Source organism: Musa acuminata, chromosome BXJ1-4 (assembly GCF_036884655.1).
Source record: "Musa acuminata AAA Group cultivar baxijiao chromosome BXJ1-4, Cavendish_Baxijiao_AAA, whole genome shotgun sequence".
NCBI classification, from domain to species: Eukaryota; Viridiplantae; Streptophyta; class Magnoliopsida; order Zingiberales; family Musaceae; genus Musa; species Musa acuminata.
The window spans coordinates 192,573-314,111 of NC_088330.1; the positions used below are offsets into that span (position 1 = coordinate 192,573).

At 37.1% G+C, this 121,539-nt stretch overlaps 6 protein-coding genes, 1 long non-coding RNA gene and 1 pseudogene across 20 annotated transcripts; 5 read left to right on the plus strand and 3 right to left on the minus strand.

Annotated features, from left to right (window-relative positions):
- The first annotated feature begins 5,961 nt into the window (after nucleotides 1-5,961).
- Nucleotides 5,962-9,487, plus strand: LOC135672253 (transcription factor bHLH110-like). 2 transcript variants are annotated; one of them, XM_065180712.1, is made up of 7 exons: nucleotides 5,962-6,497; nucleotides 6,843-7,422; nucleotides 7,932-8,060; nucleotides 8,176-8,241; nucleotides 8,482-8,547; nucleotides 8,712-8,774; nucleotides 9,011-9,487. In XM_065180712.1, exons 1-7 carry the CDS (start codon nucleotides 6,373-6,375, stop codon nucleotides 9,143-9,145), a joined length of 1,164 nt encoding a protein of 387 aa, XP_065036784.1. In that variant the 5' UTR covers nucleotides 5,962-6,372; the 3' UTR covers nucleotides 9,146-9,487. The 2 variants fall into 2 exon arrangements, with proteins under 2 accessions (XP_065036784.1, XP_065036785.1); XM_065180713.1 differs by having other exon boundaries at nucleotides 6,380-6,497; nucleotides 6,601-7,422; nucleotides 9,011-9,486.
- Nucleotides 9,488-10,059: 572 nt separating this feature from the next.
- LOC103974917 (small ribosomal subunit protein mS77 (rPPR2)-like) lies at nucleotides 10,060-13,889 on the plus strand. The gene is made up of 2 exons (XM_018821967.2): nucleotides 10,060-11,169; nucleotides 13,577-13,889. Exons 1-2 carry the CDS (start codon nucleotides 10,750-10,752, stop codon nucleotides 13,700-13,702), a joined length of 546 nt encoding a protein of 181 aa, XP_018677512.2. The 5' UTR covers nucleotides 10,060-10,749; the 3' UTR covers nucleotides 13,703-13,889.
- A 1,581-nt stretch (nucleotides 13,890-15,470) lies between these two features.
- Nucleotides 15,471-18,598, minus strand: LOC103974916 (tubby-like F-box protein 5). The gene is made up of 6 exons (XM_065153781.1): nucleotides 17,953-18,598; nucleotides 17,283-17,876; nucleotides 17,042-17,130; nucleotides 16,494-16,626; nucleotides 15,729-16,411; nucleotides 15,471-15,657 (listed from the first exon to the last, which is right to left on the minus strand). The coding sequence occupies exons 2-5, from the start codon at nucleotides 17,624-17,626 to the stop codon at nucleotides 15,739-15,741; spliced, it is 1,239 nt and encodes a 412-aa protein (XP_065009853.1). The 5' UTR covers nucleotides 17,627-17,876; nucleotides 17,953-18,598; the 3' UTR covers nucleotides 15,471-15,657; nucleotides 15,729-15,738.
- An 11,724-nt stretch (nucleotides 18,599-30,322) lies between these two features.
- LOC135639834 (abscisic acid 8'-hydroxylase 4-like) lies at nucleotides 30,323-34,380 on the minus strand (annotated as a pseudogene).
- A 461-nt stretch (nucleotides 34,381-34,841) lies between these two features.
- Nucleotides 34,842-41,058, plus strand: LOC135639841 (uncharacterized). The gene is made up of 2 exons (XR_010497052.1): nucleotides 34,842-35,286; nucleotides 40,460-41,058. It is a non-coding gene; the product is annotated as an uncharacterized LOC135639841 (long non-coding RNA).
- A 3,126-nt stretch (nucleotides 41,059-44,184) lies between these two features.
- LOC135639844 (uncharacterized) lies at nucleotides 44,185-92,306 on the plus strand. 11 transcript variants are annotated; one of them, XM_065153829.1, is made up of 15 exons: nucleotides 44,440-44,580; nucleotides 69,905-70,083; nucleotides 70,165-70,247; nucleotides 72,116-72,383; nucleotides 72,683-73,026; nucleotides 79,219-79,504; nucleotides 80,222-80,289; nucleotides 82,701-82,952; nucleotides 85,644-85,719; nucleotides 86,170-86,246; nucleotides 86,317-86,366; nucleotides 88,521-88,605; nucleotides 90,483-90,581; nucleotides 90,987-91,199; nucleotides 91,362-91,600. In XM_065153829.1, exons 2-14 carry the CDS (start codon nucleotides 69,930-69,932, stop codon nucleotides 91,185-91,187), a joined length of 2,043 nt encoding a protein of 680 aa, XP_065009901.1. In that variant the 5' UTR covers nucleotides 44,440-44,580; nucleotides 69,905-69,929; the 3' UTR covers nucleotides 91,188-91,199; nucleotides 91,362-91,600. The 11 variants fall into 11 exon arrangements, 5 of the variants coding, with proteins under 5 accessions (XP_065009889.1, XP_065009882.1, XP_065009895.1 ...); XM_065153834.1 differs by having other exon boundaries at nucleotides 69,905-70,059; XM_065153817.1 differs by lacking the exons at nucleotides 69,905-70,083; nucleotides 70,165-70,247; nucleotides 91,362-91,600 and adding an exon at nucleotides 92,005-92,306 and having other exon boundaries at nucleotides 44,185-44,580.
- A 3,460-nt stretch (nucleotides 92,307-95,766) lies between these two features.
- On the plus strand, nucleotides 95,767-104,218 carry LOC135639876 (E3 ubiquitin-protein ligase At3g02290-like). Of its 3 annotated transcripts, XM_065153870.1 has the most exons (7): nucleotides 95,834-95,921; nucleotides 97,418-97,599; nucleotides 98,601-98,804; nucleotides 98,901-99,031; nucleotides 100,750-101,185; nucleotides 101,764-101,873; nucleotides 104,015-104,218. In XM_065153870.1, exons 4-7 carry the CDS (start codon nucleotides 98,912-98,914, stop codon nucleotides 104,039-104,041), a joined length of 693 nt encoding a protein of 230 aa, XP_065009942.1. In that variant the 5' UTR covers nucleotides 95,834-95,921; nucleotides 97,418-97,599; nucleotides 98,601-98,804; nucleotides 98,901-98,911; the 3' UTR covers nucleotides 104,042-104,218. The 3 variants fall into 3 exon arrangements, with proteins under 3 accessions (XP_065009950.1, XP_065009935.1, XP_065009942.1); XM_065153878.1 differs by lacking the exon at nucleotides 97,418-97,599 and having other exon boundaries at nucleotides 95,767-95,921; nucleotides 98,601-98,821; XM_065153863.1 differs by lacking the exon at nucleotides 97,418-97,599 and having other exon boundaries at nucleotides 95,767-95,921.
- Nucleotides 104,219-105,713: 1,495 nt separating this feature from the next.
- On the minus strand, nucleotides 105,714-113,011 carry LOC103980470 (glycine--tRNA ligase, mitochondrial 1). The gene is made up of 9 exons (XM_009396908.3): nucleotides 112,491-113,011; nucleotides 111,857-112,239; nucleotides 111,631-111,748; nucleotides 108,233-108,427; nucleotides 107,569-107,793; nucleotides 107,215-107,274; nucleotides 106,950-107,030; nucleotides 106,449-106,854; nucleotides 105,714-106,133 (listed from the first exon to the last, which is right to left on the minus strand). Exons 1-9 carry the CDS (start codon nucleotides 112,989-112,991, stop codon nucleotides 105,898-105,900), a joined length of 2,205 nt encoding a protein of 734 aa, XP_009395183.3. The 5' UTR covers nucleotides 112,992-113,011; the 3' UTR covers nucleotides 105,714-105,897.
- Nucleotides 113,012-121,539: the final 8,528 nt, after the last annotated feature.

Consider the following 121,539-nt stretch of genomic DNA (forward strand, 5'->3'; position numbering starts at 1 on the left):
TGTTGCAATTAAAGTTATACTTGATGATTTCAGATCTGACAAATGCTACACTTTAAATATGAATCATTCTTCAATCAGATTAAATGCTTCAATCATTTTCTATCTCTAAGAGTTTTCGATTTTGGTGAAATACAAGTGATAAATTCATTTATGATATCTTGTAAATCACTTGAATTATGAATGAGTTTTTCTTTTTTATGATGTGTTAAAAGAATCACTTAAAAAGAAAATGTTTTTCCCATTTTATCGAGATTAATGATTTCATGTGAATCTCGAAACTAATTTTGATGAAATAGTAATAACGTTATTCATGTTATGAATCTTAAAAATGATAATATGCTTCATGTGATAATATGAATACATGAAACACTTATGATATTCTGTGTATTCATAAAATATTTATCTCATCGTCCAATAACTCTTCTTGATATTCCTTATGAGATGAAATGAAATAATGCATGAAATACAAATGAGGAGTTAATGATCATGCATAATAGGATGTAATGAATTCTAGATACCATCGTTTGAATATCTATGATCATGCTGCCAAAATGATGTATCATGAATGCTTGAATATCATGTTCGATATGCTCATGATGATGATTGATTTTTCGGTATCATGCATAAATTTTTTGAAATGTAATGTTAATAAATTTGTGCATTGAAACTATAATGATGCACAAATAAGATTGATTACTTACCTTTGTCATGATTTAGAAATTGATGTAAAGGGTTTTTCCCTTGTTGACAATGACAAAGGGGGAGATAGCTAGCTTGTACAAGTCAAGAAGATGCAAAAACTTGATTTGCTAGCTTACCTATTTTAAGAAGCAAAGATTGCTAACTTGCTTATTTCAAGAAGAAAAATTGTCTTCTTGAACATCACTATCTTGAATATCTCAAGAAGCAAAACTTGCAATTTGCACATTGCAATAGGAAGCAAGAATCATGAGCTTACACAAGAAATTTATCTTGCATTTGCTTTCGAAATTTTTGCTAGCCTATATATTGTGAAACTTGTATATCGTAAAAATTGCTAGCTTGTTGGTCTAAAGAGAAGCAAAAAGTTGCTATCTCAAAAGAAGCAAATGTGCTATCTTGCCTATCTCAAGAGGCAAAAATGCTAACTTGCGCATCTAGCAAAGTGAGCAAAATTTTCAAGAAGCAAAAGTTGCCTTCTTGAACATCTCTAATTTGCTAGCTTGCATGATGTAGAACTTGCTATCTTGAACATTACCAAAAGTGCTATCTTATATGCTATAAAACTTGCATATCTAAAACTTGATAGCATGAATGTTCTAAGCATGATGTAACACTTGCTAAATCTTCTAGCTCCAAGATTGCATGATGATAAAACTTGATACTATGATTTTCATGCAATGAGTTGAACCAATATCACACACAAACACTTGATTGTGATACTTCTCCTTTTTGTTGATGACAAAGGGGGAGAAGTAAGTTGATGACATGACATGTGATGCATAAGTTTATGCATAAGTTCATGTTGACGTGTTGCAAGTATTCATGATGAATATTGCAATGACTTGAATTCAGTGTGAATTCAAGGTTCTATCAATATGGCATATTGATAGGGGGAGTTTGTTTAAACTCCGGGAGTTAAGTTTAACTCCGTCATCAAGTGGTTGTCATCATCAAAAAGGGGGAGATTGTTGAATCTCGTATTTTGATGATGAAACTACTTGATATATGTTTATGATTTAATCTGCGTTTTGAGTGACGCAGGATGCTTCGATCAGGATGAGACAATTAAAGCAGGAAAATCATAGTGTGCCGAAGGAACATGTCAGAAGATTGGACGTCGGGCCAGTGGATCGGTCGACGTATCGACAGAAGGCTTCGGGCCGTGGACTCGGGCATCGGGCCAAGAAGAGCGGGTATTGTGCCAAGGATATCGGAGTTGCGGAGTCAACTGGCCGATTGGGCAATAGGCTGCACGAGAGGACGATGCGCCGAAGAATCGGACGAAGCGTCGAGGGACCAATGACATGTCGGACAACTTGGTTAATTGCTTAGGATTAATTGTCTCGATTGAAGTTTTGTTTTAAGTGTGCAGGATTAACTACGATGAGAGTAAGACAAGCAGCAGGAGTTGCGCCGGAGTCAAGATCATGATCACGTTGGGAGTTCGAGAGTTCGACGGAAGTTCGGACGGTCGTCGGAGGTTCAGAGAGAACAGATCCGAGAAGTCCAGAAGCTTGCCAAGCGAAGCTCGTCGGAACTCGCCAAGTGGATCGTCGCAAAGTCCAGGAGTATGCCGGATGTCCGCAGAAGGATCACCGAGGGTTATCGGTTGATCGACGGAAGTTGGCAGGAAACTCGCCGGAAGAAGCGATTGACGGATCGGAGCAAGCTGCAGAAGTTGTCTTAGAGATAATCGTAGTTAGCACGATGATTAAGCATGAAAATGGGAGGTGATCCCATTAGCTTAATCTTGGGGCAATTGGGCCCCTGAAAAGATTCAAAGTGGGTCGAATGGAGTGAACCATTCGGACCCTGATTGCACCAGGAGGTGCAACCGCCCCAGCCAGGAGGTGCAACCGCCTGGGCTGTGGGGTTGAGAGGTGCAACCGCCCCAGCCAGGAGGTGCCACCGCTTGGGCTGTGGGGCTGGGAGGTGCAACCGCCCCAGCCAGGAGGTGCAACCGCCAGGGCTGCACGGTTGGGAGGTGCAACCGCCCCAGCCAAGAGGTTGCACCGCCAGAGCTCAAGTTCCGAGCTCTGCCAGGCGATGCAACCACCAAGCTCAGTCTTCGAGCTTTGGCAGAGAGGTGCATCAGCCTGAGCTCAGTCTCGAGCTCTGCCAGGTGATGCATTCACCAAGCTCAGTCTTCGAGCTCTGGCAGAGAGGTGGATCAGCCTGAGCTCAGCTTGGAGCTCTGCCAGGTGATGGAACCACCGAGCTCTGTTTCGAGCTCTGCCAGGTGATGCAATCACCAAGCTCAGTCTTCGAGCTCTGCCAGGTGATGCAACCATCGAGCTCAGTCTTCGAGCTCTGGCAGAGAGAAGCAATCGGCAGAGCTCAGTCTTCGAGCTCTGCCAGGCGGTGCCACCTCTCCAGTCGAGAGGTGCAACCGCCTGATCCCAGAATTCTGGGATTTGATCGATTTGATTGTTTTGAGCTCGAATTTTGAATTGGGTTGGGGCCTATAAATACCCCACCCATTCAGCACTGAATTGAGTAAGAACTGACCCGAAATCTTGATCTTTTCAGTGGTTCTTAGAGCTCAAAACTGCTAGTTTTCCTCCTCCTTCTGTTCTTCAAGTTTGAGTTGTAAAGAGATGAGAGAAAACATCTGTAAAGGTTGTCTCCTAAGCCTGTCAAAAGGAGAGAAATTGTAAGAGGGAAGTTTGGCCTTCGCCCATTGAAGGAAGGCACCTAGTTGACGTCGGCAACCTCATCGGTGGAGGAAGCCAAAAGTGGAGTAGGTCAAGGCTGACCGAACCACTCTAAATCTCTGGTTTGCGTTTACTTTCGAGCACTTTATCATTACTGCAAACCTCCCTTATCACTACTGTTCTCTGCGCTTTCACGAACAAGTTCTAAGTGCTGTTCTTCCAAATCTGCATTCAGACGTAAACTCGTATTTTCAGACATTACAGTTTACGTTTACGTTTGATTCTGCAGAACTGTTTTCCGTGCTTTTACGAACGAGCTTCCTTGCAGTTTACGCTTACATTTTAATCCTATTAATAACTGCAATATGTCCTCTACGATTTTACGAACGAGTTTCAACATTTAGACGTAAAACTGCATTCAGACGTAAATCGGCTTTCTTCGCTCAATCATCAGATTTCAGTTCACGTTTACGTCTTGGTTTCAACTGCATACTGCCTTCTGCGAGTATACAAACGAGTTTCAAAGTTTAGACGTAAATCTGCGTCTAACTGCGTTTAGACGTAAATCTGCGTTTAGACGTAAAACTGCGTTTAGACGTAAAACTGCGTTTAGACGTAAAACTGCGTTTAGACGTAAATCTGCGTTTAGACGTAAAACTACGTTTAGACGTAAAACTGCGTTTAGACGTAAATCTGCGTTTAGACGTAAAACTGCGTTTAGACGTAAATCTGAGTTTAGACGTAAACTGCGCTTAAACGCAAAACTGCGCTTAGACGCAATCTGCGCTTAGACGCAAACTGCACTTAGATACAAACTGAGAATTTGCTTTTGCATCATAATAGTTTTTGAACGAACGCAGCTTTTGGTTTTTAATTATTATAAGATTTCCGCTGCACTAATTCACCCCCCCCCTCTTAGTGCTCTCGATCCTAACAGACATATGACGATCGAACCGAGAGAGAGAGAGAGAGACGTTGGCATCACATTGTGATACATGATTATTGCGTGTGATTATTGCGTGATGCATATCCACGATCTAGATTAAACTAGTCAACACGAGCATCAAGCACAATGAACTTTATATCATGATTCAACATGAAACATGATCATATTCATATTCATATTCTACGAATCATGAGATGAGATGGGCCAAAACTAAATTAGAACAAACGACGTCCTCCATTTAATAAAAGCAAAGCAATACACTATGGTTGTGTTTCACATTAATCTCCCTGCAGCCTCTTTTGTCTGACATGAACGATCGAGGTGTGTGGACTTGTTTGGTAGAGAGGGCCAGGCAAATTAATAGTGTATATTGTTATTAATGCTGCTCCCATGAAATCATCACAACAACAACAACAGGCAAAGAACCAAGTAGGCCGGCGGCTGGTGTCCCACTACGTTCCATGTCTGAGCGTAACAATAAAACAAAATAAATGAACCATGTATCTTCTTCTTTCTTTGGGTTTCTTGGTCTTCGTCTTTTTGACCTCGAATGGATTTAAATGAAAAGAGTTCAACGGAAAAGGAAGGATCGGATACATCTTTCTCTTCTCTTCCATTTTTTCTTGTCCTGAACTATTATTATTATTGGTTAAGCACTCCTGGGAGCATAATATTCATTCTACCCCTGCGTGCATGCATGGATGGATGACCGTAATTAATCGGTAGCAAAGAGAGGGATTGGTACTGCTATCTTTGACTGTAGGAATCACGTCTTCTTCTTCTTCTTCTTCTTCTTCTTCTTCTTCTTCTTCTTCTTCTTCTAGGAAACTTCATGCGAGAATCCAATTCTTGGGGGAATAGTTAGAACCTTTTGTAGTAGCAGTACCGTCAGTCACCTCGTTCTTATTAAGCAGATTTTATCTGCATCTCCACTACTATTATTTAAAAGTCTTAGCTTGACTTTGGCGAGGGAGGAGTTAAGGTTGCTTACAAATTTCACCTTATGATGGCGTAGCCGTTAGTTATTGGGTACATAAATACGTTTTAATAAGGGCCTTTGTAATTGCATGATTACTTTTTTTTATTTTTCTTTCACATTTTAACTCTATCTATCTGCTTGGTTACATCGTCGTGTTATATTATTATATCTTTTATAGTTACGTGTCCATATTTTGAAGATGTAATTGGTGGTATATTTACATTAATGAACATGATATAGTTCAAATTTTGGTTAGAAAAATGTTAGTTAATTCCTATTGGAAAATGTTAGAAAAATCATCATGATTATGAGACTACCAAATGCTTTTTTTAAAAGAAAACATGCTACAATGAAAAATAATTTATATATATATATATATATATATATATATATATATATATATATATTAGTTTTAAATTCTTATTAAAGCGGAAGCTAAAGGTGATGACAGAAACGCCCTCCCTCTCCCCTCCTATGCCTCTCTACCACCTTTTTTGTATTATCTATATTTGCGTGCTGCTGCCACAAAAAAGCATGGTGTAAAGCTGACTCGACCGTATGTTGTTGTTACACTCACTAGATGTAACTCATGAGATTCCATGCGATAACAAGATCTGCGTCTGAGAGAGCGAAAGGCTATACATTATTACCAAGTTGGGAAGCAGGCTTAATGATCGATCCCCTCGTAATTGCCTGCAACAACATCATTCAAGGGGCAAAGGAAGAGAGAGGGAGAGAGATAAGAGAGATGATCCCTGGTCTTTTTTCTTTGAGAGTTTAAGAGACGGTCTTGTATCTTTAATTTCAGTGCCGCAGAAAGTGAAGAGCTACAGCAGTTGCACAGAGCGGTTTGAAAGAGGAGGAGGGTACGGTATCAATTTCACTCCGTCCTCTGTTTCACTGCAGCTCCAACTATATATATATATATTTTTTGTTGGAAAATCAAAGAGGAAAGCTGGAAAAGTGAAATAGATTTATATGCTCAAGCTAGCTGTCCAAATATTGTGTTTCTTTGGGTTGAGGAGTAGATTCCGGAGCTCCTGTAAGCACTCCCTTTTCTCTTCTTGGGGCTATCAAACTTTTGAAGCACCATGATGGGTTCTTCACATCTGGATCACTTCCACCAAGAAGAGCTTCATGGCTTCGCCTCTTTAGCCACGGTTCCAGCTTTCCATGATCTTGCCTGCAGCCGTGAGTGGAACCAAAACCAGCTACTGTAAGTTTTCCTACTCGACTTCTGAGCTCAGCTCAGGTCGGCTGTATACTTCCTTGGTATATAGAAGAACGACTCGATTATCCTTGTTTTCTTGTACGTGTAGGCGAGTCAGAACTCACTTTATCTAATCCCTAGGATTTGGAATTTTCTTGCTTGGTCTGTTTGCTACCTCTATTTCCGTCGTGGATTCCTAGGGATTTGAAACCTACAAAGGATGATGGCATCTTTAAGCATATGTGCTCTACACATTTAATCTCTGATAAGTAGTCGTGCCCTATTGTAATCCTAGAGACCTTCTTCCCAAGCTTGGCTTTTGCTCTCATTGGATGCATGGGCTTTGTGCAGTAACTTGGGTGACTTCATTTCAAACGCCAATGGAACTCTAAATCATGAAATCTCTTCCCATAGCTCACCGATGATTCAAGACATGGGGTGTCACTGGGCTTGCAATGACCAAGAGGGCTTCGTGAACCAGCTGCCTGCCTATCAACTTAACCTAGCGAAGGCCAAAGAGGAGTTGACAGACAACTCTTTCCGGAAGCTCAATGGGTTCTTTAAGGATCACTCGGATCAAGACCACCAACCACACGAAAAGCTCTTCATGAGGGCATTAGCGTCAGATTGTCAGATGGATGGCCTTCGGCCGCTGCCGGGAAACTTGCCAGAAAACTCGAGCTTCGATAGTTATGAAGGTGGCCACGTGGCTCTTCCGACTGCTAATTTTTCGCAGTCCTGTCCGCTTCGGCCAGGCATGATGGATGATGTTCATGCATTGGATCTCTCGGCTTCAGCTGGATTAGGAGGAGGGGTAAGCTTTTGCCAACCGTCGCTGGCTGGAATGGCTTTGCTAGGAGGAGAGGATGCGTCTTCCGGGCTCGACCATCTACAAGAATCGATTCAAGGACCATTTTACCTCCATCATAAAGTGGGTACATTTATCTCTTCCCATCTAATCAAACAAGTCACGAATAAGTGGGCAATGATAATATATACTTTTAGAAGAACTATGATAGCTAAGGTGGGAAAAAAGAGAAGAAAAGAAAAGAAAAGGATGCATGAGGAAGGCATTTCATCAGAAAAAAGGTTAAAAGAAAATTATATATATATATATATATATATATATCATATATAAATATATATATATATATATATATATGTATAAATGGGTAGTAATTAAATTCCCATGAGCGTCACAGCATACGATGACAACGACATTAGTAGGGCTGAGGGCTGTGTGTTAATTTCAGAGAACCTACGTTGATGTCATAGAGTACATAACACTTTTCAGCTTTATCGAGCGACACGAATCGTCTTTTCTTTTCTGAAGCAAAAGACTGCACAGAGAAGAAGAAAGAAAAACTTTACGTGCTTTTCTTTAGGGTTCTAAACACATCCACAAAGCTAATACCCGTGTAACTGGACGCTCCTCTGAAGATGCCATCTCTGGTCAGCGGAGGAACAGAAGCGAGGAGATGCAACAGCAGTTGGGAGCACAAATCATGCCAAGCAGCACCCGGAAACCCTCGGTTCCAGCAGCAGCGCTCTTCCTGCTCTCCGTTCAAGGTATATATGTTTTGGAGCACTGGCCACATATATATAGTCGCGGTTGCTTCATTGGTATTTTGATCCATTGTGTTGGTTGACGTGGTGATGGCCCAAAAATAAAATGAAACAAAAGGTGAGGAAGGAGAAGCTGGGGGATAGGATTGCAGCACTGCAGCAGCTGGTGGCACCATTCGGCAAGGTATCAAAACCTACCTACCTGCTCTAAACATTATGAGTGCTTCGCTTCTCTAAAAGAAGAAGAAAACTTTAATCAGGCATTATTCAGCACCGCATAAAACGGTACATCTAAAATCAAAATGGTAGACGACGATTGATAATGTACACGATGCATTCATTATCCATACACTAGTTAATTTTTACATTACCTTTGTCCTTAATTTATTATAACTTGATGTCATGCATGGTTTACGATGTGCAGACTGACACGGCTTCAGTGCTCATGGAGGCCATCGGATACATTAAATTCCTATTGGACCAAGTCGAGGTAATCAGCATCAGTATAAGATAAAACACAAACCTATTCTCGTTTGGACATACACGTCTGCTGTGGCCATTTTTCATTGACTGGTATACGTCTGCTGTGATGAGAAGCATCGCAATCGCGTGACTAATGACGATATATTGCTCTTCCATGATGGTATCTTGCAGAAGCTAAGTGTGCCGTACATGAGGTCATCCGGCAGCAAAAAAAGATCAAGGACAACGCAAGAGGTATGTAGCCGTCTTCCCCATGACATCAACAACTGTAGGTCAATAATAATAACTTCTGTAGAGGTGGAGTATACTAGTCAGAGGCTCATGTCATGTCATGTTTCTGTACACAAGGTCGATTCTGTAAGAAAAACCATACATTTAGCCATCCATGCATTCTCTTCGGATTAAGTAAGCTTTAAAGAGACGCACTTCCATTCCATCCGCTCAACTTAATTGCCCACCCCTCTTCCTAGGCATCGAATGAGGAGGCAAAGCGAGATCTGAGGAGTCGAGGGCTTTGCCTGGTGTCCTTGGCCTGCACATCATACATGACAACAACAACGGAGCAAGGAGTTTGGTCGGCAGCCACATATGGGGGAAGTGATTGAGTGTGTGTACTCATTTCCATGGGAAGAAGCTGCAGCACGAGGTTTTGAGCGAGTAATTCCAGCTCTGGGGAGACAAAGAAACGAACGTTGCATGTTCCACCACCACCTTTCTCATGAGGTCATCCAGTTTGGACTTGTAATGGCGACACATATGTATGATACGAGTCAAAGGAGCAAATTAACTCGTTCAGCTTATAAGAAATAGCAGGGCGTGGGTGATTTTTGTAGATCAATCTACCATCTGAAAGAAGTAAGTACATGTAATTGTGGTCGCTGCATTGATGGGGTTGGTGGTGGCGTGTCATATGTGTTTTCTGATCATTCATTCATACATGAAAACCTTCTCCGAGAGACTAACCATGCATGCATTACCAGTTTGATGGTACATGGAAATATCAATGCGGGTTTAGCTATTTGTGCTAACTGATAGAAATAAAATACAAGAATGTATTGAGTTGAAACAATACAATACTCCCAATTTATATATACATGTTAGAAAAGAAAATTTTTCTCAGTATAATTTTTCTCGACAGATTTACGACATCTCTTCAATAGAATTAAGGAGATCTCAACTATTGTTTAGGTTGTTATCACGAACGATATTTAACTGTTATCCCTAACAACCAATGTAACGTCTCTTCAACAGGAATTCGTTGTAATGTACCGTAATAAACGGCATAGTAGTGTTATTCCTACGCAAGACAGACCATAAGTGAGTGAAAACTGATTAATTAACATATATTCTTGATCGAACTAAACTAATTAATTAATTATTTTCCTTGGCTCTAAGGTTGCGTGTTCGGAGATCAGTGGATGCCCATCTCGTGTCGCTACCAAAGTTGTGTGTTGAGTCGGCACGCGAGGCATTTTTCATCTTCTCCGTCGGATCACGCGGGGAGAAAAAAGGGATTTCGTTTTCTAGGGCCAATCTCCGTCGTATCATGACTCCACCATCATACCATCTCTGCGACCGACACCATCGCTTCCTTCTCCTCCAAATTGCCTCGATCTCCACTCCCCAATGCCCTCTTCCTCCTTTCCCTTCGCCTCCAGTTCGATTCCTCCATGGCCTATCTCCGATCCCCATCCCCCCCCCCCAAGCGTCACTCTTGCCCAACCAAGCCCCTCGCGAGTTCTCCCGTCGATCCCTCCGGCAGAAACTCAAGCCCATGGAGGCGACGACCAGGACGGCCCCATGAACGATTTCCTTTCCCGTTTCGTGTCGGCCATGCATCCCTAGCTCGCCGGCGGCTACCGGGCCCTCCCGAGACATACCCTCGACGTCATGCTTCTCGTCGTTTGCCAGAAAGTTGTCGCCTCGATGGAGCCTGGCGCTGACGCCGAGGACCCCCTGTGGATCTCAGCCAGGAACTGTGGAAGACTGTCGTGGAAGTGAGTAACTCGGTGCACGAGGCGATGCAAAGGGATCGGATGAGGAAGGAGCTCAAGAAATACCTCCATTGCGATGATGAGGTCAAGGAGATGTGCCGATTCGCTTCGCAGGGGACATCGGCATCCGGGGGTCCTTGCTTCGAGAGAACTTCGGTTCAAACGGGCGAGAGAAATAGTTAGATGAGGTCGAGTTTTGCCGGAGCCTGGATGAGATGCGGGAGCAAGCTCAGAAGCAAGAAGATCGACAGAAAGGAGCGTTTCTAAACTCTCCAACTGATGCAAGGAGTGTCTCTTTGGCGGATGAGAAAGGTGGAGCGTCAAGAGTGGCAGCTTTTCCACAGAGGAAGGGGAAGTTCAAGTACGCGATTTATGGGCTGGATTTGTCGGACCCCCAAATGGGCGGAGCTGGTATAAAGGTGGCGGAGGCTGAGAACCATTTTGTGCCTCAGGAGTTGCAGCCTGTAGAAGAAAAATGTAAGGAGATTGAGGAGAGGATCCTTTCTTTGAAGGCAAAGAGGGATGATCTACCACCATTGTTGGCGGACTGGAAGGAGTTCCTCCAGCCAAAGAGGATTGATTGGCTAGCATTGCTTGATAGAATTAAGGAGCGAAATGTGGATTTATATTTAAAGGTCAGTTCATACAATTTTATTTACTTAGACACATTCGCTCTGGCATAGAAATCTTGCATATGTTAATGAAGGCTTATCTTGGATAATTGTTATTTAGGTTATCTCTTTCGCTAATAATATACGATCTTAATTGGCATGCTTCTATTTGTGCAATCTGCAGCTATGATCAACCAAAGTCATATGCTTATGGTGTTTAAGGCCTTAGGGGTTCTCCAGATTGAAGAAACAAGTTGCATACTGTAGAAATCAAAATAAAGAACCAATCGTAAATGTTTCTGTTCTTGTTCAAAACATACATAATGCACTTAATTGTTGAAGATTAGCTCAAATCAAGAGGATAGTTGTAGCCCTTATTCCTCTGTCCTTCACCCATCCCAGTAGTTCCTCTTACTTGTGATGGACTGGCAGTAACAGAGGGATAGCAGGTGTCAACCACACCAACTGTTTCACGCTTCAAGATCTCTATCTCCGAGTCTCTCCCTTTTTTTTTTTCTTTACTTTCCTTCATTGTCCCCCTTGCTCTACAGACACTTCGTCATCTTTCTTTTCTTTCTCTGACTCTGCTTTTCCTCTCATGCCTTTTTTTCCTCTATCTTCAAGTCAACCTCTCTCTCTCATCAGAATTCTGGAAGTCCTGTTACCTCTGGTCTAAGAATGACGGGAAGCATTGAACGCATAACCTAGATGCTCTGCATGGCTTACCATTCACTCAAAATCTCCCTAGTTCTTTATGGCCGTAAGTGGAATAAATTGTTTTCATGAATGTCTTTTATAAGGCTTTATCCCATATATTTAACTTAATCTATGTTTATGTAGCATTATCCCTCTCCAATTCGTCTTTATTATTTTCTTTCTTAGCACCTTCCACTTCCAGAACCCTAAGATACTAGTCGATTGGTCCATAGCAGATATCATCTTTGCAGACTGTCCATCGGTAGACTATTGTGCATCAATTAAAGTATTAGCTAACTTTGATAAAGAGGTCGTGAATGATACTTGGAAGATCTGAAGGTTCTGGTAATTCAGATGATCGGTTAAAGAATGCAGCACAATGTGGCAAAAACATTCAGCTGGACGTTGAAGTATGCTACTCGAGCACTGATTTCCTGTTGAATTTATGATGTGACTGGAATAGAGGAGCACTTTGATGATGTAACCAATAAAAGTTGCAGAGATATTTGTCTATCTTGCATGGATTGATGTTTGGAGAAGAAGAAAGAAAAGTGAAATCTATATTGTAAATGCAGATGCATAAGATGATTTATATGATTAGGTGAATACATCTATTCTCTGCAGACAGTTTTCCTTCTTTGTTTGCTTTTTGTATATCTGCAGTGACCTTCATTCATCAATCTAGATCCTGTACATATGAGTTGAGTTAGCGGGATCTTATAGTTTGAATATTTCAATTTAAATGTCAGACTTTATTGGTGAATAATCAAGTTGTATTGTCATCGAAATTAAGATCCAACAAAATTGAATTTGATATTAATGTGGCCCGAGATGAGATTTATTTTAGGAAGAACAGCTGTTTTCACTATATCTATATATTTACAGGCATTTCATTTTGTACAAGCTGTAGATCATGCATTTCTTCATCTGTTATGCGGATGCGTTGATGCTAATGGGTAGCAAGCCTTTTTTTGGTATTCTTGGAGTTGATAGATTGTGATCGTAGTAAACATTTGATACATGAATAAATGGCCGGATCGTCATCTTGATGAATAGAGGTGCTACATTTCTTTTTGGGGTTTACACGAATCATGTAAGCTTGTTGGTAGTTAGGCCAAGTGTCACGGAGTAACCTTGTTAAGGTGTTCGATGCAGGTTTATGACCCTTTTTTTTATTCTTGTTTTTTTTTTGTCGGTTTTGAGTGTTTTCGAGTGATTTTTGTTAGGCATCATGTACTAGGAAGAATTTACTATAGTCAACTCTATTTTTGTTGGTTGTCGATGTTTTTATTTTATATTTCTGTCATGTAAAACTCAAATATTTTAGATTATGCAACATTGCATGAAGGTGAAGGAAGCCCAAACAGCTCCCTTCTTATGTGCCACTGGTTGAATTTTGGACGACGGTCTTGCAGTACAAAATGTCAGCTATTTCAACACTTTAGAACCCTTGGTGGCATCGGGGTCGATAGGGCTCGATTATGTGTCTAAAAGATGATACAACGTTTTTAGTGTACCAATTTTTTGGTTGACAAAAGGTGAATATTGAGGTTGCATCTGCCTTAGAAACTTTCTTTGTGTGTGCTTGTTAAGTTTGTTTTCAAGAGTATTTTTGTGCCTAATAAATACTAGTTGCTTTATGTTGCTTACGATCCTTGTTATTTTGTCATTTTCATATGTGATGATGACATATTACCCGCACGTTCACCTTTCTAATCTTTTTCTTTTTATGCAGGTCATTTATGGATCGTATCAAGTTAAAGGTCTTGGCTTTCAAATGAGTATTGCTTGGGCCTTGTATGTCTTAAGGCAGTCTCTACTAAGGATGCAACAAAGTGATATCATTGAATTGGGATGGTAGAACAACAATTAGCACTACTATATAAGATGGGCAACAGTACTGTGTGACCATTTCGGAGAATCAAATGAGCACTCATGCGAAAAATAGCAAAGTCTCGTGGCATTTGTAGTGATGTTCCCATAGAGCAAGTGTTTTCTCATGCATAAGAGGCAAAAGTTGAAAGACACGTTGAATAATACAGATAATCAAAGAAAGAATGGTTGAGTTAGGAGCTATAGGTTGACATTATAATTGGAGATCCGAGTCGACAAGTTGACGGATGACATAAAATACCTCAACTACAACCATCCCCTTCTTCATGGAGACTATCTATCTCCCACCATAACCCCGACCAAACAACCTTCAATAACATTATCTCCATCTAAAGGTGTGATCGATCCCCAACCATAATAACCAAATATGACTCATCAAACACCATCAAGGAGCCTATGGAAACACCCCAACTTCTTTGACCACAATCCAGACACAGGAATCTCCGACACCCTAATCCCGAGCTCCAAAAGAAATGGAACCAGGTCCTAAGCCGACAGCGTCAGAAATCAAATCTTATGACTAGAACAAGTCCAAGCAAAACATCTTTATCCCATGGAAATTTATAATAATAAATGTGCAAGAGATGACCACAATATTTCCAGAACCAATAGCAATTACTCACCTTTCTGGGATCCCAAAACTTAAAAGAAAACCAGAAACATATATAAAACCCAAAGAAAGTACAATAAACTCAGTATTTCCACAAGCAGAAGAAGAATCTGAAAATGACACAGAACCGACACAATCACAACAAATGCTGGAAGAAGAAGAACCATAACAGGCTTGATGAATCCTAACAGCCAAGAATCAGAAGCAAAAGCTGGAGCCAAAGTGAAGATGACCCATGCCAAAGAAGATCCAGAAGCGCACCAACAAACAAAACCTTCATATAACTCAAACGAGGAGTTCGCAATAATATAATACTGAATATATCGTAATCAAACACTGATTCCAGGCAGAGCCATGTCCAACCCGGGACAAGCGACAGTTGATAAGCAGGAACATATGAATGGTTTAAGAGGAAAAGCACATGCAAAGCTGATGTCCGATATTCCACATGTTTCAAGAGTTTGAGGTTCCGATCAATTGGACCCATAAGCTACATACTTGGTACTCACAACATGCAGGTAGAGACCATGCCTTGCATCCATCCATGTCCATCGGATACTAGATATTGAAAAATGCAGGCTTTCAGAAAGTAAACAAGAGTGATAAGCAGACAGGTGAAGAAAGTGACAATATAAGTATGAAACTCTAAGGGAGAGATCACAGCAGGCAAGTAATGAAGTTCCACTGGTCACAAACAAGTGCTAGCAGCAATGTGCAAACCACCAATAACTCATGATGTTATAAGGGCTCTTGCAGCCAAGAAGATCACAGTTCACTTGATTTTATCCAGCAAACCAACTAAGCCTATTAAGTACAACGACCAGATGAAATCAATCCAAGCTTTGACAAGATACACCAAAGGAGTTCTCTGTTATCATTCGAGGGATATCAGGAGAAATATGAAAATTCTCATTAATATGACTTTGTATACCTTCGACGAGGATTATGACCAACTAAGATGGCATCTACAGACTAAGTGTTCACATGTTCCAGAATATACCATGAAGGAATTGGTAAATGATCATACATGAACTTTGATGGCAACTTTAATTACTTCACCATTAAACATATAAGAATCATTTTTTCCGTCAATATGATTATGTATACATGAGGCGGGCACACTATATATAAAATTTATGAATCAACTTCCTTGATCAACCAAAAGAGGACAGAATTAGTTACAAGACAAGGTGGTTGATATGGGAAAGCACAAAACATCTTACAAGCATTTTGTGAGATGAGTAACATTTAGTAAAGACAAGCACTCCCTCCTCCAAGATCTCGAACTTGACAGAAGTCTGCCACCGAAGTCACTTAGATGAAGAATATAATGTCAATGAAGGAATTAAATATGTAGAAGAAAACAAATAAAGAAGCTCTGTACCTTCACTGGTTCATTCACATGCTGGCTTAGTGTCAAAACTCGTCAAGCAAATTGCAAATGCCTGAAATGCAGAGAGTGGATATTGATAATCCATAGTGAAAATATCCTTTCCTATTTTACCAAACTGAAGAATAACTTTTTCTTGCTCTGCTGGAGAAACATGACAGGAAGGATCTGCAGCTGCCACAAGCTGAAAGTTCTTGACAGAAGCCACTGTTACTCGTCCTCTAAAGTTCAAGCACCAGCACTGAAGCTGCTCATGCCACCGAGGGGCTTTATTCTTTAGAATGAGAGATTCTCCATTGATCTGGACAGGTGCATTTGATTCATTGAGACTGGTGGAAGAAAAACCTTTCACCGGCTCCTTGCCCTTCACAACTGGTAAACTGGAGAGCCGTTGATCGACGGAGTGAATGAAACTGCTGGGTGCAGGGACACTCCCACCTTCTTGGATGGAGGAGATGGGGATCGAGTGCATCATGCACTGCATTCTTCGTGGCCCTCGGGTTCGCAAGATGTTCAGCTCATAGGAGATGGTAGCAATGTTGTAATTGCCAGCCGGTACTCTCGAGGACACTTGCCTAGGATGAATCCTTCGATTTGAACGATTGCTTGAAGAAACTGCAGCATCAAAAGGAGGCTCGCTGTCATAAACAGTGAACTTTGTTGCCAGAAAGTTTGACCTGGTTGAGATCCAAAAGACCATAAGACAAACGGCAACGAAAGCATAATGCAATTCAGAGTGAAGTAGACGAGAACACTTGCCTCGCTTTTCCAATATAGGTACTGCTAGCTCGAGAGAAATCATCAGGATTCAATGAGATCACAAAGTTGGTGCTCGTTGCACGTCTGATCTTGTGGGCTGCCAACAAAAGCTTGTCACTCTGCCCCTGCAGTGCTGCAGTTATCAGAGTTTGTCAACAGCATTAGAAAAAAAATCATCTATAAAGCAGAATAACAGGATGCATGACAATTTGTGACACTTGATCCCATGTTACACTTGCCATCGCAGAAAACTGAGATCACTGTCCTTGAGACTTGTTTCATGATGATTCACCGATATGATAAACTAAGAAGCATTCAGAAATTGATGGAAGAAATCTTCAAGCGGTGATATAAAAAAGGAAATTACGTATAGATTCAGAAATTTCTGTAAACTGGGTGGTGCAAGAATGAGATGAAGAAAGCCCATCTCTGAATCATCTCCGATCACATTGCCATAATATGTGAATAGTCCAAATTACTGAAGCAATTGAGTTAACGACCGTAGATCCTAAGAAGCAAGCAATGAGGCAGAGAAAGGAATTGCTTACAGGGGGTCAGACCCAGGTACAAGCAGAAGGTCGACGTCGCTCTCTCCCTCCTTATAAAGCACTGAATCGGGTGATCTCGTGGCCCGGGCAGATTTCAGATTGAGAACCAAATATTACAAAGACGATCAGGAAAAGATTGAAATTTTCAGGGAAAGAAAGAGATTTATACACCACAAAGCAATCGCGAAACCAACACAAATTTGATCCCAAATCTGAAAGGGGGTTGAGGCGATCAGAGACCTGCTTGAGGGGGAAAGGGAAGGTGATCTGGCCGCATTGCTCGGGGGACCTGACCACCTCCTTCGTGATGTTCCGCCACGAGCGGCACACCGCCGCGCACGCTAGCACATGCCTCCTCTCCGGCCACGCGACCTCACTCGCCTCCACTCTCTGGATCACATCCAGCAGCAGCTCCGGCGGCAGGTTCGCCCACCTCCCCTGCTGCTGCTGCTCTTCCAGCTCTTGCGGATGCGGGGCACATCCTCGGCTGTGCGCGGTCATCATCCCTTCCATCGCTCCTCCTCCTCTTCTTGACATGCTCCCAATCCCATCCCTCAGCTCACGGACGAGGCTCTTAAACGACATTTCCTGGCTTCCAGACCAGAAGTTGCGGGGTCAATTAACTGGACGAGAAAGGGGGGAGAAGGAAATCATTGGCATTTGAACAGTCTGCAAGGTAAGCTATTTTTTTAGATCTAACAGATGTCAAGAGAGAAATCGAAACAAGGAATTGCTTCTCTCTTTTTTCTTCTCGCCATGAATCAGGGAAGATTTGTAGATATCTTCATCAAAGCCTTCCGTCGGGAGGCGACGGCCACTCGGATGCCTCTGGAGTCTGAAGCAAGAGGAAATCAAGATCTAATCCAATGGATACCAATCAAGCATGAGAAGGAGACAGCGGGTGGGGAGACCTCAACGAAGAGAAAGAAAGGAGTGGCAAAAATCCATCTTTTTTCGCCTCTCCCGTTTCCTCCTACAGAACTAGGAGGATAGAGATTCCTCCATCGAAAGGCGGCTCCTGAAGGACCACGAAAAGCTCATATTTCTCGATTGATTCCCGTTAATGGCGTAGAAATTAAAGCTGTCGTGTCAAGATTACACGTTTCCAGCTCGGATCCGATGAGGAATAGTACAATGCCAAGGAGAGAGATTCCAGAACAAAAGAGGGATTATGCTTTATCCCATGGAACAGAAAACAAAATGAAAGCTTTCAAAGGAAAAAACCAGTCTTTTTTATCAAATCAAGAAAGACAAGGGAAAAAATTGGCTCATAATCAATTTTTTTTGTTTTTTTGCACTAAGATCCGATGGAGACACGAACAATTGCGGAGAACGAGTCGCTCGGATCCCAAAAAAAAGGCTCTCGCCTTTTACCCTCCGCCTCTCGCTCGATCCTCCATCTACCCTCCCTGTTGGCGTTGAAATTGTTTGTCGATCAAAAATTGTCCATATATGTACTACAGCACAGTTAGCGACGCCCCATGTTAATCACAGATTAAATGGCTCGAAATATGTGGATAAGAAGGAATAAAGGGAGCCAACGCTACTGACAACAAAAAAAAGGGTTAGATTAGCACGATTCCATGGATGCATGCAAAGGCGATGGCACTATTTATTTGAAGTGCATCAGGTGCTTCGTTGGTTTTGTGACGACATTTGATGCAAAACCACATTACCAAGGAGTCTCTCCCCATCCTTCCTCCGAGCGCCAGGAGAATTCAATCATGTAACGGGAGGCAATACGTATCGATATGATCTTCCATTATCTTCTTCTCCTCTTTTTCGAAACTATTAGATATTTAATATGTACACGTATTCTCCTTCCAAAAAGGCACTGCATTTTCTTATCTTACCATCTACCGTACTGCTTGGTTAACAACCAAGAGAGTGCATGATGGATGATCCCAAGTGGTAAGTCGAATCACGACGCCAACATTCTTCACTAATCTTCTTCGGGAGCGGCGAGTCCAGCTGGCGTCCAAGACGACGGGCATAGGCAGGCTGCGGCGGATGTTCAACGGCCGCTGCAAAGTCCGATCACCGAGACTAATCATAGGAACATGTAACTTGGAGCATTTGAGGCCAAAAAGTTTTTCCCGGCGCCGGGTTTTCGCCGAACTGGTTCTGGGTAAGCTCACGTGTGACCGCTTGTACCCCATTTTCATGGGCTAAGGCTTCCAAACTTGGTTCTTCTTCTTCTTCTTCTTCTTCGCCAAGTGAATAAGGGCCGACCTTTGGGCCCAAGTTATGCGATAGCATTGGCATCGGAGACGCAGACGGGCCGGAGAGGAGCGGCGACCGGGACGGACGAGGAAGCCGGTGACAGTTCAATCGGGTCGGGCCACTGATTCTTTAGTTTCTTCCTTCTCAGTCAGCTCCTTGCCCTTTCTCCTCCTCGGTCGCTACTTTTTCTCTCTGTTATTTGCCCCCAACTATTTTCTCCTTCCTCTTCTACTTCTCCTCCAGCTATTCTCTCCCCTCGTCATCCTCCTGCTCGTGGATGTGTCCTCCGCTGCCTCTTTCTCGTCTAGTCAGTTTTCCTTGTCGACGGTGAGTCCGACCAGCGTTGGGGACCGCGGTGGGAATCAGCGACGCTGGCGCCGCCGGCACCGCGCATGCAGGCCCAAGTTATATGTTGCTAGATCCGGTCACCGCGACCGGCGATAAGAATAAGAACCTCACGGTTTTGATGCCAAAAATATTTTTTTGGGACACTCCGTCGCCAAACTAAGATAAGGTAAGCTCAGATGTGCATGTTCATACCCTCACTTAACGGGTTGGAGTTTGTCATACGGATAGGTCTGTGCGGCCCGGTCCCACACGGGCCGTTGGTGCTAACCTCGCGTCGTAGTTGTAGACCGCATACTATATAAGGCCCCACCCACGAGATTAGATGGACCTTAATCAGGCGACCCAAACAGGTGTCATTGCAGATCTAGATGTTGGATACAGTCACCAAAGGTAAAAATAATAACACCAAATCTCAAGGATTTGATGCCGAAATTTTTTTTTTGTGCCTCTTTGTTGCCCGTCGGGGACGCAGTAACCTTACCAGTTAGCGTGTTGCGGGTCTGAGCCGCCTCAGCCATATACGTCGGCCCACTTTTGGGCCTAATTGATGCCCGGGGTCTAGATCTTTGTTGACCCAACTCTGGCGTGGCCTGCCCGGGGTCTAACTTGGTGCTGGCCTGTTTTGGTCAGGATACGACCCAGAAAAGGCTCGGCCTGGCCCGTCTCTGGGACGGATATAGCTTGGTTCTTGCGTAGATCTGACCTTTCTCGGGCCGAATACGGCTCATCCATAGTTCGGCCTGGACCGATGCTTGCTCGGCTTCGGCTCGGCCTAGGCCGTAGATGTTCCGGCCTGGCTTGTCTTTGGCACGGGTCTAGCAGTCTGTGGCCTAGATCTGACCTGTATTGGGCCGGATGTGGCCCAGTCAAGAGATTTAGCAGATAAATCCCCAAACCATATCTGACAATGTAAAACCCCTGAGCGAATAAACACACAGCACACGTATGAAAATACTTCCAAGATTAGGGCTTCCTTTTTAATCAAAATCGATTTATAATAAATTATAGATGTGAGATTCAAATCTAAAATTCTATAATAATTATAAAAAGATTTTATTACATAATCGAAATCGGATTGCAACATCCCATATGCTTGTGAAAACAAGACCCACCGTGTCACCTGAAAGTATATTATATATTTCTTTTAATTTTTTTAATCTTCCTCGACCAACGTCGTTAGGATGTATAACAAAGTTACATTAGTAGGTAAGTAGAGCCATGGTTTGAAGTGCCCAAATCAAGCTCGTAGTGGTCATTAAAGCTACCAAATGGATGTTGAGGGGGTGATGATGGTTTGACCTCCCTTCGTAATCAATCGCACAATAAAAGAGTTCATACCTTACGACGACATCTCATCATCCTATGGCCACAACCCACCGGATATGTTTTCCTTACGATTTATTCGTGTGTTCCACATGTCCATTTCCCCAACACGAGAAACAAATGAGTGATGCCGGTCATCGTTGTCCTGGAAAGAGATGCAAGGAGGTGCCGGGGACGTCAATCTCTGACCTAACCTATTGCATGCGTGAAAATGTTTATTTTCTTGAGAAAATATCTGGGATTATAAAATGGATCCTTATCTTTTTTGGGAGAACGCAAGTGGCTCGTATTTGCTCATTTGTCTTCCTGTTGCCTAATTAATTGGTTCCGAATCCAGTCGAACATGTACTGGGTGAGAGAGCAGGAAGTAGGAAGCATTAGTGTCGACTTGGTAATTTATTTTTGATTCGGATATGTCTTTAGGATATTAATTTCGATTGGCAATCCGTGAGAGCATTGTTGAATCATTGGTGCACATTCCTTTTGTTTTTTTCACTTTGTAGGTGCTCACTATTCGCAGCAATTCTTAAATGATTTGGTGCATTTATACTATTTTATCATATATATATATATATATATATATATATATATATATATATATATATATATATATATTATTTGTTATGTGTGATGCAAAAAAATAAAAAGAGGAAAAGAATAATGGTTAGGTACCATTATAACTTTTTTTGTTGATTAGGGAATTCACACCGTTGAATCTCTTCCCAGAAGTGTAAGTTCATCCTAAAAGCTAAATTGATGTTCTCATATGTTGATTAGGACAAGACGAACTGAGGTGTGCTTTAGCTTCATCGACATTGTTGGGGGCGTTCCCGACTCAACCTCTCCGATGGCAAAGTCAGTAGTGGGAATAAGAATAGTAGGAATTTCTTTTTCATCCCCTTTTCAGGTTCTAGGAGCTAGTTTTTATACCTAGATGACCGGTGGTAAGAGGATGATAGCTCCTCCTCACCTCCATCGTGGTCCTTCAAAAGCTCATTTATGTCGATGGTCGATTGGTGACTTTTCCTATTGCGAAGGATGATCATAAGGGCGCCGTTTGTTTGGGCTAGCATTTGTACGAGATAAGAGGACGATGATTGTTCGCACCGAATGATAAAAAAAGGGGGAGATCGGTTTCAGACTAATTCTCTCAAAGAAAGCAAAGATGAGTTTCAAGGGATTAATACTCTTAAAGAAAAGGGAGATAAGTTTTGATAGATTAAGAGAGATTTTGATAGATTAGGACGTAATCATAAAAGACTTGTTAAGTTTCATTAATATGAACTATATTTATATAGGTTAAAGGGAAAGATTTCCTATATCAAAATGAGTTAGTTAGGAGAGATTTTGATAGGTAGTTGTAGAAATCTTATTTTCTATCATGCCCCTGCAAGATTAAGCTCCTATCAAAGATACCGATCTTAGATCGATGCAAGAAAAATATTCTACGAGCGAGAGACTTTATGAGAGTCTGTTAGTTGATCAGTCATATGTACTTCAGAAATCCATAGTTGATGTTTGACAACTTGATTTCGGACGAAGTGGAAGTCGATGACAATGTGTTTCATATGTAAGTGGAACACTAGATTGACACATAAGTAGGTGGCTCCGATATTATCATAATATATTGTAGGAGTGAGGATAGAGTTGATGTCAAGTTCTTTTAGCAGATTCATGACTCAATTGAGTTCTATAGCAATGGTGGCGATGACTCGATATTCAATTTCACTTGTAGACCTTGTGATTGATTTTTGCTTCTTCAAACTCCAACTGATTAGATTTACTCTAAGAAAGATAATATATCATGATGCAGATGTTCAATCATTGATATTCTCTACCCAATCAACATCGACAAAGGCATAGAAATGAAATGATGAGTGTTTACGGCAAAAAGTCTACGATTAATGATCCCATTGAGATATTGCATGACTCATTTTATTGTAGACCAAAATATAGTGGATAGTCGATATATGAATTGTGACAATTTATTGACTTGGATGTTTGGACATGTGAGAGATAAGTATTGTAAAGAACCAAGTATTTGGTAGTCTTATGCAGTATTCATAGTAGGGCTATCATTATATAGTTTGAGTGATTCAGTAGTAGAGAGTGGAGTGACAATCTTTTTAGTATTATGCAAGTTTGTTTTTTATAATAGATCTTGAATGTACTTTCTTTGAGATATTAAGTCTTGAAGATGTATATGTTACTTCCACTTCCAAAAAGTAGCTTAAGGTTCCTTAATCTTTGATGGAGAATCGATCTATCGATTTCTTAAGAAATTCCTTGATCTATATAAAATTATTGCCTATAACAATAATGTCATCCACATACACAAGTATATATATTGTACCTCCATTTTATCGTCGTAAAAATAATGAAGTGTCAGACTTAGAGTTAATGAAGTCAATTGATGTAAAAAACGAGCCAAGTTCGATGTTCCAAGCTCTTGGAGCTTGAAGAAGTCCATAAATAACATTTTGTAGTCTATAAACATATTTTGGATACTAAGGATGGATGAAGGCAAGATGATGCTGCATAAAGACATTCAATTAGAGTTTCCTATAAGAAAACATTGTTAACATTTAGTTGTCGTAAGTGTCAAACTTTTGTGATAGTCAAACTCAGAATAAGTCAACACTAAGTCATTGATGAAACCCTTTAATCATTGGAAGTGCTTTATATCTGGTAATAGATCCATTATTTAATTCGAAAGATCCACTTACACCTGATGATATTTTATGTGTGATGAAAAGATACAACGATCGATATAGAATTATGGAGTAGGGCATCATTTTCTTCACATATGGCTTTGTACTAGTGAAGAGATTTTTTTGGCTCGAGTGATGCTTGTGGGTTCAATGGGCTCAAGTGGAGAGTTTGTGATAGCACGAAGGTCAATGACTTGACGTGATTTGAAAATATCACTTTCGGAGAGTATTGTTATAGGATGTCTAAATGTGATGAGATTGTTAGGTTGTGTGATAGGTATACGTATTGGTGGAGAGTCACTGACACGACCTTGGTCAAGTTGAGGCACTTCAATGTTATTAGGTCCAGGAGAAGGCAAAGACATTAGTTGTGTTTACGGGGGTATTACTTCATCAATATGGTAAATTTGTGAAGAAGTGGAAAAGTAGTGGACAGCGTAAGAAGCTATTAAAGTGGAGTTATAATGGAGTGTATATCTTGATGGAAAGGACTGGATGGTGTAGTGAGAAGCTTATTTAATGGGGTCTATGGTGTACTCAAGTGATCTATGGTTGTTGGAGTGACTTGCATAGTTGGAGACCCATGGTTTTTGGAAGGGAAAGATAGACTCCACAAAAATGACATAGTATGATATAAGAACTTTTTGAGTTTGGGGATCATAACATTGGAAAACATTATATTCAAGAGAGTATTATATGAAGATGCAATTAGATCTTGATATTATCTTATATGTAAAGCATAGGGGAGTATCTATGGATAACATAGATAATCAAATACTTTTGAGTTTTTGAATGTTTGAGATTCTATGAAATAGTTTTTCAAATGATGACTGATGTTATAGGATTGGAGTGAGCATGTAGTTAATGAGGTAGATTGCAGTTTGAAAGGTTGCTAACCAAAATGTTAGTGGCAAGGAGGCTTGTTGTAGAAGGGTGAGACTAGTTTCAACTATATGTCGATGTTTAAGTTCGGTAGGGCCAACTAGTTGAGAAGTGTGTGGAGGTGACTTGAGGTATTGTATGTCCCAAGATGAGAGACAGGATATTATGACTTGATATTCACCTCTGCCAACAGAATAAACTATTTTAATTGTAGATCGGAAGAAATTATCGACCAACTTTCTAAAGTAGGTAAAGACTGTGGAAACTTCATATTTATATTTGAGAGAATATAACAATGTGTACTTAGTAAAATAATATATGAAGATAATATAAAATCTGAAATTATTAAAAGAAATGGTTGGGACAAAGCCTCAAATATTAGTGTAAATAATTTCAAATAGTTTAAAGCAGCATATAGAAGATGTTCTAAAAAATAATCTATGATTTTTATTGCTAAGACAAACATCACAGTAAAGTATAATGCTTCTTGTTTTGAAAGTTGAAAGAGAATAATGAGAAAACAGTTTTTATTGAACAGAGGACGAGGGATAACCAAGATGACGATGCAACACATCAATTTTAGCTATAACTAAAGAGTGAACAGTGGGTTAAGTGATTTGTGAAGCTGACGATCACTCGTAAATGTTATCTTTATTTTAGCATCGAATCAATTATGCCCCATTACTCAAATCCTTTATAAGAAAAGAGTTAGAAAAGAATTTAAAAGACTTAGAAAAGAATTTAATAGAGGTGTTGTTTTGTTTGTAGAATTGAGAAATAGCAATAAAGTTCCTTTTGATGTGATGTGCATACATAACATCAAGTGTAAAAGTGGTAGTGTATGAATTAAGCATTGTGGAATCAGTATAAGAAATAGGGATTCCATTACTATCATTGATGATGATGTCTTCATCGCCTCTATAGTCGCTGTTGATAAACTAGTTATGTACATTAGATGTGATATGATGAGAATTGTCAAAATCCATAATCCAATTATTTAGACGAGCAGTCAGAGTAGTCGTGATATTCGCTTGAAGCCAATTTGATATAGTAGTATATTTGGGTCGAGACCAATAGACTTTTGTAGAGTATCCGACTTTATCATACAACTGACAGATGACTCTTTGTTGGTTTGTATGGTCGTATGTTAAGGTTGCTTATGGCTATTGAAGTTGTGATTGAAATGTTACTAGTATAGTTGATAAGGATATGTTTACGTGTTACCCATATGTCTAGGAGGCATCTTAGTCAATCCTTTGTTGAAGTTCTTGTTGCTTTAGTTGCTCTTTCGCTTGGATTTTTGATTGACTTGAGCTGTGATAGTTGGTCCTATCATCCTTTCATCACGTTTTAAATATGTCATATAGTCAATCAATTTGTCAAAGAGTTCTTTGTTGAATCTCAGATTTTGATGATGAAACCAATTAATATGTGTTTATGTTTTAATATGCTTTTTGAGTGATGTAGGATGCTTCGATTAGGATGAGACAATTAAAGCAGGAAGAATCATGTTGTGCCGGAGGAAAACATGTCCGTCGGGCCGGAGGATCGATCGACGTATCGACAGAAGGCTTTGGGCCATGGATTCGGGCATCGGGCCAAGAAGAGTTGATATTGCACCAAGGATATCGAAGTTGCAGAGTCAACTAGCCGATTGGGCAATAGGCCGCAAGAGAGGACGATGCGCCGAAGAATCGGACGAAGCGTCGAGAGACCAATGACATGCCCGACAACTTGATTAATGCATAGTATTCATTGTCTAGATCGAAGTATGTTTTTACCTGTGCAGGATTAACTATGATAGCAAGACATGAAGCAAAATGAAGTCCTGGAGTCAAGGATGCGATTACGTTGGGAGTTCGAGAGTTCGTCCGAAGTCCGGACGTTCGTCGGAAGTTCTAGCGGAACCAGCCGAGAAGTCTCGGAGCTTGCTAGAGAAGCTCGTCAGAACTCGCCAAGAAGATCGTTGTGAAGTCCAGGAGCTTGCCGGGAGTTCGCTAGAACATTACCGAGAAATCGTCAGAAGTTCATCGGAAGCTCACGGGAAGAATAGATATAGGGACTTGTTTAGCTTAGCAAATGTCTTCGGATTTCGTAGTTAGTATGTAATTAGGCTTGGATTTGGGCCAACCCAATTAGGGGCTAGCTAGGCCCATATAAGGATTGTGTTGGGCTCAAAAAGAGACCCAAATTATGCCCCAAGAAGTCTCATCGTCATGGCATAGTCTTCGAGACTATGTCAGGCAGTGGTACCACTAGTTTGGGCAATTGTACCACTCATGGTAGGGTGCCATGCAGTTGTACCACCCCTGGCAAGGTGCCAAGCAATGGTACCGCCCAGGGCAGTATCTATGTCAGACTGACATTGGGCGGTGGTACCGCCCGTGCCCGGGGAACCCGGGATGGGAAAGTTTTAGGCTCCAAGTTTGAATCAACTTAAAGCCTGTAAATACCCCTCTCATCCCTAGTTAAGACACACAAGCACAGAGAGTCTAAAAGCAAAGAAACGCTGTTGTAATCTCTTTAGAAATTCCCTCCTCAAGTCTAAGTGTTAGAATTCTATTTAGAGAGGAGAGTGAGTGCTTGTAAGGGTTATATCTTAAACCCGGTAAAAGGAGAAGAGGGTTGTAAAAGGTAGTTTGTCTTTGCCTATTGAAGGAAGACCCATAGTGGATGCTGGTGGCCTCGACGGAAGAGGAATCGGTGGAGTGGATATAGGTCACGACGACCGAATCACTATAAAAATCTGGTTTGTGTTTATGTCTTGAGTAATTTACTTTAACTGCAAATCTGTTTAATTGCTTACTGCCTTCAATTTATTTATGAGCGTGTTTCAAGTTAAAATCTTTACGAAAAGGTTTTTGTCGAAACCGGTTTTATCGTACGAAAGTTTATGAAGACGTGATTTTTACCGTTGCACTAATTCACCCCCTCTCTTAGTGTCGACCCCATTCCTAACATTCTTCGAACGACATCGGTGAGTCGCATGCCCGAATTACTACAACCAATTTCTTGTATTTATCTCCTAGGTCATTGAGAGTATAGACTATTATTGGGAAATCTAGAGGCGATATCACATGCGCAACGAAATAACATAACAAAAATAAAATCCCCAATTCCTAAAGATGTGTTCGTCGTCGTGCGAAGATTGATGCGCAAAATCCGTGAAACAGAATACTGTGTATATTAAAGATTGTATTACCTAGGGAGATCGTATATCCTTGAATCCCTATAGATCTTTAAGAAATGGTGAAGGAGGTCAAGCGTCCTCCTCTTTAGCGGTGATTCACACAGCAGGGCTGTGATGATGCTCTTCAAAACTCCAAGCCTACTCTAAAGTGGAGAGAGGGTGGAGAATAGGAGAAGCAACAAAAAAGCTTTAGCCTATGACTCATCAGTTCCCTCCTATTTATAGAGACCCCTTGTCAACTTAACCCCAATGATTCATGCCATATTGGGTATTGGATCTTGATCCAACTACCCAAGCCTCTTAGATTAGTGGATCTCTATCAAATAATCTCTCATTGTCTTTTATAGGATCTCATCCTTAGGATCCAATAATTCAGAGGCTTATTAGATATAAAATAAGATAGCGGCTCCATCGGATATCTCATATCTGAACCTCTACTCATCGCAATGCCTACCATATATATGTTACCCTCTAGGCCCAATATCGAGCTGGCCGTGAGTTATACCTGTCAGAACCCCTTCTGGCTCAGTGAATTATTATCTCTATAATAATTCACTCGACTCATCGACTACGGACGTAGTAGGCCACTACGTTGCAGTCCCCAAACGATATAGAGGAATATAATCTATTAGACATATCTATTCTTAGTTACTGTATACTTATAATCACTCATAAATCTAGTATCTCATATATCGTATACCGGGTATGGTGCTGTCAAACCTATACGGTTTCTACTATGGTCTTGCTCTAATCCAATTCTCCTGAAGAACTCCTTTTCTCTCAATCCGAATGACCCTGACCAAAGATTTATTTGAGCAAGAACATATGAAATATTCCTCTCATGACATCGAGAGTTGATGATTCTATATTGAAACTTAATAGTTCTCGTAAGGTTGGCTACCACTCTCGATGACCGGTCGTGCTAGATTTGGAACCTTCAGACCTATAAGTCTGGTATCAAAGAATGAAGTACTCATACAGGATATCTTTGGTGTCTCAAGTCTAAGGACCAGATACACCATTAAGACTACGAAATCGCTATATGATAATAAGACATCATGAACCATCAAACATTCCGTAAATGGATCAATTAATGAACTCATTCTCTAATGAACATTTGTACTATATCCCTAGTGTCTCCACACGAGCAGCTATGAGACCAGTTGCATCTATCATATGGATGAGTATACAACACACTAGTATGTCCGGTTATCTCGATGTCCCTCTCAAGTAACTTATGATCGAGATTATTTAGAATATGTATTTAAAGGCAAGTCGATCTTATTATCGTGATCTTATCACGATCTAATTATCATTGCACAGATCCATATACATCAAAATATATTCAAGCAACATGCAATATATAGTGATAAAATATCAAATAATAATAATAAGAAAAAAATTGTATGTCAAGTCACACGTGTCATCGTTCACGTGATTGGTTTATAGGACACCTATGATTAACAACTACGACTTGTTCATCACTAAGGGAATGATATATGAAAGCTAAGTCATTGATGATAATATTGTTTCTCCGGCAGCGTACCACTCTATTGACAGTGGTAATATTGCTTGTTCCGTACGTGCATGCAATTAAACCAGTAATTTCCCCTCTTTTCGTTTTCTTGCTTGATGTCATTCATGGCTTTGGTTCTCCAGGGTATGGTTGTACAGCAATGCTCGTGTTGCCTCTTCCGTGCGAGTAATGATAGTTTGCTTTCCACTTCATGGGTGAGGTTTCCCAAGGTCGAACTTAGAAAAAACATTGCACTCCTCTTCAGGGTAAATGAAATCTAGATCCTGATGAGTTGCTACGGGCCGAGACTCTCCATCATGTATCTTTAATTAGAATTGGATCCCTCGATTTGCGTGGAGTGTTAGAGCGTCTGGAGCCACCCCCTTGGTTCCACCTCTTGCTTCTATGATATATAGAATATTAATTGATCTTCTGATGCAAGCGATACCAATGAGACTTCTCCTTGGAATCCACACGTACAAGGAGAATATGACCAGCTGATGGCTTTTTCCGGAAAATTCGCCATTTATTTATTTATTTATTTATTTATGTATCAACAAAATTTGCTCGTTATCAATCGGATAGCACGGGTTGACTTGATCATGAATAATTGTCGTGGAGGTTGCCTTTCCAAGACTTGTAAGAAGGATGCGTCCGTACTAGGAAAGAATCTAAAATCTATTGGCATAAATAAAGCTGTTGGCTCAAAATCAGATCCCTCCTATGAAGTGCACGAATGATAGATGTTGTTATGCGTGTATCGAGGAGACGTAATCAGACAAACCGGACTTACATTCGGCGGGTGGGGGTGGGGGTTCGGGTTGGGGTTGTAAGACTCGGTTGCTTCTTTTTCCTGAGTCGATGAAAAACCAATTAAAAGATGATGTTCAAACTTAAAAGGACACTCATTTCTACTATTTGTGGTGTTGAATACAGATGCCATTTCTATTTACTGGCTTTAATCGTTACAGATTATTATTACTTAATCCCTGTGTCGCACACAAGGAAAAAACCAATATGGCTGCATGAGGAAAGAAAGGAAAATGATGTTAGAATCAACCTTAACAATGCTGATGAGCGACAACAAAGAGAGAGGAAAATGATCCTTATTTGAGCGTCATCAAACATGAACATAAGATTCATGAGATGAGATTTAATTACTCACTGTACCTCTGATACATTTGAAATCAGGTACATACCCATGGCATAAACTGCATCTGTTTCACATTATTAGCATGCAGACACCACATCAGATGGCACGCTTCCCCATCGCTACGGTCATTTAGGCTCTACCACAACAGGGGAGACAGTGATAGGACACCCGCTTCGCAGCATCGGGAACATTGCTCCTTTCTGCAAGCTCGAATCCGAATCAGTCACCCTCCACCTGATCAACAATAAGCCACAAGCTTTGAAATATCTCCTTTTTCCCTTTCTTTTAATGCCAATTCTACTCACAAGTTAAAAACTATAATCCTATAGCTTTTATTCTCTGATAAGAATGCAAGGAAAACCGCAAAAGTACAACAACAGATTAGATCAGAGCAAAAGGTAAGGTGAAAACAGAGAAAATAATTCCGGGGGAACCCACCTGTATGTCGAGCCGATGTAGAAAAACTAGCATCATAGCCTTGGCTAGGTTCATTCCCACGCATATCCTCCCTCCTATTCCAAATGCCAAGAAGCTATAGGGCTTGGAGTCATCCTGTATCAGAGGAAGCCATAGCTGATATTAAAAAGATGAAAGGGAAAGGAAAAAAAAAAAAAAAACAAATATAGCTTGGTCGATCGTTGGCATCTATGTCATGGACAACAAGATACTTCCTCCATGGATGTTCTTTTTGTTTTCCAATCTCATTTGTTTGGCTATATCAGTGAACGTGGACAACAAATGAACTAGCTAATACCTTCTAAGTTTGTTCTAATCGGGCAACCAAACCTGTTAGCAATTCATAGGATGCCAGCTCAAGTAACTTACGTCGAACCTCGATGGATTGAACTTCACTGGGTCATCATACACCACAGGATCATAGTGTATAGATCTCGCATTTACATTCACAATCCACCCTTTCTGAATCCTTAATCCTGTTAGGAATACACACAGACACTAGTCAGTGTTATGAAAAGCCAAATATTTTTCAGTAAAGCTATGATACCTTATCGGTAGCTAAGACCTGTTTTAAGTCACATTTTCCTTTCGCGAATATCACAAAAGGCATGGTTTGAGGCCTAGGACTGTAAGATACTACTACGTACCGATCAAGATGAGTGAACCACAGAAGAGAGACAGTCTGAAATTGGAAATGCAGATAAAAAATTGAACTTCAAATACCTTTACGAAAGCTACGAATCTTCTTTCTCAAATAAAAATGCAGATGACTTAATTATGAACCAGGTCAAAGAGCTTCACTGGCAGACTTAAAAACAATCTGCATAAAGCTCGGTAACTTTGAGTCTTAATTTTGACAAAAGAAGGCTTTCTGTTCTAGCAGCAGGCCAGCATATCTACTATTGGGCCTTTGTCCACCACATACCTCCAATCTCAGAGTCCTTCAGTGCCACTCTCGGAAACCAAGACACAATCGTTGCCATCCTCAAGGTCTCCTTCACAATCTGTACATCGAGTGAATTCAAATCACAAAGCTATTCTTGCCAGGCTACATAAAACATGAATATAAGCTTATAAAATCCCATATGTATATGTCAAAATGAATTCTCATGTACGAGCTCTCTTATGGTTAAAAAGCTTTAGTCTTCGCATTGGTAGGACACGTATCTGAGGCAATACTGCAAATGCATAAAGACCTACGAACCAGAAAATTTGTCTGATTGTGTAGCATAACTTGAATAAATTTTGATATCTAGTGTCGCATCTTCAACCAGCAAGCTCAGAAGCGGGTGTGAGCTCACCTTAAGAGCATATGGCATAACATTAAGAACTTCAGATCCAAGAGGTGACAAAGAATTTGCAAATGCTAGCTCCAAGTGTAAAGCCTGTACAGAAATACCGCATTAGAATATATAGTCACATTGGCATTAGACAGTTTCAAACAACTTTAGTTCCCTACTTATTGATCTTTTACATACTCTTAGTTTTTCTTGGACCTCTTGGTTCTCATCCAAGTACTTGACCATCCAAGCTATTGAACTTGCTGTTGTTACCTGACCTGCACATAAAACTAGTTAGGGAATTCCCGCATCTTCCTTATACACATTTGTTCAACATTAAACTTAGGAAGTGTTTCAAGCACACCTGCAATTATCAGTGTCAAGATATTATCCAAGATTTGGTCATCGGTCAATGGCTCGTTACCGTGTGATTCATCTCTTACAAAGCCTTGTAAGAAGTCTTCATGACACTCTGATCCCCTTTTCCTTAAATCTATCATTTTTCTTAGTGTATTCATTATCCTTCTCCTGGCCTGCCTCATCAATTCATACCTCTCATGTTAATAATATACCTCTTTCTTATTATCAAAAGTGTTGTTCCAAGAACTTACTTACCTTGAGACCCCTGTAGAATCTAGTCCCTGGAAATTTCAAAGGCAAGGCTAGCATCGCTTTGCTTACTTCAGAAACATCGTTTCTTAGAATTTCTAGCTCGTGCTCGTCCTCTGTGCTTATGAGCATCTTACAGATCGCATTGAACGTAATCTGAAATTAACAATCATTAAAAGAAAAGGTTTCACAGGGAATAAACTTGTTAAATAATTCAAGAGTTTGTGGATTGCTCAAACCAGGCGATAGCTACCTTCATAGCATCGCTAAGCACCAGGACAGTATCTTTCTGCTCCCAACCGCGCAAAGTATGAATGACCAATTCATCAAATTTCTTGACTGTTGAATCCATCGAGTCTAATTTGAACAGACAGGAGATGTGGCGACTGATGAACTTGTGTTGCTCATGGGAAGCACAAAGCAAACTTTGATCTCCCACGAGCTCCGTTATTGACCTTATATACCTCTTTGAGAAATCAGGAGACTCATGACCTAGGAGTGTCCGAACGGCTACAATGCTTGACACAAAAACATGGGTGCGTCCAAGTATATTGGTTTTGAAACACTCTCCGTACCTGTGGAGAAAACACAGACAAACGTAAATCTAGTAGTATTATCGGCCAGGGCATACGTGGCTTAAACCCAGAGCATCTACAGCTCATCTTGCAAAAAGGCATCTTATGAGGAGCAGCTAATATGCAGTTTCTGCAAAGCAGAATCGAGTTGCGAATAGTCATGTAGCGAATTGGGGCGGGCGCATCTATTCTTCGTATCTGCATGTTTATGCCAAAATCTCAGAACATAGTGCATCCATCCTATGAGTGGGTTTAACTAGATCAGGGAGTCAGATTTGGGTGCATGTATGGATGTCTTTGCCGAATTACAATGATTTAGTACAAAGAAAGAGGCAAAGGAAGAACATTTTTTTTTTCTCTTTGTTTTTCCACTTAGTTAAACTTTAAATCCCCACTACCTCCTCACCGATCTCACCGAGCTATCAAACAACAAAGTGACAAGGACCGAAGAGAGACCCAAGATTCGATCGGCAGAAGCAAGGGCCCACAGAATAATAATAGCTGCTTCTCTGCTCCGCTGTGCAAGTATGAGATGAAACAATAACACCAAGTTCGATGTGATTTCGAGGGATTGGAGATCACCGTAGATGGCGTGCCCTGACGAAGTCGTAAACACCCTTGCCGCTGTGGTTGGCCGCTAGGAATGCCGGTGTCTCCCCGATCAGAGAGAGGAAGTCCAGTAGTCCCCGGAGGAGAGGCCGCCACTATCGCCCTCCGGGAGTTTCCTGTCACCCTCAACGCTCGGACGACCAAGTACGTGAGCAGAGAGAGGGAGAGGAGCAAGAAAAAGGGAGAACGAAGAAGATGGCTGAGAGCGAGAGACAGGTGGCTCGCCATCTTCCGGCCGTTTCCCTCTGCCGATGGCTTGCCCTGCCCTGAAAAGCAACCTCAGAGGCATCCACCACCAGCGCAAGAAGTGGGAAGTGGAATACATCATGATGTAAGATGGCAACTTCATTCCGCAGGAAGTACCCCACTCGAGATAACGTGACGACAGGTCGGATCTTCTATCATTTTGCTTTTGGGTTCATTCACTCCCATCCAAAGCATCTCTAATCCTCACTAATGTCTCGCCACTGAAGAACCCAAGTCCGGAGGTGGGTGACTCACATTCCGTTGAAAGATTGTCAGTACAAAAATAATTGAATGGAGTAAAGCGACGATGAAGTTGGGAAGGGCATAACAATAATAATAATAATAATAATAATAATAATAATAATAATAATAATAATAACAACAATAATAATAATAACAATAATAATGTAGATAAAAACAAAAAAACACAAAAGTAGATTCCCACGGTAAGCACAACGGACGGAGGAGGCTCCTTGTTGTGCTTGCTTGCTATTCACCAATCGAATCCTTTACGACTCCACAGGACTAGTTGGTGGTGTGCTGCATAATACTCCCCATTAGATTAGATGACCATTTTGTCATGTCCAAAGTTCGTCCTACGTTGGAGGTAGGGATGCCACGATCATTAGAGTCAACGTCCTACGTTGGAGGTAGGGACGTAATGATGCTTGGAGTCAACGCGGCCGTGGGCAGGAGATACGACTGTGATAATAATAATAATAATAATTACTTCTATACAAATAAAAGAATGTGAGAAATCCTATAAAGAAAATAGCAGATTCTGGGGACTAATGTGCAAAAACTCAAAATTCCTCTCCCTCAACGTCGACAGTTCTTCTTTCCCCGTCCCCCGATCACAAACCCTAACCCTAGAAAAGTTGGATTGCGATGGCCGAATGGTGGATGAGTGTCTTCTGCATCGGCGACGGCGGATTCATCGTGTCTGTTCCAATGACTCTTCCTTCGTGGTATCCATTTCTCCAAAAACAAAAACAAAAAAAAGCCTTCTCTAGTTCTTGATGCTTGCGCTCTCTTTTGGCTCCGTCGTTTGGATGTTCTTTTTCCAAGAAAACGTTGGACGTGGAAGAGCGGTGACCTGATATGTCATATATCTGATGAATCAGGTTCGTTGGTCCTATATGTTTCGTTGTTTGGATCTTTTCTTTGTGAGAAAATTACGGTTTGCGAGATTGGTAGGCAAGATCGTCTCCTAGGTTGCTCTATTAGGTCGCCGAATATAAATTCGATTATATTTCCTTCGCTTTCTCAAAGTTGGTTGAATCGGTAACAGTCGCTTAAAAAATTACTGCGGGGCTTCCCTCGTACGATGACCTCAAACATGTCTTGACTCGTTTGGATCTACCACATTTATCTTGCATAGGTAGAAAGATTATGATTATTCGATTGTACTTGTCTTCTAAAGCTGTTCTAGTACTAGTTCAAGGTACTTTCTGTGGTCGCTTGTGAAATTGCAAATTTAAACGATATCTACAGCAATTAGAAGCTAGATTTATGATTCAATCATGCATGTTGTCAGATGTTCAAGTGTGTATCCACAAAGGGGTTCAAATTGTCTCAATAATGTACAACTTGCAAATTAATCTTCTATGTCGGACACAACAAACCTAAACGATTTGTTTTCGGTCACTCTGAAACTCATAAAATCATTGAGTTTTATTTTTGGATTAGAAATTTCATGCAGTGACCTAATTAAATTTTTATGAGGATGACATACTCTCCTTCTTGAGAAATTTACATGGATGACAACCTTTTATAAGTGGCATATTCCTTTTCTCCATCAACTGTGTTCTTAGTAATTATATTCATGGTTATGAAACTAACTCTTGGTTTGCATTTATATTTAACAGGAGGTTGTTTTCAACATGTAGAATATGAACCTTGCTTTTATAATGATATTAAAGCATCAGCATACTGTAATAGTCACTAAATTGAAACTGATTGGACGCTAGAACTTCTAACAAATTAGGGTAGCACATTGGACACCGCAACTTCTAACAAATTAGAGTAGCACATTTGGTTAGCACCTACCATAACAGCTGATGGTTGCTGCGAACACTGGTTTTTGCCATGGTTTTACACCTTCTGCTTGAACATGGCTAGTGCTGATAACACATATAAGGAGGTGACAGTATATAAGCACCTTAGATAAAAATGAGAGTCACAGTTACCATCTAAATAAGAAAATTCTGTTCTCGTCTCATGATTCTGTACGTGCCTGACATGGTCCCTGCGAACACTGGAGGACAAGAAATGTGTACCTACTTGCTTTGTGCGGTATCACTTGATCTGGACTTGGGACAAGACAAGTCTTTATTGCTCAAGGCATCTTAACAAGAAACAGCAAGGAATAGAAAACAACATAGAGAAGTTTTTCCACAAAAAGAATAGTTATAGCAACACAAATGCACAAAGGCATGAAATAGATGAAAGATTTTTTTTTGCTTTGCTTGTTTCAATTTGGATTTGAGCAGCCTCAAGCAGCTAGCAAGTAGAATGCACAGGAGTGAATTATTTGTTTGAAGATGGGAGAAAGATATGCTTTTTCTTTTTGGGAGTGCTATATTATTTTGACCAATAGAATATGTACAAATCTGACTTTATCATTTTAATCTTCTTAGAAAGGATTATTAAGATTCATAAGAATATATTGCAGTTATAAGAATATATTGCCAACTTATAGTAATAAAACTTTAGCAGTTACAAGTAAGCATTTAAGTTATATGCCAACAGAAGGTGCCATCTCCCATCTATTTGGTGTCAGCTACATAGCTCTTTTAAATTGTTATGGTTGTCATGGTTTAGAATTAAGATAAGCCTATATGACTTTTACTGCTGCATATATTATAAAATTTAAGTTTTCTATTTGCTAGAATGGTGTTAGAAAGAGAAGGCTATGAAGTCCTAAATTTTGCAACAGATAGTTGGTAAGAGCTTTTATAAAGTTTTGAGTGTTTTTGTTCTGCTTTGTTCACAGAGAAAAACTAGGCTGATGCTTATAGAATAATACTGGTGCTTTCTTGAAATATTAGGAAGAACTGAAAATATGTGGCAGATCATGTTCTTACCTGTATTTATAAAACCTTCTTCAAGGAAGGGCCAGGCCAGTGCCAAGCTAATAGGCCAGTACCAGTTGGTTTCAAATTTTTTTATTATTCCTTCTGATGATATTGGGTGGGCGGTACAGGTTCATGTATCACCCAGTCTATTGGTTCCATTTTTGTCCAACCTATTATCATAATCGGTGCCGAGCTGACATTTGAAACCTTGATTTTCCTTGTATATGCATTACGAACATGAGCCTTTACAACTAAAAGGAATCTTGAATATGAGGAAATATATTTTTTTGAATTATGGAGAATCTTGAACAGTTTGTTAGACATTTTCAAATGCTATAAGCAACAAAAAATATCCTCACGGATAAAGGAAGAAACAAAGAGAAGCACATATTGTTTATTTTAAAGTGTACATTTATTTCAATGGGAGACAGCTAAAAGGCTTCTCATTAGTTAACTCCCACTAGGAGTTGGATCGGTCTCCAATATAAGTTGATCATTTCAAGAGATAGAGATGCCTCTTGTTTGTGTTGTCATTCTCATGTTTCTGTCTGGCTCCTATGTTTCAATCTATTTCTTTAATTTTCCGCCATTTCTATAAACTTTCTTTTGTCCTTTATGCTCATCTTATTTTCAGTTATCTCTTTTGCTACCATTCAATGTTTTTGTTTATTCAATCTAGAATATGTTATTTATTTTTCATTTGTTTGCTGAAGATAAGTTTTAATCTTTCTTTTTTTCTTGTTGTATGCTCAATCAATTTGGCAAGCTTTTTGCCTCCAATAAATTTGAGGACCATGTAGTGTTCATGTTGATGTAGGTAGATATAAGGTTAAACTTTATAATAGATTGATTTTCAATACATTGTCATGTTTGACCTTAATTTGATTTCCTTTGTGAAGATGAATATGAACTGAAATTTATTCATATAATGAAGCTGATTGTGAAGTTGATGCTTATCATTGGAACCTATTATAGCACTCTGCTAATGATCAAGTTTTTGGGATTGGTTTCTTGTTATATTATCCCTTGGAAATTGAAAAAATATGAACTATTGGTTTGCATTGATCTTGTGGTGTTATCTTATAACATCATAAACAATTTCTATGTGATAATGATGTTTTCCTTAAATTTTGAATTATATCGTACCATCTAAAGTGGTATGGCAATATATTTGGTAGTCATTTTTATATGTATTGCTACATGTTTTAGTTATAGGCATTCGATCAAGCTATCATCTTAAGTTAGTTGTTGTAGTATATTGAGGTTTTTCTTAAGGCATGCATATTTAGAAGCGTTTATTAGATTACAAACATATGTCAAAGATATTAATAACGCATGGCAAATAAGTGATAGATATTTGATCCACATCTTGTATCATGGCATAAGCTTTCCCGGATGCTGACTTTTGGGTTCCGCATCCAGCATTATCTGTGTGTTTTGGTGGAGCTTGGTGAGAGCACCGTATTAGACTTTCTGTCTCATTGAGGGTTTATCTTTTGGTATTCAAACAATTTTATGTCCTTGCTAGCCACAAAGAAGGCTACCTAAAGTCCTTTTCAGCATTGTATTTATTAGTGTGCTTGTATCTAACTTGTTCTCTATTGTATACTTAATTAGTTGATTGTTGAGTATTTTGCCTCTTTGTTTAGCCAACTGATCTATAACCCTGATGAGAAGCTGAGGGATATCTCTTCTCTCCTGATGGTGCAACATGTAATTTATTCAGTGCTTGCATATTACCTGTTTTGTGTTATATTTTTTACAAGTTGATTATTAAATATTTTAATTTTTTACTCACCTGAGCTCTAACCGTGATGAGAACCTGAGGGATTATGTCTTCTCTACTGATGGCATTCTTTTTCTCTTTGACCTCTAAACAAAATATAAAGATTAAAGATACAAGAAGAATAAATCTTCAAATGCAAACAAGTGCTTCTTAAATTTCTTATATCTACCTCTTTATATAGCATAGTTTTCATTACCACTATATCATAGTTACAGCTCAAATACCACTAAATTTTGTTGCGCCAGTGCAATTAAGGACCAAGCACCCTATGGAATGCAAGGCCAGAATTCATATTTGCCTACGCATATGTTAAATTATTTTCAGAATTATTGCAGAAATCAGTGTCACCTTTTTGAGTTCACTATTGTTAAAGATTTAGACAACAGTTGTTTTTTTTTATTACAAAATTTATAAAACAGTTGTTAGTACAATCAAGTTCAACTAGATTCTACTATATTTTGAGTGCATTTAGTATCTAAAAACACAAGAAGTAACATTTCAAATGGGTATCACAGAAGTCCCAAAGATTTCGGCCACATTTATCTCTATAACAAGGTTCAGAATCGATATTTAATCACCTTGCGCTATGCAAGACACTTATCCTCTGAGAGAGCCCAAGGAGACTACTTCTAGAATATGCCAACTTTTAACATGCATTGGCAAGGTCAGAGTGTAGCCAGACTGAATAGACTACTAAACTAATACATACCATAATATATGCCTGCAAAAGGTGTCACATTCATAATCAATCTTGAACCTAGAAAATATTAGTACCATTCAAGATAACCTAAACATACATGTCATTACCCCTATTGTCTTTGTCATTCATAAATCTAGCCAAGTTCCATGGTTAAATCTTGTCTTATTGAACTTATTAGATATAGATTCAGTTGTAACTAATTAATAAAAAATCATATCTAATTTGGCTTGGTCCACTCAAGCCAAATGATTATCAACTTAGATTGAAACCATTGCCCTCCACCCAGATAAATCAGTTGTCACTTTGATTAATAGGCCAAGTTCTCTTAGCTTGTTATTTATGAATAACACAAATTAGCTGTGGCTTATTATTTAAATTCAACTCAATAATTGAACTCAAAATTTTTTATTCAATTACCAGGCTAGATATACTATATTTTTGCCAGAACTGTTGCTCTAGCCTGGGGACATGTGTTGGTTGGTAACACATACTGTGACAGCAGGGTATCCAGGCAGGGTGATCCATGCCCACCATTAGCTACTAAGTACTTTCAGGTTTCAACCTTTTGTGTTGATCCTTTAATTTGCCTATCTTTTGTGGTTCTTATGTCTCATATAATTGTATGAGTTTTATACATTTATTGCACGGACATTGAAATTCCAGCAACCAAGCTGAACTTTTGCTTTTTTGTAAATCGACATGAGCATCATCTAATTGGCGATGAGATTCTACAGCTAGCAGGGGATGAATTGCCTCCCAGAAGATGTCTTCCATAGATTCTACATGAGCAGAACATGTACATTGAAGAAGCCAAAGTCTTAATGAGAAAGGCCGCACGAAGTGATTTGGGCACAGATGATCTTTTGTTGCTTGCAAGTGATGATAGTGAAGAAGAGGGGAGATTGATGACATGGAATCCAGGCATATTCTGATGGAAAGATGCTGCAGGAGATTTTGACCTCAACGATCATGATGGAATTGCTAATTAGGATAATGTTGATTTGCTTGGAAAGGATAGTGATGCAGAGACACAGCCAGACAGTAAATTCACTTCACATGGGTACGGTGGAAGAACAAATGATGGTAGCGTTGATATGTGGAATAGTAATTATGAGGAAGGTGGTGACTGATGATCTTCGTGATGTTAGTACTAAAGAAAAAAAGGAGAAAAACAAAAATATATCTAATTGAGCATACTTATCACGTGTGTGTGTGTGTGTTGATATTTTGTCTATGTTTGACTGACGATCTCCGTGATGTTAGTACTAAAGAAAAAAAAGTGAAGAAAAACAAAAATATATCTAATTGAGCATACTTGTCACGTGTGTGTTGATATTTTGTCTATGTTTGGTTATTGAATTTGGGAATAAGAGTGTGTATGTGTGTGTGTGTCTTGATATTTTGTCTATGTTTGGTTATTGAATTTGGGAATAAGAGAGAGAGAGAGAGTGTGTGTGTGTTGATAATTTGTCTATCTTTGGTTATTGAATTTGGGAATAAGGTGCCGGATTCTTATTCTTACCTAAGGTGCCGGATTCCATCTTTAATTTGCCTATCTTGTGGGTTATTTGGGCCGGCTTAAACTTTAGATGCCGGTCACCGCGGGTAACAGTTACGACAGCGAAACACAAGGTTTTGAGGGCAAAAATTTTTTTTTTTGGGCCACTTCGTCTTCAGTTCCTTACTCGGTAAGGTCACCGGACAGTGTGCTGAACCTGAAAGGTCATAACTACGGGCCCTTCCAAACGAAACTGGGCCTCGGGAAAGGTAGGATGGGCCGACTTACTTTTACCCTAAACCTTAAACCCTAAGCACTAAAAACCCTAAACCCTAAAAATCTAAAAAACCTTAACCCTAACCCTAAACCCTAGACCCTAAAAAACCATAAACCATAAACCCTAAACCCTAAACCCTAAACCCTAAACCCTAAAACCATAAAACCCTAAACCCTAAACCCTAAACCCTAAACCCTAAACACAAAACCTAAACCCTAAACCCTAAACCCTGAACCCTGAACCCTGAATCCTAAACCCTAAAAAACCATAAACCCTAAACCCTAAAATCCTAAACCCTAAAACCCTAAAACCCTAAAACCTAAACTCTAAACCCTAAACCCTAAACACTAAACCTAAACCCTAAACCCTAAACCGTAAACCGTAAACCCTATATTATTTTAAATCTTAATTAGTTAAATCTTAATTATTTTTTTATTGCCAATGTGTCCTGCATCAACTATTTTAAAACTTAATTTTTTTTATTATTTAGTAATATCTATTTTTCAATTGGAAATATGATGTCATGGCGAGGAGGGCCTCCACTAGGCAGGGGCGGGGCCCTTTCGACCGTTTGGGCCCATGCAGGGCTCGGCTTAGGCACCGGCCTGATTCAATCGTTACAGGGTTAAAACTTTATCGGGCGACTTTATATCTTGCTTTCGATTGAACCAAATTTAAATATTGACTGTATAAAATCCTGCCCCTTACCCACCGCCCAATGCACATCGGGTCACCCTAAACCCTAAACCCTAAACACTAAACCTAAACCCTAAACCCAAAACCCAAAACCCAAAACCCAAAACCCTAAACCCTATATTATTTTAAATCTCAATTAGTTAAATCTTAATTATTTTTTTATTGACAATGTGTCCTGCATCAATTATTTTAAATCTTAATTTTTTCTATTATTTAGTAATATCTATTTTTCAATTGGAAATATGATGTCATGGCGAGGAGGGCTTCCACTGGGCAGGGGCGGGGCCCTTTCGCGCGTTTGAGCTCATGGAGGGCTCGGCTCAGGCACCGACCAGATTCAATCGTTACAGGGTTAAAACTTTATCGGGGGACTTTATATCCTACTTTCGATTGAACCAAAGACTGTATAAAATCCCGCCACTTACCCACCGCCCAATGCACACCGGGTCACCCGTGCCTTAAACCCAGCGACTCTTTCTCCCGTGCGACGACTGCGGCGTTTCCTCGGCGATCGTCTGTCTTCCTCCCCATCGGCGAACAGCGGACGCAACGGCGGTGTCTTCCTCCGCTGAGTTCCTGTCGCTGCGGCGTTTTCCTCTCCATCGGCGAAACAGAGTCTCCGCCTCCCCGGTATCTCTCTCTTTCTTTTCCTCTTCCTCCTTCGCCGTTGCAGCCCCCCCTTCCCCGATCCCTCCTCTCTCCCCCTCCCTCTTCCATTGTCGCAGCTCCGCTCCTTCCGCCGACACCTTCCTCCCCCTCCCTTCTCCTCCCTCTTTACCCTTTACCCCTCTCTCGCTGCTCCTCCCTTCGCCGGCAACATCCTCCCCTTCCCTTCTCCTCCCTCCTTCTTCTCCCTTCGTCGCGGTTCCTCCCCGATCCTCGACACCATCCTCCCCTCCCATTCCCATCCGGGACCACTGCTCCTCCTCCCTCTTCCATCCCTTCCTCGCAGCGCACTCCCACCACCACACACACACAAACACACCCCCCCCCGCCCCCCCCCCCCCCCCCCCCCCCCCCCCGACGGCGGTGCCCCCTTCCTCCACCCTTAGCCGATAGAGTTGGTTGCTGATGATGAAAATCTCGATATTCTAGGTTATGGTATGCGATCTTGGCAATTGCTGTTTTTAATCTTGATAGAGTAGGTTATTTTTTACATTCTCTGATTCCTGGTAGAATGTTATAGTTATTGGGTTTGCTGATCATCTTCTTGACGCCATCAATTTTAACTTCTGACATGTTTCTATTTTTTATAAAATATATGTCTGATTTCTTTTTCTTTTTATTGCTCGTGTTTTCTGGAGGAATGGAAAGTTATATAGTGTAGTAGGGCTAGTAGATAATCTTCTCTTTCGGTGAATAAATAATTTAGTGTAGTATTACTTATTGATAATTTGGTGAATAAATAAAATGTTGGAAGTCCCTGTGGTAGCTCATAGTTCTTTTTAAAAGAACTAAAACCATAGGAAGTTTGTACATTAAAGGAACTATCTGATTTTTTACTTAGGATTGTTGAAGCATCTGAACACACATTGGATTTTAACTTAACTACAGGTTTTGTAAACTAATATTTGCAATTTTGGGTTTCATATTAAGTGTTTCTTTGCACATATGGCTAACCTACTTACACAGTATCATTGTCATATGAGTAAATTAAGGTATTTTACATTTGTTAGAGTGTTTTTAAACTGTTCTGGGTGACTTGATAAAGTGTGATTGGCATTAAATACTAGAAGCAAGTCATTTAACTGAGATTTATGTTTCTTTTTCTGCATCCTTAATTTACCCGTCTTTTACTCATTGTTGCATCTGACATTATCCCTAAACCCTAACCGAAAATCATAAACTCTAAACCCTTAATTATTTTAAATCTTAATTATTTAAATTATCAATTATTATATTATTGCCAATATCGCCTGTTCAATTATTTTAAATCTCAATTATTTATATTATTTAGTAATATTTATTTTTCCATAGGAAATATGATGTCATGGCGAGGATCGCGGGCGGGCGCGGGGCCCATGCGGTCGTTTGGGTCAAGCAAGGCTCTGCTCAGAGCCAGCCTGATGCAATCATTACTGGGTGAAACCTTATTCGAGTTAGTTTATATCTTTAGTTCGATTGAACCAAATGAGAATACGGACAGCTTAAATACCCGCCCCTTACCCACCCGCACAATGGACACCGCGGGCACCCGTGCTCTAAACCCAGCGACGACTACGGCGTTTCCTCGGCGATCGGCTGTCTTCCTCCCTATCGGCGAACAGCGGAAGCAACGGCGGTGTCTTCATCCGCCGAGTTCCTGTCGCTGCGGCGTTTTCCTCGGTGAACGGCGGCTGCCGCGTCTTCCTCTCCATCGGCGAAACAGCGTCTCCGCCCCCCCGGTATCTCTCTCTTTCTTTTCTTCCTCCTTCGCCGTTGCATTCCCCCCTTCCCCGATCCCTCCTCTCTCCCCCTCCCTCTTCCACTGTCGCAGCTCCGCTCCTTCCGCCGACATCTTCCTCCCCCTCCCTTCTCCCTCTTTACCCTTTACCCCTCTCTCGCTGCTCCTCCCTTCCCCGACAACATCCTCCCCTTCCCTCCTTCTTCCCCCTTCGTCACGTTTCCTCCCCCTTCTCCGACACCATCCTCCCCTCCTCTTCCCCTCCGGGACCACAGCTCTTCCTCCCTCTTCCATACCTTCCTGGAAGCGCCCCCCCAAACCCAACACACCCCACAACCGCCACCCCCATCCCCCGCCCACCACGCGCCCCACACCCCCACCCCAACATTTCTTACCCCCCCCCCCCCCCCACCCCCTCCCCACCCGCCACGGGGTTCGTCCCCTTCCTCCCCCCATCCCCGATAGAGTAGGTTACTGATGTGGAAAATCTCGATATTGTAGGTTATTTTATGCGATCTTGGCAATTGGTGTTTTTAATCTTGAGAGTAGGTTATTTTTTATATTCTCTGATTCCAGGTGGAATGTTAGTTAATGGGTTTGCTGATCATCTTTTTGACACCATCAATTTTAACTTCTCACATGTTTGTATTTTTTTATAAAATATGTCTGATTTCTTCTTCTTTTTATTGCTCGTGTTTTCTGGAGGAAAGGAAAGTTATATAGTGTAGTAGGGCTATTGGATAATCTTCTCTTTTGGTGAATAAATAATTTAGTGTAGTATTGCTTATTGATAATTTGGTCAATAAATAATAAGTTGGAAGTCCCTGTGGTAGGTCATAGTTCTTTTTAACAGAACTAAAACCATAGGAAGTTTGTATATTAAAGGAATTATCTTATTTTAACTGAGATATATGTTTCTTTTTCTGAATCCTTAAATTGCCCGTCTTTTACTCATTGGTGCATCTGACATCTTTGACCCATGTTTTATTTGAGATATTGGTGGTGCAACATAGAAAGGTCATACTGTTTATCACCTAGCTTTCAGTTCAAATGAGAACGTACAGTGTGTACATGCATCTCTTGTCATAACATTGATGAAGTGACTGCTTGCACCGAAATAGAGGCTATCAAGCATCTTTATGTTCAATAGTAGGGTATATCTCAAACATTAAAATGTCATTGTATCATTCACTCCTCTAGAAAAGGTACGGATGATGATCTCAATTTTAAAGCCATTGACTCTGATCTGTGAATGCTAAAGGCATGTGAAGATTGCCCTTGTATTAAGGGCAATCTTCACCTTGTATTAAAATTAATCTCAATTTTAAAGTCATTTGTATTAAGGGATTGCCCCCATTTATGAGTTTTTTACCATACAAGTCCTTGGTTACGTTAGTCAATTCTAGTTGCATGTAATGGCATGAGCTGCATGTTGCCTTGTGCAATGTAGACTGATTGGTAAGGATGCACAAGTGGACCTTCAATGACTTGTACATCCCAGATATAAGGCGAGGATCATTGAATTTTTCTCAAAGGTTAATTTGTTTTATGAAACCAGTAGGACATTCTTTTACTTTTGTTGAAGTTGGCATTTCTTTATTTGTTCATTAGCTTAAATATTTGGTATTTTTTATGTTTGTTATCTTTCCGGAGTGGGATTACCAAGCAGTAGGGAGTTATTTGATGCTAAATTGGAGAAGAAAACTTACAGGATTATTACTCGAGTTTATGAATGATTCCCAAAAAACATTGCTACCAGTTGTCCAAAAGCCTGATGGGAAGAAAAATTGGATGGTTTGTGATCAGATTCCTATGAACAATTTCTGCTGCCAAATAGATCTCTAGGTCTTTTTTATCTTTTATATCTCCTCTGACTACTCTATGTTATATTTGATACTACTGATTCTGAGGTATCAAATTTAGTTTATTATTTAATTTTTAAAGAAGAATAGAGTGATTTGCTTAATAAAGTTCCAACAAGTCACATATGTAGTACCTGGTATTGAAGACTTTGACCACATTGATATCTCTGAATTGGTTCAAAAAGCTCAGGGTCTCTTAGTAAGTTTCAGAAAATTAGAACTTGGAGACAGTGACAGTGACAGCTGAGGAATTAGTTGTGGTACCTATTTTGCAGAATCAACTTTCCATGCTTGAACACTGCTCATCTTTCATTCTTCAGATTATATATGGCAGCAAGGAATCTCTTGAAAGCTACGGGTCTGATTCCAAACTAGCTCGACTCAGGCTTAACCCAGTTATAACCGGATAAGGTAGACGCGTGAGCCGAACTGGCCAAAACGAGCCCATGTGCAAAGAGACGCTCCTGGCCGTGACATTATATTTCTAATGAAAAATAAATATTATAAATATATAAAAAAATTTGAGATTTATAATAATTGAAGCAACACACGTTGGAAACAATAAATGATCAACCAATTACTGTATGGAGCGGCAAATAAGTGCTTAAAACTGATCAGTTATAAAATATTAATGGGAAAAAAGAAAAATAAATCAAAACATGTTTAGGGTTTAGGGTTTAGGGACGGTCGATCGTTGCTGCTCGCTACAGGACGGTATTAGCCGAGGGAGACGGAAGAAGAGAGAGAAGAAAAAGGACAACTTGGAGATCTGATGCCACTCTCCATTGACGATCCCAATTCGTCGTCACCCTCCCTCACCAGGCGTCGCATATGCGATGTCGCCTCCTAGTTTAAGGCAACGAGGCCTCGGCGTCGTCGATGACTTCTCATTCGTATGGGGAGAAGAAACCTCTGCGACGACGTCATGGAGGCTTCGCGGGGAGAAGAAATGTCTTCTCCCCACACAAGGAGAAGAAACGAGGCGACGTCGCCTTGACGACGTCTACCTTGGATCCAATTGTAATTGAATCAGACCATGTTCGCACAGAGCCATACCTCGGCCCAACTAAATATTACTAAAATAGAAAAATAATTGAGATTTAAAATAATTGACACAGACCACGTTGCCAATAATAAATGATCAAATAATTAGATAAATGCTCATAATTGAATCAGGCCGATGCCTGAGCCGAGCCCATCTTGGGCCAATGGGCCACACGCTCACCCGTGCTCGAGATTCCATGGAAAAATAAATCTTAAGCCCCTGAGTTATTATAACCCGGATTCCATCGTAGTCACTCACGAACAGCCCATTGCGATTCCATACCCAACTCAAGGGCTTAATATTTATTTTTCCATAGAATATAAGATCTCGAGCACGGGCGGGCGCGTGGCCCATGAGGCCAAGCTGGGCACGGCTCAGGCATCGTCCTGATTCAATTATGAGCATTTATCTCATTGTTTGATCATTTATTATTGGCAATGTGGTCTGTGCCAATTATTTTAAATATCAATTATTTTTCTATTTTAGTAATATTTAGTTGGGTCCAAGCAGGGCTCGGTGCGGACACGGGTCTGATTCAATTACAATTGGGTCCAACCCGAGTCGAGTTAGTTTGGATCTCTAGTTTGAACCAAATAAGAATCATGACACCACAAAATCCCGACCATTACCTTCCTCACAACAAGCGCCCGGGCGCACCCGTGCCCTAAACACTGCGACTCTCTTTCTCCCCCACGGCGACTGCGGCGTTTCCTTGGCGAGCGGTTGTCTTCCTCTCCATTGGCGAAAAGCGGAAGCAACGGCGGTGTCTTCCTCCGAGGAGTTCTCGGCTGCGGCGTTTTCCTCGGTAGATTTTGTTTTGTTTGTGGATTAGTAGACAATATTCAATAGCAGCCAAATCGAATTCCTACGATCTTCCGATGATTCCTTTCACCCTCCGAAGATTCTATCTCCTATCCCGGATCCTCTCTCCACCACCTCATCTTCAATCTAGGTTATTTTGGATCCTCCATGTAGCTCTTTTCGTTGTGACATTTTCCTTATAGAAACGACGACATCTCTTCCCCGATCCTCCTCCCTCCTACCTCTTTCACCTTTTGTCACGGCTCCTCTCCTGGTTTAAGTTATGATCAAGATGTATGCCGATAAGGTCATCACCAGAAGGAAGAGGCCCATCAAGGAGCACCTCAACGATGGCTCGATAAGGGCCATGTTGGACCATGTTGTGGCAAAAGGCTCGGCAGGGGACCCTATTGGACCGTTCTTGTTATCGCCAACAAGTGGAAGACCAAAATTAGATTCTTTTTATGGAAGAAACTTCTCTTGATCCCCCTAGATTTTATCCTTAACCACTCTTGTTTATAAGATTTTGGGTTTTTTTAATGTTTATATCTAGGCTTAGGGTTTTTTCTTTGGTTTTTTGTTCTGTTTTTTATTTTGTTTTTTTTTTGGAGGCATCAAGTTGCAGGCAAATCAGGTATGGGTGATGATTTAGGTGTACACTATGTCTTGCGGTAAGCATCACGTCTTGAAAGTGATTTTAGTTGTTCTTTGTTTTCTTCTTTTTAACAACTATATTGTATGGCTTTTTCTTTCATGAGAAATTGGGTAATTGATGGGACTTTTCAGAGTTTGATGTAAATGGATCTTGAATTTTTCCACTATGTTACATATGATAGTATTAATTACTCATTTGGTTGCATACACTTGTTCACAAACATTGGTTTAGCAACAGTTCATCCTATAACCTGACTTGCATTAATTTTGAGGTTATTTTGTGTTCCACTCATCGTCATATAGTGGTGTAATGCTGGAATACTACCTGGAGGGTGCTAAATTCTAACAAAAGGATTTACATATATCTGATGTCTTAAATGCAGAGAAAATATGTGTTTGTCAATTTGTTGTTATATCATTCTCTTTTCTAATTATCTATGCACATTTATAGGTGGTGATGTTACAACTTCTACAAGGTCTTGTTCTTTCATGTTTTCCGTTTCCTAATTTGCTGGTAGTAAATTTTTTTGTTATTAGAAGCTTTTGTAGCATTTGTAAGAATTATTTACCAAACTTATTCAATTAGTGCTACTTAAAGTTATGCTTATCTTAAATTGTAATATTTGTTTATTTTGTGAAAAAAGAAGCGACACTATGCACATAACAATAGCAATAAAACTAATTGGACTGTATAGTCTCATGATTGTTCCTTTGTCTCTTGAACTATTGCATAGTTCTCCACTTTGCTTTTGCTTATTCTCTTTATGGATGCTCATGCCAACCCTAAATCTGTATTTGGGTCTCACTACTACAACCTTGTGGTTCACATGGCTTTAGAAAATGTTCGAGTGTTGTGTTCTTTTCAATTCATTCTCTCTCTAAAATTGATGGAGGAATTAGATTGTGATGAAGTTTGGAATTAAGGTTTCACACCAGCCTCTTGCAAATTGTAATTTTGAGTTAGATTGACATGCAATGCTTGTTAACTATTTAGACAAAGAAGACTTGCAAGTGTGGTTGGTACAAGACAATCAAGGTTATTTACCTTGGACATGAAGGAGCTTTTGAGGGTCGACTAATCGATGATTTTTACATTCCTAAACTCATAAAATTAGATAAGTCTTTATCATCTTAAAAAATGTTAAAGTTGCAATCTTCTATTTGCATCAACATGCATTTGATGTAGATCATTATCTGCACATGTTAATTTATACCCATGGATATATATATCATATACTTTATTTGATATCTAAAACCAAACAACAAGAGTAGTAATTAAACCCATAAAGTAATTTATGATATTTTTTAATTAAAAAAATAAGGAGGTGGTACTTTACATAACTTTGTAGAAGAATAAGTAGTTTTCCTAACTTGTTTATCTTGTGAGGATTAATATAGTCGAAGGTGCTAGGCGCTAAAAGACACCAAAGTGCTAAAATGACCATGGCACTAGAAATTAGACACTCCCAAATATTAAATTTAAAAACATGATAAATTTAATCATTTGCAAAACACTAGGAAGTGGTTGTGAGTTGCTATCAGTTGGGATGGGAAGAGGGAGGAGGTATGAGAGAGGGTTGTCGGTTGGGATGGGTGGTTGTGGGTTTATCGACTGGGAGGGGAAAAGGGGAAGAAGGACAAGGCATGAGAGAGGGTTTTTCTCGATGGTGCTCTTAGTCTCTCTTAACATATTGGGGAGCTTAGGTAGAGTCACCTCAAGCTTGTTCATAAAGAAGGAGATTGCAATGTATGTTTCAAAGTGTTTGACTTGTCAGCAAATCCAAGCAGAACATCAGAGACCTGGCGGTTTGTTGGATCCTTTTGATATTCCTGAATAGAAATGGAAATATGTTTTCATAGATTTTGTTTCAGGACTACCAAGAACCTCCAGAAACCATGATGTTATTTGGGTTATCATTGATCGGCTAACCAAATCTACACATTTCCTATTGATCAATATGACTTATTCATTTGATAGGCTTGTAGATTTATATATCAATGAAATAGTAACTCTTTAGGGTGTTCCAAAAGTGATCATCTCTAATAGACCCTCCAGATTTCTTTCAAGATTATAGACAAGGTTACAGGAATCTCTGGTCCCTTAAGTCAACTTTAGCTTTGCTTATCACCGATGTTCAATCAGAAATAACCATTCAAACTCTTGAAGATTTACTTAGAGTCTATTTCATGGATTGGAAAGGTGATTTGGATAAAGATATATCCCTTATTGAATGCACGTACAATAATAGTTACCATTCGAGCATTCCAATGGCTCCGTATGAAGCTTTGCATTGGTGAAGGTACATAACGCCTTTATATTAGGAGGAAGTTGACGATAGAAAGTTGTTACCACCAGGCAAAGTGTAAGAGACTATTGAAAAGATTCGAGTTATAAGAAAAAAGCTAAAGATTGATCGAAGTCACCGAAAGAATTATGCTGACAATAGAATATAAGATATTGAATTTCAAGTAGGGGATTTTGTATTCCTGATGGTCTATCCTAACGAAGACATTGTAAGATTTTGGAATAAAGAAAAGTTATGCCCAAGGTTTATTGGATATTTTGAGGTCATTGAGAGGATTGATTCGATTGCTTATACGGTTTGCCTTGAAACCATCTTTATGTCACATCCATGATATATTTCATGTTGCAATGCTCAGAAAATATATACCAGATTCCTCTCATGTCATCAAGTAATAGCCGATTACGATCGAAAAAGACTTGTCTTACATGGAAGAGACCACTCGGACCATTGATAAGAAAGAGAAGTTCCTAAGAAATAGAATCATTCCTCACGTTAAATTAATTTGGAATCTAGGATGACATGGACATCTAGTCCTCTTGCTTCATCTTCTCGTAGGTCCCGTAATCAACTCCATTCTCTCACCGCACCTCATGTAATTACATCATAATCATAGACACGCAAGCCTTAATAATCATAATTCCATCAATGATATTATGATTATTAGAAAAATTATTATTTGAATATTATGAGAAAGGGGCAAGATTCATTGATATTGATAGACTCTATCTATGTGCAATCAGTTCTTGTTCATCAAATTTAAAAAGGATGACTTTGAGATCCACATTTAATATATTTGAGGAATGAAGTAAAAAAGGGATTGAGGTCGAATTTTCAAATTTTATTTGATGGCCTATTGAGATTTAGGATAGAGCATGTGTTTCAAATGATCCCGATATCAAGAATCAAATCCTGAAGGAAGTTCGTAACTCAAAGTATACCATGCATCTCGATAGCACTAAAATGCATATAGATCTCCAAAGTCTTTATTTGTGAGAAGTCATGAAGCAGGAGATTGTAATTATGTTTCAAAGTGTTTGACTTGTCATCAAATCAAAGTAGAACTCCAAAGACTTGGTTGTTTGTTGTAAATTTTTGATATTCCTGAATGGAAATGGAAATGTGTTTCTTTGGATTTTGTTTCGGGATTACCCAAAACATCCAGAAAACATGATGTTATTTTAGTTATCTTTGATTGGTTAACCAAACCTACACATTTCCTACTGATCAATACGACTTATTCTCTTGATAGGCTTGTAGATTTATGTATGAATGAAATAGTAAGGCCTAATGGTGTTCTTAAAGAGATTCAATTGATGTGCAAAAGTATACTGAGGTTTAGTAAAGACATCTGGTCCTCTTGAGGAACGAAGTAGGAAAGGTAGTGAAGTCGAATTTTTAAAATTTAGATGATGGCTTGTTGTAATTTGGGATAGAGTGTGTTCGAAATAACCCAAAGTATCAATAACCAAATCGTGAAGAAAGGTAATAATTCAAAGTATGTGATAATCCGGATTAGATTGTTGATTACATTTTAATTTTATGGATTTTCAGACAAGGTCGCACCTCTTGTTTGTGATAATTTGGGGGACGTGACAAAGGTGGTATCGGAGCTTGATTTAAGGATTACTAAGATATTTGATTCATTTGATGTGCAAAATTATATTGAGATTTAGTAAAGACATCTGATCCTCTTAAGGAATGAAGTAGGAAAGGTAGTGAAGTCGAATTTGTAAATTTTCGAGGATGGCTTATTGAGATTTGGGATAGAGTGCGTGTTCGAACTGACCCAAATTATGATTTGAATATTATGATAAAAGGGCATGACTTGAGGAATGAACTAGAAAAGGGATACACATTTAATCTACTTGAGGAATGAACTAGAAAATGGATTGAAGTCGAATTTTTAAGTTTTGGACGATGGCCTTTTGCGTTTTGGGATAGAATATGTGTTCTAAATGACCCAATTATCAATAACCATCTTTAAGTTTTAGTAAAGACATTTAGTCTTCTTGAGGAATGAAGTAGGAAAGGTAGTGAAGTCGAATTTTTAAATTTTAGAGGATGGCTTTTATAGATTCGGGATAGGCTGTGTGTTCGAACTGACCCAAATTATGATTTGAATATTATGATAAAAGGGCTTGATTTAAAGATATTGATGGCTCTATCTATGTGCAATCTGATCTCATTCAACAAATTTAGATAGAGCAACTATGAGATCCAAATATAATCTACTTGAGGAATGAATTAGAAAAGGGATTTAAGTCGAATTTTCAAATTTTGGAGGATAGCCTTTTGAGTTTTGGAATAGTGCATGTGTTCTAAATGACCCAATTATCAATAACCAAATCCTGCAACAAGGTAATATTTCAAAGTATGTGATAATCCGGATTAGATTGTTGATTACATTTTAATTTTATGGATTTTAAGACAAGCTCGCACCTCTTGTATTTGATAATTGGGGGGCGTGACAAAGGTGGTATTGGAGCATGATTTAAGGATTACTAAGATATTTGATTCATTTGATGTGCCAAATTATATTGAGGTTTAGTAAAGACATATGGTCTTCTTGTCGAATGAAGTAGGAAAGGTAGTGAAATCAAATTTTTAAATTTTAGAAGATGGCTTTTTCAGATTTGGGATAGACTGTGTGTTCGAACTGACCTAAATTATCATTTGGATATTATGATAAAAGGTCTTGATTTAATGATATTGATGGCCTCTATCTACGTGTAATCTGACCTCTTTCAACAAATTTAGAAACCGCAACTAAGAGATACACATTTAATCTACTTGAGGAATGAACTAGAAAAATGATTGAAGTCGAATTTTTAAATTTTGGACGATGGCCTTTTGTGCTTTGGGATAGAGTATGTGTTCTAAATGACCCAATTATCAATAACCAAATCCTGAAGCAAGGTAATAATTCAAAGGATATGATAATTTGGATTAGATTATTGATTAAATTTTAATTTTATGGATTTTCAGACAAGGTAACACCTCTTGTATATGATAATTTGGGGAATGATGTAGGAAAGGTAGTGAAGTCGAATTTTAAATTTTAGATGATGGTTTATTGCGATTTGGGATAGAGTATGTGTTCGAAATGACCTAAATTATGATTTGAATATTAAGAGAAAAGGGTATGACTCAATGATATTGATGGCTCTATCTTTGTGAAATCTGATCTCATTCAACAAATTTAGAAAGGGCAACTATTAGATCGACATTTAATCTATTTGAGTAATGAACTAGAAAAGGGATTAAAGTTGAATTTTTAAATTTTGGACGATTGCCTTTTGTATTTTGGGATAGAGTATGTTTTCTAATTAAACCAATTATCAATAACAAAATCCTGAAGCAAGGTAATAATTTAAAGTATGTGATGATCCGGAATAGATTGTTGATTACATTTTAATTTTATGGATTTTAAGATAAAGTCACACCTCTTGTATTTGATAATTTGGGGGGCTTGACAAAGGTGGTATCGGACCATGATTTAAGAATTAATAAGATATTTGATTTATTTGATGTGCGAAATTATATTGATGTTTAGTAAAGACATCTAGTCTTCATGAGGAATGAAGTAGGAAAGGTAGTGAAGTCGAATTTTTAAATTTTAGATGATGGCTTTTTGAGATTTGTGATAGACTGTGTGTTCGAACTGACCCAAATTATGACTTGAATATTATGATAAAAGGGCATGATTTAATGATATTGATGGCCTCTATATTTGTGCAATATGATCTCTTTCAATAAATTTAGAAAGGGCAACTATGAGATCTACATATAATATACTTGAGGAATGACGTAGAAAAAGGATTGACGTCGAATTTTTAAATTTTGGACGATGGGCTTTTATGTTTTGGGAGAGAGTATGTATTCTAAATGACCCAATTATTAATAACCAAATCCTGAAGCAAGGTCATAATTCAAAGTCTGTGATAATTTGGATTAGATTGTTGATTACATTTTAATTTTATGGATTTTCAGACAAAGTTACACCTCTTGTAAATGTTAATTTGGGGGGCTTGACAAAGGTGGTATCGGAGCATGATTTAAAGATTATTAAGATATTTGATTAATTTGATGTGCAAAATTATATTGAGGTTTAGTAAATTATATAAAGATCGATGAAAATTATATTTGATGTCTTCTAAGAATCTTGGATGACATCGACATTTGGTCTTCTTGCTTATGAATTGAGGATTATGGGTGTGAATTATGAGTTGATCGATTTTTGGTGTCCTCAAATTTAGTTTGGATTTTGTATTAGATTGTTGATTAAATTTTAATGTAATTTAAGACAGGGTCACACCTCCTAAATGTGATAATTCGGGGGGTGTGACAAAGGTGGTATTAGAACATTATTTGAGGATCACTTTAAGATATTTGATACATTTGATGTGCCAAATTATATTGTGATTTAGGAAATTAAATAGAGAGCGATGAAAAATTTCTTTGATATCTTTTAGAAATCTAGGATGCCAAGGACATCTGGTCCTCTTTAGGAATGAAGTAGGAAAGGTAATGAAGTCGAATTTTTGAATTTTAGACGATGGCTTATTGCGAATTGGGATAGAGAGTGTGTTCGAAATGACCCAAATTATGATTTGAATATTAAGAGAAAAGTGCATGACTCAACGATATTGATGGCTCTATCTATGTTCAATCTGATCTCATTCAACAAATTTAGATAGGGCTACTACGAGATCGACATTTAATCTACTTGAGTAATGAACTTGAAAAGGGATTAAAGTCGAATTTTTAAATTTTGGACGAATGCCTTTTGAGTTTTGGGATAGAGTATGTGTTCTAAATGACACAATTATCAATAACAAAATTCTAAAGCAAGGTAATAATTCAAAGTATGTGATGATCCGGATTAGATTATTGATTACATTTTAATTTTATGGATTTTAAGTTAAGTTAGTACCTCTTGTATGTGAAAATTTGGGGGGCTTGACAAAGGTGGATTCGGACCATGATTTAAGGATTACTAAGATATTTTATTCATTTGATGTGCGAAATTATATTGAGGTTTAGTAATGACATCCGGTCTTCTTGAGGAATGAAGTAGGAAAGGTAGTGAAGTCGAATTTTTAAATTTTAGAGGATGGCTTTTTGAGATTTTTGATAGACTGTGTGTTCGAACTGATCCAAATTATGATTTGAATATTATGATAAAAGGGCATGATTTAATGATATTGATGGCCTCTATCTTTGTGTAATATGATCTCTTTCAACAAATTTAGAAAGGGCAACTATGAGATCTACATATAATCTACTTGAGGAATGATTTAGAAAAGGGATTGAAGTCGAACTTTTAAATTTGGACGATGGCCTTTTGTATTTTCGGAGAGAGTATGTATTCTAAATGACTCAATTATCAATCACTAAATCCTGAAACAAGGTCATAATTCAAAGTATGTGATAATTTGGATTAGATTGTTGATTACATTTTAATTTTATGGATTTTCAGACAAGGTCACCCCTCTTGTATATGATAATTTGGGGGGCGTGACAAAGGTGGTATCGGAGCATAATTTAAAGATTACTAGGATATTTGATTCATTTGATTTACAAAATTATATTGAGGTTTAGTAAATTATATAAAGATCGATGAAAATTATATTTGATGTCTTCTAATTATCTTGGATGACATCGACATTTGGTCTTCTTGCTTATGAATTTAGGATTACGGGTGTGAATTATGAGTTGATCGATTTTTGGTGTCCTCAAATTTAGTTTTGATTTTGTATTAGATTGTTGATTAAATTTTAATGTAATTTAAGACAGGGTCACACCTCCTAAATGTGATAATTCGGGGGGCGTGAAATAGGTGGTATTAGAAAATTACTTGAGGATCACTGTAAGATATTTGATATATTTGATTTGTCAAATTATATTGCGATTTAGTAAATTAAATTGAGAGTGATGAAAAATTTCTGTGATATATTTTAGGAAACTAGGATGCCAAGGACATCTGGTCCTCTTGAGGAATGAAGCAGGAAAGGTAATTAAGTCGAATTTTAAAATTTAAGAGGATGGCTTATTGCGTTTTGTGATCGAGTGTGTGTTTGAAATGTCCCAATTAATGATTTGAATATTAAGAGAAAAGTGCATGACTCAATGATATTGATGGCTCTTTCTATGTGCAATATGATCTCATTCAACAAATTTAGATAGGGTTACTATGAGATCGACATTTAATCTACTTGAGTAATGAACTAAAAAAGGGATTAAAGTCGAATTTTTAAATTTTGGACGAATGCCTTTTGAGTTTCGGGATAGAGTATGTGTTCTAAATGACCCAATTATCAATAACAAAATCCTAAAGCAAGGTAATAATTCAAAGAATGTGATGATCCGGATTAGATTGTTGATTACATTTTAATTTTATGGATTTTAAGATAAGTTCGCACCTCTTGTATGTGATAATTTGGGGGGCTTGACAAAGGTGGTATCGGACCATGATTTAAGGATTACTAAGATATTTTATTCATTTGATGTGCGAAATTATATTGAGGTTTAGTAATGACATCTGGTCTTCTTGAGGAATGAAGTAGGAAAGGTAGTGAAGTCGAATTTTAAATTTTAGATGATGGCTTTTTGAGATTGGTGATAGACTGTGTGTTCGAACTGACCCAAATTATGATTTGAATATTATAATAAAAGGGCATGATTTAATGATATTGATGGCCTTTATCTTTGTGTAATATGATCTCTTTCACTAAATTTAGAAAGGGCAACTATGAGATCTAAATATAATCTACTTGAGGAATGAAGTAGAAAAGGGATTGAAGTCGAATTTTTAAAATTGGATGATGGCCTTTTGTGTTTTGGGAGAGAGTATGTATTCTAAATGACTCAATTATCAATAACTAAATCCTGAAGCAAGGTCATAATCCAAAGTTTGTGATAATTTGGATTAGATTATTGATTACAATTTAATTTTATGGATTTTCAGACAAGGTCACCCCTCTTGTATATGATAATTTGGGGGGCGTGACAAAGGTGGTATTGGAGCATGATTTATAGATTACTAAGATATTTGATTCATTTGATTTGCAAAATTATATTGAGATTTAGTAAATTATATAAAGATCGATGAAAATTATATTTGATGTCTTCTAATTATTTAGTATGACATCGACATTTGGTCTTCTTGCTTATGAATTGAGGATTATGGGTGTGAATTATGACTTGATCGATTTTTGGTGTCCTCAAATTTAGTTTGGATTTTGTATTAGATTGTTGATTAAATTTTAATGTAATCTAAGACAGGGTCGCACCTACTAAATGTGATAATTCGGGGGGCGTGAAAGAGGTGGTATTAGAACATTACTTGATGATCACATAAGATATTTGAAACATTTAATTTTCCAAATTATATTACGATTTAGTAAATTAAATAGAGAGCGATGAAAAATTTCTGTGATATATTTTAGGAATCTAGGATGCCAAGGACATCTGGTCCTCTTGAGGAATGAAGCAGGAAAGGTAATTAAGTCGAATTTTAAAATTTCAGAGGATGTCTTATTGCGTTTTGTGATCGAGTGTGTGTTAGAAATGTACCAAATAATGATTTGAATATTAAGAGAAAAGTGCATGACTCAATGATATTGATGGCTCTTTCTATGTGCAATATGATCTCATTCAACAAATTTAGATAGGGTTACTATGAGATCGACATTTAATCTACTTGAGTAATGAACTAGAAAAGGGATTAAAGTCGAATTTTTAAATTTTGGACGAATGCCTTTTGAGTTTCGGGATAGAGTATGTGTTCTAAATGACCCAATTATCAATAACAAAATCCTTAAGCAAGGTAATAATTCAAAGAATGTGATGATCCGGATTAGATTGTTGATTACATTTTAATTTTATGGATTTTAAGATAAGTTCGCACCTCTTGTATGTGATAATTTGGGGGCCTTGACAAAGGTGGAATCAGACCATGATTTAAGGATTACTAAGATATTTTATTCATTTGATGTGCGAAATTATATTGAGGTTTAGTAATAACATCTGGTTTTCTTGCGGAATGAAGTAGAAAAGGTAGTGAAGTCGAATTTTTAAATTTGATGTCTTTTAAGAATCTAGGATGACATCGACATTTGGTCTTCTTGCTTATGAATTGAGGATTATGGGTGTGAATTATGAGTTGATCGATTTTTGATGTCCTCAAATTTAGTTTGGATTTTGTATTAGATTGTTGATTAAATTTTAATGTAATTTAAGACAGGGTCACACCTCCTAAATGTGATAATTCGGGGGGGCGTGAAATAGGTGGTATTAGAACATTATTTGAGGATCACTGTAAGATATTTGATATATTTGATGTGCCAAATTATATTGCGATTTAGTAAATTAGATAGAGAGCGATGAAAAATTTCTTTGATATCTTTTAGAAATCTAGGATGCCAAGGACATCTGGTCCTCTTGAGGAATGAAGTAGGAAAGGTAATGAAGTCGAATTTTTGAATTTTAGACGATGGCTTATTGCGAATTGGGATAGAGAGTGTGTTCGAAATGACCCAAATTATGATTTGAATATTAAGAGAAAAGTGCATGACTCAACGATATTGATGGCTCTATCTATGTTCAATCTGATCTCATTCAACAAATTTAGATAGGGCTACTACGAGATCGACATTTAATCTACTTGAGTAATGAACTTGAAAAGGGATTAAAGTCGAATTTTTAAATTTTGGACGAATGCCTTTTGAGTTTTGGGATAGAGTATGTGTTCTAAATGACACAATTATCAATAACAAAATTCTAAAGCAAGGTAATAATTCAAAGTATGTGATGATCCGGATTAGATTATTGATTACATTTTAATTTTATGGATTTTAAGTTAAGTTAGTACCTCTTGTATGTGAAAATTTGGGGGGCTTGACAAAGGTGGATTCGGACCATGATTTAAGGATTACTAAGATATTTTATTCATTTGATGTGCGAAATTATATTGAGGTTTAGTAATGACATCCGGTCTTCTTGAGGAATGAAGTAGGAAAGGTAGTGAAGTCGAATTTTTAAATTTTAGAGGATGGCTTTTTGAGATTTTTGATAGACTGTGTGTTCGAACTGATCCAAATTATGATTTGAATATTATGATAAAAGGGCATGATTTAATGATATTGATGGCCTCTATCTTTGTGTAATATGATCTCTTTCAACAAATTTAGAAAGGGCAACTATGAGATCTACATATAATCTACTTGAGGAATGATTTAGAAAAGGGATTGAAGTCGAACTTTTAAATTTGGACGATGGCCTTTTGTATTTTCGGAGAGAGTATGTATTCTAAATGACTCAATTATCAATCACTAAATCCTGAAACAAGGTCATAATTCAAAGTATGTGATAATTTGGATTAGATTGTTGATTACATTTTAATTTTATGGATTTTCAGACAAGGTCACCCCTCTTGTATATGATAATTTGGGGGGCGTGACAAAGGTGGTATCGGAGCATAATTTAAAGATTACTAGGATATTTGATTCATTTGATTTACAAAATTATATTGAGGTTTAGTAAATTATATAAAGATCGATGAAAATTATATTTGATGTCTTCTAATTATCTTGGATGACATCGACATTTGGTCTTCTTGCTTATGAATTTAGGATTACGGGTGTGAATTATGAGTTGATCGATTTTTGGTGTCAAATTTAGTTTTGATTTTGTATTAGATTGTTGATTAAATTTTAATGTAATTTAAGACAGGGTCACACCTCCTAAATGTGATAATTCGGGGGGCGTGAAATAGGTGGTATTAGAAAATTACTTGAGGATCACTGTAAGATATTTGATATATTTGATTTGTCAAATTATATTGCGATTTAGTAAATTAAATTGAGAGTGATGAAAAATTTCTGTGATATATTTTAGGAAACTAGGATGCCAAGGACATCTGGTCCTCTTGAGGAATGAAGCAGGAAAGGTAATTAAGTCGAATTTTAAAATTTAAGAGGATGGCTTATTGCGTTTTGTGATCGAGTGTGTGTTTGAAATGTCCCAATTAATGATTTGAATATTAAGAGAAAAGTGCATGACTCAATGATATTGATGGCTCTTTCTATGTGCAATATGATCTCATTCAACAAATTTAGATAGGGTTACTATGAGATCGACATTTAATCTACTTGAGTAATGAACTAAAAAAGGGATTAAAGTCGAATTTTTAAATTTTGGACGAATGCCTTTTGAGTTTCGGGATAGAGTATGTGTTCTAAATGACCCAATTATCAATAACAAAATCCTAAAGCAAGGTAATAATTCAAAGAATGTGATGATCCGGATTAGATTGTTGATTACATTTTAATTTTATGGATTTTAAGATAAGTTCGCACCTCTTGTATGTGATAATTTGGGGGGCTTGACAAAGGTGGTATCGGACCATGATTTAAGGATTACTAAGATATTTTATTCATTTGATGTGCGAAATTATATTGAGGTTTAGTAATGACATCTGGTCTTCTTGAGGAATGAAGTAGGAAAGGTAGTGAAGTCGAATTTTAAATTTTAGATGATGGCTTTTTGAGATTGGTGATAGACTGTGTGTTCGAACTGACCCAAATTATGATTTGAATATTATAATAAAAGGGCATGATTTAATGATATTGATGGCCTTTATCTTTGTGTAATATGATCTCTTTCAATAAATTTAGAAAGGGCAACTATGAGATCTAAATATAATCTACTTGAGGAATGAAGTAGAAAAGGGATTGAAGTCGAATTTTTAAAATTGGATGATGGCCTTTTGTGTTTTGGGAGAGAGTATGTATTCTAAATGACTCAATTATCAATAACTAAATCCTGAAGCAAGGTCATAATCCAAAGTTTGTGATAATTTGGATTAGATTATTGATTACAATTTAATTTTATGGATTTTCAGACAAGGTCACCCCTCTTGTATATGATAATTTGGGGGGCGTGACAAAGGTGGTATTGGAGCATGATTTATAGATTACTAAGATATTTGATTCATTTGATTTGCAAAATTATATTGAGATTTAGTAAATTATATAAAGATCGATGAAAATTATATTTGATGTCTTCTAATTATTTAGTATGACATCGACATTTGGTCTTCTTGCTTATGAATTGAGGATTATGGGTGTGAATTATGACTTGATCGATTTTTGGTGTCCTCAAATTTAGTTTGGATTTTGTATTAGATTGTTGATTAAATTTTAATGTAATCTAAGACAGGGTCGCACCTACTAAATGTGATAATTCGGGGGGCGTGAAAGAGGTGGTATTAGAACATTACTTGATGATCACATAAGATATTTGAAACATTTAATTTTCCAAATTATATTACGATTTAGTAAATTAAATAGAGAGCGATGAAAAATTTCTGTGATATATTTTAGGAATCTAGGATGCCAAGGACATCTGGTCCTCTTGAGGAATGAAGCAGGAAAGGTAATTAAGTCGAATTTTAAAATTTCAGAGGATGTCTTATTGCGTTTTGTGATCGAGTGTGTGTTAGAAATGTACCAAATAATGATTTGAATATTAAGAGAAAAGTGCATGACTCAATGATATTGATGGCTCTTTCTATGTGCAATATGATCTCATTCAACAAATTTAGATAGGGTTACTATGAGATCGACATTTAATCTACTTGAGTAATGAACTAGAAAAGGGATTAAAGTCGAATTTTTAAATTTTGGACGAATGCCTTTTGAGTTTCGGGATAGAGTATGTGTTCTAAATGACCCAATTATCAATAACAAAATCCTTAAGCAAGGTAATAATTCAAAGAATGTGATGATCCGGATTAGATTGTTGATTACATTTTAATTTTATGGATTTTAAGATAAGTTCGCACCTCTTGTATGTGATAATTTGGGGGCCTTGACAAAGGTGGAATCAGACCATGATTTAAGGATTACTAAGATATTTTATTCATTTGATGTGCGAAATTATATTGAGGTTTAGTAATAACATCTGGTTTTCTTGCGGAATGAAGTAGAAAAGGTAGTGAAGTCGAATTTTTAAATTTGATGTCTTTTAAGAATCTAGGATGACATCGACATTTGGTCTTCTTGCTTATGAATTGAGGATTATGGGTGTGAATTATGAGTTGATCGATTTTTGATGTCCTCAAATTTAGTTTGGATTTTGTATTAGATTGTTGATTAAATTTTAATGTAATTTAAGACAGGGTCACACCTCCTAAATGTGATAATTCGGGGGGGCGTGAAATAGGTGGTATTAGAACATTATTTGAGGATCACTGTAAGATATTTGATATATTTGATGTGCCAAATTATATTGCGATTTAGTAAATTAGATAGAGAGCGATGAAAAATTTCTTTGATATCTTTTAGAAATCTAGGATGCCAAGGACATCTGGTCCTCTTGAGGAATGAAGTAGGAAAGGTAATGAAGTTGAATTTTTGAATTTTAGACGATGGCTTATTGCGAATTGGGATAGAGAGTGTGTTCGAAATGACCCAAATTATGATTTGAATATTAAGAGAAAAGTGCGTGACTCAACGATATTGATGGCTCTATCTATGTGCAATCTGATCTCATTCAACAAATTTAGATAGGGCTACTATGAGATCGACATTTAATCTACTTGAGTAATGAACTTGAAAAGGGATTAAAGTCGAATTTTTAAATTTTGGACGAATGCCTTTTGAGTTTTGGGATAGAGTATGTGTTCTAAATGACCCAATTATCAATAACAAAATTCTAAAGCAAGGTAATAATTCAAAGTATGTGAAGATCCGGATTATATTGTTGATTACATTTTAATTTTATGGATTTTAAGATAAGTTCGCACCTCTTGTATGTGATAATTTGGGGGGCTTGACAAAGGTGGAATCGGACCATCATTTATGGATTACTAAGATATTTTATTCATTTGATGTGCGAAATTATATTGAGGTTTAGTAATGACATCTGGTGTTCTTGAGGAATGAAGTAGGATAGGTAGTGAAGGCGAATTTTTAAATTTTAGAGGATGGCTTTTTCTGATTTGTGATAGACTGTGTGTTCGAACTGACCCAAATTATAATTTGAATATTATGAGAAAAGGGCATGATTTAATGATATTGATGGCCTCTATCTTTGTGTAATATGATCTCTTTCAACAAATTTAGAAAGGGCAACTATGAGATCTTACATATAATCTACTTGAGGAATAATGTAGAAAATGGATTGAAGTCGAATTTTTAAATTTGGACAATGGCCTTTTGTGTTTTCGGAGAGAGTATGTATTCTAAATGACTTAATTATCAATAACTAAATCCTGAAGCAAGGTCATAATTCAAAGCATGTGATAATTTGGATTAGATTGTTGATTACATTTTAATTTTATGGATTTTCAGACAAGGTCACCCCTCTTGTATATGATAATTTGGGGGGCGTGACAAAGGTGGTTTCGGAGAATGATTTAAGGATTACTAGGATATTTGATTCATTTGATGTGCAAAATTATATTGAGGTTTAGTAAATTATATAAAGATCGATGAAAATTATATTTGATGTCTTCTAGGAATCTAGGATGACATCGACATTTGGTCTTCTTGCTTATGAATTGAGGATTATGGGTGTGAATTATGTCTTGATCGATTTTTGGTGTCCTATAATTTAGTTTGGATTTTGTATTAGATTGTTGATTAAAATTTAATGGAATTTAAGACAGGGTCACACCTCCTAAATGTGATAATTCGGGGGGCGTGAAAGAGGTGGTATTAGAACATTACTTGAGTATCACTGTAATATATTTGATACATTTGATTTGCCAAATTATATTACGATTTTGTAAATTAAATAGAGAGCGATGAAAAATTTCTGTGATATATTTTAGGAATCTAGAATGCCAAGGACATCTGGTCCTCTTGAGGAATGAAGCCGGAAAGGTAATTAAGATGAATTTTAAAATTTTAGAGGATGGCTTATTTCATTTTGTGATCGAGTGTGTTTGAAATGTCCCAAATTATGATTTGAATATTAAGAGAAAAGGGCATGACTCAATGATATTGATGGCTCTATCTATGTGCAATCTGATCTCATTCAACAAATTTAGATAGGGCTACTATGAGATCGACATTTAATCTACTTGAGTAATGAACTAGAAAAGGGATTAAAGTCGAATTTTTAAATTTTGGACGAATGCCTTTTGAGTTTTGGGATAGAATATGTGTTCTAAATGACCCAATTATCAATAACAAAATCCTGAAGCAAGGTAATAATTCAAAGTATGTGATGATCCGGATTTGATTGTTGATTACATTTTAATTTTATGGATTTTAAGATAAGGTCGCACCTCTTGTATGTGATAATTTGTGGGGCTTGACAAAGGTGGTATCGGAACATGATTTAAGGATTACTAAGATATTTGAATTATTTGATGTGCGAAATTATATTGAGGTTTAGTAAAGACATCTGGTCTTTTTGAGGAATTAAGTAGGAAAGGTGATGAAGTCGAATTTTTAAATATTAGAGAATGGCTTTTTGAGATTTGTGATAGACTGTGTGTTCGAACTGACATCGACATTTGGTCTTCTTGCTTATGAATTGAGGATTATGGGTGTGAATTATGACTTGATCGATTTTTGGTGTCCTCAAATTTAGTTTAGATTTTGTATTAGATTGTTGATTAAAATTTAATGGAATTTAAGACATGATCACATCTCCTAAATGTGATAATTCGGGCGGCGTGACAGAGGTGGTTTTAGAACATTATTTGAGGATCACTGTAAGATATTTGACACATTTGATTTGCCAAATTATATTGCGATTTAGTAAATTAAATAGAAAGCGATGAAAAATTTCTTTGATATATTTTAGGAATCTAGGATGCCAAGGATATCTGGTCTTATTGTGCAATCTGATCTCATTCACAAATTTGGGTTTTGGGATAGAGTATGTGTTCTAAATGACCCAATTATAAATAACCAAATCCTAAAGCTAGGTCATAATTCAAAGTATATCATGCATTCTGGTAGCACTACGATGTATAGAGATCTCCAACGTCATTATTCGTGAGAAGGTTTGAAGAAGGTGATTGCATGCAAAGTCATTATTCGTGACGTAGAATAAGTTTTACTTTGGCTTAATGTTTTGGAACTTGCTACAACCAACGTAGGCTTGATAAGAGAAGAGAAGAGGAATTGAAGTAGAATAAGTTTTACTTTGGCTTAATGTTTTGGATCAAATCCTCACATTTGTGATTCAAATGTTTTTCAGGCTAGTGTTAAATGTTTTTGTTGTATAAGTACACTTTGCGCCTAACTAAATGTTGAAGGTAAATATGAACTTATGTGTTTTGTAGAGGTTTTAAAAGACTTCTCATGTTTGGGATTTTGGAATGTTATGTTTAATTTGTAAAATCATACGACCTTGTGATCAATGTGAGTTTTTTTGTTGTATAGATTCGGTTAAAATTGAGAGTCAGTTGTAAGAAACACTTAATGATTTCAAATAGAACCTACTAGAGAGTCTCAACAAATTTCAACAATCAGGGGGCTTAACTTCTCTGATGCATAGATCTGGAAATACAGGCGCTAAAATTTGTCAAACTTCTACAATGTTAGAATATTAAAACAGATTTGAACGATTGTCAAATCTAGCCAGAGATTGGTCTGAACGGCAAATGGTAAGTATATTTATTGAACGACTTAATCCAAATATCTGGTTTGAAGTTAATGCTCGTCAACTCCGTACTATGATTGCTATGATATCATTTACATGTTTACTTCAGGAAAAAATCATTAGGGAAAATCATGGAAACATGAGTGACAACAACTTGATGATCAACAAGCCACCCGCCCCATCTATTCCCAACCAAAACCCTGACACTCAAAGACTAACCCTAGAAGAACTTAAGGAAAGATCAGCAAAGGGTTTGTACTATGATATAAAGTGGAGTATAGAGCACCAATGTAAACAAGTGCAACTTCTGATAATTGAGCCAATTGGAGAGGAATCAGAAGCTATGAATGTACACTCCGATCATGAAGGTATAGATTCTAATGAAGATGTTGGATCTACCATACATACAATGAATGCATTAACCGGTTACTATAACCTGCGAAAGTTGGCGAACTTTGGAACATCAGCATGCTATAGTTTTGAATGATACTAGTAGCACTAATAATTTTATAGACAATGAGATTGTTGATCGATTAGCCCACCACATTGAATGTTGTGACAGATTCGAAGTCAAGATCGCTGATGGACGAATATTAACTTATGATAGCAAATATTCAAAGATAAAATTTATTATACAAGGCCAGGAGTTTCTTGCAATGATTACTACACTTAAAGACCGACCTATTGCTTACATTGTCAAATTGTGCAGATAGCCTATGATTGAAGTGCTGAAAGAGAAGCTCCTCGAGTTTGATGCTGCTCAACTTTGAGGACAAGGCTGATTTGAAGAGGGAGGAATTTTTAGGACCCTTTTATTTTATGAGTTTTGAATAATATTTATTAAGTCTGTTTAGTTTAGTTAAAGTTAGATAGAGTTTTATTTAATATTTATTTATTATTAAGAGTCTAAGTCCCGGTGGAACTCTATAAATAGTGATGTAACCCTTTCTTTTCAAAATAAATCAATTAATGAAGTATTATTTCAGTCTGTGGACAAACCCTAGGAGGCCAATCCCCTCAAAGTGATCAAGGAGGACGATCCCCTCTAAGCGTTCATTCTCATTCCTCTTCTTTCATCCCCGATAAGACCTTAAGGTCTTATCACTCCCAGACGTAGGAGACTTATGTCTGGTGGTTATTTAGAAATGGATAAACTATATTCTGTTATGATCCCATTGCACCTTCTATATGTTTGATATGATATCCAAAGCTTTGGTTATGTGTTTCTATATGTGCTTTAGATAAATATGATACGAATACAACGTCAAATACGACGTTTGAGCTTCTGTTTCGTATTTGTTCTTTGATATGCTTCGAAATGGTTCATATGTCATTGATATGCACTGAAATATTTTATATTCCATTGATAAGTTTCGAAATGTTTCCTATGCCTCTGAAATGTTTATACGCCATTAATACGCTTTTAAATATTTCATATGCCATTTATATGTTTAGAAATGTTTCCTTCGTTATTGATATGTTACGAAATATTTCATATGCCATTGATATGCTCCGAAATGTTTCATCTGCTTTTGTTATACTCTGAAATGTTCTATATGTTGTTGATATGCTACGAAATATTTCATACGCTATTGATATTCTCCAATTACACTGTGCTCCATTTGTTATGATTCAAATGTGTTTTGAATGAAATGACATTTGTGATTCTATATCTAATGAGATGATACCCTGGGATTTCTTGTATTCTGCCTTGCATTGTGATACCTTGTTTGTTAGGGCTCTGTTTTCGTTCTGGATATGTTTTGTCTTTTGCTAAGTTTTTTTAGGCCTACTCCATTGCTATATAAATCTTTCGGGTCAACTTGTCACTCTCTGAGATGTTTGTATTGAGCTGAGGCTGTGGAGAGCTATTCAGAATTGTAGGTAAATCTTATTGGTTGATATATTGTGGTTATTGTTATATAAGAAAATTTTGTATGTAATGAAGTGTGTCGATGAACCTGAATGAATATAGCGTATAAAAGGTGTTAAAAGATCTCTTTTATTTGGAATTTTGGAATCTTAAGTTTAGTTTACAATGATATGATCTGGTGGTAATTGGTTGGATTTCTAAGTGTATAAATTGTTTAGCTTGTGGATTTATAAGTGTTGTTAATGTTTTGTTAAGTTGGCTTGGATTTTCATAAATGTGAATTATCGAGTGATGTGCTATATGATTATAAACTGCATAGGTTTTATTGATATGAATTTGACTCAATGTTTCTCAGTGTCCCCAAATGTTAGTTTGGATCCTGAATTGATTTGTGATGAAAAATTTTAATATTATCGATTCGGGAGACATGACAGTTCTTTTCTCCTAGTCTGAAATTTCCATTGTCAGAGCGTCTCGCTCCGCTTGAGCGAGCACTTACCACCTAGCGCTTCGGGCATTTTGGAATGTGCTTTTTAATTTGTTTGCAAAATAGAAGCAAAATAAATGTTATAGACTTCCACTAGGATCATGATAGGTTATAGATTTAAGTTCCAATTGAATATGAAAGAGGAATTGATGCAAAAACCTCAGTTCAGGTCCCACATTGTCTTGTTGGTAGAGAAATTTAGTGATCAAAAGTTCTTACTATATCTTAGATTCATTGATCATTTATAATTTTGTTGGACGTATCACACTTTCTTCTTTACAGAAATTTTATGAAAATTCAAGCTCCAAAATTAAACCACATTTTATTGTAAGAATATTTTACCAGTGTTATCGTTCAAAAAGGTATATTAGCTTATTGTTGTAGCCTGTAGGTGAAAACAATACTAGATCATTTGTTTTTTGGAAAGCTTGTATTGTAGATTTGAGGTAGCTACTTTTGCTTTTCCTCTCTTGTTGCACTTTTTGTGTGAGAATTCTGACACTTGAATGCTTATATTCAGTCATCAGGATACTTGTGTGTAAAGATCCTTTGCTTATGCTAGGTTCATCTCTGCTGTAGTTAGTACAATAGATGCATCATGCATTTTCTTAAGAATTAAGATTATGATTTAGTGACTTCTACTGTCATCATAACAATTTTTTAAATTTTTAAGTTTTGGAGTGGCATAAGTCAGCCTCATGATGCTTCAAGCTTCAAGTTCCATTCATCGATCTCAGTATCATTTTGACTCATTAAGTTCACTACCACTCAAGTCATTGATGTTCCGTCAAACAAATCCAAGCCACACTATTTCAAGGCCACAGAGTTGTAGGTGGATTGATTTCTTATCTGGTGTGTGTAGTGGCAAAATGATAATCCCTTTTGCTTTGAGAATTTTTACTAAAGGTTTTTGTTTGGTCCTTGTACTTTTAGGCAGCTGGAGATCTTCCTGTTCACGGTTCAAATCTTTTTGCTCGCAAGTGCTAGATTCTTGTAATACATGTGATATTAAAAAGGTCTGTATTATTTTGAACTTGATGATTGTAAAATGTTTTTAAAATTGTCCATTCTATTTGATTGTACATATTTTTGTTGATTATCATGGATTCTCATATAGTTTGATGAACATTTGAACCTGCTTTCAAAATGATATCATCACAATTATTATAATTTGTGATGAAACCCAGCTTTATGTTGCACCAATAATTGCTTAGAGATAAGAAAAGATCTAGGAGTTAGTTGCATGATAAAAGAGCCCAATGTTGTAATATTTTCTTCTTAAATAATAGAGTGGCTCTTATCAACTTGTTTGGCTTGTGCTGAAAATTTACTAATTTGATGTTACTATATGATGGCATATAGTCAGTACTTTAACTAAGTTTTGAACAAAGAATGCTTTGACATGCAAGAATTTTTTGAATTATTCAAATTTTAAAGTAAACTAAGACTCCAAATTGTCAGAAACCAAGGGAACTGCATTCCCTTGCATAGCCTACAGGTCCCATCTAACATTTTGTTGGTGCATTAAAATTTTTATTTTTTTCCCTCTCACTTCTTTACAATTTATGGGTAGATAACCATTTTGTCAAAAAGTTATTGAAGTTGATCGATATTTGCAGACAAAGTTTCAATGTATTGTTTCATATCTTAGATCTATCTTCTTATATTTATTTTAGTTGCATTTGAATCCTTGTCAAGTAGTTGACTCTCCTACCTAAAAATAGCTAATCTGATATGGGTCTTTATGTGAGTTTGACTCTTTTACAATTTTTGATATTTTTAAAATTATTTGATGTTTTAATAGAATATTTAGTTCATATGTTGAACCTTATTGTAAAATAGTGAACATTTTATTGAGAATTCCTTTGTGGGTATGTGCAGCTGCTTGTTATGAAGATTTAGTTGTACTACATAGACTATATAGGCCATCAAAACAGTTATATGAATGCATCAGCATCTGCAGCTGCATGAACTGGAAGCACTTTGTTAAGCCTTCTAATAGAATGTTTTTCTTGTTACTCGAAGTTATACATTTGCCCAGATTTGTCTTTGTTCTCTTGCTTACTGATTGTCATAGTTTAATTTTCTCCAGCTGTATTTTGTGTTATATTTTATTGGATACTCTTAGTTTAGTTGGATCAGTGATTTAAAAAAGCGCTCGGGCGCTCGCCTAGGTGCTCAGGCGAGGCGAGGCATAGCCTAAGCCCCTCGCTTCATTTCCATGTGTCTCGCTTCAAAGAGGTGCCGCATAGGTGCTCGCCCGAGCCCAGGCGTCGAGAGCTTCGGGCGAGCACCTGGGTTAAACCAGGCGACCGAACCAGTGGTTTAGGTCTGGTCCGGTCTCCGGTGCTTTAGTTGGTTCAATCGAACCAACTAAAGCATCGATATCAGCGTCACTTCCCCAACCCTAACCTTGCTCCCCGTTCATGCTGCTCGCTGCCACTGTCGCTGCTCGTCGCTCCCACTCTCTCAGCCGCTGTAGCTGCTCGCTGCTGTCGTTGTCTCTGTCGCCACTCCTGCTCCCGCTTTTCTCAACACCCTCGGTCTTCCCTTACACTCTTCTCTTCTCTTTCGCTTCTCCTCTTTCGAAATTGAAAGTATACTGTTAACAGTATACAGTATGCTGTTATACTATATTACTGTTAACAGTATAACACTATTATTTTGATTTTAATACTATTAATTTTAATATTATTAATTTTTAGTGCCTCACTTAGCTTGGGCAAGCGCATGGGCGAGCGCCTCAGGCGTTTTTGGACCGTGGCGCCTTTTAGCGCCTAGCGTTTTTTAAATCACTGATTTGGATACTTGGATATCAGGATATGTCATTTTCATTTACTAGATGTTGATTTTCGTAAGTATATAACTGATGACATTTCTTCAGGATAAAGACACCAACATTGATAGATTAGATTCAGTGTTACCTGTGCAAACTCTTCGAAACTTTCCCATTGAGAAACTTTATGGAGAAGTTGTCATGGTTCGGCTTGATTCTGCTCTTCTGCTGAATTTAAGGGTTTCTGATGATCTCTCTTTAAATAGAGCAATTTTAACTATCAAGTATCTATACAATGCTGGGGCTAAAGTAATTTTAGCAAGCAACTGGCCTCAGGCCAATGCTTCAAGGCTTCTTTCAAAAGAGGCCTTTGCAGGTTAGTAGCATTTCAGACCTAATGTATACACTGTTGCTTTTATCATGTTATCTTAAGAGAAGATATTAAGTAACCATACTAGTTCTCTGCAGCATTCTAATATTAGCTTTCAATTTATTATGTATTAGTTTATTGACATACAGGAAGAAAGACAGTTTCTTAATATATATGCACTAGACTATCTTGCTTCAGTAGTTTAGAGATTTGGTCTCTTTAATTGAAGTTCTGCTTGAATGATGATGGTTTTCCGCTGTGGTCTTTTAGTTAAGTGTTCTGCTTGAAATGTCATTGTTGAACAGATCACTTGTCAGCGCTTCTCAAGGTTAAAGTTGTGCCTGCAAATGATTCTTCTGCCATCTTGCAATTCAAGATGAAAAACGTGGAAAATGCAGATGTACTTCTTCTTGACAACTTGACAAATAATAAAGAAGAAGTTGCAAATTCCTACGAGTTCTCCAAGACATTGTCATCTGGTGTCTCCATCTTTGTTAATGATGCCTTCTCACTATCACATAGGGTTCTTGCTTCAACTGTTGGTGTTGCCCGCTTTTGCCATGCATCTGTTGCTGGTTTTCATTTTGAGGAGGAATTGTTGCAACTAATGAAGATCAGTGAGACCAAAAAACAACCTTACGTTGCCATAGTATCCTCTTCTATCCTATTTCTGTTTGATGCTACTTTCATTTAAACTCTTCAGGGATAATCTTAAACATGTTTCTGATGTTTTTTCCTAATAAGAAATTATTACAACATGAGCTTGGTTGTTATTCAAGTTGGTGCAACAGTGTACTGCATGTAATGGATTTATTTTGCAAGATGCTAATTTGATTTTGAAGAAGGAAGTATGAAAAACTTGGACTATTTTATTTCTTTTTTCAAATTGGTGGTGTTGGAGATCAATCTGCGCCTCATTTATTCAATTATCTGATGGATATGGTTCCTGCTTTTGATTTGCATCAAGATGTATGTCTTTATTTGTGCTAAACATATTAGGAATAACTTTGAAGTGCTAAATGTGGTGAACTGTAGTTTTTTCCTGTTAGCTCTTTCTCATAATCTTAGCAGATTTTTTTATGGACTGCAAGTTGTACATGACATATGGTAGGCATTTGATTATTGTAGTGATCTTGTCCACATAACAAGTGTTGTTTTGCTAGCAAGGTCAAAAGCATTTGTAACTCAAATTGTTAGCTTCCTATGTATTTGTTTCACTTTGTTATCTTCATATTTTAGTTGGTAGTATGCTCCCATGCGGCTTAGGTTGTGGCCCAAGCCTTTGTCTGGATAGCGCATTAGTTGGTGATGGCATGAACTTGTGCTTATTGGAAATGCTAAGTAGTTTTATAGGGGTACAATTAAAGAAAATAATAAGAATAGCAGAAAGATGAAAGTGAAAAAAGGCGGATCCATAATTTTATAAAATTTTTGCTTTGTCCTAGTTATGAAAAAAAGACACTTGCATAATGCTGACACAAAACCTTAAAATCACTTGAGAACTGAAATGTTGATCTAAATTTTCCAAAATAATCAAAACATATATACAGTTGTCTTTACTTTAAGGAGTTTTGCATCAAGTAATGAGCTCGACTTCAACTCAAATCCAAGGAAGATATATTACATTTACTATAAGAGGAGTCAAATATTGTTGTGCAAATCAGATTGAAATACATGAAAAGCAAGTGCTAATATTTTTTTTTTCTAGGATGGATATATTCTTTTGCTTCTTCGTTGGTTTCATGATCTTTGTAGTTTTTTCCTGAACATCTAGCTATGTTAATGGGGCAGTGTTAGTAGTAGCTTATATAACAATGAATGAAATTTTCGAGCTTTGCTCGGTATGGTACAGTACAATGTATTGGGCGGTATGCCAAGGCATATCAAGCGGTAAACCTAATTTAGGCATAAAATCCTCTAAAAATACTTCAAAATAAAAAAAAAGTTATAATAGGATTTTTAAGTTTGAAATAAATATAGTAATAGTATAAATTTAGCAAAATCAATGTAAATTAGGTAAGAATAGTATCATAAATCTTTTTCGGACTTTGATGAATAACTTTGTGCAAGGTTCATATTTTTGTCCGTTATGTATTGTCCTTCTGTAAATATTAAAATATCTACAGAAAAATTATTTGAATTATTAGATTATTTTGTTATAATATAAACTTTAAAATTCAAATGAATTAAATAATCGCATATATAGATATATCTGATTGCAGACTCTACCACGAAAATGAATGGTAGGCCTCCACTGGTGGTGAATCGAGTCCTCAATCCTATACATCTGCATATTAATATGATATGCTTGTTGAACCTAATCATGAAATTTATCCCACGACTTAGTGTATTGAGCATAATAATTTATACAATTAGAACTCCAACCATTTCTACAAGTTCATATTATTATTGACTAAACATTTCAACAATTCCCAAACGAGAGAGGTCTTTTTAAAACTTCTACACGATATATCAATTCAAATTTGGCAGCAACATTTTATTACATACAAAATACATTTATACAACAATAACATCACAACCAACAAAGACTTGCCTATAATCTAAATAGATTTCCACTGCCTCAGCTCAATTATAACATTTCAGTGAGTGATAAACTAACATGAAAAAGGATTATATAGCAACGGAGTGAGTTACAAAGCTCAGCAAGTGGGAAACATATCCAAAATAAGAAATGGTAGTTTCAAACAAACTTGGTATCAAAATACAAGTCAGAGATACAAGAATTCATGGATATTAACTCATTAGATACAGAATCACAAATGTCATTTCATTCAAAACATATTTGATTCATAACAAATGGAGTAAAGAATAATTAGAGCATATCAATAACGTAAGAAGTGTTTCAAAGCATATGAAACATTTCGGAGCATATCAATGGCGTATAAAATGTTTCGGAGGATATCAAAGGCATACGAAACATTTCGGAGCATATCAGTGACGTATGAAATGTTTCGGAGCATATCAATGGCGTTTAAAATGTTTCGAAGTATATCAAAGGCATATGAAACATTTCGAAATATATCAATGACGTTACATTCATTTTATTTTCATCCATAGCGCACATATAAACACAGAGGGTGCAGTCGGATCTTGAACAAAATATAGTCCATCTATTTTTGGATGATCACCTAACAGAAGTCTCCTACGTTTGGGAGCTCAATCCACCCACGTCTGGGTGAAGTTAGAAGGGGCCGGCAATGTTAGGATCGAGAGCACTAAGAGGGGGGGGGGGGGGCTGAATTAGTGCAGCGGAAAACTTTCTGCGATTAAAACCGAAAGCTGCGTTTGAACGATAAAGACAACTCTGTATGAAAGTTGATACTAAGCAAGGTTACAGTCAATCTATGCAGGCAGTTTGCAGCTATGATGAAAACCAGAATATCGGTGCAAACTGAAATCCGACGTTCGTACGAAGAAACAGATTTACGTCTAAGTGCCGATTCGTAAATCACTTGATTAGATAAAACGCAGTTTAAGCAGAAGTATAAAGACAGTGTGCTGCTATTGTACAGCTCAAAATGTAAAAGCAATCTGCAATAAGATCATCATACGAAAAAGCAGATTTACGTCTAAATGCAGATTTACGTCTGAACTTTGAAACTCGTTCGTAAAATCGCAGAAGGCAGTAAGCAGTTATGATTGAAATCAAAACGTAAACGTAAACTGAAATATGATGATCGTACGAGAAAAGCCGATTTACGTCTAAATGCAGATTTTCGTCTAAACCTTGAAACTCGTTCGTAAAATTCCAGAGGGCAGTAAGCTATTGAGAAGTTTGCAGTGAAGGTAAAATACTCAAAGGAAATGCAAACCGAGATTTAGAGTGGTTCGGTCTATCTTGACCTACTCCACTTTTGGCTTCCTCCACCGACGAGGTCACCGACGTCAACTAGAGGCCTTCCTTCAATAGGCGAAGGCCAGCCACCCTCTTACAGATTCACTCCTTTTGACGGGCTTAGGAGACAACCCTTATAGAAGTTTTCTCTCCTCTATTTACAACTCAAACTTGAAGAATAGAAAGAGGAGAACTAACAGTTTTGAGCTCTAAGAATCACAGAAAGACAGCAAGATTTCGAGTGTGTGTTCTGTGCTTTCAGTGTTGAATGGGTGGGGTATTTATAGGCCCCAACCCAGTTCAAATTTGGAGCTCAAATATGTCAATTCCCGGAATTCCGGGATCAGGCGGTTGCAGCTCCTGACTGGGGCGGTTGCACCGCCTGGCAGAGCTCGAAACTTGAGCTCTGGCGGTGCTACCTCTTGACAGAGGAGGTTGCACCGCCCAGTCTCGCTCGGAGACTAAGCCCTGGGCGGTTGCACCTCCCACAGCAACCTTGGTCCGAATGGGTTGATCCATTCGACCCAATTTGAGTTCTTCAGGGGCCCAATTGCCCCAAGATTAAGCTAATGGGATCACCTCCCATTTCTAACTTAATCAATGTGCTAATTACGATTATTTCCTAGGACATATTCTGCAGTTTGCTCCGGTGCGTCAATCGCTTCTTCCGGCGAACTTCCGTCGATCATCCGACGAACCCTCGGTGATGCTCCTGCGGACTTCCGGCAAACTCCTGGACTTGCGACGATCCACATGGCAAGTTCCGACGAGCTCCTTTGCCAAGCTTCTGGACTTCTCGGATTTGTTCCCGCAGAACCTCCGACGACTGTCCGAACTTCCGTCGAGCTCTCGAACTCCCAACGTGATCATTGTCTTAACTCCGGCGCAACTCCTGTTGCATGTCTTTCTTCCATCGTAGTTAATTCTGTACACACAAAAACAAAAACTTCGATCGAGACAATTAATCCTAAGCAATTAACCAAGTTGTCCGGCATGTCATTGGTCCCTCGACGCTTCATCCGATTCTTCGGCGCATCGTCCTTTCCTGCAGCCTATTGCCCAATCGGCCAGTTGACTCCGCAACTCCGATATCCTTGGCACAATACCCGCTCTTCTTGGCCCGATGCCCGAGTCCACGACCCGAGGCCTTCTGTCGATACGTCGACCGATCCACCGGCCCGACGTCCAATCTTCTGACATGTTCCTCCGGCACAACATGATGTTCCTGCTTTAATTGTCTCATCCTGATCGAAGCACCCTGCGTCACTCAAAACGCAGATTAAATCATAAACATATATCAAGTAGTTTCATTATCAAAATACGAGATTCAACAGGCAATGCATCACGGGCTCTAAGCAAGTACCCTTTACCATTTCTAACAAAGGTCCAGACAATCCCATAGCCACCAGAGTACAAAAGGATATGTGAACAATAAAACTCGTATATATTGAAAAGCACATGTGAAACAACGAAATATGCATTTGCTTGTACGAAACAATATAATTTAAACATAAACGTTACATTACAGATTTATATATACAAATTATTTCGGGATAAGAGCATATAGGATTTCGAAATAATAATGTGCAGCTCAATAGAAGTAAGGATTTCAGCTAAAATATACACCGTATGCCATTGGTGCATCAATGTGGTGATGATTGTAGGTTAATCGCGATAAATCACATTTGTTCGAGGCGGCTCCTAAGGCATATATTGGTGAATGTCAGAGCTTCTACTTTCGCTACTGATCTGCTGCTTTGTATCATACTATTGCTCGGAGAAGTATAACCAACTATCACCGTACTAGTGATTTAAAAAGCGCTAGGCGTCAAAAGGCGCCAATGTCCAAAAACGCATGAGATGCTAGGCACTTGCCCGAGCGAAGCGAGGCGCTAAAATATAAAAATATATAATATAATTAATAAATATAATTATTTAAATAAAAAATATGCTATTAAATTAAAAAAAATCAGGTACAAAATCACATTAAATAAATATATCATAATAGTGTATTTTTTAATTTTAAATAAAAATTAATAGTATTAAAATCAAAAAAATATATTATTAATCTAATAAATAAAAATACTATTATTAGTATACAGGTAGCAGTATACTGTTAACAGTATAGTGAGAAGAGTGTGAGAAGACCGAGGTTGTTGAGGTAACGACAATGGTAGCAGGCGACAACCGTAGCTGGAGCGGGAGCGGCAAGCGTCGGTGACAGCGGGAGTGGCGAGTGATAGCGGGAGTGGGAGCGAGGAGCGACAACGAGAGCGGTGAGAGATGACAGCAGCGGCGAGTAGCGACAGTAGAGAGTAGCAGCAACGAAGAAATTACGATCGCGAGTGTTATGGTTGGGGAAGTCGGGGAAATCGCGAGAGGGGGCCTAATATCGATGATTTAGTTGGTTCCATTGAACCAACTAAAGCATCGAAAACCAACTAGACCTAAAAATTTAGTTTGGTCGCCTGGTTTAGCCCTGGGGCACACCTGAAGCGCCTGGTATTGGGCGAGCGCCCAAGCAGCTCCTCTTTGAAGCGAGGCGCCTGGACATGAAGTGAGGCGCTCGGGCCTCACCTCGCTCGAGCACCTATTGAAATCACTGTGTCGTACTGTTGTTGACTGTATGATTCTTCATAATACGATGTTTATGAGAGTGAAATGGAGTGAAATATAGGGGAGTATGGGTTTAAAAACCTATGAGAAAATATTCCAACGGTCATTTTGACCGTTGGAGCACTATTATGGACTGTTACCGATCTCTTCATTCTACGCAAACCTTTTGAGTTGGAGCAACATGTTGCCAAACTGGTGCTAACTAGATACGTTCTGCTTTTATTGCATTTGAATCATAGTCTGATTCCATGTTTTAGATAATTGATTTAAAATAACAGTTTCATTGCCCAGATTTTCTTGTTTTTTTAATTCTAAATTTTTGGCATTCTGCATGCTGTTTCCTTCTGATGGGAGCTAAATATGTTGCAGATTGGAGGGAGTAATTTCCTGAAAAAAGCTAATACATTGCATGTTTTAGCTTCTACATGTGATGGACTGATTTTCATTGGAAAGCTAGCATTTCAGATAATGAATGGTTTCGGACTTTCGGTACCTACCCACTTAGTGGAACATGATGCTGTTAAAGAAGCACTAGAACTGATCAAACTTACACAACAAAGAAAGATTCCAATTTATTTTCAGAAAGATTTTGTGTGTGTCAAAGTTGGCAAGCCTGAGCTGGTGGAGATATACGCTTATAATGAAATCTTGGCAGGTTAGTATGATGAATTGTACATGTAAAATCATTTGAAAATTAATTTTTAAGCTTGGATTGGCCCTTTTGAAACTTTGTCCTTTTAATCTTTCCCTTTACTTTCCATTTGTAGTTCACACTTTCATTTTGGCTTATCTGAGTCCTGGAAAGCATGCTAATGCTTGCCTATTTATTTATTTTATGTATTATTATTTCTTAATTTTTTTTCTTTTTTTTTTCATAAGCCACAACGTATTCTTTGTTTGTTTCTTTCTTTCATTTTAGTTTTTTCTAGTGAAACTTCTTAAATCTTTTTTATGAATTTGTTAAATTTTATAACATGGACTTGGTACAAGCTTTGATTAGAATCCTAATTAATCGTGTCACAAATTATATGTGTTCTATCACTTTTCTCTCATCACTTGAACATATCAAGATCCATTTTGGACTTGGCCTTTTGTACTCAACTTGGTCCTGGTCCCCTTATTGTTGAAAGGAGAGGGTCCAAGTCCAATTTCCTACTTGTTGCCTATACAACGTCTGTGGGTCTAGGATAACTGGTAGCTGAACCTAACCTGGCTATCATTACTGGTTATAGCTCCACTTACATCTTTCCAAATGATCCCTTGATGATCTAATGCATTAAAAGATTGTGAAACATATGTAACTGGATCTTCATAGTGTAGGCACTTCTAACCTAAACAGTGAGACATTTTACTGATTATCTTTAATATTCAGGTTGGGTGCCTGTGGATCTAGGGCCAGTTTCAATGAAAGAAACCTCTTCTATGCTCTCAACATGCAAGGTCTGTGGCATCATAATTTACTTTCTGTGCCATATTTGAAATCTAATTGAGGTTAAATGTTTGTGTTTTATAAGGTACTCTTTGTCTTTCATTAACATCTAAGCCATAACCAGTTCAAAACCAAGTGACAAATGCATCTCAGAATGTCCATTAAGCCATTATGATAATTATATTTTTCTTCTGTTTCTTCTATAGATAAAAATGGTCAAGTACATGCAGCTATGGAAGATCAACTAATAGAAAAAAATTGTTTATTGGATGGTATTGCTTGTTGTCCCCCGTTTTTTATCATAAAAGTGGTCACTAAGTTCTTTATATAATAGATCATGAATATCTACTTAAAAATATCATTTTAATATTCCCTAGTTTCAATCACTGATTACAGCACTAATGTATCCAATCAGTGGTCCATGCCAGCATAATGATCAGATTTAACATCTTAGTTGCAAAACACTGAAGTAAAAAAGAACTATCATAGTCGATATGCTTGATTTCTAAAACAGCCAGCACTAATTTTGCATTAATTTGTCATGTTTTCATTCTTATTAAGTCTGTTAGTGATCATCATGCTGCAAGTGTAGTTACTTTAGCAGACTGAGTTTTGGTGGAGTATATAAATGTATCAAGACATAGTTCAGTTTAAGCTAAAATAGTAGATCAAGTTAGCATTTTTCCTCTTAGCAGTTTTGTATGATCATTTTTAGTCTCGAGGTCCAAATAACTTATCAGACCAATATGTACTGATTAGTATTTACTCATCTGATTGGTTCTGGCACGTGGACCGAGTGATTTTGCTCGATCTGGTTTGAAACTAGTTGTTTCAATTTTTTATTTTTTTAAATTTTAACAGCTTATAACAGTTGTTCAAAGCTGTTGGCTGTTTTAGATTGCAAAAAAATAAAAACAAAAGGTGTCAGGGACTGCTCTCTTGCATTTGAATCCTTGCATTTGAATCGATCAATTTTGGCTTCATTACCTGCTACAATGATGTTTGGTTGGGCAAATACTTTCTCAATTTGGTATGCTTATCTTTCTTTATCTTTCACAAACTTGAACTTTTAATTCAATTTATTAGAAATCAATCAAACAATTTTAACTCTAGTATTTTTTTTTGTTGTTGTGGTTCTATTTTCTGTAGTCTTGTTTTAACTTTCTGATTATTGTGATTTTTACTTTTTGATTGAAAATGTTGAGTTTGGTGCTTAAGCAAACCAAATGGAGATGAACTAACTTTCATGGCATATACACTGCACATTATGTCTTTATTTGAAAGTATGGGATGTTCATTCAATATTGTATCTATCATAGAGAGCATCACAAGATTAGTGACAACTTGTCGTATTAACACAAGGCAGTTGACTTAGATGTGTTTTGCAAAAGTTATCTGGTTAATGCATGTCCTTGACATGTAAGTATTATTTTTTTTCGTGGTTTAGTGATTTGATTTTTTAGATAATTAAGAAGATTTGACCAGCCAACCCAGTATTTGTTCTCTGTCATTTCCATGTCCTAGCATTCTTTTCAGAACTAGCTATCTTATACAATATTGTTAATGCCTTGATATTTGAACTGTACCTTGTTCATTGAATTATGGTGTAACTTTTGTCATTTTATGTGATTTGAACTTGCTTTTAGAGTACAATGAACCAACTATAGATTATTTAATGCAAGTCCATCTTTTGCTTATGTTATCTTTGTTTGGGATTACTTAACAAACTTAGAGGGTTTCCTGGTTGATTTGTGATCTTTAGCTGATATTGATGAATGAGGACTTTAAAAATGATAAGTAACCAATTAGGTAATCAAAATAATGCTGAGCTGATAGAATGCTATGCAAAAAATATGGCTTGCACAAAGAAGAAGATTTTCAGGTTTATAGTGGGTGAGTGGTGACTTAGAAAGTAGCCAAAGATACTATGACTATTGTCACTTCAGGGTGATGCAATTGCAACCAAACCTGACCTTTTTAGATGGGTAAACATAACAAAGCTTTATATATAATGACTTAAGTAGATCATGAGAAACTTGGTCAGCAAAGTTGCTCAAATACTTGCAGAATTGACATTTTAGCATACTGAAAATGTCTAGCTATTTAGTTATACGGATGAAATTTATAGTATTGCTAATTGGAAAAGACATCTACATTGCGAAAGATGGATATTTTTGTGATGCTTGACGGCGCTATTATTCAAAATTTCAAGCAAGGTTTCTTTTTTACCTATGAACCCTAATTGTTAAACTTGAGTGGATATTTTTCTTTGTTTAGTTTTTTCCTTATAGTAGTGCTTCTTAACCTAGCTTTTATATCTTATTGCTTAAAATTTTTTTTATGCCTTATAATTTGACACTTTTGTGTTTTGTGAATTATTTTGTACATATCTGCTTCCGTAATAAATATTCACATCTTACAGAAAGTCATATTGATTGGTTCAGTAAGTTTTGGTTCTTTAGAGGAAGATAACGTAAGAACATCTCAATTGGTATCCGTACTTGAAAGAATAAGCAAAAATGGCAGTGAGGTGATTCTTATTGGGAATGCAGCCTGCAAAGCGTTTGCAGGAAAATCAAGTTATTCTAATCAGTATTCAGTGTTTAGAAATGCATCAGTTGCTTGGGAGTTTCTCAGAGGAACAAAGTTGCCAGGTGTGGCAATATTAGATAAAGTATGCACACCTCTACTCTTTATATTTTAATTTCCCTTTTGGTTTTTTATATTACTTGCCAATTATATGAAGTCAAACATAATCAATTATCTGTAACCTTGAGGCTGCAATTTGTAACTTTTACTATAATTTGTGTGTTTACATACTGTTGTATCCAAATGTGTGAATGCTTAGATTTATTTTAGTTTTTTTCCAGCATATATATTTTAGAAACTCATGCTATATGTATATATCCAGTTAGTAATTTTCCATTTATGGCTGTTTAGATTTATTCTGTTGCCTTGTTTATTCTAGCTTATGCAATTAAAATGTCCTTGCTAATTGTTCCATGTCCTTTTTTTTCTTCACAGAAAAATAACTAATTATGAAGTTTGAATATTCATATTGTAAGAAAATGGTTTCCAAAATGTTGTGATATAGATCTAGATTTAACCGAACACACTCTGCTAGTTGGTCACTGAAGGGTCACTATTCTTGCTAATGTATTGGGCTGGCTGGGATCTCTGCCTCTATAAGGCTCACAAACTGCAGAAAGGATTGTATATAGAGGATGAGCTGAGGCCATATTAGGTGTCCAATGAATACTATAACCATCTTCATATGGTGGGTCATGAGGGCTTATTGTTGGTGTTGTTGGGTGAGTATTCTGTACAACAATGATCACAAATGGCATATCTAATGCATGGTGGCTATAGGTTATGTCACATACCTTTTGACAAGAAACAAGAATTTTGGAAATATAAGCACACATGCCACTTCCATAAAATGTTACAGGGGCATTAAAACTTTATCTATATCTTTTTGGTCAATCAATCGCTTCTAATCATCTAACTGGCCATGGTAATATTGTGATATCATTGAGATGGAATATCCAATCCTCAGTCAGATTCTTCTTTTTCATGGATTTCTAATTGTTAGGTCAATCCAAAAGCAAAAGTTTATAAATCTTGTTGAGTTAGCTTGTGATTTAACTTTCATATCTAACATTATAGCCACGCGATACAACACATGTACTAGCCTTTTTATCTTTAACCTGGCATCAATTATTTTCCATAAGTAATCCACTATGCTTGTTGATTGGCAGAATAGTTTTTCTAGAGAACTTGGTTTAGATAATAGTTATGAGGCATGGAAGAGAATTTCTTGTTTTAGTATGAAGCATGAACAGATTCTCTGTTTGCTTCATGATAAAATTTGTCATGTAATCATGAACGTTAGATGGTGTAGCTGATCATATTGTGATCCTTGCTCTCTTGTTTTCTCAAATGGTTTAATACATGATAAACTAGAGAAAGAAAGCAATTGTAGCTGAAGGAGAGGGAAGGATGTTGTGTGGAACTTTATAATCTGAGAATTAGCATGGAAAAACTTGGTGGAAATGATGATTTGACAATTAGCTCGGGGTCTTTGGTAAGGATTTCTATTTTCTATTTGTTTCTAGGAATTACATTTTCGCCATCATCTATTTTTTGTCCTTGTTTCTAGGATATCATATTGTGACATATCAGTTTCTTTTTTTTTTTAACAGTACAACTTGGTTTTGCAAAGTGTGTCCAGTAAACAAAGTTTTGGTCTTTGATGGTCTTGATTAACAATGTATTTCTGTTAATTGTCAAAAACACGATAAGTGTCATGGTAATATGTATCATCTATGAAAATGTAACATGGGCATAATGTCTAATAAAAATAATAATATTTGTTTACTTAAATGAGTGAGGCAAAAAATTGGTTTTGAATAGTAACATAGAATTTATGGTACTTGTCTAAAAGAATATTTTCAATGGTCTCAAGAAAACAATCATGTGTTATGTCATGTTGGTAGACCAAACTGTGGACAAGCTCCCAATAGAGTTGTTGGCCAGATCTATGACTAGCTCATGAAAGGTATTGGTCTCTATCAACTCTTATCGAATTCATACCAACCCATACCGATTTGGAGCAGTCGACATACCCATCTATGAAAATGTAACATGGGCATAATGTCTAATAAAAATAATAATATTTGTTTACTTAAATGAGTGAGGCAAAAAATTGGTTTTGAATAGTAACATAGAATTTATGGTACTTGTCTAAAAGAATATTATCAATGGTCTCAAGAAAACAATCATGTGTTATGTCATGTTGGTAGACCAAACTGTGGACAAGCTCCCAATAGAGTTATTGGCCTGATCTATGACTAGCACATGTAAGGTATTGGTCTCTATCAACTCTTATCGAATTCATACCAACCCATACCGATTTGGAGCAGTCGACATACCCATGGTTTAATTCAGGATGGGCTGTACCACTGTGTCAGGCTAACTGTCTACCACTGTTTTGTTGGATAGTACATGTCATACTGGCTGGTTTGAATTGTTATGATTATCCGTGGGAAAGGGTTTAGCTTATTTGCAACCTACAGTAACAACAACACATGCAAGCCAAATTAGGAAAGGCAAAACATGATCCTCGTTATTTCTTCTGATGCATTTGTGTCATTTCATTCTTTGGCATATGCTACATGCTCTTCATTTGTTTAGCTCTATATGGCTGCGTGTTTGATTTAATTTCGTGGATACTGCCGCATATTTGCTTTTCCATTTATATGCATAAGAAACCTTCAATTTGAATTATATATTTCAGATGATCGCGAGTTATCATTCATATTTAGCATATATTTATTTGTTATACTTCAACATGATCTTCTTGTAGGCCTTTCAATACAATCTCAATTGGCGTGCCATATTTGCAGATCCCACTAAACCTATAGCAGTCGATATTGGCAGCGGTACCTTTCTCTTCCATTACTTATTTGAAACAGCTTTTAAGTTTTACCATCTTGTGGTGTTTTAGATCAAGTTTCATCAAATATCATATTAGAAGAAATACTTGGACATGTTATTTCAGTTACATACCAAAAAATGTAGTTATCATCAGCACTGTTCAGTCCCTTTCCTAGTAATGCTTAGGAGCATTTGGGCTGCATCAAGTTATTATAATTGCAGTTGTTCAAATATTAACTTTAGAAATATTGTGAAATAGCTGGAGCATTAAGAATCTTTAACTAGTAACATGAGTGGAGGAATAACATTAAAGTTATAAGTGATTTACTATTAAAGATGAATGACACCATGAGAATCCTGGCTGCGCTTCATTTTCTTATGTCCTTCTAGCTTATGATTCTGAAGTTATTTCCATAACGTATACATGTAAATACTTAATTTTCTTTCCTTGATAGGAAATGGCTTGTTTATTTTGAAGGTGGCTAGAAAATGCACAGATTTAAACTTTCTTGGGCTTGAGATTAACAGGAAGGTGATCCTCATTTTTTTTTATTGCATAGAGATGTTTGTAGTTTTGCTAATGTTTTCTCAATTGTCTGCAGCTTGTTCAGAGATGCTTAGATAATTTGCATCAATCTGAGTTCAAAAATGGGTGAGTGTCTTTAATGCAACTTGCAGTTACACGTGAAAGTTACCTAGTGTTAATAGTTCTAGTTCAGAAACACTTGTTTGAAGTCTTGTATATTGGTCATTTATCTTAAATAATTAATTTATCTTTATGCATGCAAATGTTTCTTCAAATTTGTAGTTCTATCTAAAGTTCGCAATACCGTACTGTACCGGTATTTCGACCTGGGCTCGGTATCGGTACGGTACGGTGTACCGAGTGGTACACCCAGGTGTGCCAAGTACTGTAGTACTGCTACGGTGCACTGCTATAGTGCTACAGTGCACTCGGACCGGTAACAAGCGGTCCGCGTACCGACAACCTGTCGGACCGGTACATACCGCCCGTACCGGGCAGTACGGTTCGGTACGGCAGACCCTACTTCTATCAAGGATTAAAATCTCAATTCAGTATGTGCTAGGACAGACTAGTATGGTGTCATTATGTATCCATTACCATGTGTTGGTGTAGGTTTGTATTGATTGATTGGTCAGACCAATTTCAAAAGTTACTTTTAATTGTAAACTAATTAAAATTTTTGTCTGCCCCATAATGCATCAAAATAAGCATGTAGGCCCTATCTTAATGTTTATATATCAAGAAGTATATGTAAACAAAGCTTGTAAAGGTTCTGAGATAAGGAAGTACATGTCAAAAATTCAATAATTTTAAACTAATTAAAATATTTTTCTGTCCAAGAATGCATCAAAATAAGTTTTTAGGTCCTATCTTAATGTTCATATATCATGAAAATATATATAAACATAGCTTGTAAAGGTTCTGAGGTATGGAAGTACATATCAAAAATTCAATTATAAGTGTCATACTATTATTTGGTAGTACCAAAAATCTTATCATATCAAGTGTGTCACATGTTGAGGTTGCAATTGTTAGACTCTTATAGATAGAAACTATAAGTCCGCAGAACCCACTGATAATATTCTTCCTGCAGCACCCAAAACTAATATATTATGTGTAACATGTGAAATAAATTTGGAAGTGTTGCAAAGATACATGGATTAAGAACAGCTGGCATATTAGTCACTATGGGAGAAATTGTTCTGGGATTGGGTAAGCGCAACTGCACAAGCATGACTATGTCGCTGTTAAGCAGTAGAACTATTATTGTCATCACTATACTAATATTGAGTTGTATGGAGCCTTGAATTCGATGAACTGGGGCCAATCATCAACATTATATTGTGACCCATGAAATTTTGTTGGTAATAAGGCTGGAACAACAAGAAACTCCGATATGACTCAATCTTATGTAAGCTCTCTCTTTGCCTTTAATACATCAATTGTCTTTGCCCCTTTCTTTTTGGTCATAAACTAATAAGGTGAGCTTCCTTTGCCCCTATCTTTTCAGTATGAATGAGAATTTGATTTTCGTTATGCTCTCTCTTGCTATTTCTACATACTAGAAACATGACTTTAGCCACTGTTATTGTAAACACATTACTACCAGTCTCAATGTAGTTTTTTGCAGACCTCTCAACGAGCAAAATATGAAGTCTCGTCATCATTAAACTGTTTCTCTGGCCAGACATGATTAAAGTCGAGCTAATTATTTTTCACCATATTTTGTTTGACATAAGTGATGCATCTTTTATGTTACACAGCTCAGAACTTGTTTATATTCTCAAACTTACACGAATGTAGACCTGGGACCTTAACTGCTTTGAATATTCTTTTCCACAAATATTAGTGACAATATACCTTTTTAACATTGTTGGAATATGCTGGTTGAACTTTCTGGACAGACCAAGCCCCACACTCACTGTATTTGCTTTGACATAAGTTAGTGTTTGTTAAATTATAACTTCATTTGTTTTGGATAGACCAAGCCCCACACTAAATTAAATATATATACATATGAGATGGGAGCAGGACATGATAACTAGTTTGCGAAGTCTATATGGCGGTACTTCTAAGTTCTACCATTGATGCAAAACTATTTTGGTCCATATCGAGTAACTTTATTGTGAGTCTCTGTAGCGTGACAATGTAGGCTTACTCTCCTGTTGGTTCTTTAGAGAGTTGTGATTTGTTTTTGACTTCATCATTCTTGAACACATTATTTTAGGCCTTCTTTTTCTCTGTGGTTCATTTTTCTAATTTTGTTTGCATTCTTACTAGATATTTTATATCAACAAATGCAACCTCTACATTCCGTTCTATAGTTTCTAGTTATCCTGGAGATTTGGTACTTGTCGCAATACAGGTACAAGTTTCATACGCTAAATCTTTCCTGCAATTATTTTGTTGCATCTTCTACTGTCTGGAACTGATCTATAGTATGAGATGCCCGTTAAGTGCATTTCTTAGCTCGAGTCAGGAGTGAACTTGATTGATGGACCGAGAAAGTGCAATTCTAAAATGAACATTGAACCAAGTGGATAAAAGTTAATAAAAGCATGAAAGTAAGAATTTAATGTTCATGTTACGGAAAAGAAAATCAGTTGCATGACACACCCCATGTTGTTCACCGGCTGTCATGATACGTACTGTCATTATCACAAGGTACACTGTCAAACCAACATGGGTGTGCTGGCAAAAATGTAAAACAAAAAGAATAGGGGGGGAGACAGAACACAGAAGGAAAGAAAAATGAGTCATTTGCAACCCGGCATCAATAATTCTTTTCTTAGCCGACCATATGTGTTTATTTTCTCCTACAATAACCTGACATGGTTTCTGGTCGAATCCTGAGAAACCTTAAAAAAGTTAGTCAACTGACCTTGCAGGTTCAGTCTGTTGTAATTGTGACACCTTGATTCCACATTTCTTGCTCCATGTTGGATGCCACACATGGAACAGCAAATGTGAGGTGTCATATCCTTGATCGAGATAATTGTTCAGGATAACACTTCAGTTGGCAGTCATCATCATTCTCTACTCAATTTTACTTGGTACAACTAGAAGTGCTAGCAGTCAGTCATAGTTCTCAACTCAATTTTACTTGGTGGTAACTAACATGCAGGACATGCTTAATGATTTATTTTCTCTGTCACTACAACTCAAATTGGCATACTATGTCAAGAAAGCACTTCATTGGATGGATCTTGATCATTGCTTGTTATAAGGCATGTGATTGTTATGACATTTTCCATGTAACTCTGAGTGAAGTTGACATATTCTACATTATTCATAGTTCAAATCGTGGTTCATCTTATCAGTTCGTACTAGTGTACCGACCGATCACTCGTATGGTACGTACCGACAGACTAGTTTGTACCACCCATAACAGGTGATATGTTGCAGTACGATGAACATTGGTTTAGACTTTGATAATGCATGTTAATGAGGTAGATTCGTTTATTAGATTATTGGCAAAGATGAAAATGTTACATCGTATACTACAGTATTTAATTTTTATGATGTTCCACTACCTCAAACGTTGTTAGTAAAATTTTTAGAATTGGGGAACCAACATTGTAGGCCTATATGCAAGACTTAATAACTAATAAATTAGAAAATGAGTTTACTGATCGCCAAATGCTGCTGCCATGGTATGGATATTGTAGCAGCGGTAAGTTATTGCAAGGAGCCTCAATGAATGGCATATTTATTGGATTAATGTTTGACGCTTTGTACTCATTGCCAATCTATCAAAGAATAGGCTTCTGTCCTTGAAATTTTTGTGATGTAAATCAATGTACTTAACTATGCTTATGTGTTTTCTCAAGATCTGATTTATATCTTATGTAATATATGGAATCGAGTTAAGTTGGTTTCTGACACCAATTTGTGCTTATTTAGCTTTTTAGTTTGATTTGCAGTGATATAATTCTTCAATAATCATCACAAAATCCATTTGTCCTTGGACATGGTACTTTGCTGCATGCATTAAACTCATTGACCATAATTGATAGTGATCTTTATCATGTGACTTAATTCTAAAATTCCAATATGCATCGTTTTTCAATAGATAGTGGCATCGTAAATCATTCTCAATTTCTTCATAGGCTTATATTCCTTATCTTCAGCTATTCCCATTTATTTATGGATATTCTACCTTATTATGTGCATAGCATGTTTACAAAGTATGCAGATAACATTTATGAGATACAACTTGCTCAGCAGCATCCTTTTGTCTAGTGCCCGAATCCTGATTTTAACAGAGAGGACCAAAGATGGAGGATGGTACAGAGAGGACTTGTTGAAGCAATCTTGGATCTGCTTATTACAAATGGAAAGGTTCACTCCACATTTCATGTTTGGAGTATCTTTACCTGCAATCTTTGTATTTTTGCCTACATGTTGTTAAGTTTTAACTTTTGAGAATGTGTTTATGTTCATAGGTCAACCTTTTTAATCACCACTAGTTTAACTGCCTCTTCACAGTGATCAACATGAACCTGATAAAACTAGGAAGACAATTGCCATGCATTTGCCTAGTCAGAAATAAAGCAATCAATTGAAAATGGAAACCACTACTTCACTATGATCTAGTGCTCTAGTCAGAAATAAAGCAGTCAATTGAAAATGGAAACCACTGCTTTACTATTATCTAGTGCTTTGATGAACACATGTAGACTTTCCTGGTTATGTTGTGTTGATAATCTAATGCATTCCGTGAGTCGGCTCTTTGTGGTGCGGCAGGTGTTTTTACAGTCTGATATCAAGACTGTTACAACGAGAATGAAACATCTGTTCATTACTTATGGAAAGGGTAAACTAGTAGTGGATGGGGATGACAGGGATTGGATGGAGGAGAATCCTTTTGGTGTTCAGACTGACTGGGAGCAGCATGTGATTGAACGTGGAGCTCCTATGTATAGAATTATTCTCAAAAAGGTTTGATCGCTTGCAAAGGTACCAATCACATTTACTCTTGTTGCCTTTTCTTGCCCTTTTATTGGAGCATGTTGGATACTTGGCTATGACCAATTGGCTTAAGCAGTTCTATAACTGCTTAGATGCATTTCTATAACCAGTTTCTACCTGATAATTTTGGATGAATCCAAATCATTGCAGGTGGAGTATCCTTGAAATCATGGCAGCTACTTGCTATCAATTAAAACTTTGGGTAGTCTTTAAATCTACCAAGATTGAAAAAATCAGAGACTATCTTTACCTTCAATTTTTGTATTTTGCCTACCAAGATGGCTTCCACATTATGACATCATGGTCTGACTCTTTTACTCAAGTTTGTGTTACCATAAACTAGGACAAAATATGATCTTAATTATATGGAATAAGCTGCATTTGTCATATCTTTTTGACTTGGCGAATCTATGTCCATCCTTTTAATTCGTGATGGGAATTTTGTTAAGTTTGAACTTTTTAGATTGTGTTTATATTTCTAGGTCAACCTTTTTAATCGCCACTAGTTTAACTGCCTCTTCACAGTGATCAACATGAACCTGATAAAACTAGGAAGACAAACTTGCCATGCATTTGCCTTGTCAGAAATAAAGCAGTCAATTGAAAATGGAAACCACTACTTCACTATAATCTAGTGCTCTAGTCAGAAATAAAGCAGTCACTTGAAAATGGAAACCACTGCTTCACTGCTTTACTATGATCTAGTGCTTTGATGAACACCTGTAGGCTTTCCTGGTTCCGATGTGTTGATAATATAATGCATTCCGTGAGTCGGCCCTTTGTGGTGTGGCAGGTGTTTTTACGGTCTGATATCGAGACTGTTTCAACGAGAATGAAACATCTGTTCATTACTTATGGAAAGGGTAAACTAGTAGTGGATGGGGATGACAGGGATTGGGAGCAGCATGTGAATGAATGTGGAGCTCATATGTTTAGAATTTATGCTAAAAAAGGTTTGATCGCTTGCCAAGGTACCAATCACATTTACTCTTGTTGCCTTTTTTCTTTTTTTTTAACTTTTAATGATGCATGTTAGATACTTGGCTATGACCAAATGGCTTAAGCTATCACAGCATTTGGGGTGTCTTTAATTGATTCAAAGTTGTTTGAAAGTGACCAACTTATGGGAATTGGGAAGCTACTTGCTATCATGAGTATCCTTGAAACGTTCGGCAGCTACTTGCTATCAATTAAAACTTTGGGTAGTCTTTTCCAAATACAAGCATTTGGGAAGATTGAAAAATCAGAGAGTTGTCAAGTGACAGATGAGTCTGTTTATAAAAGAATAAAATCATTTTTGTGGGAAGAATTATAGCAAAATATGTAACAATTGGAATGATTAAACATTTTTTCCTCTTAATAGGTAAGTAAAAGACAAATTTTCTTTGTTTTCTTAGAAGAAATGACATGGCATTTCATTGGATGTGATAAAATAATCGGTGACGGACAACACAAATAATTTTGCAGTAAATTTTAATAATAAAATAAAAAAAGAAGAGAAAAAAAAAGGGTAAAATAAGAATTGTAGCAACAGCATCCCAAGTTATGATCCTACAAAATGGTATTGTAGAGGTAAGATTTTTGTAGAATAATCGATTCTTTGTTCTCATGAAGGATGAGTGCATGATTGTGAAAGGTGATCAACAAGATGAAAATTTTAAAACCAAATATCGAGATAAGATCAAAAGGCAAATTTTAAAAAAAATTTCTTATCAAGATAGTTAAAAGTATGAGATTTTAAGTAGATGCATAAGTACTCGATCAAGAAATGTAATAAGTAGTGTATGATGTAATACTTTTTTTACTCCATGGAGTAGTGGTAGAAATGATAAAGTCTGAACCATCCTACAAATTATCAAAACTATCTAAGACTTGGAATCTAAGTTAGGTGTAATATAAAAAGTTTTATTTGAAAAGAATATAATTTCGCTCTTAACAAATTCTTGCAAATGCGCTTTCGCAGCTACCCGAGCAAGTTGAAGTTTTAGCCATTTCACTTTCGACCAGCGATTTCCTTGAGGATATTAAGATAGAATGGCAAGAAGATTCAGAGACCAGTAAGATCATAAAAAAATTGGAGGAAACACCAAGCCCCGTGGCTCATTACAGTTGGGACTTAAAAGAATTATATTATAAGGGTACTAAATTCAAAAGGAGTACGACATATCACCTAAAAATCAATGATCGGGCGAAAGTTGTAAATAGGTGCTTGGAGACAGTCCAAAGCCACCCACCAAATATGACTATCCAAGGAGAACTCCAGACCCAGCCAAGTGTCATTATTGATCGACGGATCGTGACTCGACGATAACGACCTACTACTAAAGTGCTATTATAGTGGATTAACCTACCAACAAAAGATGTCGCTCGGGAGAACTATGACGACTTGAAGATCAAATTCTCAAAATTCATGAATCGTCAGCCTCGAGGACAAGGCTGATTTGAAGAGGGCGGGTCTGTTATGACGACTTGAAAAGAATACAATTTCGCTCTATGTTACTTAGGAGGAACAACGTAGCTTATAATTCCCTTTATTCGGAAGAAAAGGAGGATCCGAACAAAATAGATGAAACGGAAGATATCCAAGTGAATCGAAAGTAAAAAAACAAAGCATGAATTTCACTTTCACTTTAAAGACACATGCGATAAAGATAGTTGTTTACGAAGATAATTGTTTATGAAGATTCTTATCTTGATACCTATCAAGATAATTGGGAATTGGGAAGACAAAGAAGAGAAAAATGAAAAGATTTTTTTCCGCTTTGACTTTGATAAACCTATTGTAACTTTTCTTTTCAATTATAAGCGGTGGAATGGTCCATTACGATATATAAAAAATAATTTATTTGAAATTAGTGTACAAAATGAAATGTCACAATTTTTTTGTGTTTAGAAAACAAATAATACCTTTTACATATCCACTTAGTTTATCAATTTTTTCGAAAATGATAGAACGCAAAATACCTTTGTACATGATAGAAAAATTTTCCCATGAAGACCTATATGATTAAATACCAATAAGCAAAAAAATACAACTTGAGCAATGAATTGATAAGTCGAATAAAAACTCTAGAAGAAGAGGAAGAAAAAGAAGAGGATATCTCTTACTCTAGATATTCTTGAAAAAAGGACCATGCAACGATGAGAATGAGCAAGAATACTTACTAAAAGCGTACGATCCTTTTTTGAATGGACCATACTGTGGAACAATAAAAAAATTCTTTTTACATACAATCATGAATGATTTAATTACTTCTAAAGAAGAAGAAGATGTAGATTCCATAGAAATGTTTTGGATAAATAAGATTCACGGGCTCTTTCCTATTTCTAAAAATTCTCGAGAATTTGAACATGAAAAGAATTCGTTTGATGAGAAATCATCATTTAATTATATTGTTAATTTCTTAACGTCAATCTGTGAATCTTCTTTATTTTTATTGGAAGAAGAAGGAAGAATTTAAAGCAAAATCCTTGAGATTTGTATTTGATATAATTACAACCAATCCAAATGGTCAAACAATAATTGAAAAAAAATCTATTGAAATAAAAGAAATCAGTAAAAACGTTCCTTGATGGTCATACAAATTAATCGATGAATTAGAACGACTGGATTAAGAAAATAGAGAACATAAGGAAGATTATGAAATTAGTTCAAGAAAAACAAAATGGGTGGTGATATAATGAAATTAGTTCAAGAAAAACAAAATAGAAGGTGATATATATCGATAACAATCCGGATATCGATACTAATTAGAAATGACATGCCAACTATTAAACAACTTATTAGAAATGCTATGAAATCTTTCGCACTTAGAGGATATCTTTAGCGTCAAGGAACATGTACCATGGTGTTTGTGCGACTCGTCATCAATGAATAGGGTAAATGAAAAAGATTTATCATATCCTTAGCTCTTAGATAATTTTTTCAGTGTCAATGATTGGTACCAATGAATAGGGTAAATGAAAAAGATTTATCATATACCTATATTGTGTATGGAATTTATGGTTTGCATTGGTGCACATCCAATCACCTAGATTTCAGATGAAAAGTAATTCCCCGTTGCTAGCAAATAGTTATCCGAGGAAATAGTATTATAAGAAGCAAAAAGATCGTGCTGCTATTGTTAAAAGTGAAGAGGGTCAGCTACCTAGCCAACTTTCCTGATTAAATGTTATCACTGTATAGATCATTCTTATTGTGAAAAGAGTTATTACATGGGTAGAGCCAAGAGTGTGAACTATACAAGTTCACAAGACAATTTGGTTGAATAAAGAAGAGGCTCCGGTGTACAGAGAGTAGGCTGTGATGAAATAGTCGGTGACGAACGGCACAAATAGTTTTGCAGCGAATTTGATTATAAAAAAAAAAGGGACAAAACAAGAATTGCAGCAGTGCACACACCTTGTGCTCACTCAACCCACGCATAATTGCACGAGTAAGCGACCACATGATCCACAGCTCATCTCATCCCGCGTCGCGTCTCATCTCTCGCCCTCGCTCGATGCGCCACGTCGAAGGAACGAGTCGACGTATTATGCGGTCGTACGGACGGCCATGGGCCCTTCGCGGAAAGGAAAGCGACACGCCACCAAGACCCACACCTCCCCTCCCCCACCTTCCTCTCTCTCTCTCTCTCTCTCTCTCTCGAGTCCCCTCCTCTCGCCCCAATTTTGAGGGTGATCAAGCCCGGCTCCGTTGCTCCTGGCCAGGTACGAATCCTTTCTTCTTCAGTTCTTCTGCACCCGAGACCTCCACCTTCGTTTGACGCTCGCTCGATTGCTTGAAGGCGTTATATTATCTGGCCGCTCGCCGTCTCTTTCTGTAAATTATGAACGATCCTTGCGAATTCGTGGAACGGATGTTTCATTTTTGGCGTTTTGGGTAGTATAATGGAAAATGACCAGTTTCTTCTGTGCTTTGTTTTTCCTGATTGGAAATATTGGATTGGGAAAACGTTATGTTTTTCGCTAATCACGTTTGCTTCGTAACAGAAGTCCCTTTTTTATCATTAATTATATTACTGTTGAAAAGGGATCGATGATGTTTTGTTCATGTCTTTCATTTGGTGACGATCTCGCGCTTAAATTTGGAAGTCGAAGAAAAGGTCTGCTACTTTGTATGTCATGGTTATAGAATAATTAGATCGATGACGATCAAAACTAAATAAAAATTTGTATTAAATTATCTCAGATTTGGAAGCTGAAAATTACACTTTGACGCTTTTTTTTCTTTTATCCCTGCTTCTGAACAGAATTTGTTTATGTTGCACATTTAGGAGATTGTGACAGAGGAACCATGCTGAGCCTTATGGTCGACTGGATTTCTCGACTAGCTGAAACATGGATTTTAGAGATAGCTAGCTGGTCAACAATTTAATTCTTGGGAAAAGCTTCTGGCAAATGGTGTCAAAGGGATAAGATAAAAACAAAAGAAAATTATTATAAATTCATAGTGTATCTTGTGCTGAAAAATTGGAATGAATGCTGTGAAAAGATTAAAAAGGTGTGAAACGTTAAGAAGAGCATATTTGGCATGGATGAGAGCTAGATGAAGTAATCTTGGCTTGCAGCTGATCTTGACTACAATGGGTAGACAATAATGATAGGGAAGAGAAAAGCAATTGAAAATCGATCGTTTAAGATTACTTGAGTAACTAATTGTCGTTTAGCCTATTGGTTGGTAGCATTGAGTTTTGGAGAATTTCAGTGAGTTTCAACGATACCATAATAACATTGTGATGGCAAAAGTCCATTTCATTCCAATGGTGTTTTGACACGCTCTTATGTGCTCTATTTCTTTTTGCTGGCCTGGAACCCTATGATATTGAGCTTTTTGATATATATTAGGTTACCATGCCATATAGTTATCAGCTTAGAGTGTACTGGCAAAATAAAGATGCATACATCCATACAACATAAGGTTCCATGTTTAAAATTTGTTGAGGTGTTTCCTCAATTATTTGGTACTCTTAACTATATCTTGAACAATTCTCCTGTATTCAAGTATCAGCACCGCCCTTTTTTATTTTGTTGGTTCTTATGTATCTTGGAGGTGACTGTAGATAAAATTTCCTTTTCTACAAGTTTCTATCCAACCTTATTGAAGTGTTGAAAGCAAGGATTCCAATTTTATAGCTGGGTACTATACCCAACCTTTATGTACTGACCAGTTATTGCATACCAACACATGGTACACCTATGTGTAGCAAAGAGGAAGGAAGAAGAGCAGGCAATGGAGAAAAGGAAGAAACAGGAGGAAGAAGAGGATTTGCTGGAGGAACCGGAAGGAGGAAGAAGAGGAGGACATGCAGCAGGACAAGGAGGAAGAAGAGAAGTGTACTCCATCAGTGACACGCTGAGCTGGGAGACGGGGAGGTCGCATGTCGAGGTAGGCAACGATAGATAGCATGTTGGGCAGCAGGGAGGTAGTCAACGGCGGGCAGCAAGGAGGTCACACATCGAGGCTCATGATTAGGATGAGTCGGGCTAGTGATTAGGATGATTAGGGCGAGATTATTCTTTCTTTTTATTTTTTTATATATGACCCAGTTTGGACCACCCAAAATGGGTTGGGGTTTACACCTGGACCGATAAATATCGATCATCAGTAAATAAGATCTAGGCGAAAAAGAGTTCCTTGGTTGAAACTCGAAAGTTTATTCTTTAGTTGAATGAATTTAAATGGTAGCAAGTTGGTTTCCATATGCTACAATATCAGTGTTGCTTAGCTATGCCTTTAATAAGAATTTACTACAATTGGATACAACTATTGGTAGAATCATTGCTGGTTGTGAAAGTCTCTTAAGTCTTTGTTGGTGTGTTTCAGTGTTATAGTTTGCACCAGAGCTGATTCTGTACTGGTGGATATGATGAAAATGTTTATGATGACTTTGATAAGCTTTTGTCCTAGATTAACAATGTGAGATTCATGTGACTGCAGTCCTTGGTTCGAACCCCGACACTTTTCTAATGGTGATTCTGTAAGTTCAGACCAGATGTTGATGTTTATAGTTAACCTTGCCCATAGGATTGATCGAACAGTATGGTTCCTGAATTTGTGGTCACTTGATTTTGTTCCATGCTTATGGAGAACATCTTAAACTAAATGCTCCTGGTAAAATTTGTGCATGATGCCACTGTAAATAGATGTCCAATTTAAAACACATGAGCAAGGTAGTGAACTTTGATGGTATGCATATTTTCAGTCTAACCATATTTGGTTTGTTACTATTGTTCTTTTTTCTTTTTGTAGTAAAGCAGTGTATTTTGGTTTAGGCTCACATTCCATTGTCATGATTGTCTGATTACTATATTTTGCATATTACTGTATTTTACTGTATTTTATTTTTCTTCATTTGCTTAACTGAATTTTGCATTTTTTTTTTACAGCCAGGAGGAGCAAATACCACTGTGGTGCTTTTCCATTCTGAATAACAGAACATTTATTCTCTTGTAAATTACCCAATGGATATGATGTCATGATTTCATGGATGCTATTAGGGCATCTTTTATTTTAATCACAGTTTGAAGATTCTATTGGAGGATGCAGAAAAGTATTTGTCCTTGATAAGTTTCTATAAAGTTTTAGCAGGAGTAAGATACTTTTGCAGGTTTGACAACCTGCTCAATTAGATTCTATTTAACCTGTCTTCGAACTCTTAACTATTTGTGTTTTGCCTGAGTTGCTAGGAACCAGATTTATGGGTGCATTCTGTTGCTGTCTATGTCCAGAGGACTTTGAAGAACATGCCTACTCAAGCAATTCCATATATCGGCACTGCATATGCTTAAGATATTTCTTTCATCGGCTCCTGGATGGGGTAATATTGGACTTTTCAGTTTATTATACTTCTTTGAAAAAAACATATAAATCTCTAATTGTATTGCTATTGGAGAGCTATGGAAGTGATGCCATATATCCTGTGACAGAATTGGTCTCTTTGTGACAGAATAGGCCTCTTTGTCTCAGCAATTCAAAGAGAGTTTAGTGTCACCAAGAGAACAAGATAGGGAAAGAACAAACCAAGTTATATTTTATTGCAAACAAAGACAAGGGAGCTAGAGTTGATTATGTCACCCTACAAAAACTCATTAGAAGAAGCATGCAGAATTTCACAATAGGAAAAGACTTGCCCAACCTAGACTATAACCACACAAGGATTCTAGGATGCTATTAGTTCAAAATAGGATTCTTCTGACCAACTAAACTATATACTATAAATACGGACGAATTTCTATCTAAAATGTTTTTTTCTTAAAAGAGAATGTAGGGTTGCTAGAAGTGGGACATAATTAGAAGGCCTGGTCAGCCTCTCGTTTCCTAATTTGACAATAAATGGGTTGGGGAGGTCTTTTCCAACTCCTCCTTCGATTATAATGTTGCAAAAGTTCCCTTGTTTAGCTGGCTTCTTACCTCGACCCTCTTTTACATCTAGTAGGACTCTTTCTTGAGCTAGAAAGAAGTCTCTCCAAGCTGGACTGGACCTTCTCCTTGCTGTTCTGGACTGATCAAAGCTTCATTGGAGATGGATCAATGCATAAACAAAGATGAACTTGTCTGTCGTAAGCTGTAATAGGTTCAAGTATGCTCCAACAAGCTAATATGAGCTGCTTTGGGGCATATGGGGATGTCACTTGAAGTTATATAGGTTTTCATAGGTGGCCAGCCAAGATTTGTCTGGAATCGACCAAATATGGACCAGTGCTGATTGTATGTATGTTGGGTCAGGTTTGGTTTGCAGTAGCTTGTTTTGTGAGAATCAATTGGCAAGAGAGTGTGTTAAGATGAAATAATGGTTGGACGTGTATTTTCTTTGTTTTCCTCTATAGAAGTTGCATTTAAAATTGAGATTAGGGTATTGCACTGGCCTAACCAACTTTATATTGCATCACTAATTGCATACATTTTTTCCTTCAGACTAGGACTATAAAACTTCTAAGGATTTCATAGAACTTTAGCAAATAATGCCTAACTAATTTCTTATGAGTTATACTTCTACCCATAATCAAGGTTAACTCGAAACAGTCAAACTAACATCTGAAACAGCCACAAACAGATTATCAAAATACGATGATGACCACCATCAGAGTACCCAAAAGAAAATTTTCAAAATAATATTTCATGTACCATTCCGATGGAAAAGTGACTCAATGTGCAACTAATCTAGCCCTGACTAACTCGAAACTTGGTCAAACATAACTGACATAGAAAAATCTAGAATCTGTGGTGTAACTAGACTCAGTTTGATGTCTCACTCTCAACAATGGGACTCCTGCTGTTCCACCAATCCGAATCATTGTCTCAGATTTGAGGATCAATTTGAAGCTGCCTCATGCATCTTTTTTTTTTTTAGTTAGCATTATTTTTTAATCTTAATACAAATCTTTTCAAGTTAAGCATATTAGCGACTTCCCTTGGATCTCTGAAATTGCCAACTTTAGTGGAATACTAAGTCTTCCAAATAGTCATAATAGTTTTGGTTGTTGTTAATGCTTATTTGATGGTGAGTTCATAATCAAGTTTCTTTTACCTTTACAGTATGGTGCAACATTTCAAAGACTTGATGGACGCTCGGTACCATCCCAGATTCAGATAACAACTCCATCGTCGTTGTCGACAGCAACTGGAAATGCTCCTGATAATTCAGCATGTGAGACTTACCACGTTGTGCCTTTACCTCAACCATATGATGCAGATCCTAGGTATTCCCGCTTACAGCGTGAAGGATTGGTCTCGAGACGTGAGAAGTCTATGAACCACACACAAGAAGAGCTGCACACTCTTAGAAGAAATGGTAGCAGTTCTGCTGTCGAAACCTTGGGTGCCATTAAAAAGCGAAACATTGCAGAATCTGAAGAAGGATTTAAACTTACCCATCCTGAATCTGAGAAATATCTGTCTGCAAAAGCATGTGATACAAGTTTTGTTATTACAACCTCAGAAGATGAAGATGTCTGCCCTACATGTCTGGAGGGTAAACTCTCTACAGACCGAAACTCAACCTTTCATCATGCAGCTTCACTCTCCACATTCTAAAGTTTCATTTTATAATAACCAATGCAATGTTGCTAACCTCAAAAGCTACCATTTTTACTTTACATTTCAATGGTTCAAAAGACTTTCAATCTTTTGGTTGATCAATATTTGAAAACCAAAAGCCATTTCTTCATTTCATTTTCTTCCAATTATGTTATATCTCGCACTTAGTTGAAACCAATTAATGTTGACATAATATTCCAAAAGAAAGAAAAAAGAAAAACCTGAATTAATGCTCTAATAAAGGCTTTAAAGTTTAAGCTGAAGACCAAACTTTGATGATGGTAGGAGAACCGTAATTAATTCTCTGGAGTTGATTTTGTACAAGTATGATATAAAGTTTAAGACAAAGGTCACCAAGCATGTGTAGCCATAAGTGTTACAAAGTATAAATTATTTTGTTGCCCTTTAATTCTGGTAATTCCTTTCATTTGTTGTGTGTTTGCAAGAGTACAAAATTTATACCCGTTCACTGTCAGTTGGAAGTAATCTAAATGTATTGGCTGCTCTTTGCAGAGTATACTCCAGAAAATCCAAAAATTGTGGCAAATTGTTCTCATCATTTTCATCTGAGCTGTATATATGAATGGATGGAAAGAAGTGACACTTGTCCAGTATGTGGCAAGGTATCAAATAATTTCTGACTTCTCTACATTATGCTACCTTTTCAAGATACAGTAATTTGCTTTTGTAGATTGGAGGAGTGATTTTATACAAAGTTTAGGAATTTCTTATTTGTCATTTTAGGTTGCCAATATTATATATATATCCATGTACATTGTGTTAGGATCAAGTCCGACACTAAGAGGGGGGGTGAATTAGTGCAGCGGTTAAAAACGACGATTTCATAGATTTTGGAAAACTGTTTCGATGGAAGATTCGTTCGACGATTAAATCCGTATCGGAAATATGTTTAACTTGAAAGCGTTTGTAAGTGAATGATGTAGAGAAGAAGTAGGGCAGTGGGCAAGTTAAATGGTTTGTAGCAAAGATAAACAGCAAAGTAAAATGCAAACCAATTTATAGTGGTTGGGTCGTCCGACCTACGTCCACTCCCGATTCGTCCTTCATCGAGGCCACCGACTTTCACTATTAGTCTTCTTTCAACCGGGCGAAGACTAACTACCCTTACAACTCAATTCTCCTTTTACAGGTTCCAGAGTTAACCTTTACAGGACCTCTCACCCCTCTCTTAGACTAAACCAATACTAAACTAGAGGGGAGGATTTCTCAAGTAATTACAGTAGAATTTTTCCTCTTTTTGTTCTCGGTGTATAGTTTAACCATAGATGAGAGGGGTATTTATAGGCCTCAAGATGATTCAAATTTGGAGCCCAAATTTGAATCACCCCGGTTTTCAAGGTACTGGCGGTACCACCACCAGTTGACTCTGACATTGGGCAATACCACCGCCTAGTTTAGTGGTACCACCGCCCAGGCAGAGTCTCGACTACTAGACTTAGGCGGTACCACCGCCCAGACTCAACCTTGGAGGCTGAGCCTTCAAGCGGTTCCATCGCCAACCCTGGTGGTGCCACCACTTGACGTGGCACCAATGCATTGTTTGGGCCTTTCATCCAGCCCAACATAGCCCTAATTCGAGCCCAGTTGGCCCCTAATTGAGTTGGCCCAATTTCAACCCAATTAAACCTAATCCTACTTCGATCGATACCATTATTACAAAGCTTAATCGAATTTGTTGCTCGACATGTCATTGGTCCATCGACGCTTCATCCGATTCTTAGGTGCATCGTCCTCTCTTGCGGCATGTTGCCCAATCGGTAGTTGTCCTCCGCAACTCCGATCTCCTTGCCGCAACTCCACTCTTCTTGGCTCGATGCCCGAATCCTTTGTTCGAAGTCTTCTACCGATACGTCCATCGATCATCTGGCTTGACGTACAATCTTCTGACATGTTCTCCTCCGGCGTAACGTCAATTCTTCCTGCTTCAATTGTCTAATCCTGATCGAAGGTAGTCCTGCGTCACTCAAAACGCAGTTAAATCATCATCATTATCAATTGGTTTCATCATCAAAATCTGAGATTCAATACATTGGTACCTTGAAATATGTCCATGCCTTTAACTCTTGTCAAATATCATTTTCTTTGAACCTAATAGTTATGATTAAAGTATGGATGAATGTTTGACATCTTTCTGAATACACAAAAAGGCACACATTCATCCTATCCTCAGTTGTTGACCCTCTGAACTTCCGGTTGATCTATTCTCTTGAAGTACCAAACAGAACCAAAGAGAGAAACAATTACAAAGGAAGACAAAAGAAAGGTAAATAAAATGGGAGAGAAACATGAAAAGTAATGTGAAAATGATAATTTTGTTACTCACTAGCTAGATTGGAACTGCTGAAATACTTGTAGAATGCTTGCATAAGTTAAATGAGTTTATACAACTATGTGTGATGGTTGCCAGTTGCCACTATTGGAGATGAATTAGTTAAATAAGGATTATTGCAGTATAAGATATGCAATTTTCCCTAGATTTAATCTCTTGTTTCTCCTTTTCTGTGTCTGATCCAAAAAGGTCCCGTCTATTGCATTCAAATAGTTGGAACTTCATTGAGTTTGTTGATACTGGTTTCACAAATCTTGCTTGGGTTTATTCTTTACTCTTATTCCTTCTTTTAGCTACTTGCACAAAAATAATTTCAGCAACGAGTTATTAAATAGCTAAACTTAGTACAACTTATCAGAATCCATGGTATCATGCAATTTGTTACTTATTATCTTTGTGGATTATCAATCTCAGGAGATGGAATTTTGTGAGAGCCCGTGATAAAGACAGTATATATATTCTGGAGCATGCAATACTGGACAATGTTTCTAAATAAATTTTATGTCACCACTGTAAGAACTATCAACAAAATGAGCGCTGTATCTACCCTGAAAGTGTTTGAAATTAAAAGATCGTGTAGCTCAAAAATAACAAAGTGTTTTATGATTTTGTTTTCTATTTTGTTGTTTTGCATGATGAATTGAGTTAAGAGACTTCTGCAATATCTCCCACAAGTCTAATGGTCACTTGCTGCTGCCTATTGCATTGATGTACTCTCTAAGAAGAACGAAATACATTCATCAATTGCACATACAGCTAATGCGAAAACTTGGATCAGGGATTGGTTATGATTATGGTCATGTTTCTACTTTGTTTTCAGTTCCTAATGCTTTTGAGTCCCCAAAAAGTGTTTAGTTTACTCACGTGTTTATTGTGTATTCTTGCGCTGTCAATTTCATATACAGTTAATGCAAGCCCGCGGAGGATTGGATATGGTAATGTCGCTGCTTTGATTTCAGTTTCTAGCATTTTGAGTTTTCTAAAGGCGTCTAACTTACCAGTGTAGTTGATGAAATAGTTCTATCTGGGAATGATTAATACATATGCTGTTGATATTGTATAATGATCTGTCATTCTATCGCCTTTACGGCATTAGAATTACCTAATCCTGTTTCCCTCTACTTTTCCATGTTTCGGCATCTTGTGATTGTGTTTTCTTATTGGCTGCAATGTGAATGATTCAAAGCTTTCAAAGATGTGCATATTCATGGCGTCCAAATCTCATATATTAGTGTCTCTACAACCAGAATTCTGACGTAGACGTGCATCAATATGCAGCCATTTTTTTAGGACTCAAGTTATCCTCCCACTGGAATTAGGGAGCAAGAAGTGGGAACTCCATCCGCTTCAAAGGATGGATCATGGATAAATGTTGAGCCTTTCATTATGAAACAGTGGACGACATCAACCAATACAAGGAGGATTCTTCTAACCGGTACATGTAAATTAACACAAATCAAGAACTAAATCGATGCCGAAGAAAAGGCAACAAGAAGCCAAAAAACCACAATTTTTTTCCCCTCGAGTTCCAGCAGTAATCAAAGAAATAAAACACGACCAGATCTCATTTGTGTTGAAGTGTTGATATTAAGATTGGGACACTACCATTTCTCCACAAGTTCAAGCCGATTTCCCAGCAGCCTTGTGCTTATGAATGTTGTGGTCTATGAATCAAGAATCAAAAATTGGAAACTGCTGCAGAACATATTCCGCAAGCTAGCAGAGCAAAGCAAGCAGACATTGAAACATCCTGAGACAAAAGTCTTGAACCTTTTTATCATGCGATTAGCATCTCGCATGCAGTCTTACCTTTCAGGATGAATACTGATGGCTTACCGCTGTACCAAGATACATCCTCACTTTCACAATGACCTGGAGCATGCTGAAAATTGGGGTGTTAATGATAGGTTTTGATATATGAGGAAGGCCGACCACAATTTATATGATAAGTTTGAAATATGAGAAGGCCAACCACAATTTATAATGATCCATAAGTCCAAAGCAAATGTTTGTAAATGAATACTGATGGCTTACCGTTGTACCAAGATACGTCCTCACTTTCACAATGACCTGGACCATGCTGCAAATTGGGTTGTTAATGATAAGCTTCATATTCGAGAAAGCCAACCACAATTTATAATAATGATGGCAGCAAGTTATGTAATCCATATGTCCAAAGTAAATGTTTGTAAATGTCAGCGGTCAAGCCATCTCAATACTTGATGCAATAAGAAATTCCAAGTTTAGCAATAATCACTCTGGTAAAAACACAATGAACTGAAAGTGTAATTACTGGTTCATTCCTCTTCAGTATGTGCAGCCGAATGTGTTGGATATCTCCACATCACATCGCCCCAGGTGCTCTGTCCATCTGTTACCTCCTTCACGACCGAAGCTACCTCATCAATGCTTACACGGATCTGCTGCTTACTATCCCTCTCTCGTATCGTCACACTTGTCGTCGAGTCGACAGTAATGGCAAAGGGGACACCAATCTCATCTGTCCTTGCATACCTTTTTCCTATGGAGGTACCTGAAAAAATCCCAACAATCGGCAAATATATGAAACTGATTTTAATGTCCACCCATATGATCTAAAATTACTTGAATCACCATGCAGAACAGTGGCATTTATGTGATTGTCATGTTATCGATTTCATGTATATATGATCAGAAGATTATTCTAGCCAGCATAGATAAACAAACACACATCTATTATAACGAGTGAACAGTAAATTCTTCGACCAGTAGCTGACCAAGATGTATGGCATGTGAAGATAAATTTAATCAAAACTGAATATGGTGGACCTAGTTTGTTTTATTTTGATATTTTTTCCAATAAGCATACCTGTGATGTCAATAATATGAGAAATCCCAGCTGCTGTAAGTGATTTTGCAATTATTTTGGCCACATCATCAAACTTTTGGGTCTTGATCAATGGGAAGACGGTGCACTTGATGGGAGCCACAAGTGGAGGAAAACTGAAGACATTCAGCTGTTCATCCTCTGCTTTGCTTTGTCTTGTGTAAAAAGAATGCTCAAACAGACAGTATATTATTCGTCCAATGCCAAAAGATGGCTCAATAACAGATGGTGTAAAGACCCTTTGGTGCTCCTTCTTCTTGTCCATACTAATTGACACCATTTTTTTCATAATGGAAACAGTTTTTCCAAGAGTGCAGACATGGAAATCCATTTCACCTTTAGATTCCAAAGTGGCCTTCATTTCCAGTGCTTCCTTTTCACTCATAGCCTGTCCATGGAGAGATGTGGCATAAACAAATGCAAAAATAAATGTCTGTCACAGAAATTAACAGGTAGTTAGAGGCAAGCAATCTTTGCACTCACCTCCAGTGCTTCAACCACCATCTTTTGGCTGCCCTTAAATGCAAGACCAAGTTCTTTCTTTGATGGGACAATAACTAGTTTCTGAGATATAAACACCAACAATCAAACAAACTTTCTATGAAAGCTTGAGTGGCAGCATCTAAAGGAAGTATATTTACAAAAATATTATAATTTCCATACTTCTCTTGGTGGCAAAATCTCAAGTTTTCATACGTAAAATTCCAAAAGAAAGGGAATAAAGACAAAGTAAAACAAAGAAGCTTACCTCTACCTCCCTAGGTTCTGGGAACTTCTCATGAGCAACAAGAGGAACACCACTTTTCTCCTGTCAACAACTCGGGATTAAATATCCATCCATAAAGTTTGTGTTTGATACTAAACCTTGAACAAATAATCAAAATGAAGCAATATAGTTGAATAAGTATTTTCCAAGTACAGTCAGACATGCATTGAGATTGCAGTTGAGACAATACAATATCAAAATTCTTACTTTCCATTAAATACCTCTTATGAATTGTCTTAAAATAGGTAATGGTTATGACAAATATATAGCACGTAGGAAGTCTATTATTAGAACTTGCTAGAGCAATTATGATTAAATGAGATATACGTAACTTACTGAATGAGCCCGTAAATCATAAGCAGATCTATCAGCAATCCCTACACATTCAATCCAGCCATAGGAGCACTCTATCTCTGCATCCCAACAGTCGGCAGCATAGTGAGCCATCTCATTTGGCAAGTGCTGCCTGAAGCGCAATCGATCTTTATCAATTCCAAGCCGTGTCAAAAAGAGGAAGACTCTCCCTATGAAATAGCCCAGTGTTTCATTGTTGACAACTCCCTGTGTAAATGGTATTAGATACTTCAGATGTAAGATATCCAAAGATGGAACAAATATATATATATATATATATATATATATATATATATATATATGTCGGACCGGTATGTACCGCCCGATACGGGCGATATGCTTCGGTATGACAGACCTTGTACATACATATGTATGTATGTACATACATATGTATGCATGTACATACATATATATATGTGTGTGTGTATGAATACATATATGTACATGTATGTATGTATATACTTATGTATGTATATACATACATATATATATACATACATATATATATATATGTACATGTATACATATATATATTTATACATGTATATATACATGTATATACGTGTATATATATACATATATATATATATATATATATATAATCTAGAACAGGGAAGAACTCATAATGATAGCTAAAAAAACAAACCTTCAAGACTGCCTCACCAAGAATCATTGGTTTGGCAGATTTTCCTGCCAATTGCTCCTCCCTAGGGAACATCAAAAACTCCAAGTTGGCAACATCAACAAATTTAGGGTGAGACTTGTCATCAGGATCCACAAAATGTTCAATCTCCGCTAGAGTGAATTCACGGACTCTTAGAAGACCTTGGCGAGGTGAAATCTGGTCACCATAGATAAGCAAATAGAATTAGATTGACAATTCAATTATAATGAAAAAAAAACTCATGCAACAAAATCGACATGGAAGTTCCAACTATTTGGCATGGACTATTTTATTCAGTGAAAGGAACCCTCATGCAGTGAGCAAAATAATGATAATTAGCCAAAGATGAAATTCCTACTTATGAAAAAGGAACAATTATAGTCAATTCTAGAAGTAAACTGGAAAAAAGTGAATCATCACTGTAATCACCAATAATTCTTCTCCCTTAACATAAATTAATTAACATAAATAATGCACTGCTTTATTTACATTATTAACTTCCTTGTTTGTGTAGTATAGTTAAGGAAATGAATAAAATTAATTACCTTAGTTACGTGGACAAATTAGAAATTTCATCAATCAATTAAATTATTAATTGATTTATTTCCTAATGAGTGATGTGGATTTTAAAAAGTAAATAGTTTAAATTTTATTTTTGTGTCCGAACCATAAGAAATAAATATTACAATTCTATCTTTATGTGTGAAAGAAAAATAAAAATAAAAATTAAAGCATTGTTTACCTTTCAGGAAAAGTTCATCTTCTTCTATATAAGGGAGGTTTCTCCTCTCTCATTCCTCAAAGTTTGAAAGCGGGAGAATTGAGATTTGAGAAAAGGATTCCTCTATTCTTGTCTAACCAGCTTTGATTTATATCTTGAAATCTTTGATATTGGAATTATTAGGAGACGTAGGATCCTCTATTTTTGTCTAACCAGCTTTGATTTATATTTTGAAATCTTTGATATTGGGATTATTAGAATTTTATGATACATAATAATATTTTAATTTCAAAATTTTATGATTAATAAATAATAATAATTGATTTATAATTTTAAAATGATTATTTGACTTATAATGATCTCATAATCTTAAATGAATTTCAAGATTGTTTAAATTGTTAAAATTCTTATTTTTTGATCAACATAGTAGTTCTGATTCATTTAATTAGATATATCTATGTTTCAAGAATTATATGTGAATTTTTATTAATTAGTTAGTTTTAAATTTAAGACCATAAATCAAAATTATTTATTTCATGAATTTAAGTTATTCTCTAATAATTAAAAATATTAAAATCTAATTTAATAAGAGGGGTCAAATTAGGTGGTCTGGCGTGAGTTAAGTTGATTAACCAAACCAACCAATGTGGTCAAGTACGACCTAGCACATATGATCAAGCAAAACCGAGCTCATGTGGCCAGAAATAATATAACTCATGTGGTTAAACATGACTCAGTCCATGTGGCCAAATATGGTCCAACCCATATGGTTAGGCATAGCCCAGTCTATGCGGCCAGGTACGATCCAGCTTATGTGGCCAAGCATGACCCAACCCATGCAGCCAGGCACAAATCAATCCATGTGACTAGGCATGACCCAGCCCATGTGGCCAGGTATAGCGCAACCCATGTGGCCAAGTACAACACAACTTATATGACCAAGCACGATCCAGCTCATGTGACTAGGCACGACCCAACCCATGTAGTCAAGCATGGCCAAACTCATATAGCTAAGCACGAACTAACTCGTGAGCAACTGGCATTAAACATATGCGATGCTAGTTCAGTGGTAAGGCTCAACCAAACTTGTGAAGCTAGGCCGGTCAGTTATGCAACTGGCATTAAACACAGTCACCCCTCCATCCAACCCCTCAACCCAAACTGTTACCTGAGACAAACATATGCGATGCCCATGACCCATCCATGACTCTGGTGGGTCGGCTCGTCTGAGCTAGCACTATACGACATAGTCCAATAGCCTCAGCCTTCATTGATTTGAGCTTGTTAATTAACTGAATCAGACAAATTTGATTGGTTTAAGCTGGTTTAGGGTGATTCCATACCAACTTAACTACTTCAAACCTACTTAACCAAAATAAAATCAATCAACTCTAAATTAGACCAATCTAAGATGATTTCGGATCGATTCTATAAGGATTTGAGGTTGGTTCCATTAGGTCCAAATTTATTTGAGTTTCGTTTAAGTAAATTGAGTTATTGTAATTAGGGTTCTAGTTGATAGAGGATTCTTGAAAGATTAATGTCTCATGTTTTTATGATTTGATTAACTTAAAAATTTTATATGAATGTGTCGTTTGAAAATGATTATTTAAAATGATTAGTTATTTTCTATTATTTCTTTTAAATTAAGTTTATGATATTAATGTGATTGTTATCATGTAGTATATATGCCTATGCTAGTGGTCTACATTAGAAGTGCAACTTATGAAAGGAGCTACGAGTCCATCTCTATGTGGAGCCACCAATAAAGATAGTCTAGCAGATTATATATACATCAAGCATAGTCCCTAGTCTTAGGTGGAGGACACTTTTTATCACCTGTGGTCCTACCAAGAAGATATGATTCTTTTTTAGTAAAAAATATTTAACGTTGTAAATACAAGAATTCGAATTCAAAAATACAAAAAAGGATCTTTTGTAAACGAAGTTAATGGTTTATTTTTTTAAATATGGGATGTGACAATCATATATTAAGTAACATGTATGATAAAAGAATGGTGGTTGAGATATAAAATTTTGTTTATGCTTTCAAGTCAATCTTATACTAAAGAAATTAAGATAATTGACTAGATCCATATATCATAGACCATATATCCAATAATAAATGCTTTGTGTATGGCATTAATTATGTTTTGTTATTCAACTGGAGAATCATGATTAAAGATTGGAAGTTTGAAACCTTGACTGTCAGAAGCCCCTTAGTTTTCCACTTAGATAATGCCTACAGGTGATTACTGAGACAGATTGTCTATCCACAATATAAAAAAAACAGGCTCAATTATTACTGACTGGAGTTTGTAACTTTTTACCATTGAATCAATCAGCATTGAGCTTGATCAGAGTAGATTAGGGCCATAAGATAAATTGTAACAAAACCATGTCTCTGAATCATGAAACCTAATCAGGTTGAGCTAAGGCAAACCTAGCAATTCCAAGGAAACCAAACATAAATTTGGGAGGAGCCTTCTGAACTAGGTTTGATCTTTAAGGGAAAATACTGAATGTGTCTTATAGGGACAATTTATTTAACTTTGACCAAAAACAAATACGATGAAATACGGATGTTGAACTTCTGGTGAAACAATAAAAAAAAGAAGCAACCAAGACCATTGGCAAAGTAAAAGGGGGGGAACCACACCTCATTTCTAAATGCCTGACCAATCTGAGCTGCTGCAAATGGAAGTTTATTCCCGTTATAGTAGTACAGGTCTTTAAAATTCACGAAGATGCCCTGTGCTGTCTCTGGCCTCATATACCTATAGCCATAGACGATGCAAAGTAGAGGTAAATTTAAAAAATCCTAATTGATAACCTAGAAATCTACAATCTACATATTCATTTAAAATATGTCAATTATATCTCACCCAGGGCTCAGGCCTGATGGGCCAATGGAGGTCTGAAACATAAGATTGAACGGGTACAGATCAGAGAGAGGGTTCTTGGTATCAGGGGCTGTGATCCCGTACTCCTTCAGTTTTGCTCCCAATTCCTCAGCAGATAGGTCATCCAACACCATGATAACATGCTTGAGCTCTGCGGCTTTCTCAGGTGATAAAGTGAGGTCCTTCTCGAGCTTCTCCTTGCAGAAATCCTTGAGCAAGTGATCAGCTCGGTAGCACGTCCCCGTCTTCTCATCTTTAACCATCAGATCAGTGAACTTCTCCACGTGCCCAGATGCCTTGAGGACAACCTCAGGGGTGACACAGGGACAATCGACCTCCAACATGTTCTCCTCTAGAACAAAATGCTGAGACAAGAAACAAACAGATGGAGATAGTAACTGTTACCCTATAAAGCATAATTAAAAGCAAAAGAGTGACATATATCTGAGTGTAAAGATCTAAAATTGCCTCAATTCTTTATTGCTGGAAGTCCTCAATTAAACTTATCTGGAAGAGAATGTCAGAATAGCATTGGGTTATGTACTTCCACAGATCAGATCAATATGGGATCTTCTACACCTTCTGCTGCTAAAGATCAGCGGATGTGGCTTCTCACCTGGCGCCAGAAGGCAAGCACGTTGGACTTGACAGCGCACCCGGGCGGGCCATAATCGTAGAGCCCAGCGACGCCGCGGTAGATCTTGAAGGACGGGATGTAGAACAGCCTCCTCTCGAGGGTGTTGACGACGGCCTGGCGGAAGGCTTCCCTGCTGCTGGCGGCCGCCCCGTCGCCGTTGTTGGAGAGGGCGGCCTGGAGGCGCCTGGCGGCGGCGCCAGCATCGACCTTGAGGGCCTTGAGAGCCTCGACGGCGGCGTCGATCTCGGCCTGGGCGGCGCCGCCAGGGCGGGCCTTGAGGGCCCGGACGGCGTGGGCCTGAGCGTCGACGGCGGACTGCTTCTCAGCCAAGGCCTGCCGTAGGGACTCCTCGGAGGCGGCCATCGGAGGAGGAATCCGGGCAGCGATGGAGGAGGAGAGGAAGCGGCGGAGGTGGAGTAGGGTTTTGGGACGGGCAGGCGATATCGAAATGGTGGCGAAGCGTAGGGAACGGAAGCGCATAAGCTATCGGAAATAACGGAGTGTAGAATATAAAGTATTTATTGTATCCTATGTCACGTTACCGTGTGACTGGGTTGGGCTCGAATGTTAGACTGCGGAGTCGGGCTTAACGAAGGAGACAACAATGAGCTGGTTCATTTTGACGGGGGAACAAGTCAAACCCTGTTTGACTCCAGCGCTTGTGAATTTGGATCTTCAATATGATCATCCGACTGTCAGTGCATGATTTGAAGATTCGTGTCACAAGAACAATTCCACTGAATCCACGCTTAAGCATTCCTATCATGCAAGGAGGTTATGAAAAATGATTCAAGTTAAGTGGATATGGAAAGAAGACACTAGGTATGAAGCTTTCTTAACCATGGGTCAAATAATTAGTTGGCTTTTGATTTTTTTTTTTCAGATAATAAGAATGGCGATATTTGAAAGCGGCTTCATGCAATTTTCTTAATCATTACTACATTGGACGATCATTAATATAAAAGATTAAATTATTAAGAATAAAAAAAAAAATTATGCACAATGAAAAAAGAAAACAGTAGATATGACCAAATATGATATCGTCTTAAATATTGAATTAGGTGACCGCTAGCCTTTGAGCTTGATAAGGAGGATTGGCATGTAGACAAACCGATATGTCATATCCAACTAGGCACTAAGCACTAATCACTCGAGCTAATGTCGACTCAACACCAATATATATAATCACTTGAAAATATGAGACAAGTTGGAAGCAAGTGTTTGTAGTCACAGCATCTAAATATTACTTGACGGAGAAGTGCCACTAACATATTCAAACACAATAGCGTATTCCCACACAGGTGTAACACCTTCTTTCGGAGTTGGAAGCTTACACATCACAGTTATAGTAAACTGTGATTATGATTCCACTACTGTTAATACAAGAATTTATTAACTTAGGAGTAAACAAGAAAGAAAACAAGAGTAGAAAGCACATCTCAGCACAAAATATAATAAAACAGTGACTTATTAACTTAGTAAATATCAGTAAACAGGAGTTTGAAAGCACATCTCAGCACACAGAATCTTAACACAAATACCTATTATCAAATATTTTAATTAAGATATAACAAAAGAGTACCTTTGATCAGTAAAATCAATTGCTTTAAGATAAATAAAATTAAATATATCGTTTTCATAAATGTCAACATAAATTTATTAAGTCCAAAGATCAAGATATTAAAGGCATCTAACTAAAGGAGATAATATATATACTTATCTCACAAAACAATTAGTAATGTTGATCGGGCATTGAGACATAGGCAATTAGTAATGGAAGCTACCTTGGGAGTCAGACCTCACCAAAATCAAATGGCTTCGGAAGGCCGTCCAAGTCTCCTTGCATTTCATCAACTAACCCTATAAAGACTTGTGTATCCTACAATGTCTTTCTTGTTTGTAATCAGGTGAGTGAGAGTTAATTCTAATAATTTATCATTTCTTAATATTTCCTTTTTTCACTTTCTTGTATGGTTGTAGCTTTACCAATAACACAAAATTTAAATGATCTTATTTTTATTATTCTAATATTATCTTATGTTGTGGACTCAATTTATCTTACCTAATCTAGATACTTATGACACCTACTTGTAAAGTGTTAACCTCCCTGACATTATCTCATGTGGACTTCTAACAGCCCCCAAAATAAAGGATTAATGAATAAGTGAATGTATGACAAACTTTTGTTACCATTTCACTGAAGCACAACTTTGGATCACACCAAGCACAACTCAACAAAACACTTTATTTAGTAACTAAGATATGATTTGCTCATTCCGAACTATCATTTGAGAAAGGGTCCAATGCTACCTTGCCACACGCAAAATTCCTATATTGAGTGCTCAGACTATAGGATTAGATAATCATCCAACCCCAAACATTGTCCTGGAGTTCCATCCCCATACTGATAAGTTATTGGACTAATGTAATATCTGTATGATTCGAATGACACAGTAGTTTCGATCCCATTAATACTTTAAAGCTCAAAAAGTTTCATGTGGTCGACTAACACAAAAACCAAAACCAAAACCAGTATAAGCAAGTAGTTTAGTCAACCAGTACTAAACACACCGTCATAGCACAGAAATCTAGAATTTTAATAGGTGATAGGCACCTCTCACCTGGCATCAAGGAATAAGTAACACTATGATACCAGCTACTGCTGCTACTAGAGCTGCTAACTATGGTTTGCTTTTCGGTGAGCATGCAACTGTTGGCTTGGTTTCAGCGACCAGACAAAGAGTGTTTGGGGTCACCAACTGTTGGCTTGGTTTCGGCGACAGACAAAGAGTGTTTGGATACACAATGAGTTGGTGGATCATAATTAAACCTAATCGTCATGTGATCAAGAAATCAACGCGGCAGTAATGAAGCCGAACAAATAGAGAGAGAGACACTTCATGCTTGAGGAACTCATGGTGTGATGAATATTTCGTACGCCATAGCTTCATAGACAAAATTGTTTGAGAGTAGACGACGGTGGCCATGGATTTGTCACTACAACAATTTTGGATGCAATTAATTCATCAGGAACTACAATATCTTCTTTTCTTCTATTTTTTTCTTCTTATTTTTTGAGGCAAGAAATATTTGATTATCAATCCTGATACCGGACAAGGTTCTAACAAAAATCTCGATTTTCAACTACGTGCCCTATAAATGCATCCGAAGTCTCTCTCTATGTTTTCCAATTTATTCTTGAACGTTATGAATTGGTGATGATAAATGTTCTTGATGGGAGAACATCTATATAAACGAGGATTTTGATCCCTGGGCTCAATCATCTCTTTGAAGTAAAAAGACTTTCCTACATCATCTAAAGCGAGAGTTCTGAGCTGAGAAGTGTCAAAGTTCAAGAAGAAATCTTTGCAGAAATTCTTGACAACAATGGCTGGAGGTACGCTATTTTGTTTCCGCATCAGTTTTTATTGTGTTTCTATTATAATGATTTAGAAACACAAGTTGGTTTCGATGATTTCTTACATTTAGTATCGGCCTTTTGACCTCTTCCTTGATATGAAATAGTTTTCTTTTTTTTTTTGTCATGAAAATAATTTGATCTTGGTTTCTTCTTGGAAACTTCTTGATATATTTTATTGAAAATCATGAGGAAATATCATTTTCAACATTTTAATCGATAAAATGCACATATTATGTGTGCATATTTAGTTATATAAAATTATGCTTATGAGCAAATATTTTTATGTTTAAAATGTCTAGTGATCCATATAATCTTAATTAATTAAGAATTAGTCACAACATCCTTAATTAATTAAAATTATATATAAAGTTAAAATAAGGATCACATAAGTAATTAGACAACATATTATGATTGATTATATTTTATATAATAATTATTATTCCACAAGTTCTTTTATTATATTTAATATAATTAATCAGGATAAAATATCATATTATTTTCATAATTTACCCACGGGGATTATGAATTCGAATATAATTTGATAGTTTTATCATAAAGACCATATCAATCTATTTGAATTAAGAATTTAGCCCATAGGCAAATTTTATGTCATGATATTCATATTTTTTTGACATGTTCCACTTGGTAAAACATGTAATTTAGTCTATTAAGCTTCAAATTTTGACATAAACATATTTGATTTTATGTAGTTTCTCAAACTGTTAATTTCTCTTATATTCGATGTGATATTCCCGAACTTAACGGTGATAACTATAAGATATGGAAAGAGAAAATTCTCCTCCATTTAGGGTGGATGGATATTGATTATGCTATTAGGAAAGACGAACCACCTATAGTCACTAATACCAGCACTCCAACTGAGATCGCATTATATGAGCGATGGGAGCGATCCAATCGGCTCAATATGATGTTTATCAAAACTAAGATGACTGCTGGCATACGTGGTTCTGTTGACCAGCATGAAAATGTTCGAGACTTGCTAAAAGCTATTGATAAACAATTTGTCACTTTGGATAAGGCACTAACAAGTACCCTAATAATGAAATTTTCATCCCTTAGACTCACTAACATAAAGGGTGTGCATGAGCACATAATGCAAATGCGAGATATTGCGGCTCAACTTAAGAAATTTGAGGTTAATATGTCAAAATCCTTCCTGGTGCACTATATTCTGAACACCCTTCCACCTCAATATGGCTATTTTAAAATTTCATACAATACACATAAGGATAAATGGTCAATCAATGAATTAATAATTATGTGTGTTCAAGAAGAAGAGAGGCTAGTAATGGAATTAGGTGAGAGTGCATTGGTAGTAACCACTCGCGGGAAGAACAAAATTGACAAACATCAAGCCAATTAGAAAGCTCATCAGGGAAAAAGTAAAATACCACCCCAAGCTGATATCAAGAAAGAAGCAAAGTGTTTTTTTTGTAAAAGAAATGGACACATGAAGAAGGAATGCACGAAATTTCAACAGTAGCTTGAAAAGAAAGGTAAACCATATGTTATGAATCTAATATGGTCAATGTTAATATTAACACCTAGTGGATTGACTATGGATCAACAATCTATATTGCAAATTCTTTACAATGTATGCAAAACCTAAGGAAGCCAATGGGAAGTAAGCAAAATATTTTATCGGGAAATAAGATGGGCTCACATGTGGAGGCAATTGGAACATGCATTTTAACTTTAAGTAGTGGTTTTGTTTTAAAATTAGAAAAAATCTTTTATGTACCAAGTTTCTCACAAAACTTAATTTCTATTTCTAGACTCGTACTATTTGGATATTCCTTTAATTTTAAAGACACATCATTTCGTTCATTACATAAATCTAATTGTATTGGGAATAGGATTTTGTCTGATGGTCTTTACCGTATTTTATTACAAAATGATAATACTCAAAGTTTAATGCATGCTCATGCTGGCATTAAGAGGTGTAATATTAATGTGGACTCTTCTATATTATGGCATCGGAGATTATGACATATCTCCCTAGAGAGAATTAAGAGATTAGTTAAAGATGGGATACTTAGTACTTTTAATTTTACTAATTTTAAGACTTGTGTGGAATGTATTAAGGGAAAGTAAATCAATAAATCCAAAAAAGGTACTAATATGAGTTCAGACTTATTATATATAATTCATAGTGATATATGTTGTCCAGATGGACATACATGGTCATAAATACTTTATCTCCTTTATAGATGATTACTCACGATATATGTATATATAGTTGCTTCATAACAAAAATGAAGCATTGGATGCATTCAAAGTCTTTAAGGTTGAAGTTGAGAACCTGGTAAGCAAATTAAAATTGTGAGATCAGATAGGGATGGAGAATATTATGGTAGATATACTGAAAATGGACAAGCACTTGGTCATTTTGCTAAGTTTCTTTAAGAATATGAGATTGTTGCCCAATACACTATGCCTGGTTCTCCAGACCAAAATGGTGTTGCAGAAAGAAGAAACCGAACATTATTAGACATGGTGTGGAGTATGCTCAGCAACTCCAATCTTCCTAAGTTCTTATGGACCGAAGCACTAAAGACGATTGTGTATATATTAAACCGAGTTCCAACTAAAGCTATCCAAAAGACACCATTTGAATTATGGAAAGGTTGGAAACCGAGTTTGCAACATATGTGCATTTGGGAATATCCGTCTGAAGTCAGGATATATAATCCACAACAGAAGAAACTGGACCCGAGGACTATTAGTGGGTATTTCATTGGATATGCGAAACGTCCAAAGGTTACAAGTTCTATTGTCTCTTACACAACTAGGATTGTGGAATCAAGAAACACTAAATTTCTTGAGGATTATGTAATTAGTGGGAGCGATCATTTCAAGAACATAGTTTTCGCACATGATCATATAGAATCTCAACCTGCCACATCAAATGATAGATTGATTATAGTTCATAGCACTCCTCAGGTACAAACTAGTGCTGAACAACCAATCATTGAAATTCCATGAGTTGTTGATAGTATTCTAATAAATCAAGCAGTTCAGGAATTACAACAAGCTCAACAGCTAGTTGAACCATAAGTTCCTTAAAGAACCATTGGTACAACATTAAGAAGATCTACTAGAAAAGTAATTCCTACTGATTATGTTGTATATCTACAAAAATTTGATTATAATATTGGAGCAAAAAATGATCCTGAAACATTTTCATAAGCCATGAGTTGCAAAGAATCAAATTTGTGGCATGATGCCATGAAAGAAGAGATGAATTCCATGATGAGCAATGGAGTTTGGGATCTTATAGAGTTGCCTAATGAAGCAAAGACTATTGGTTACAAATGGGTCTTTAAAACTAAGAAAGATTCGTTATGCAACATTGAGAGGTATAAGGTAAGACTTGTTGCAAAGGGATTTACTCAAAAAGAGGGAATCGATTATACGAAGACGTTTGCTCTAGTATCCAAGAAAGATTCTTTACATTTAATTTTGGCATTAGTTGCTCATTTTGACCTTGAATTGCAACAAATGGATGTGAAAATAATATTTCTTAATGGAGATCTAGAGGAAGAGGTTTATATGAAACAACCTGAAGGTTTCTCCTTTAGTGCTAGTGAACACTTGGTTTGCAAGCTTAGAAAGTCTATATACGGCTTAAAACAAGCCTCCCACCAATGGTATTTTAAATTTCATGAAATGATTTCTTCATTCGGATTTATTGAAAATCTCATGGATCAATGCATATACCAAAAGGTTAGTGAGAGTAAAATATGTTTCCTTGTTTTATACGTAGATGATATTTTGATTGCAACCAACGATAAGGGTTTGCTATATGAGGTGAAACAATTCCTTTCTAAAAATTTTGACATGAGGGATATGGGTGAAGCATCTTATGTCATTGGCATTAAGATCCATAGAGATAGACATCGAGGCATTTTAGGTCTATCACAAGAAACCTATATCGATAAACTTTTAAAAAGATTTCGGATGAAGAATTATTCACCAAGTGTTGCTCCTATTGTGAAAGGTGATAGGTTCAATTTGAACCAATGCCCAAAGAATAACTTTGAAAGGGAATAAATGAAAAACATCCCATATGCTTCTGTCGTAGGAAGCCTTATGTATGCTCAGGTCTGTACTAGACCTGATATTGCATTTATTGTGCGGATACTAGGTCAATATCAGAGTAATCCAAGTATGGACCATTGGAGAGCTACAAAAAAAGTGATGAGGTATCTACAAGGAACCAAATATTACATGCTTATGTATAGACATACAAACAATCTGGATGTGATTGGTTACTTAGATTCAGACTTTGCCGGTTGTATTGATTCTCGTAAATCAACATCAAAATATATTTTTATGATGGCTGGTGTAGTTATTTCTTGGAGAAGCGCTAAGCAGAACTTGACTGCTACTTCTACCATGGAAGTTGAGTTTGTCTCATGTTTTGAGGCTACTTCACATGGTGTATGGATTAAGAGTTTCATTTTTGGGCTTAGAATCATAGATTCTATTTATATGCCATTAAGAATTTTATGTGACAATTCAATTGCTGCCTTTATGGCTAAAAATAATAAAAGTGGAAGTCAAAGTAAACATATCGACATTAAGTATTTAGCTATAAGAGAACGTGTAAAAGAAAAGAAAGTAGTCATTGATTGATGATTGCTGATCCTTTGACTAAAGGCATACTACCTCCAAAGTTCAAGGATCATATAGAGAAAATGAGACTTGGTTCCACTTTGTAATGATATTGAAACTCTTATATATTGTGAAATTTTGAGAAAATATATTGTTACTGGACAAAGAATAAACATAAGGTTTATTCATTAATTGATATTGCCTCATTAAGATTAAGAAACTAAATACATCGTGATACATGGAAGATAATACTTGTTCTTAGAGGACTTATTGCTATGATTCGTGTATTTATTTCTTAAGAAAGTTGTTCGAGAAAGATTAATTCAAATTATTAAGATAAACGTATGGACCAAATTGGAGAATGTAATCATTATTATTAAATATCTAATTTAATAATAATATAACTGTTCTCATTAAGATTCATAATTCATTATCATGAATTTCTTCATTTATTATGATTTAAATAATTTTAGTTTTTTATTCTTTATACATGAAACCATTATTATTAAATTAAATATTTAATATCATTAAAGTTATTCATTATGGTCCAAACATTATAAATTTGAATTAATTCTTGAACGTTATGAATTGGTGATGATAAATGTTCTTATCGGGAGAACATATATATATATATATATGAGGATTATGGTCCCTGGGCTCAATCATCTCTTTAAAGCAAAAAAACTTTTCTACACCATCTAAAGCAAGAGTTCTGAGCCGAGAAGTGCCAAAGTTCAAGAAGAAACCTTCGCAGAAATTCTTGACAACAATGGTTGGAGGTACGCTATTTTGTTTTCGCATCAGTTTTTATTATGTTTTTGTTATTATGATTTAGAAACACAAGTTGGTTTCGGTGATTTCTTACATAATCCTATCAATTCACATTCATATCCTTCACCAATCAAAAGATAAATGGATTCTAATTTTTTTTCTAGAAAAATGATGAAAAAAGAATTCGAATCTAAGATC

What these genes read in the sequence shown, in the direction of transcription:
- LOC135672253 (XM_065180712.1), top strand. Translation starts at nt 6,373, where the DNA reads ATGATGGGTTCTTCACATCTGGATCACTTCCACCAAGAAGAGCTTCAT. An exon ending in CTTCCTGCTCTCCGTTCAAG is followed by an intron (nt 8,061 to 8,175) that starts GTATATATGTTT and finishes ATGAAACAAAAG; the next exon opens with GTGAGGAAGGAGAAGCTGGG. An exon ending in TGGTGGCACCATTCGGCAAG is followed by an intron (nt 8,242 to 8,481) that starts GTATCAAAACCT and finishes TACGATGTGCAG; the next exon opens with ACTGACACGGCTTCAGTGCT.
- LOC103974917 (XM_018821967.2), top strand. Translation starts at nt 10,750, where the DNA reads ATGCGGGAGCAAGCTCAGAAGCAAGAAGATCGACAGAAAGGAGCGTTT. An exon ending in ATGTGGATTTATATTTAAAG is followed by an intron (nt 11,170 to 13,576) that starts GTCAGTTCATAC and finishes CTTTTTATGCAG; the next exon opens with GTCATTTATGGATCGTATCA.
- LOC103974916 (XM_065153781.1), bottom strand. Translation starts at nt 17,626, where the DNA reads ATGTCGTTTAAGAGCCTCGTCCGTGAGCTGAGGGATGGGATTGGGAGC. An exon ending in TTCCCTTTCCCCCTCAAGCA is followed by an intron (nt 17,131 to 17,282) that starts GGTCTCTGATCG and finishes AATCTGAAATCT; the next exon opens with GCCCGGGCCACGAGATCACC. An exon ending in ACCTATATTGGAAAAGCGAG is followed by an intron (nt 16,412 to 16,493) that starts GCAAGTGTTCTC and finishes GATCTCAACCAG; the next exon opens with GTCAAACTTTCTGGCAACAA.
- LOC135639844 (XM_065153817.1), top strand. Translation starts at nt 44,218, where the DNA reads ATGCGGTCGTTTGGGTCAAGCAAGGCTCTGCTCAGAGCCAGCCTGATG. An exon ending in AGCAGTCGATATTGGCAGCG is followed by an intron (nt 85,720 to 86,169) that starts GTACCTTTCTCT and finishes TTTCCTTGATAG; the next exon opens with GAAATGGCTTGTTTATTTTG. An exon ending in GGCTTGAGATTAACAGGAAG is followed by an intron (nt 86,247 to 86,316) that starts GTGATCCTCATT and finishes AATTGTCTGCAG; the next exon opens with CTTGTTCAGAGATGCTTAGA.
- LOC135639876 (XM_065153878.1), top strand. Translation starts at nt 98,912, where the DNA reads ATGGGTGCATTCTGTTGCTGTCTATGTCCAGAGGACTTTGAAGAACAT. An exon ending in TTCATCGGCTCCTGGATGGG is followed by an intron (nt 99,032 to 100,749) that starts GTAATATTGGAC and finishes TTACCTTTACAG; the next exon opens with TATGGTGCAACATTTCAAAG. An exon ending in CTGCCCTACATGTCTGGAGG is followed by an intron (nt 101,186 to 101,763) that starts GTAAACTCTCTA and finishes TGCTCTTTGCAG; the next exon opens with AGTATACTCCAGAAAATCCA.
- LOC103980470 (XM_009396908.3), bottom strand. Translation starts at nt 112,991, where the DNA reads ATGCGCTTCCGTTCCCTACGCTTCGCCACCATTTCGATATCGCCTGCC. An exon ending in ATGATTTACGGGCTCATTCA is followed by an intron (nt 107,275 to 107,568) that starts GTAAGTTACGTA and finishes AGTTGTTGACAG; the next exon opens with GAGAAAAGTGGTGTTCCTCT. An exon ending in TCATATTATTGACATCACAG is followed by an intron (nt 106,134 to 106,448) that starts GTATGCTTATTG and finishes GGATTTTTTCAG; the next exon opens with GTACCTCCATAGGAAAAAGG.